Source organism: Miscanthus floridulus, chromosome 3, assembly GCF_019320115.1.
Source record: "Miscanthus floridulus cultivar M001 chromosome 3, ASM1932011v1, whole genome shotgun sequence".
Taxonomy (NCBI): Eukaryota; Viridiplantae; Streptophyta; class Magnoliopsida; order Poales; family Poaceae; genus Miscanthus; species Miscanthus floridulus.
The window spans coordinates 147,739,343-147,876,318 of NC_089582.1; the positions used below are offsets into that span (position 1 = coordinate 147,739,343).

A 136,976-nucleotide genomic window follows, 5' to 3' on the forward strand; every position below is an offset into this window, starting at 1 on the left:
TGTTTGTTTTTCATGAACATGAGAGTTTAACGGGAACAGAGAACTATGGAGAACAACAACAAACAGATGGAAGGAATGTGACATTCAAAATTCATACCTCATTTATCAAAAATAAGATTTGCTTGCCATTACCAAGATGAATCTTCTATATTGAAGTTCCTTAGCCACACATGAATGTGAATGATAAGTACAGCCTGCAGGCGTGCAAAATAAGCAGTATCCATTACTTTCAAGTTAACTAACAATATATATGAATTGTCCTGCCGCAAGAGAAGAGAAAAGACTTGTGAGGATCATAGCAGATCTCCTTACCAACATAGAAATCTACAGACACTTTGGATTCTTAGGACTAAATTAGCAACCATCCAAAGCAATAATAATCATAAGCTTCTTGGTTGTTTGTTCTAAAGAATTGACAGAAGACTTGCCATCATTTGACAAGAACAACTTCTAGTATGCATGCTTGTAGAACCTAGGCATGATCACTTAGTCAACAATAGTAGTAGCAGAAACAAGTACAGAGTAACAAAAAGACATGATCTCTAACGACACTAAAACAATTAACAAATCTGAACCGTGTTGGCACAAAGACAATTAACAAGTTCCAATTTTTTCTATAGTCACACAACGATAAAAATCCTAACTGTGTTGGCACAAAGACAATTCAAGTGGTGGCAAGGCATGGTGTGTCAGGAGCTGCATCATTAGTATTTGAATTGGAAGTCACAAAATGTTAACCGCGGAGTGGAGTTGCTTAGTTAGCACAAGATGACGATGTTCTTACTGACATACACAATCACAGAACAACTAGAGTTTCAAATATTAAGACATGCACGTTTCCACTTCTTCAGGTCTGAACGATGTACGTACTGAAAGAAAACTGAATGTGAACGAGTATTAATTGAAATGGAAAGTGAGCTACCTGAGTAAGCTGGGTGAGGAAATTGGGCATCTCCAGCGTGTCGAGGCCGATCTGGCCGAAGGCGAGGGCAATGAGCACGGCAGCCAGGAAGTTAGTGATGGAGAAGTCAAGGGACCTATGCTGCGGTAGCCGGCCCCATCGCTCCAGTACCGCCAGGACAACCGGGCACAATCGTCACTGCCATCAGCCTGATGCACTGCTAATATCCTTCACCAGGTACATCTTGCCATCTCTTCTTGTCTTACAGACAGGACGGGACAGAGACAACGTCGAAGATTGCAGGACCACAGGACCAATCAACAAACCTGATGCAAGAAAAACTTTTTCAGTCATGCTTACTGATCTCAATTCACAAACTAAATGCAAGAGATGCATGTAGCAGTGTAGGCCATCGCATCCGTGAATCCAGAAGTCAGAGGACGTAGGTCTATACTCTAGTGAATTCGTCCTAAAGAATTCAATCAGCTCAACTGTCAAGAACAAAACAAGAACATGTATAACAATAAGCTTATCTCTTTTCAAATTAAAAAAGTCACTACATATTGATAATTGATTGCGCAGCATGTTGTTTCTAGATCTAAGATCCTACGAACGCTGCTAGTAGAAGAACAAAATATGTCAAGTTGAATTTCCTATATAATCTATAAAATGCACCACTCAATTGCCTGTCGTTTTGTTAAAGAAACGCTGAAACTGCTTAGGAAGACAAAAGGCGATAAACAGAGAAACCCCAGAACTCTGAATCCAAAATATATACATATATGACTTGCTACTCAAAAGGCATATGAATGCACAGTTACAAGCCTGCAACTCAAAAAGTGTTCATGATACAACAGTTTATTGTAAGTGCAATAACACAGAATATTTTTTCAGTCATGATGTTCAGTTCTGTAAAAACCAATCTGATGTCCTATAGTTGACAATGCGCCACTAGTACAACACATACTTAAGAATAATTTCTCAAGAAATGACTATGGCAGAGCCTACACAATTGATAATACTACGATCCTTCTTTGAGGTCTTCGTTATTGTTGCACATACAATATTTTTTTCTAAAACAAATTAGATATCTAGGAAACAAATTTTACTGGAAATTAAAAAAAAACTTATGGTATCCCAGACTTCCAGTGTTTAGTAAACAAATTCACTATTGCACCATGACACAAGGCAATAGACATGTCATGTGCTAAAGAAAGCATTCTACTACTCAGGTTGGGTTGCGAAGCCTATAAACTAATGTAGCTGGGATTTTATTTGACAATCTCCAAGTAAGAGATCCTATACTGGAAAGAAACACAACAGTGCAACCATTAATAACGCTATGGTTTCATCATACGAGGCAATCAAAAAATGAAACATGCATGTATAAAGAGTTTCATCCTACAGCTTTCAAAACCTGGCATGTCACAGAGAGGGCTATCTTCTTTGCTACTGCCATAAACCCTGTATATATCACACAAAAATGGTTAGGCAACACGTATAAACATGATAACATATGCAGTAACTATGATAATGTGGCCCAAGCAGTAAGTTATGAGGCTCACAACACATGCAACCATATGACAAAGGGGTAGTATTTCTAGCAGATCACTAGATCAGGATAAATAAGTGCATTTGGCAGCATACACAAGCCTATATCAATCTAATAAAGGGAAGACGCTGACTGAGAGCAAGATTTCAGACAACTAGAACTATTAAACTTCTTGTTTAAAAGAAAGAAAGAGCATAAACCAAATTTACTATGCAATAAATCACCATCTACACAGAAAACACAATGGAAAGCCACTTGAAAAGTTTGTCCAGTGACTACTAGTACTGGATACTGAAATGGAAAGAGAGTTGCCTGCCATCAATTGGCAAACAACTCAAGATGATACTTGTAGCTCCTCGGCAATGACTCTACAAGTGAAATCACCAAAAACCAATTTTAAAATGTATGTATTATTAAAATAATCTACAAAGTACATGTAGTCCATACTGTAGAATGCTCCAATCTGGTGCCCTCCCATTAATCAGAAACAATACTATTCGATTATATGCAAATAATATCCTAACTTTCATAAAGAACAACTAAGGAACTGTTATGCCCATCATTCCCTTCTAGAGAAGTGAAAAGTGATCATAGATGAAGTTTTGGAACATTTGCCTAGTGCCTCGAGATATCAAAATGAGTTATTAAAAAACAGAATAAAAGAGAACACACGTTCCTAGACAGTAGTTAGCTTATCACATTGGAGTTCTAGAACTAAATCCAACAGTAATGGACCAATTTTGTAAAATTGGGAATAGTAACTATCCTAAAGTTACAGTCACTGGTTTAACTGCTAGTAAAGATCTAACAACTTACAACAAATGGGGTCATTTAAAAGAATAGAAACAAGTATTTGTGTGGTCCTAAAAGCTTTATAACCAAACAATGTTGGAAGAATTAAATTAACTAGATTCAAGACAAGAGGCAATACTACAGCAGAGCCCAAGTTATAACAATACCGGTAATCAAATGGGGTGAATTAATGCGATTTAGAAGAACAGAAGCAAGTAGTAGTATAATCCCACAAGCTTTCTAACCAAATAATGCTGAATAACCAAAGTAGTTAGATTCAGGAAGCCACCAGTACCAAATTACAACCTAGCAATACATCAATGTGTAACATCAGGCCCATAGTAATGCAAGTAACAGGCAAAAAATCACTGTATCCCTTGCTATTACAAATCCTTGGCTACTGCTTGAAATCACCGCACAAATTTAGTACATGTCAAAATCAATTTAGTACGTGTTGCAACAACGCTTAGGCACCTAAAAAGGGAGTCTGCACCCACAGCCTGACAATGTCTGCACCCTCCCCATCTTCTTCTGCAGCAAGCACGAAATGAAGAAAAAAAACACCATTAGCGACAGTGCTTGCAGAGGGAGTGGATCTGGCGGCGCCCAGCTACGACCATCACCGCAGATCCGTGCCCAACCACAGATCTAGGCCACCAGCTAACTCTATCGCTGCCAGCGGGGTGGACCACCGCCGCGGCGTCGGGAAGGGCGCATCCAGGTCCAGCTCCATGGGCTCCGGTTCATACAAGCAGCCAAAACCAAAACCTAGAACAAATCACACTGAAGTCACAAACCACACCGCGTATGAACGTACCTCCTGAGCTCTACCAATGGCCGACGTGAGCAAGTCTCCAAATCGGCGAGGGAGAGCCTCCGATGCGCCTCAACGAAGCGGAGAGAGGAAATGGCCAGAAGAATAGCCGCTCCCTCCCGACCAGCTCCCGATTCATTTCGTGTCTGTGTGTGTGGCTCCCACCCGTCCGTTCCTTGTTAGCGGGTGGCGTCACCGGTGCCCGAACCCAATAAGAAAGATCGGACCGAACAACAACCAAAGACCCAATCGGTTGCACACATCTTGATGACAATCCAACGGACAACGAGTCGACTGAAACGTCAGCCACATTTCAGTCGACGGAACAATAGGAAAAGTGATTTAATAATCTTAAATAAATTATTATTAGTATATTATAGAACATGAGTTTTAATTCCATATAATTTATTTCGGATATCCATTGGATATCCACGGGTGGAAAACCAAACCCGAAACCGAACCCGATTGGTTTCGGGACCCGAACCCAAAAACCCTGGATAAAAAACCATCCCTAAACCTGAACCCACAGAACCCAAAACCCACGGATATCTACACCAAACCCGATCCGTTGCCATCCTTATTCTCTCGTAAAAATAGGTTTGTTATACCGGTGGGTCCGTGGGTGAGTAATTTTTGGTGCAGGCCTTTCAGAAACGGGCTCAAAATTAGCTTACAAGATCACATTTCGGCCCATCTTGCATAGTGGGCCAGAAGAATATCCCCATTCGGGCGGTCAGGGGCGCACGGCACTACTTCCACATGCCTATCCTCCTCTTCCGGCGAGTCACCGCCGACGGCTAGCCATGTCCGCCTCCGCCGAGCCCACCTCTCCGCCTCAACCGACGGCGCAGGTCCGCGGGAGCCTCATCCCGGCGCTTCCAGACGACTTGGCCGTCCACTGCATCGCGCTCCTGCCGCGCGCCGCGCACCCATCCCTGGCCCTCGTCTCCCGCGCGTTCCACACCCTCATGTGCCGCCACCCGGAGCCCCTCCTCGCCGCGCGCCGCGCCCTCCGCCGCTTCGAGCCCCACATCCTCCTCTCCCTCCGTCCACCCTCCTCCGCGTCCCCTCTCTTCTTCCTCCTGCTCCCGAACCCCGGGTGGCCCCCTCTTCCGCTTCCCTCCCCTCCGATCCCCGTCTCGTCCTCGGCGTCCGCCGCCACCGACGGGAACCGGCTCTTCCTCGTCGGCGGATCCGTGTCCGCGGTCCCCGCTGCGTCCGTGCAGATACTGGATCCCCGGGCCAGATCCTGGTCCGTCGGCCCGCGCCTGTCCTCTACTCGGGAGTTCGCCGCGGCCGTCGCGCACTCCGGCGTGCTGTTCGTCGCCGGCGGCTGCGTCCCCTCGTCCCCCTTCTGGGCCGAGGCTCTCGACCTCTCCACCCCGCACGCCAAGTGGAGAGCTGTCGCCAGCCCGGCCCACCTCCGCGAGAAGTGGATGCACGGCTGCGCGTCGCTCGCCGGGAAGGTCCTTGCGGTGGCGGACCGTGGCGGCTTGGCCTACGATCCTAAGGCGCCACCTGCGGAGGCGTGGGCGCCGGTGTCGTCGGTGCTTGACATGGGATGGAAGGGCCGAGCTGCGGTGGTTGAAGGAATCCTCTACTCTTACGACTACCTGGGGCAGGTCAAGGGCTATGATCCAGACACTGATTCGTGGAGCACAGTGGAGGGGTTGGAGAGGGAGCTACCGAAGTTCTTGTGCGGCGCCACACTTGCCAATGTTGGAGGATTGCTCTACTTGGTTTGGGAAGGGAAGTGGAAAGGGAAAGGAAAAGGAAAAGGCAATGGGGAAGTGAGGAGCATGGTGGTGATCGAATGGGCAAGCATTCGGATTACAAGGGTTGATGAGGGACGGCTAAGAGGAAAGGTGGTCTCTAGGGACACTACTCTGTTCCTGGATGTGCCAAGAGGTTCAACGATCACACATTGCATCGCATTGGAGTTGTGATGCAGTAGATGCAGATGTAAGGCAGGTAAAATGCATGCTTTTGAGAGGTATAATATGGTTTTTCTCCTTGCTATAAGCTCCTTTGATCGAGTTTTATGCTTGCTTGATTGGGTTGAACAAATTAACTAACTGGTAATTGTCATTTTTTACTTGTTTGCAGTTGCAGATATCACCGTGGTGGTGTCACCAGTGATTAATGCTTCTACTAGAGGTACGAACTATTCCTGTTCTTATATGGATCAGATTATAGGCTCAGTAGGTTGCTAAAGGATAAGTTGCTGTGTTAAATCTATATATTGGATATGATATTTATGTTTGGAACTAAGCTATAGTTATTCAGTTTGGATTTGAATGACTGGATCGCAGCCATTGATGAACGACTTGTGTTCCTCTCTCTAGACCAGCATTGTTTATACTATTATTTTGTCCACTTTGTTTTATGCTTTAAGTTCATGTTGAATCTTAACTTCTGTTGAAGGGCGGGCCTGGTGCAAGCGGTAGAGTCTTACCGCCTGTGACCGGAAGGTCCCGGGTTTGAGTCGCGGTCTCCTCGCATTGCACAGGCGAGGGTAAGGCTTGCCACTAACACCCTTCCTCAGACCCCGCACAGAGCGGGAGCTCTCTGCACTGGGTACGCCCTTTTTTGAATCTTAACTTCTGTTGTTTCGTGAATTTACTAGTGTTCTTTTTCATAATCAGGGATTTTATAAAGTTGATCCAGATAGATGGGAATGGGCTGATGAAGGTTTTGTTAAGGGGCAAAAACATCTTCTGAAGACCATCAAGAGAAAGAAGAAATCATCTCAGGATGCACATAGTGATCTGCAGCCAACCCCTGGCAAAACTGCACCTGGCACTGAGAATATTGAGATAGGAAAATATGGAGGCCTTGAGAAGGAGGTTGAGACACTTATAAGACTTAAGAGGGACAAGGCCCTTCTAATGCAGGACTGTCAGATGGAAGCACAACAGAACTGCAAAAGTCCTCAATATGGTACGTACTAATTGACGTATGCCATTACCTCATTCAGTTCTCTTTTTTACACAAAGCATGCATATGTAATTTTACTCTGCTGTTGAATTTCTGTGCCTAGTTGCCTGTCTCTGAAGGCAAAGGGAAAACTATGCATCTGATGTCCACTAGTACTGATCGGGTTGATGTCAGTCATACTAGGAATTTGCAAAAACAGAAGAATTTCTGGGTCATATTTCTGTTGATGTTTGGTCACTTGCTAGGGTGTGCGGGTTTTCATTCCATTTTATTTTGGTAGAAACAGTGCACAGAAGCAGATAAATGATGCTATTTCGCCAAACGAAAGCATTAAGCAGTCACAGTTCCTTTCACAGCTAGTAGGCCAGTTCAGGATTAGTCTCATCAGACACAAAACATTAGTAAAGGAGCATGTTCTGTTTTGGTTTACCATATATACGTTTATACTCCCTCCGTTTGAAAGTGTAAGGCGTTGTTTTGCCATTTATCTTCGTCAGGAACATATTCCTTTCTTTGACACTCAGTAAATAAGCTTACCTTATTGTATAAAAACTGAAAAGAGGATAAGTGATTGAGCATTTCTTGTCAGTATGTAACTACATATAAAATATGAGAACTGCCTTAAAATTAGTGCAATTAGTTGAAGCATAAAGTACCAAGTTATTTGCATTCATTTTATTCACTTCTCTTTATGCTTCATAGCCTCTTTATCATCAGCTGCAACTTGCAACTAGCAATGTGGGTCCTGTTACTGATGTGGTTTCAGTTTCTGCAGATTTGTGATGAACGTTATCCTGAGACTGGCCAGGTTAGCCACCATTGGGAACCTGAAGACCATCGGGATTGCTCAGAATTCAGTATATTAATTAATACTCAAAAATACAGTAACACATGTTGGCTATACGGGATTTTGCTTTCCTTGTTAGCTCGTTTAAGGCAGTAGGGCAGGGTTTTTGTTTCTGTCCTAGGTCTGATTGTCCTAGCTACACCCCATAACACAAGGTAACATTAATCATGTTGTATTGGATAACATGGAGCAATTTTGAACATTTGCGTACGAATCATATTTGAGTGAAAATGGTCTACTGAATCTAGCACTGATGATTTGACTCTCTGGAGTCTGGAGACACTGGTATTTGAGTTTTCCTTTGATTTCAACAAGCACCTGGAGCCTGACACCGCACGGTGGTGTGGCTGGGCTACGCTAGCATATGGCAAGAGGCCCTGTTCGCGAGGCCTAAAAGCGGATGTGGAGGCCCGTTTGGATTTTCCTTTGATTTCAACGGCAAGACTCCCGGTTTGTCACCAACTCACCATATATAGTCGATGATGATATTGGGGCTCTGGAGAATCAGCCAGCTCTTGCACTTTTGAACGTTTTTAAGGGACATTTTGGTGGAGGGGCCGATGGCACAGATATCTCGTCTTATGTTTCTTTTTTGAGATGACACAAGTATTTATCGCTTTTGATCCCATGAACTATACAAAGATCGCTAGTGGTATCAAGCTCCTCAACTTAGGATCAAACCCACAAGTGCCCCCCCCCCCCCCCCCCCCCCCACCCCCATCTCTACTCTCTACTATAATGGACCAATCCAAATTATTTTAGGTCCACCCAAGATTACGTCCCCCGCTGAGAGAGTCCAACCATTGTGCACCAATAAAATTACACCTAGAATTTCAACATCATTAAAATCTATGACTCATAATTCTCCCTCACATGCCCCAAACTCAATCAAACGGCCAGTGTTATCTGGATCATTCCTAGGCTTCAACGTTGCTGCTGCTCACCCTCGGCGGCGAGTGAGCGCGGCCGCGCCCCTACGGCTTCTGGACCTTCGACGGCTTCAACTCGCCAGGCCACCTGCCGTCAGGACCCCTTCGACGACCTCATCACCCGCCACTCCGGCTCGTCGCCGTCTTCTGAACACCTGTGCCGGTACGCTCCTGCTTCTGCTGGATAGATTTCGATGCTGCCTGTCACCGTAGGAATTTGGTCAAATTGATTGCGGAATGAGGATAGGGTGTCAATTGCTGGGATGATAGGATGGATTCCTACAGGGAGCGTTTGGTGACAATAGCTTGAATCCTTTGCTGGGAGTTGCATTTAGACGAATTGTGTGTTGGTTCTATCTAGGGTTTTATTTATCTTGCTGTTGGTCGTTGGTCGAGAGCTCTGCTGATTTTGATCCAGCCGATGAGCTCGGGGATGCGTCCGGTGATGGGCTCGGCGGCGAGGAGGTCGTCTACACCGGAACATTGGCACCCTACGCGGCAGGCGCCGGCGCCGGCCACGGCCAGCGGCGCAACGCACTGGAGGAGGAGCAGGGAGAGACGAGGAGGGCAACTGCAGCAAGAAGAGATGGCGGCAGCGGCAACTCGTCGGCATCGGTGGCCACGAGAGAAGAGGTACAGGTGCCTGCGCTGCGTGCTTTACTTACCTACCGTGCCATGGTGTTTCTCTAAATAATGCTGAATACACAGCGACTCGCTGAACTTTTTTTCCAAGAAGACTGAAGTTTCATTTACCACTATCGAAATCGGATCGTCGGATAGGGCAAGGAAGGTATCAACGGTGACAACACACAGGAGCCGTTCTGTCTCAGCAGCAAGGTACTAGAGCCTCATGCTTCAAAACACCTTACGATTGTTCAGGTATGATATGCTGATATGGTTAAAGGAGATAATGATCTACCTTATCCTTTATTAGTAATCCCACTAATTCTTCTTTATAAAAAAATAGTTATTCAAAGATGTGCCTGGATATATCTATAGCATTGTGTGCTACTTGATGTTTTTTGGATTGGACAGGGAGAGAAACACACTATATATCGAGGCATGGATTAAGTTAATCTTGTTGTATTCAACAATATAAGTTTGATCATTTTGGATTAATAAATAGTATAATGACCCTGTAAGTTTTTATCGCTCTTTTTTCTGTGAATCTTCAATCGATTTTGTTACATACCATGTTTGGTTGTTAGTTTGCATCACCTAAAATGACACCATGGCGTTAACACGGGCAATATACTATGCTATGTGGTGGGGAACGTTTTGTAAATGTTGAGTTCAGACTACTCCTTTTGTTAACTTGAACAGGATGTGAACTGTTCAAAAGTGAAGATTCCTCAAGAAAATGTAGAGAATAGTTCCCACAAGTAACTGAAACAACTCCTAAGGACAGATCTCCCAAGAAGCCTTATAAGGTTTGTTCCTCTGAGAAGATAACATGGTCTTTCTATTTTAATTCCTTTATAACACCACATTCTTGTAGTTTTTGAACATATGGGTTCAAACGGAGTACTTGGAGCTTGATTTGAGGATACCAAATCCAGCTGTCAAAACAGATATCGAGAAGCTCATAGATGATTTCATATTTATTTGTTTCCTAACCGGAAATGACTGTAAACATGACGCGGTTAGTAGCGCCTATTTCAGTAAATATTTCACATATGTGCAAAGTTTGACATGCCATTGCAGATAAGATTGGGATAGGCGGGGTGGAAATCTCGATTCTACAAGAAAAGTTTGGTGTGGAAAAATCTAATGAAGTTGGGAAGTTGAAGAATGACATGGTTAAAATTTTCATGTTTCTCTGTGCAAATAGAATTGTATGATCTATGATGTATGCTATATTTCTTTTAAATGTAATGTATGGCATCTTGTTTTTTGTGAAATATCAAAAAGGGAAAAACTATTTGTGCATTTGCTTTGACTAATTGAACTTGCAAAATTTAGGGAAATAAACTATCTGCGCATTTGTAATGGCTTGTGCTAAATTAGATATAGCAAAGTAGCATATATCTTATTGATACCTATGATAAACTGATGCAGATTTATTATTTGCATTTTAGTCTCATACTCAAAATTTGTTCTCACTGCTGATAGTTGTGATGTTACGATGGATTTGTGGTCACACAAGAATGGACTGAGTTCGGAACAATGATATACGTGATCGTCTAGGGGTAGCACCAATTGAAGAAAAGCTTGTCCAACATCGGTTGAGATGGTTTGGCCATATCCAAAGGAGACCTCCAGAGGCACCAGTGTATTGTGGAGTTCTAAGCCAAGCTAATAAAATGAGGAGAGGTAGAGGAAGACCAAAATTGATATGGGGGAGAAAATAAAAAGAGATTTGAAAGCTTGTGATATACCTAGAGATCTATGTTTGAATAGGAGTGTTTGGAAAGCAGCTATTGAAGTGCCTGAACCGTGACTTGGGACTCTTGGTGGGTTTCACCTCTAGCCTATCCCAACTTGTTTGGGACTGAAAGGCTACGTTGTTGATCATCGTTTTAAATCGCGAGCTATCAATTTTAGCGTGAGGCTGTCCTGGGCGCTATTGGCGCTATAGCGGCAGCTAAATGCAGTAGCGTCAACTGACTGCTCACGCTATAGCGCCGCTATTTGCACGCTATAGCGCGCTATTTGTTTACAATTCCAGAAAACATAAAAATCTGTCAATCACTCAATCCTCAATCACTCAATGTCTCAATTTGATAACTCATAACTCATAAGTCATAAGTGATAACTGATAACATCCACCATAATAATCATAAGAGCAAAGTAGCAGATAGCCAAACAGGCAACATAACCACATGAGGTTCATACATGCAAAGCCAAACAATCATAAAGGGATTAAACTTTAAAGTTTAAATGCATAAAGCCATAAACTCATGAAGTACACACTTTGCATTCCACATCCACAGCACAGGCAGAGCAATGATCTTGATCATTCAACCTCAAAATCAGAACTATCATCAGAAGTCATATCATTGTCATCTTCTCCATCAGAAGATGAAGCAGATAACTCCTCATCCTCAATAGTAGGGATCAACTATTATTTTCAGGGATCAACCTCTTTTTTTTGTAATGACCGGGCGGGACTGTTCAATTTGGCAATTTTGGGACATCCAGCAATAGCGGCTGGTTAGCGGCGCTATGGCGCTAAACGCACTTAGCGGCGCTTTAGCGCGCAATAGCGGCAATAGCGCGCATAGCACAAAAATGAGCAATTGCGTCGCGCCAGTTCCTGTGGGCCGCTATAGCGCCGCTATAGCGTCGAAATAGCGCGCTATTTTTTCGTGGTTGTTGATGTATCGATGTTTGCTGATAGTTGTTAAGAGTCAAATCCATCCTGCCTGGCTGAGGATTGTGAACTTTAAAAAGTGGACGGAAAGACGGTGTTCATTTTTGTAAAGGATTAGGCAGCTAAATTTGTTTATGAATTTGTGTTTCTTTCATCAATTAATTTATTTTTTCTAGACGTCACCGTAGTGTTAGCACGGACAATATACTAGTATACTAGTCAGCTACCTGTAGAGTTAGCAAGCAAGAGGGTTGGGTATTATTATTACATATGACGCACAATGCCTATAAGACGTGCGGATGTGCACATAGTCGGGCGCAAGAGGGTTGTGTATATTACATAAAAAATTGACGATTGAACAAGAGCGACGAACAAGCTACCCATCCCGCGAGCCTTTGTTATCTCAATTCAGAATTCCTCCTCGTCTCGAATTGATGACATGAGTTGTTGCACTGTAGAGGCCACCTTTTTTAAAACCCTATCATTTCTATCTCCAGACAACTAGGGAAAATTGCGTATCAAACCCCTTGCTGATATTCACCATTCAGTGCGATCGCACAGGAAAGAACCACCAGTCTTGTCGAGAGGTGCCAGCTGGGTGGTTGAGCCATTGAGATGTTTTTTTCCCCGAAAGAGCCGTTGAGGGCAATTGGCTCCAAGGAGCGAGCAAACTAGCGCACCATACCTCCTGTATGTATGTATGCGAGTTCTTTCATCGCCGAGGAAGTTGGCATTTCGCTCGTAGTCCGTGACGATGCCTCTGATAAACCTACTCTCGGAAATGTGCAAAGATGAAGTTCGGCTGAAAATATATCTGGGGTCGGCGGCGGATCCCCCGTCCCCCGTCAGTCCTACAGCCATCCAAGCCACCCACCACCACTCCACCGATGATGCCTCACAGTCGCTGCCGGAGATGTCCCGTCGGCTTCGCCCCGAGCCGCCACGCGCCGTCAACGTTGTTCTGCGGGAGCGCCCAGGCTTGTCAATGCAGGAGCTTCTCCTCTGCGACTTCTTCTCCACCGCTACTCCCTCGCTCCTTGGTGTCCCTGCACGCCGGCCAGGTAATCTCTGGCTTACGCCGCCCTCCTCTTCCTTTCCGATAAACCTGCGTCCTGTTTGTTTGGACTTGTTAGGCTTATAAGCCGTACTTTTTCAGTCAACGAACATTATTTTTCTCTCATACCAAATCAGCCAACAGTGCTTTCAGTCATGGCTTATCAGTCAAACAAGCCCAAACGAACAGGGCGCTGAACCCTAAACAAGTTTCAAACACTCTCTCCTTCCACCTTACGGCTCCCCCAGTGATCCTGAGAGCTCGGCCTGTTCGGCCCTACCTGTTCCGTGTCTATGTCGCGTCCACGAACACTGCCTCCTCCATCTCCCTGCTTGGCAAGCTCCGGCTAGGGACGATGGAGCTCCAAATCCATGTCGATGAGGCAGCCACTGTTGTGGCCGCTGACCGGTTGACCGAGAACGAATTCAATGCCCAACCCCCTCCCGTCCGGCCTCTTCACGGAGACGCGGCGATGGGACGCCCCGTTAATGCCAACGCCCGGTTCAAACCCTCGACAAGACGGCCATATCTGTTAAAGCTATCCATGTCGGATTCTCCTTCTCTCCCCCTCTACTACCCCTCCCGGATTTTGCCACGTCGAGCGGCGTTACTGGGAGCACGCAGCATGCAATTTACCTTGCCAGCGGCCGCGTTGAGGCCGTGCCTATGGGTGCATTCTAGCCTGGCGGGCGGATGACCTACCGTGACATTATTTAGCCTGTTCGGCTGGGGCTGAAACGATCATATACGATCGTTGATTATTACTGCTGGTTGGTTTGGCGTGAGAGAAAAATATTGTTCTGGCTGAAAATTTACGATCGTTTACGACCAAGCGAACATGCTGATTAACTTTAGCCGTTGCTTTGCCTAATAAGCAAACCAAGCCTTCCGGTTGCCCACTCATGCGTGTTTCCGTTGTCTCAGCTCCGACCACTTCGTCAACGCTTGCCGCGATCCCGTTAGTTTTCGTCGTTGCGGTGGTTGCGGCCACGTGGCTCGGAGCTGCAGGTCGCCGTGGTGGACCCCTAGGACTGCCACCCCTTGCCGCACAACCCCATGGTGCCCCTTCCACCTCCCCCGACCAATCCAACTCCGCCCCGCCCCCATCGACGTCCGTGCCACCTCCATCACCCATCGTCATCCCTCCCACCAACCACCCTGCCTTTCAACCGCTCCTCCTTGCCGCCTCGTCCAGCAGCAACCCACACGACTCCGATCTCCACCCTAACACCACAGCTCCCATCCCTACCGCCACCACCAAAGACACTACAAACGCCACTGCCACCGCCACACCCATCACCACGGCGACCCCTCTTGGTGGTCCTCCAGCCTTTGACCTGGCCCACCCCGCTCCCCGCTTCGGCCCTGAAAAGGCCCCCGGCCTACAACCTTCCGAGGTCGTTCGGTGGTTGTTGGCGGTCCTTAACGATCAAATCTGACCGCCAATTAAGACACAAAAAGAGAAGAAATTGGCAATCTTAAACACATATGCATTTACTATTGACCTAGTTCCACATATATTTGGAGAATATTATTTTGTAGGTCACAAACACAAGTACATGGAAGAATTCACTGAAAGGCGCTTTCTGACACTGATTCACGCAAAGGAACAAGGGAAACGCCCATCAACTCAACTCAACAGGGGCAACACACCATGGAGGAGTGATCCACGTCCAGCCCATAGCTCATCGCGCGAAGGCGGTGGCGAGACGGCATGGTCAAGGGGCGGTCAACCCCCTGCTGGCACGCCTCAGCCACCCCTTCGACAGGCGGTGGCATGGCTCCATGCTGAGGCGGTGGGAGCCAGTCCTCGCGCCAAGAATAGCTTCCAACACCGCCTTGAGCTTTGTATAAATAGAGGGGTACCTCCCTCTACAAGACAACACACAAAGAGCAAGAGCACTCCACCCTTGAGCTTCATTCCAAGGGCTTAGGCCCTAGATAGCTAGTAGAGTTAGTCGGGAGAGATGTGAGGGAGAATATGGGGAAGAGCCGAACTTGTCGGTGTCTCCCCGAGTTTGTACCTCGACGAACATCAATGCCTCAACGAAGCTTTTCGCTAAGTGAGTGTTCATGATTCCTTTGGTATAAAGTCTATTGATTAGTTTATTTTTATCCTTACTTGTTTACGGGATCGTCATTCGCCCTTGCGGCGAATGCTCTAGTAGAAGGGCTCTGATAAAGACGGATAACCTTTGTTAACGCACTAGAGTAGTAATCGATAGCGTAGATGTGGTGTCTAGGCTAGAGGCTACCTTCGTTTGCCTCGTACTCTACGGTTGAGGGGTAGGCGGTAGGTGGTGACAGCCATGTTCGTCCCTCGTAATCCCCACGTCCGGGTACGACGTAGAGCTACAGGCCGACAATGCTTGGCAGACCAGGTGTTAAGCGGTGACCGAAGTGAGCAAGTAGAAGTAGAGCTTATTTGTCTTTAGACCTTATTACCCTAGGAATACTTCTCTACCCTTTTTAATTCTACCCTTATGTTGTGCTTGGACGAATTAGCTATAAGAATACCTCCGTTCTCTGTGGAAAATACGATACACTGAATACTTTTAGGTGAAGTGCTACAACGGTATTTCCGTGCGCTTACATATCATTTCTCTTTACCTTAAGAAATACCGTGTGGCCCGCTTCCTGGGTTTTGACACCTTCTACTATGGTGCCATCCTCCCGTACCCCCTCGCGCCGCTGCCACACCTCCCAATCATCCTCCCCTCCTCGCCGTTCACTGACGGAGTGGTGATGCCGGGGCTGCCACTCAGGTCCACCCCGGCTCTTGCCCTGCCGTGGTACACGGACTCCTCTCCACCTGCGCCACCTCCTTCACTGGCTATCCCCCGCTGCTGTCGCGCAATGCTCCGCGCCATGGTCGACGCTCGAGGATTCGCCCCCGTCTAGGGCAAGCTCTAGGCTGGCTACGCAGGATGCCGGCGCTTTCGCCGACATGATTGCTAAGGCGGTGTCTAGGAATGCCCTTCGTGAGAGTCTAGCCTCTTGCTCCGCGGAGCTCAAGAAGCAGGTCACCACACGTAGCATCCTCAAGAAGAAGAAGCCACACGCGACGCTGGATCTCACTTGCCTCGCCTCGGCTGCGGGTCTCGTCTGCGCCGACAAGCGTGCTATCGCGCGCGGTGGCTGCTACCACTGGCAAGTTCGTGTGATGGATCGTCTGGCAGCTTCCGCGCCGACGCTGCCGGTCTGTATCCGTGTCTGTCTTAGCGTTCATGTCTACCGTCGTGTTCGTGGTCACCATGTTCGTGGCTCCGCCACTAGCGACCACCCGTATCTTAGGCTTATGTTGTTCTCTGAGCCCATGACCGCCGTGTTGCCAATTCTTGTAATGCTGACCACCGGCCTTATCTACCGTTGTATCCTGTCGTCACTATGAATCGAAGATGTCGTAATTTCGTTATCCTCTCCTAGAATGTCCATGGTCTTGGTCAGGCCGATAAGTGCGACGTCGTGTGCGATAACGTTGCTAGGAACCACACCCAGATCGCGTGTCTTTAGGAAACCAAGCTCATGGACCTGGATGCTCGCGCCGTTCGCGCCTTTCTCCCCACCTCTTTAGACGATTACCATTTCGCCCCGGTGGATGGCTCCAGGGGTGGCATCCTCACGGCCTAGAACACAAACCCCTTCACCTGTTCTAGCCACTGGACTTCTTCCTACGCGTTAACCATAGCTCTTCAATCTACCACCTCCGACCTTAGCTTCAACCTCACGAACGTTTACGGACCTTCTGTTCACGCGTAGTCTAGTACCTTTCTGGATGAGCTCCAGACTTTAGCCGCCCAGCTCTCGGGACCCTGGTTCGTCGTGGGTGATTTCAACCTCACCCGTGACCCCGCTGACAAAAACAATGCCAACTTCAACTCTAACCTCGCCGAACAGTTCAACAATGCCATTTACAACCTCCAGCTGATGGAACTTCCACTCATGGATCGGCAGTTCACTTGGTCCAACAAGCGAGCAATTCCCACCCTTGCACGCCTGGACCGTGCTTTCTTTAACCTCGCCTTCAACGACTTCTTTCCCGGCGCCCAACTCACCTCTGGCCTTCATCCCACTTCCGATCACACTCCCATTCTTGCCTCTATCCAAACAAACATTCCAAAGCCGTCAGCCTTCCGTCTAGAACGCTCTTGGCTCCTAGATCCTTCTTTTCTTCCCGCGGTGTTGCTAGAATGGTCCTCTGTGCAGAACAATGGTGATGCCACTGGCGTCATGGTGGCTCGGGTCAAAGCAGTTCGGCGCGCGTCAAAGGTTTGGCTAAGTAAGCATCACTCCCCTCCTCATATATACCACAATTGCCACTTTATCACTCACCTGTTTGATCTTTTTGAAGAATTCAGAATTCTTTCATCTTGTGAGCGCTGTCTGTGGCCTCTGTGCTTCTTGTGTCAACAGCGCCTCGGTCTGTTCATCCACCAACGTGCTGCATACTGGAAGCAAAGGGGAAAATTCAAATACCTTCGGGAGGGCGACTCCAACACTAGGTTCTTCCATGCCATAGCCTCCTGCCGACAGCGTTGGAACAGGATTGCCGTCCTCTCAGTGGATGGCCTTGACTTGGTCAGTCACGAGGAGAAGACAACCGCCATGACCAACTACTACCGGTCCATCATTGGCACTGCAGATGCCACATCCTAGAACTTTGATGTCACCTCGCTCTACCTGGGCGAGAAACCATGGGATGCAAATTCATTGATGGCTCCTTTCTCAGCTCAGGAGGCCTTTGCAGCTGTGCGGTCCATGAATGCAAATAGCGCCCCTGGGCCTAATGGTTTCGGACCTGCGTGATATGCCGCAGCCTGGCTACAAATCAAGTTGGATGTTCTCGAATTCATGGCAAGTTTTCACTGGGCGGGAGGCAGACCTTGATAGGATCAACAGAGCACACATCGTGCTGTTGCCGAAAGTAGAAGGTGCCTGCCAGCCAAAAGACTCCAGGCCCGTCTCTCTTCAGAATTGGCCTGTGAAGATCATTACCAAAGTACTGACCTCGCGTCTGCAGAAACACATCCAGAGCCTAGTGGACGTGGACCAAACCGGCTTCATCAAAGGCCGTTCCATCTTGGAAAATTTCGTCTACGCTACTGAGCTAGTCCAGCACTGCCACCGTCGAAGATATCCAACTGTTGTCATTAAGCTTGACTTTGCAAAAGCCTTCGACCCCGTATCTTGGGACATGTTGACAGTGCTCTGGGCCAAGAAATTCCCTGCAGTCTGGCTCTCATGGATGGAAAAACTGATGGTCACTTCTCACTCAGCTGTGCTTGTCAATGGCTGCCCCGGCCAATGGATCAGATGCAAAAGGAGTCTGCGGCAAGGTGATGCTCTGTCCCCTACCTATTCCTGCTCATGGCGGACGTGCTATAGCAACTGATACGGAAAGATGGTGGCGTTCGACACCCGGCAACTGATGCCCCCTGCCCAGTGCTGCAGTATGCCGACGGCACTTTACTTCTCGCGCGAGCTGAGATACCAGACATCAGGCGTTTGAAGAAGATTTTGGACGATTACGCCTCTGCCACCGGTCTGAAAATCAACTTCAGCAAAAGTACTCTGATTCTTATGCATGTCCCGAGCGCAACGGTTACCGCGTCTTGTGCGCATCCTCCAGTGTCAGCAGGCTAGCTTCCCACAGACTTACCTGGGCCTCCCCCTGTCTAACGTCAAGTTGAACCTCTCAGCTTTCGCCCCGCTCATTTCCAAGATAGATCGCAGACTGGCAGGATGGCAAGTGTTGGTGTGAGTTGTAAATATAATTAGAATTGGGGACCAAAATGTAAAATAGGAAAGAGATAAGATGAAGTACCTGAGAAGGATCAATAATCGATCCAGTCAGTGTTTTCAACTTCACTATTGTTCCCCTTCTTCTCTCATATCCAAAATTTCTCTTAAATCCACCCATTAATCTACAATATGGTATCAAGAGCGGGTTAATCCTGTCGTGTCCATCTCGTTTTCGTTGATTGATTAGGGGCAGAGGTGGTGGAGACGCCGTAGTCGTCGCCATCCTTGTACATGAGTCGTCATCGCCCAGACTAGAAGCAGCTCTATGTTGTGGCCACAGCCTCTACCAACACGAAGACTGAGCTACGGGTGCTTGCTTGGTTGCTTGCCGGCGGCAGAGAGAAAAGCTACGTGCTTGCTGGTGACCGTGATCTGCTTGCTTGTTGCTGGCTTGTTTCCTGTATCAAGGAGGAGTTGGTTCTTGGTTTTTTTTTTGCTGCTAAATACTGAATCTGCTGCTCATGGCTGAAACTAGTGGAGAGAAATCAGTAGATCACGTGGAAAAACTTTATGAAATATTTAGCAAATTGATAGAGTAGCCTAAGGTGGTGACTTCTGATATTCTCAAATACACACTCGAGTTTAATCCAGTAAAATTATTTGGACCAGAGAACTATGTCAGTTGGGCCCGTCATTGTAAGTTAATTCTAAGCTCCCATGGATATGAGTGTTTACTTGTCAATTCTGATAAAGAAACATGGGAGGTTGATACAGCAAGCAAGCAAGTAAGTGATAGAGTACTAGTATGGATGTTAAGCAGTATGGAACCAATTATCAGAGAACAAGTTAAAACCTTAACTACGCCTGCAGAGGTGTGGTCGGAATTGGAGAGACAATTTGCAGGAAAATCAAACAAAATGCAAGCTACTCGAATCATGCATGAGTTGACTCATTTAAAGCAAGGCTCAAGGTCTGTAGTAGAATATGCTGGTGAGGTAAAAAAACTGTACAGAGACCTACACTATTATCATCCATTTGAGGCGGTTGACAAAAAGGATTTGGCTATTCATCATACCTGGTTCCAATCTTTTGTGAGCAAGCTATTTCTTGATGGTTTGAATCAAGAATTTGATCTTCGTCGGCAGCTTATATTCTCTAAGTCTGAATGGCCTACTCTTGATGAGATAATTTCAAGCATCATAGAAGAGGAAACTAGACTATCACATCCCAAAGTGGACGATTATAAAGCAGTTGTTGTTAGTGTTGTCCTATCTATGAAGAAGGGCCGCATTTTTGTTCCCCGAGGGGATCAAGAAAAAATAAGGTGGTTTATGATCATTGTGGTGATAAGGGGCACACCATAGAGAGGTGCTTTAAACTGCATGGTTTTCCATCTAGCAAGGCGATTTGTGATCATTGTGGAGATAAGGGGTGTCGATGAAATATGGTCGGCAGTCTACCTAGGGGTATGCCTAAGGTAGTAGATTATCGGCGGATAGATGCGCAAGCTACAAACAAGATGGTGACGCAAGACAAACATGAGGTTTTATCCAGGTTCGGCCGCCGTGAAGGCGTAATACCTACGTCCTACGTCTGATTGTATTGTTGTATGTCAATGAGAGATATTTTTGAGAGGGGTCCCCTGCCCGCCTTATATAGTCTGGGGGGCAGGGTTACAGATCTAGAAACTAATCCTAACCGGTTACAATTGTCATAGGTGACCAGATAAGGATTCCTATTCTAACCGACCAGGATCTTGCTTGATCTCCAAGTCTGTCTTGATTCCTTACGCGGGACTCCAAGCAGATCGGCCGGGGGGCGCGTCGTCTTCTAGTGGACCGGCCCCCCTGGTCTGGGCCGGCCCAAGCCTAGCCGTAAGGGTATAGGGGTTAATACCCCCACAGCTAGTCCCCGAGCACCATGTATTATGTTGCGACACGCCGTTTGATCTTCTTCGGCTAATGCAGTCTGTCTTCATGTCATCTCCAACTGGTTGAAACGTCGACCAAGCAAATGTGCCAGTATTCTGGTCAGCACAGAGAGGAGTAGACCACGATTATAGCCGAAGATTTCGGTTGTCCGAAGAATGCATGGTGCTCTAAAGAAAAAAGAAAAAGATTTCTTTCCTGATCAAGTGTGCCCACTTGTATTTCTAAAAAGAAATGTAAGTGACCCTTGTACAGTAGTAGTTATGGCCAACAGTCAGAGCGTAGGGGTCGATAAAATAAACACATTCACCGCAAGATGAAGTGTGCCCACTTAGTCCCCGAGCCTGGTAGTAGGTGACGTAGGCACGTGGTGCCAGGGTCTAAAAAGAATTCCTAGTTAAGTTGAGAATCCAATCGTCGTACAGGTGATACAAGATGCACCGGCCGGCGCATCGTACCGATGTAGTCCCCGAGCTTGCTGGAAGGCGAGGATCAGCCTTGTAGCAAGGTCTAAGTGAGAAAAAATAAATGCCTCTCATCTGTATGTGAGTACAAATTACATGTAGCCGAGGAGAGCGGTCTCCGAGCAATGGTCGGAGAGTGGTCGGTGCAATCCCCGAGCGCAGCATGGGAAAAACGACGAATCCCCAAGAATAACCGTAGTCAGTTTAGTCCCCGAGCTCGATGGTGGTCAGGACAGTCCCCGAGCACGATGGTGGTCTGGACAGTCCCCGAGCATGGTGGTGGTCTGGACAGTCCTCGAGCACGGGGGTGGTCTGGACAACCCCCAAGCACAAAAAGTGTGGCAAAAAAACCTTTTGCCACTTGTACTATTATGCCACTTTTACTATTATTTTTCGTATTTGCTTATGTATTTGCTCTGACAAGTCCGGTCTGACACGTCTGGTCCAAAAAGTAGATGGGTATAGCACGTCATTTTGTCTTTTTGTCTTGTCAAGCAAATAGTTGCATGGCACCTATCAGTAGGTGCGTCAGCATGGGCCCTCCTACACTAGCAACGAAGAGGCGCATATATTGGCGTGGATCTCGAGGCTGTGAAAACAACCGTCTGCGACACGTGCGCACGTCTCCCAAGAATTCCGGGCAGATGAAACGACATAACTCTTGGGTTAAATACAGTATATGATAGGTTAGTTACTATTTACTGAACCCCATTGCCATTCGCAACCGTAGCTTTCTTCTTCCTCTCGCCAACCCTAATACATCTGAAATCGCCACCAATCAATCCGCTGCCATTTCCCCGTTCACCAGCAAGGCCGGAGTCATGGCGAAAAGTGATGCGCAGAAGAAAGCAAGGGTCATGGCAAAGGAGTGGTGGAAATCGAAAAGCAACGAGCAGATCATTGAAGACCTCATCACCATGGGGGTACTCCACAACAAGGAGCTCGCAAGATGGCGTGCGCCGAAGGGCGAGGGGTACCCCGATCCACAACCAGGTGAGATCATGGTGTTCGAGGATTTCTTTAAACGGGGATTTGGGGTTTTGGTACATCCGTTTCTTCAGGGGCTCTGCCTTTACTACAAGATTGGGATTTGCAATCTGCATCCCAAATCGATCCTCCTTGTCGCCACTTTTATACATCTCTGCGAAGCATATGGTAGCTTCCAGCCCCATTTTGATTTTTTCCGCCATCTTTTCTGTCTGCGGAAGAAAGGAAGCGGTGGTTCAAAGATAGCCGGGGGTGTGTACCTCAACCTCCATGATGGCATGAAAGCCCAGTACCTGCACTGCCCATGGAACACGTCGCTCGATGACTGATACAAGAAATGGTTCTACATCCACGAAGAGCCGAACACGATCACGCTGTGTGATGTGGGCTACATTCTAGAGAAGAGGACAAGCTGGTCAGAGAAGCCCGAGCACTTGGAACAGATTCCAGAAATATTTAGAATGATCCCGTGGAAAAAAACTGGATGGTCCAAGCGTGGTCGGGAGCTTCATCAGCCAACGGATCCAGCCCTACCAGAGGAGGGTACATCCTGGCTATGAGTATTAAGGGAGCACAGACCCGACGAGGACGAGGCAGGGGGCGCTTGACAAAATCAAAGTCAAAGCCAGAATTGGCGAGCTATTTAACATAGCCGATCCAAATTATGCCAGATTGAGCGACATCGAGCGTGCTTTCAAGCTTGCCCGACCTCCCCCAAAGGTAACTCATCTTGCCTTGTACCCGTAGTCTTATATTGTGGTAGGATAAGTGGAAACTTACTGTGTTCACTCTCTTTTGTTACCCAGGTTAATGGTCAGGATAGAGCGACAGTGTTTGTGTCACCACCCCCTGGAGTAGAGTGGCCACAAGGAGTTGATCCCACCGCACAGACCAGCGTCGAGATCGAGGACGAGGACGTCGACTAGGCGGTGCTCGGAGCTGGAGAGGAGGCAGCGGCCAAAGCTGCTGGTAAGCGGCCGGCTACCCCTAGATAGTCGAAGAAGAGATCAGTAACCACCCTGCTCACCGGGGGGGTGCTAAATATCAATGAGCCCGAGGGGGACCCAGAGGAGAACCCGGCCAGCAAACGTCGGTAGGCGATTTTTGCCTGGCCGGATGATGGCGCAGAGGAGGGAGAAGATACAGACACCTTTTCAGCTTGTCCCTCAAAAAAGGAGGAAGCAACTGGAGTCGATGAAGCAAGGTGGGTCCTCCACACCTGTGGGACCCACATCATCGACGACGGTGAAGGATGCAGCCTGGTCAACCTCGGGAGTATCTGAGCAAGGAACGTGACCGGTGATGGGAGCAACAACTCAACCGAGCACGCCACCGACCACTACAGCACGAAGGACAAGCGGCGGAGGAGTCGAGCACCAAGGCCCAACGACAGTGCTGGATGTAGAGGGAGACCAGGAGTCATCCGCACAGCACGTGGAGCAAGTACGGCTGAAGAGACACGCCTTCGCAATATCATTCCGCGCTTCCAACATGTAAGTATTTGTAACCTTGATGTTAGTTAGCAATTTGCATTGAATATGATTGCCTTCTGAACTTATCTCGGATGTACTAGTTCGGCGTCCACAGAAAGTCCAGACCAGCTAGCCGGAAGTAGCGTGGCTCCGCCAATAAGTTCAGAGCAGACTGCCCAGCAGCCAGCCACTGAGGAAGCATAGTAGAAGATCTGTCGGGGCCTCAGCAGGCGAGCAATCAGATAACAGTCCCCGAGCAGGTGGTCGAGGGACCAGCCAAGCTGGACACGAGTGCTCCAAGCGCTAAACCTACTGAGGGCAACACCTCAGCGTCGATGGTGACGGAGTAGACCGAGGAGCAGCGGTCGAAGATGAGAGCACAGCCCACATTTACCGATGCCGCAACTCGTGGGAAGGCTGTGGTGATTACAGATGCTGCCGAAGCCGGGCCAGCACTAGTACCCGAAGAAGAGCTCGAAGAGGACAAGGTGGAGGAGGTCCTGGGCCATCTGTAAGACAAGCGACAACATGTGTATGTGTCGCGTTGGCGGAACGACCAATGGGTTGTCCATGAGGAAATCCCGGAGGTCGAAGAAACCAAGAAAGTTAAACGGGCGGCGAAATGGCTTGTGACAGAGGTGCAGGTAAGCTTTGCTTCACCCCCTGGTCTCGGTGTTTAGTCGTAGTTGTCTTACTTAGCTATCTGCACACAGGACATAATGAAGACCGCAAGGTACCGTAAGAAATGCTTCGACCAGATCGTGGGGATCGCTGCAAGCAACAAGGAGCTGACGGTGGAGGTGGAACGCTTGCGCCAGCGACTTGAAGCCACCAACCATGAAAAGATGGTGCAAGAGTCCCAGAACCAGAACCTGGTCATCCAGCTCAATAATAAAGAGCAGGAAAGGACAAGTAAGTAGCCATTTTATCATACTGACTACTGACAAGTGCTATTGTGTTGTTGGTAGTAATAGCTGTAGTGCAGTCTTAGAAGCTAAAGTGTTCCGTCTCCGAGAGGAGAACAGTCGTGCGGTCGTGGAGTGTGATCGCCTGAAAGAGGACAACAAAAAACTGGCGCAAGACCAGTCGCATCTCTAGGACCACACGACCAAGATGACAGAGGAGCTGAAAGGTAAGTTGTCCAACCGCCTTTGCTCATTTTTGTCGCCTACCATAGTTTATAGTGGTCTATCGTCTTAACAGCGTGTGCGGTTTGCAGTTATAAAAATCAACGCAAAGAAGCATCTGGAGGCCGTGATGTAAGACCGTGATGGCTGGAAGGTGCAATGCCAAGAGATCACCAAGGACCATGACACTTGGAGAAGCCAGTGCCATGAGGTGGCAAAGGGCATTTTGCCGATCCTTAACCTCATCGATCCGGCGCTAGCAGAAGATGTGCCAAGGACGCCGCAGCTGGGATTGATCGAGAGATGCCAAAGGGCATGGGGATGGTTCCAGGAGTTCATGAAGGAGGCGGGAGAGTACACAGGCGCACATGTGCTAAGCATGGTATGTGCTCACTACCCCTTGATAGATCTCAAGCGCCTGGAGGCTAGATACCTGAAGGAGGTAGATCTAGACAAGGCTGAGGAGCTACGGATGACCCAGCTGGACTTGTCGGTGAAAATAATCAGCGATATTAACCTGTGTGGAGGTTCGACACCACCCGTACAAGGAACGTCATCAATAAGTCAGCTGGGAGCGCCGTCACTTTCAAGCCAACCGGCGAAGCCTACGGTCTTGACCAGCCAAGCATCGGCGGGGCCATCTTCTTTAGCTCGATCAGTGCCAGAGTCCCCGAGACCCTTGCACGATGTCAGGCCCAGCGAACAGCAGGTGCTGCGTGCCCCGACCAGCCAATAGTATAGGCTATAGCTGTAGAAGAAGATGTAGTTGTGTTATTGTAAACTTGGACCTTTTCAGGCAAGCTTATAATAACGTAACTGTATATCAACATAAGCTTGTTTGTTTTGTAAAAAACGTGTTTAAGCTCGAATATCGTGTTGATGTAACTAAGTTAGAACGTGTTGGCGTTCTGTTTAGTTATACCAGTTCAGTCGACACATCATCCTGAAAGGTTTGTATGGCCCTGGTTTGTCTTGCGATCGGAGTGTGAGGTGCGTAGCTTATGCACACGTAGAAACACACAAGTCAAACCAGAGAGCACCTACCGATCACCCATAGCATAGAGAGCGGATCACATGCATATGTTGGGAGGAACCAGAGACAGGGCCTGCTCCGAAAACCCGAGAAGGAATGGTGGTCGGTTTTAACTGGTAGAGTTAGAATAACAATAGACTTTAAAATGACACATTAGAGTGGTCGGAGAAATCATAATAGCTTTATTGAAATAAATCAATAGTACAAGAGGGGTACATATCTTAGTAGCTAAGCATAGAAACACCTAAGCTTGTCGATGTGCCAGGAATTGGGTACGTCTGTGCCGTCTAGGCGAGCTAACCTGTAAGATGTAGGGCGTGTAACCTCCTTGATCATGAAGGGTCCTTCCCATGGGGTTGCGAGTTTGTGGACGCCTGCCTGATTCGTCTTCCACTTCAGGACCAGGTCCCCGACCACGAAGAACCGCTCCTTGACATTCTTGTTGTAGTACCTACGCAAAACAGCAAGGTATTTGGCTGTACGTACGTAAGAGTCGAGCCGCTTCTCTTCTGCACTATTCACTTCTAGCTCCCACACTTCATTGGCCTTGTCTTCGTCGAAGTTCTCTACCCGTGCTGATCTGAAGGCTATATCTGCTGGAAGTACTGCCTCAGCGCCATAAACCATAAAGTATGGTGATACACCGGTATTACGACTGGGCTGGGTTCTGAGACCCCAGACCATGGCTAGTAACTCTTTGAGCCATCTTCTAGGAGCTTTATCATTCTCTCTGTACATCCTCTTCTTAAGTGCATCTAGGATCATACCGTTTGCCCGCTCGACCTGTCCATTAGCTCTAGGATGTGCCACTGAGACGTATTTTACTACTATGCTCCTTTCATCGCAGAAGTCCCAAAAAACGTTCCTAGTGAACTAAGTACCCAGATCGGTGATGATGCTATTGGGTATGCCGAAGCGGTGGATGACCTGGTCGAGGAACGTGATAGCCTTTTCTGAAGATGCCATGACCAGGGGCATGTACTGTATCCACTTGGAGAATTTGTCGATCAGCACAAAGACGCATGTAAATTTCCTAGGGACTGGTTTGAAAGGGCCGATCATATCCAGTCCCCAGCATGCAAAGGGCCAAGAGGCTGGTATAGTCTGAATCTCATGTGCTGGTACGTGGATTCTCTTGGCAAAGAACTGACAACCTTCATAATAGCGGACTAGCTTCTCTGCATCGGCTACGGCTGACGGCCAATAGAACCCTGCTCGAAAAGCCTTGTCAACCAGCGTTGTCAAGGCCACGTGGTTGCCATAGGAGCCAGAGTGGATTTTGTCTAGGAGACGTTCACCATCCTCCTGGGTTATACACTTCATCAAGATTTCCTCCTTCACGTTCTTGCGCCACAATTTGCCATCGACGAGCAGATACTGCTTACTGCGACGCATCAGGCATTTGTTTTCTGTCCGATTGGTGTAACTGCTACCATCTGTCAGGTACTTGATGAAAGGTACTCTCCAGTCAGGCTCCTTAGTGGTCGGAGGTGGTTTGGTGGTGTTTGACGCCGGAACCGTAGCCACCAATAGCTAGTCTGGAGGCTTGTCGACCACGGGATCTTCTTCTTCGATGGAGGGCGTGAGCAGATCCTAAACAAATATGCCATGTGGGACTTTGGATCAGGATGATCCTAACTTTGACAGTGCATCTGCTGCTTGATTTTTGCCTTGGACCACATGTGTGTACTCGATGCCAAAGAACTTACCTTCCAGCTTTCTGATCACTTTGCAGTATGCGTCCATCTTTTCACTGGTCGTATCCCAGTCCTTGTTGAGTTGGTTGATGACCAGAGCCGAGTCTCCATAGACATAGAGACGTTTGACACTGAGCTCGGCCATGATGCGTAGACCATGAAGACATGCTTCGTACTCGGCGGCATTATTAGACGTCGGGAAATAAATCCTGAGGACATATCGGAGCTGCTCTTTGGATGGTGATACGAAAAGGACTCCTACTCCTGTGCCATTGATGTTGAGAGAGCCGTCGAAGTACATCTTCTAATACTCCATAGGCTCCTGAGAGGCAGGTGTGCTTAAGTCTGTCCACTCGACGATAAAATCGACAAGTGTCTGAGACTTGATTGTAGTACGGCTTGCAAATTCCAAGGAGAAAGAGCATAGCTCCATTGCCCATTTGACGATGCGCCCATTCGCATCCTTGTTGCGAATAATGTCTCCTAGAGGGTACTCGGTCATGACCATCACATGATATCCGTCGAAGTAGTGTTTCAACTTTCGGGATGTAATCAATATGGCGTAGATCAGTTTCTGAATCTGTGGGTACTTGGTCTTGGATTCATTGAGCACCTCACTGATGAAATAGATTGGTCGTTGTACCTTGTAGATGTGGCCGGGCTTGTCGCGCTCGACCACCATGGCAGTGGAGACCACTCGATTAGTTGCCACAATGTAAAGCAGGAGGGTTTCGTCTTCTCTGGGAGCAGTGAGGACCGGAGGTGATGTAAGGAATTGTTTCAGCTGTGTAAAGGCAGCGTCTGCTTCCTTCGACCACTCAAACTTCTCAGATGCTTTGAGTAGCTTGAAAAATGATAGTCCTTTTTCGCCTAATCTTGATATAAAATGACTAAGGGTAGCCATGCATCCGGTAAGCTTCTAAACATCCTTCACCTTTTTCGGCGGTTTCATGTCCAAGACAGCTTTTACCTTCTCTGGGTTAGGGCGTATGCCATCGTGACTGACGATGTTACCAAGCAGTATACCAGATGGAACACCAAAGATACACTTCTTTAGGTTTAATTTCCATTGGAATGTGTTGAGGGCTGCAAAGGTATGCTCTAGGTTGTCAACAAGGGTGTATGCTTCCTTGGTTTTAACGACTACATCGTCAACATAAGCCTCGATGAGGTCATCTTTTATCTCGTCTTTGAGGCAGGCCTATATGGCGCGTTGGTAGGTAGCCCCAGCGTTCTTGAGCCTAAACGACATGGTCATGTAGCAGTAGGCGCCGAAGGGCATGATGAACTTGATCTGGTCGTCCTTTTTGAGAGCGATCTGGTGATAACCAGAGTAGCAATCGAGAAAGGAAAGCAGCTCGCAACCGACAGTTGAATCTATGACCTCGTCTATGCGAGGTAAGCCAAAGGGGTCTTTAGGGCAGTGTTTGTTGAGATCAGTGTAATCAACGCACATTCTCCATTCATTATTCTTTTTGCGTACAAGAACCGGGTTGGCTAACCATTCTAGATGATACACTTCCTTGATAAATCCGGCTGCTAAAAGCGTGTAACTTCTACCCTAATAGCCTCCTTTTTGTCATGAGCAAAACGTCGTAGCTTCTGCTTGATGGGTTTGGCCTTGCCATCAACATTTAAGGAGTGCTCGATCAAGTTCCGAGGTACACCGGGCATGTCAGTGGGTTTCCATGCGAACACAGTCATGTTGTTTCTCAGGAACCTGACGAGCGCGTCTTCCTATTTAGGATCCAGGTTGGCCCCGATAAGGGCTATTTTGCTGGGATCATCGTCGACCAGCTGGATCTTTTTGTGCTCTTTGGACTTGACGTTTTTGCATGGGGCCTCGAGCTCTGGGATCTCTAGGTGATTGGCTGGGGTCTTCTTGGCGTCGAGCATGGTCTTGGCCATGCGAATAGAGAGGTCATGAGCCTCTGCTATTTTGAAGCTGTCATCCTCGCAGGTGTAAGCTGCGTATACGTTGCCCCTGAGAGTTAGAACCCCCTTCTCAGTGGGCATCTTGAGTACCAAATACCTGTAGTGAGGTATGGCCATGAACTTGGTGAGCGCTGGTCGACCAAGGATAGCATGGTAGGTGCCTTCAAAGTCGGCGACCACAAAGTTGACGTAGTCGGTACGGAAGTGGTCTAGGGTACCAAATTGCACAGGTAGCGTGATCTGTCCGAGAGGTGTAGAGCTCTATCCGGGGAGAACACCCTAGAACTATGCCTCGTATGGCTTGAGATCAGCCTGGGTTCTCTTCAGGGCTGGCAAACTGTTCTTGAACAGTATATCGATGGAACTACCGTCGTCAATCAGCACTCTGTCGAACTGAACCTTGTTGATACAAGGATCGAGAACTAGAGGAAAACGCCCTGGCTCAGGTATTGTAGCCCATTGGTCGTTTCTGCTGAAGGAGATCTCACGATGAGACCAAGGAGGGAGCTGCGGATCGGCGATGAGGTTGTCGGCATTGGCCATGTTCAAGCAAGCACGGGCGAGCAGCTTGCGTTCTCGCTTGGTCTCGATGGACACTCTGCCCCCAATGATGGTGTGGACACGGTCGGTTGGCTTGACATACTTGTGACGGGGATCTGCGTCTTCATCATCGTTGTCCTCGTTACGCTGCTCCCCTACATCGTTAGGCTTGTCGGATGTATCCAGAGCCTGTTGGCGCGTGTAGATAGATTTGAGAACACGACAATTCTCCATGGTATGGTTTGACTTGGGATGGAGATGACAGGGTCCTTTCAATGCTTTGGCATAGTCTCCTTCGTAGTTGCGGCGTCTGCTACCTTTTTTAACGGCGTTGACTTCGCCATCATCTTCCCGAGCACGCTTGCCCCTGTAATCGTCACGGCGATTATGCCGCTGATTACGCTGGTCGCGGTGGTCGTGGGAATCGTTGCGCTGGTTGCGGTGATCAAAATTGTTGTTCCGACCACGGTTGCCGCGGTAGTCATCGCGGTGTGGGGGGTGGTCAGAGCGTGAAACCCTTGCTGCTTCTTCGACGATTATCTTTTTAGCATCATCGGCATCCGCATATTTTTAGCAGTGGCTAGGAGCGCTGTGACCGATTCAGGTCTTTTGCGGAGGAGCTTGTCCCTTAGGGCATCATGGAAGCGGAGACTAGTGATGAAAGCTTCGATTGCCTTGTTGTCGGAGATTGACGGGACCTTGATGCGCATCTCCGAGAAGCGTCAGACGTACTCGCGCAGTGGCTCATCTTTGCGATCTCAAATCCGCTGCAGATCATATTTGTTGTCGGGTTGTTCGCAAGTAGCAATGAAGTTGTCGATGAATGCTTGCTTGAGCTCTTGCCAAGAATCAAAGTAGTTCGCCGGCAAGCTGACCAGCCATTGGTGGTCTACATGGCCGACGGTGACTAGGAAGTAATTAGACATGGCGTGCTCGTCAGCCATGGCTGATCTGCACGCGATTTCGTAGAGCATGACCCATAACTCAGGGTTTTTCTTGCCGTCGTACTTCTAGAGTTTTTCGAGCTTGAAGTTTTTGGGCCATATGACTTGGCGAAGGTGAGGGGTAAACTGCTTCAAACCCAGAGGGCCATGGGTGGTATCATATTCCATACGGCGATAGCTTTCGTGGGATGCACGATCGTCGGCTCTTTGGTTAATGCGATCGCACAGATCGCGTTCTCCGAGGTAATGGCGAAGATCATTATTCCCATCACGGCAATCTCGATTGCCCCCCTGGTTGACCCTACGACCATGGTTATCACAGCGATTGTCGCGGTTGTCTCGGCGGTTGTCGTCCCGGTAGTTGCGGTGGTTGTCGTCCCAACCACCATCATGACCACCGTTTCTGCCTTGACGGTTGTCTGATGGGTCATTGTTGCGTGAGCCGCGTTGGTTGGGTGGCTGTGAGCGACTTGAGTACTGGCGGCTACGGCTTGATTTGACTGAGACGGACGGAGCCCAGGCTTGGTTTGCAATCTCTGTGGTCTGGGCCATAGCAGCCGTCAGGTAAGCTTGTATATCATCACGAACTGCCTGGATTTCTAGGGTATTGGGTAGTCGTTGCATTATTGCCATAGCAACAGCTACGTTGGCGCTTGGAGTTCTGAAGACCTGCTTGTCCCCTACCCTATCAAAGGCATTGTTAAGATCGCGTGGCTGGACCCTTATGCGTCGTGCCTCCTATTCTGCTTTGGCTTCGGCTTGTCGGTGATTAAACCGATCAATATTGCGTGCTTCGTATGCTAGCCTTTCTTGTTCAGTTTCACCAACTACCGGTGGCTCGTCATTATTGACGACATTGATCAAGTCTCCTCGCCTTGGTGGGAAAGATGGGAATCGTGGGAAACCCGGGGAGTGGTCTAGGATATCCAGATCGTACTCAACTTCTTCATTGTCACGACGCTGGAGCTCAGTGTGGATGGAGCCAATAGATACAATGCTGGACGGGGAGCTTGACCCGCCCTCTTGAACTATGTGGACCAACCCTTCTTATATTCCTCGATCTGAACCATGTTGATGAAGTTGCGCAGGCCGTAGGGCTGAGCCTGGTAATTCTCCATCAAGGCTTCACACTTGGAGAGCTGGAGACCCATTGCGGGGGCTGATCGGCGATGAACGGAACGCCCTTTAGGAGTAGACGTGACCATGAGATCCGTACCGAGTCGTGCAGGACGACTGGCCCAAGCTGGTCAGGTAGATCTGTTGTGGGTAGTGGTTACCTGCACGATAGGTTGATTTTGAATCAAACTTACTAGAGCTAGGGTTTCAGCAAGCTTGGTGCCGACCCGATCGATGGAGTCGAGCAGGTCGGTGTTGTCGATCTGCCTCCCTTTGTAGCGAGGAAGCAAACAACGGGTTGTTGGCGAGGCTAAAGACGATGCTGGTGTAGTCGGAGCCAGATCCAATGTGGTCAAAGCCGTAGCCAATGCCGGTGAAGCAGTGGTCGACACAGATTGGATCCACGCCTCCTCCGTGGTCATAGCGATGAAGTTGTCGGAGCCAGTGGTCCAGGTGATCTGGCCGATGGTGAACGTGAGGCCGTTCGGCGTAGCCATGAAACCGGGATGATGACCATCTTGTTCTTCTGGGGAGCAGTACGCACACCCCCTACCTGGCGCGCCACTATCGACGAAATATGGTCGGCAGTCTAGCTAGGGGTATGCCCAAGGTAGTAGATTATTGGCAGACAGATACGCAAGCTACAAACAAGTTGGTGACACAAGACAGACACGAGGTTTTATCCTGGTTCGGCCACCGTGAAGGCGTAATACCTATGTCCTGCATCTGATTGTATTGCTGTATGTTAATAAGAGATGTTTTTGAGAGGGGCCCCCTGCCCGCCTTATATAGTCTGGGGGGTAGGGTTATAGATCTAGAAACTAATCCTAACCGGTTACAATTGCCATAGGTGGCCAGATAAGGATTCCTATTCTAACCGACCAGGATCTTGCTTGATCTCCAAGTCTGTCTTGATTCCTTGCGCGGGACTCCGAGTAGATCGGCCGGGCCACGCGTAGTCTTCTAGTGGACCGGACCCCCTGGTCTGGGCCAGCCCAGGCCTAGCCGTAAGGGTATAGGGGTTAATACCCCCAGAAGGGGCATACCATAGAGAAGTGTTTTAAGCTGCATGGTTTTCCACCTAGGTGGAAAAAAGGGGGGAAATCTCAACCAGGGGGAGTTCGAGGTGCTAACTGGAATCGGGCTAATCATATAGCATCTGAAAAGGAGCTTCCAGTGGTAGATGCTCAAGCTCTTGAGAAATACAACTCTAAGCTCAAGCTCTCTGAAGGCTCATCTTCCACTCAAGGTTCCTCTACTAATTCCAGTTACCATGCTACTTCCCAAGGTATAAAACATGTTCAAGCCTATACAAATAAACCTTGGATTATTGATTCTGGAGCAACTAACCATATGACAGGAGCATTCAATCTTTTCACTTCCTATATTCCTTGTTCAGGTAAGGATAAGGTGTGTGTAGCTGATGGATCCATGGTTCCTATAACAGGACGTGGATCTATACGGTGCACCAAAACCCTATCCTTATCACCAGTTTTGCGCGTTCTTGATTTTCCTATTAACTTATTATCTGTTAGTTCTATCACAAAATCCCTCAACTGTAGAGGTTGGTTTGATCCTTCTCATTGTGCTTTTCAGGAGCTAGGGACAGGGAGAATTTTTGGGACTGGGACCGTGCATAATGGACTCTATTATCTTGATGAAGGAAGTGATGAAGTCGCTTTTGCATCCAAGATGTCTCCATGTCAAGAATTATTATTACTTCACCTCAGGCTTGGACACCCCTCTTTTGCTGCTATGTCTCGTAGTTATCCTTCGCTTTTTGATGCATGTCCTAGGGAATCTCTTATATGTGATGCATGTGAGTTTGCTAAACATACAAGAGTTCCCTATCCTAGTTTGGGATTAAGAAGTAACAAACCGTTTGATGTGATTCATTCTGATGTTTGGGGACCATGTGAGGTGTACTCTATTTCTGGACATAGATGGTTTGTGACTTTTATTGATGGCTTTAGTAGATATACTTGGCTTTATCTGTTGAAACACAAAAGTGATGTTTTTGTTGTTTTTAAAGATTTGTATGCCCTTATTAAAAATAAGTTTGGTAACACTATTAAGGTCTTATGTTCAGACAATGGTACGGAGTATGTTAACCAGGAGTTTGAACAGTTCCTTGTTTCTAATGGTATTGAACATCAAACAACATGTGTTAACACTCCAGAGCAAAACGGTGTTGCTGAACGGAAAAATAGGCATTTACTTGAGGTTGCTCGTTCTCTTATGTTTACAATGAATGTTCCTAAGTTTCTTTGGGGGGAAGCTGTGAAGACTGCAGCATATTTAATTAATCGGATGCCTCTTCGAGTTCTTGACAATAAATCTCCTGCTGAGTTACTTTTGAATTTGAATGAATTTGTTGTGTCTCTGAAGGTCTTTGGATGTGTTTGCTTTGTTCATGACTATAGAAATGATATTAGAAAACTTGACCCTCGTGCTGTTAAATGTGTGTTTGTTGGTTACTCTTCTACTAAAAAAGGTTACTGTTGCTGGTGTCTATCTGAACATCATTTCTTTATAAGTATGGATGTGACATTTCGTGAATATGAACCTTACTATGAGCCAACCAATGATACTGGAATTACTCTTTCTCCACCTGAAGGACAATAAGAGGGGGAGAGTAACAGTGGAGGTATTCATATGGGCTCTGTTCTTGTTCCTCCTTCAGTTGGTTCCTATTGGAATAATTCGGTTCATAGTCGGGGGGAGGAAATTAATAACGATAACGAAAGTGGGGGTAATAATTCTTGCCATGGAGATATACAGGGTACTTTGCATTTTCAAAACATAGAGTCTCTTATGCATGAGGACCCAGGTACCAACTCACACTCTCTTAGTCCTAATGCTCCATCTAGCACTCTAGAGCGAGGAGATAATCAACTATCTACTCAACCTCCTCCTGAAAATGATCTACCTATAGCCCTAAGAAAGTCAACTAGATCTTCCAATATTCCAGCACATTTTAAAGATTATGTTGGTTACAAACATGACATTTCCAATTTTATCTCCTATAAATGTTGTAGTCCATCCTTCCAGAGTTTTGTTGCATCTCTTGATTCTGTATCCATACCCACTAAGTGGAAATTAGCTAAAGAAGATCCTAAGTGGAAGGAGGCAATGCTTGAAGAGATTAGAGCTTTGGAGAAAAATAGAACTTGCGAGCTTGTGGATCTACCGCAAGGTAAGCAACCTATTGGGTGCAAGTGGGTTTTCACCATTAAACACACACCTGAAGGGAAGGTTGAAAGGTACAAAGCCCGTCTTGTGGCAAAAGGATACACCCAAACTTATGGGATTGACTATGAGGAGACCTTTGCACCTGTTGCCAAGATGAATTCGGTAAGAACTCTTATATCTTGTGCTGTCAACTTGGATTGGGAAATATATCAAATGGATGTAAAAAATGCTTTTCTTCATGGTGATCTTCACGAAGAAGTATATATGCACATACCACCCGGCTTTGAAACAGGTCAAATAAATGAAAAAGTGCTTCATTTATGTCGATCTCTATATGGATTGAAGCAATCCCCAAGGGCTTGGTTTGATCGCTTTAGGCAATCAATGCTCAAAAGAGGCTATATCCAAAGTAATGCTGATCATACACTATTCTATAAACATGCTACAAGCAAGGTAGCAATCCTAATAGTATATGTGGATGATATTGTGATTACTGGGAATGACATTGCTGAAATTGTCGATTTGAAGAAATATCTTGCTCAAGAGTTTGAAGTAAAGGATTTGGGGCAATTGAAATATTTTCTTGGAATTGAAATCTCCCGTGGACCAAAGGGGATGTTTCTATCTCAAAGAAAATATGTTTTGGATCTACTAAAGGAAACCGGAATGCTCGGATGCCGTCCTGCAGCCACACCTATTGAGCAAAATTGTTGTTTAAGTAAAGATGTTGGTACTCCAGTGGATAAAGAATGTTATCAGAGACTGGTTGGAAGGCTTATATATATCTCTCACACACGACCTGATATTGCCTTTGCAGTAAGTGTGGTGAGTCAATTTATGCATAATCCTAGATCATCTCATATGGATGCTATCTATCGCATTTTGAGGTATCTTAAGAGTAGCCCAGGGAGGGGTCTTTTATACACTAAACAAGGAATCCTGCAAGTTGAGTGCTATACCGATGCTGATTGGGCTAGTTCTTTGGATGATAGACGATCAACTTCTGGGTATTGTACCTTTGTTGGAGGTAATCTAGTTGCATGGCGAAGTAAAAAGCAAAGTGTTGTAGCACGATCTACGGCCGAGGCAGAGTTTCGTGCTATGGCTCATGGTGTGTGTGAGCTGTTGTGGCTGCAGATTCTTCTAACTGAATTGAAATTGTTTGAGAGTGGGCCCTTGATGCTATACTATGACAACAAAGCGGCTATTGATACAGCTAACAATCCTGTTCATCATGATAGAACCAAGCATATTGAGATCGATCGTCACTTTATTAAGGAGAAGCTGGATAGAGGAATTATCTGCCTACCTTATGTAAAATCAGCTAGCCAAATAGCTGATATTTTGACCAAAGGGTTACCTGAAAAGGCTTTCTCTTCATTTGGTAGCAAGATGGGTCTATATGATGTCTTTGCCCCATCTTGAGGGGGAGTGTTGGTGTGAGTTATAAATATAATTAGAATTGGAGACCAAAATATAAAATAGGAAAGAGATAAGATGGAGTACCTGAGAAGGATCGAGAAGATTGATCCACTTAGTGTTTCCAACTTCACTGTTCTTCCCCTTCTTCTCTCATATCCAAAATTCCTCTTAAATCCACCCATTAATCTACAATAGCAAGCCTCCTTGCTGAATCATCAGGGGAGGTTAGTGCTCGTCAACTCAGTGATAGATGGCCTTGGCACTTATCTGATGCAAGCACTAGTGCTCCCACCCGGGGTGGTGGCTAAGATGGATAGCAAGCGAAGAGCATTCCTCTGGTCCGGCTAGGAAAAAACGTCAGGGGCCAAGTGCCTGGTAAACTGGGAAACAATGCAGCGCCCGAAGACTGAAGGCGGCCTTGGCATCCGTAATTTGGCAACACAGAACGCCTGCCTTGTGCTCAAGCTTGTTCATCATTTGCATCGCCCCAACGATTCGGCTTGGGCCGCGTGGGCATGGCAGCACGTGGAACTAGCCTCACTGGAGGGAGACGTCGAGGGCACACACTGGGAGGCCCTCCGTGACCTCCTTCCGGCCTACAGAAGCATCACCAAAGTGGCGATCGGCGATGGCCGCTCCACCTCGTTCTGGTGGCCCCTCGCCCAGCGGTTCCCATGCCTTCTCAGTCACAGCTCGGCGCTTGGTGTTTCAGTGCACTCAGTGTGCGCTTAGGGCCTTGAGGCATTTTTGGTCCCAAGGCTCTCCCAACGTGCTTCACAAGAGAAGGATGAGGTTGATTGCTTGATAGCCTCCACTTCCCTACTCTGCTGTTGGAACATTTGGAACCACAGATACGATGTGGTCTTCAGACACCTCCCCCCCAGCCTTCTAGCCGCCTGCAAAGTCACCTGCGGGGACTGGAGCTTCAGACCACACTCCAAGGATAGATGGAAAGTTCAGAAATGGTGTGAAATGTTCTCTACAATGTAACCTCCTCCCCCTCTCAGGGCCTGTTTGGAATGCAGGAATACAAAACGAAGGAATAGAAAAAAAAACGCATGAATAGAGTAGAGCAAAAAGTCGAAAATTATAGGATTTGAAAACACTGGAATAAAAACTTTGGGGTGTTTGGATCACAGGAAAACAAAAATGTCACATGTGCCCAAGAAACAAAGCTTTCATGGTTGAAAGCTTAAGAAAATATTGTAGGAATTTTTCCCTTGTGTTTCCTTGAATGCTTTTTTCCCTATGTTTTGTGAAGCAAGGTTAGCCTTTCCTTTGAAAAGGAATGTAACATTCCTTTGTTCCAAACACCAAGTGGAGGAAACTTTCCTATGGAATTCAATCTTTTGTTTTTCCTTTGAAAATCCTCCATTCCAAACAAGCCCTCATTGTAATTCCTCAAAGGGGTTCTACCCCAACAACTTGTAGGTGCCATGCACTGATGCACCCTCCATTACTGGTTTTCCAGCATCTATGGAAAATTATTTAGGTGGGGCTCTCACCCCTCCAGTGACATCTTAAAAAAAAATAAACCTACTCTCGAACCTATAAGGAACAAATTTTCCCTTAAACCAGTCATTTGCTCTTGGCCACGAGACTTCCATGTGCCAAGGCAGCAGTTTTGTCGCTAGCAGTTTTGTCGCTAAATCATTCTATCATTCTGCTCCTCCACCTATAATACGACAATATCACCGACATGCCAAAATATATCTCATCTTTATTAGATTATAGAAAATGTAGTACGGTATACTATTGGTTACTACTGCGTACAGTACATGATTCTACCGACTCCGCCACTGCCCGGTGCGGCGGTGCCCACCGAGATTCCGGCCCTGTTTGTTTGCAAGTGCAACGTATCCAGAGCCGCGTCCAATTTTTGCATGCGTGTACTGTAGCCATTACCCATTTCAGCCAAGCCGCCTGGTGGAGGTTGCGTCACGACCTCCGATCTCCTGCGCGCCGCAACTATGTCGTCGTTTAGCTGGGGTGAAAGTTGGAATTTGGTTACGGTAGTACTTTCGTTTTTATTTGGTAATTAGTGTTCAATCATAGACTAATTAGGCTTAAAACGTTCGTCTCTCAATCTTCCACCAAACTGTGTAATTAGTTTTTTTTCATCTACATTTAATGCTCCATGCATGCATCGCAAGATTCGATGTGATGGATACTGTAGCACTTTTTTGAAACTTCTTTTGAAACTAAACACGGGCCTAGTCATTCGGCTGGCTAAAACTTAACTAAGACTAAAAAAATTATAAAAAATATTATTTCGACTAAAAAAACCAATCAAATCAGATTTAAGATGAACCGAACGGGCCTATACGATCATATATCCTGCTGGCCGCTGCCACGAGCCCAGGAGCAGAAAAGAAGCCAAGCCGAAGCCGCACGCTGTTTCCTTCACTTTCCTGCAGTCCGGATCCAGGCCACGGTCCACGGCGTATTTCCTTCCCCCGTCGCGGAGGAAGACAAGACACGCGCGGAGAAGCAAGGCTCGGGGCTCGATTCGAGAGGTTCAGTTCAGGACTCACTCAAGACTCAAGAGGGAAGCTTTCCGGCCGGCCGGCGACATGGCGGAGGAGAAGGGCGCGCTGCAGTCGGCGAGGGAGTGGGTCGTGGAGCACAAGCTCCGGGCCGTCGGTAATTTCCAGATCCTCTCTTCTCCTTCCTCTCCTCCTCCCCTCTCCTCTCTCCTGCGCGGCTGCGCCGACGTTCTCGCGGTGGAATGGAATTGATGCCTTTGTTGCATGGTTCGCTTGCGCTTGCAGGGACGCTGTGGCTCAGCGGGATCGTCGGCTCCATCGCCTACAACTGGTCCAGGCCGGGCATGAAGACCAGCGTCAAGATCATCCACGCCAGGTCCCTACCTTGCTCTTCTTCTCACCACCTGCACTTGCATTCTCTGCCTGCCTGCTACAGTACTAGTAGTACAAGATGTTCCTTCTTTGGTTTGTGTGCCTGTGTGGGTGGGGATGAAGCAAGACACTACTCTGTACTCCTTACTCAAGCCTGCCTGGATTACACAGCCGCCTGTTCTGTAGGTTCTAGCCAGATTAAGATAGCTTCAGACTAACATCGATTGGTTCAAACATGCTCTAATGTTATATGTTGGTGGATGTGGATGGCCTAATTTCCTTAATGAACAGAACATTCGATGTTCGGATTATTGTTTAGGTTTGGGCCCGGTGAAATGCAGCTGCGAAAAAAACATCTATTGGTTGGACATCTGTAGCTCAACACCTCACCTCCTTAATCCAAAAGCACAAAGGTCACCTAATATGATGTGGTGGTTCCTCTTGGCCTACTGTCTCGATACTGTGATACACCATGTGCTACAGATTTGGTATATTCCAACCACTTCAAATTTGTACTCAGATGCCCTACCAAGCAACCCAGCAAGTGAATGCGGTGTTTGAGGCACATTAGGCCACGCGTCTTGCGTCAATTAAGGGACCGTTTGGCTGGTCAAAACGTTTCGGGTTCTATCCAGAGACGCCAGAATCTCCAGAAACAGCTGAAACGATTCTCACTTTTTTGCCTATGCACGTGAAACGGTCGGGGAGTGGTTTTGTCCGATTCTCTGTTTCTTGCTTCTTCTGTGCACTAGCAATCGTATTTTTTTTAGTTAATCCATTTTAAGTGCAACAAGTTAAAATGGATTGTATTTAAGTTGCTCTTTGCCCATGAAAAATTCTCAATTTTTTTGAAGAATATTTTCATTTATACAACAATAACAACAAAGCATTTAAGTCCCAAACAAATTGTGGTAGGCTAAAGTTGAAACCCAGTAGAAACAATCAAGGTTCAGGCACGTGAATAGCTGTTTTCCAAGCACTCCTATCTAAGGCTAAGTCTTTGGGTATATTCTATCCTTTCAAGTCTTCTTTTATTGCCTCTATCTAAGTCAACTTCGGTCTTCCTCTGCCTCTCTTCATGTTAATATCTTGGCTTAGGATTCCACCACGCACCGGTGCCCCTGGAGGTCTCCGTTGGACATGTCCAAACCATCTCAACCGGTGTTGGACAAGCTTTTCTTCAATTGGTGCTACCCCTAATCTATTACGTATATCATCGTCTTGAACTCGATCCCTTCTTGTATGACCGCAAATCCAACGCAACATGCGTATTTCCGCGACACTTATCTGTTGAACATGTCATCTTTTCGTAGGCCAACATTCTGCACCATACAACAAAGCAGGTCTAATCGGCGTCCTATAAAACTTGCCTTTTAGCTTCTGTGGTACCCTTTTGTCACATAGGACACTAGATGCTTGGCGCGACTTCATCCACCCTGCTTTGATTCTATGGCTAACATCTTCATCAATATCCCAATTTCCCTGTAGCATTGATTCTAAATATCGAAAGATATTCTTCCTAGACACTACTTGACCTTTCAAACTAATATATTCCTCCTCCCAACAGGGGCGGATCCACAGGGGGGCTTGGGGGGCTCCAGCCCCCCTACAGCTGGTGCATCAATGGAAAATGGGGAGGGTGAGGGAGAAGAAGAGGTGGAGGAAAGAAGAAAAATGGAGAGAGCGGAAGAAGAGACCAGCCCCCCTTCAATTCTGTTCTGCATCCGCCACTGCCTCCCGAGTAGTAGTGCCGAAGTCATATCCCATATACTCAGTTTTAGTTCTACCGAGTCTAAAACCTTTGGATTTCAAAGTCTCCCGCCATAACTACAGTTCTGATTCACTCCTGTCCGGTTTTCATCAACTAGCACTACATCGTTCGCAAAAAGCATACACCAAGGGATGTCCCCTTGTATGTCCCCTATGACCTCATCCATTACTAAGGCAAACAGATAAGGGCTCAAAGCTGACCCTTGATGTAGTCCTATCTTAGTCGGGAAGTCATCCGTGTCTTCATCACTTATTCGAATACTAGTCACAACATTGTTGTACATGTCCTTAATGAGTCCGATGTACTTCGTTGGGACTTTATGTTTGTCCAAAGCCCACCACATAACATTTATTGGTATTTTATCATAAGCCTTCTCCAAGTCAATAAAAACCATGTGTATGTCCTTCTTCTTCTCCCAATACCGCTCCATAACTTGTCTTATTAAGAAAATGGCTTCCATGATTAACCTTCCGGACATGAAACCAAATTGGTTCATAAAGACCCACGTTATTGCTTTCAAGCGATGCTCGATAACTCTCTCTCATAACTTCATAGTATGGCTCATCAACTTAATTCTCCGGTAATTAGTACAACTTTGAATATCCCATTTATCCTTGTAGATCGGTATCAATATACTTCTCCTCCACTCGTCAGACATCTTGTTCGATCAAAAAATATGGTTGAACAGCTTGGTTAGCCATACTATAGCTATATCCCCGAGACATCTCCACACATCGATTGGGATACCATCCGGTCCCATCGTCTTACCTTCTTTCATTCTTTTCAATGCCTCTCTGACCTTAGATTCTTGGATTCTCCGCACAAAAGCCCCTATTAATGTCATCAAAAGAGTCATCCAACTAAAAAGTTGGTGTCTGTATTCTCACCATTGAACAATTTGTCAAAATACTCTTGCTATCGATGTCGGATCTCATCCTCATTCACCAAGAGATGCTCTCTTTCATCCTTAATGCACTTAACTTGGTTGAAGTCATTTGTCTTTCTCTCACGAACCATAGCCGTCCTATAAATGTTTTTCTCTTCTTTCGTACTCAAATGTTGGTAAAGATCCTCGTACGCTCTACCCTTTGCCATACTTACAGCTCGCTTTGCAGTCTTCTTTGTCACCTTGTACTTCTCTATGTTGTCCACAGTTCTGTCATGGTACAAGCGTCTATAGCATTCTTTCTTCTCCTTAATAGCCCTTTGGACTTCCTCGTTCTACCACCAAGTATCTTTAGCCTCGCCTCCACTTCCTTTGGTTACTGCACACACCTCTGAGGCCACCTTTCGAATGTTGGTTGCCATCTTCTCCCACATGTTGTTTATGTCCTTTTCTTCCTTCCAAGAGCCCTCTTTGATAACCTTTTTCCTGAATACCTCTGGCGTCTCCACCACTTTGTTCTTTCAATCTTAGGTTGTTTATCCCTACGGGTATGCACCTGAAAACGAAAGTCTGTCACCAAAAGCTTATGTTGAGAAACAATACACTCCCCTGGTATCACCTTACAACCTAAGCATGCTCGTTTGTCCTTTCTTTTTACGATGACAAAGTCAATTTGGCTAGAGTGTTGTCCGCTACTGAAGGTCACTACATGAGATTCTCTCTTTATAAAGAAAGTGTTGGCTATCATCAGGTCAAAAGCTACCGCGAAGTCCATAACTTCCTCCCCCTCCTGATTCCTACTACCATACCCAAAACCTCCATGAACTGCCTCGAAACCTGCGCTTGTAGTACCTACATGTCCATTAAGATCTCCTCATATAAAAAGTTTTTCACTACTAGGTACAGCTCTAATTAGGCCATCTAAGTCTTCCCAGAACTGTCTCTTAGCACTCTCGTCGAGGCATACTTGGGGGGCATACGCACTAATTACGTTCAAGAACATATCACCAACGACAAGCTTGACTAAGATAATCCTATCTCCTTGCCTTCTCACTCCCACCACACTATTCTTGAGGCTCTTATCAATCAAAACTCCTTCATTTCTGTTCGCGACTGTCCCTGTGTACCAAAGCTTGAAACCTGTATTGTCCACCTCCTTCGCCTTCTGACCCTTCCATTTAGTCTCTTGAACACATAATATATTTACACGCCTCCTAGTCGTTGTATCAATTAATTCTCTTAACTTACCTATAAGCGACCCTACATTCCAACTACCTAAACGGATCCTAGTTGGTTCGACTAGCTTCCTTACCCTTCGCACCCGTCGACTCAGATGTGAAGACCCTTGCTCATTTTTCACTACACCCGGACGCCGATGTAGCGCGCCACTAAGGAAGCGACGACCCGATCCTTGCTCACTTGACACCATGCCCAGATCGCGACACGGCGCGTCACCAAGGGGGTGCCGACCCGGCCCTTGCCCATTTAACACCATACCCGTGTTCTGATATGGCGCGTCGCTACGAGGGTTACGCCTAACGGTTTTCTTTCGGGTTTCATCTTCATTAGAATGGCTAGATTTAATGTTGGCTCGCCACTCCTATCACAACCCTCCTCCTTTACTAAGGCTTGAGACCTGCTATGTTGAGACAACATAGGCGGAGTTAGCATATTTTCATTTATATGATTCTTTTATGAAAAAAACTATTTTTTTCTGAATCAAAATCCAGCCTATTAACCAAACAATTCCACAAAGTGATTCTTATTATTCACCATTTGAAATGTTTCCTGAAAAAACGTTTGTATGAGAATCTAGATTCCTCCCAAATGCACCCTAAGTTGCTTCATATTCAAACTACTACATACCAAGCATATCCATTAAGTTGGTAGTTGTATGATTTTTTACTTCAACAAAAGAGGTAGAGAATTACACTGTCCTGCTTTTATCTGGTATGCATTTGAGGGCATTGGTATGGAACTAGTAGATCAGAAGGCCAGAAGGGTGCTGAAACAACTTTCCTGATTGTGCTGCTATCCATGTCCAATTTATCCACTATTACTTCAGAATATTGGAGCCTTCCAAAATAAATAGGTGTACGTGTAGCCTTAGTATTTCTTGGAGCAAACTCTGGGGGAATAATTTCTCTTTGCATTTCTGATATTTGACGGTTCATTAATACTTTTTTCCCAGTGTATGCCATTCTAAATTTTGCAAGAATGATGCCTCTCTAAACATGTACTTGACATTGTAGGATTGTGGATGTGGTGGTATAGAATTCATATGTGCTTTCTCGGGTAAAAAAAAATGTATTCCTTTGTGTTGAATAGACCAAGCAGGTGGTACAACATGTGTTGACTGAACTTTGTGCCTCTCTGCTTCAGGAAACTGTAGCTTCTCAGAAACTAGCAGTTATGGTAGCAGATTGTGTTGCACAGAAAGCTTTGCTCTTTTCCATCATTGAGGATTAACTGGTATCACACTATCAGCATTAGGCATAAATAATCAGTGTCGAGTGCAGAACAAGGCCGGTGGAGGGTGGTACAGGCTAGTTAGATTTTGGATACATATTCAGTGAACCTATTCTAATGGCTATTTTTAGGGGTTTCCATGAATAATGCCATGGATATGTTAATCTTTTGGATATTTCCCCACTGGCTATTCACCGAACCGATAAATTGCTTACTATTTCAGTTGCATTTAAATAAATTACCTTAATTGCATTAAAAAATATCAATTGTTAATCTTTTGGATATTTCCCCACCCACTAATGTATCTGCATATATAGACCAGCTTGACATATTATTGCCATCAACTGATGACCCGAACATCAACACGTTTTGCTGTGTCTGTTTTAATTATATATCCCTAGCAGCGATATCTCCATTTCTAATTGGTGCACTGCTCTTATGCTAGCAATTTCAGTTCCCCTTTTTTAATAAAAAACTAGTATTTACCATACATCTCCACTCTTATATGCACCAATCATGGTTTGCTCATTTGTGCACAGTATAATAATTCATGTACAGAAAGTTAAAGCGAGAATCCCCTACCTTGGGCTTGAATTTATTCTGACGAACGAAATTGATGTATGCATTTACTGAAAGCTAAAGAATTTCCATGCGATTGAATGAATATACTAACCCAAGGCAACCTAAATCTCAATTTCATTGGCAGGCTGCATGCTCAGGCTCTCACACTGGCTGCCTTGGCTGGGTCTGCGCTGGTGGAGTACTACGATCATCAACAAGGGTCAGGGTCGAAAGTTCACCAATATGCAAAGCAGTTCCTATCATCTGATAGTGATAGCAATAGCAGCCCACAAAAAGAGTAGCTAGTGTTGGTGGGTGTTATTTTCTAATCAAATAATTTTGCCTATGGCATTCTGTGGGAACTTAGGCGGACCTTTGCCTGCTTTTCTATGTAATGTAATGTAAGCTGCTGAAACCTGCACTTCGAATGTTGTTGTGGATGCAGATGGTACCATGCATGTGTTTCCCTGAATGTCTTGAAATGAAATAAATGTTTTTTTTAATCGGCCGCTCGGTATACATCATCAGCCGTCACACCGATTTAGCTGTCTGTCGAGTTGAGTTCAGCAGAATGTTCTCCGTTTAGCTATTGGTATGATTCTCTTGGGTTTATATCTTTTTTTTAATGCTCTCTATCTCTTGGGTTTATATTTAAAAAAACCGTCAAGAGGAAAGAACTTCCATAAAACCAACATAGAAAAAGAAAGATAGAAATGTTAATCGAGTGGGCCATTTCAATCCATTAAACGCAGCCGAACCCAAAAGAACGCAACTAGAAAGCTCAACCAAATAAGAGTGCTCCATTCTCTACTGGGCCCGAGCGAATCATCGTCAGAACGCAACGGCCCAATACTAGCCCAACCAAATCACTCCGCTGTCCGCTCCATCAAACCGGCCCGCCAACTCGCCGCGCTCGAATGGCAGCCCACGTAGCCTATATATATCTCGCCAGCCGCATCGGCACCCTCTCTCGTCTCGGAAAACCCTAGCCGCCACACCTCACGACCCACTCGACCACCAAGCCGAGGAAGGGGAGGGGCGATGGCGCGCGGCGTGGCTGCGGCGAAGGGCGGCGGGGCCGCGGGCAAGAAGAAGGGGTCGGTCGCCTTCACGATCGACTGCACCAAGCCCGTGGAGGACAAGATCATGGAGATCGCCTCGCTCGAGAAGTTCCTGCAGGAGCGCATCAAGGTCGCTGGCGGCAAGGCCGGCAGCCTCGGCGACTCCGTCACCATCTCCCGCGAGAAGACGAAGGTCACCGTCACCTCCGACGGGCCCTTCTCCAAGAGGTATACCACCCTTAACTGCTTCTTGCCCCTAAATGTTGTGAATATACTTGTGTAGATCTGTGTAGTTTCTGCTGTGTATGTTCATGATATTGCTAGGTTGTAGAAACTTATTTTCCAGTCCAATTATGTGGTTCACTTTGATTTTCGTGATGAGGAGTAATTTCGCTTATTACTAATTAGCAGTAAGCTTCTGTACATATAGTTCTGTCAATGCGGACGCCCAAAGGTTTGGTGTAGCCTATATTTAACCCTGTGTGATCGCAAATGGAAATGGCTATTCTTTTGCAAATTTTAGCATATATCTGTGGTTCTTTTATGCACTTTTGCTGATTGAAAACAGCTATTCAAATTTTCGGTTTACTCCCTCTGTCCAAAAAAAGAGTGCAATTCTCACTTTCTAAGAAGTCAATCGATTTCAAGTTGGACCAAGTTTATAAAAACATCAATTTTTATATCACCAAATAGGTTTTGTATGAAAATACATTCATAATTCATCTATCAATTCTTATTTGGTTTCATAGATGTTAATGTTTTTTATAGATTAGGTCAAACTTTAAATTGGTTCACTTCTTGTGAAGTGACAATTGCACTCTTTTGGGAACGAGGGGTTAGCAGATGTTTATACGAGTATATTCCATTGACACCATTATTTAGCAAGAATGCTCGAGGCATTATGTTTAGCAAATGTATGGACTTGAATCTTTTTCTGTTTACCCTTAACTACTTGACGGAACAATCAAAACTTAATTGCTGTTTGTTACTATCCAATATAACATACTGAATTTGTTCAGTTTAGTCTGATTGTATCATTATCCGTTGTCACCAGGTACCTGAAGTACTTGACCAAGAAGTACTTGAAGAAGCATAACGTGAGGGATTGGCTACGCGTGATTGCAGCCAACAAGGACCGCAGTGTCTATGAGCTCCGGTACTTCAACATCGCCGAGAATGAGGGCGAGGAAGAAGATTAGAGCACATTACACTTATATCTTAGTTTTGAATTCGTTGAATTTTGATTCTTGTACCCGTAGTTTTGCAACTGTCCTTATGTTATGCTGTGGTGAATTTTGGATGGTTAATTTGAAGAATCCTTACATTTGGCTGCCTCAACATCAGAGTGCCCTACTGAGTCTCTGTACAAGTTATGTTGTGAACAGAGAAGTGTAATGTGCATGATTTTTTGCATTTCTTAATATTTTTATACTCTGGTTGGGGCCAAAGGTGATGCTCCTTGCTGCTGGTGTGAAACTTGTGTCCAGTTCCTGAATTCTTGTTGCCTTCTCACTGGTGGTCTGAATTCTGGATGTACTGAACATTGTCGATAGTAATTTAACTAGGGAGCTTAGAGAGTTGCTGATTATCTGTATCTGCTTTCGTTTGTTTCTTTCTACACCGACAGGCAAATTTGGGGTTCTCAGGCAAATTTGGGCATCCTATGATTTGTAGGAGCAGCACGTAGGAGAAAGGTTTGCTGAACTTGTACCTGGTAATCCAAAACAGCAAAATGGAATCCTGTAATCAATTCAGAGCTCTTGATTCAGCAAAATAGGATACTGTAAGCTTGGTAGCTGTAAACAAATTGAAGAATATGAAGACATGAACAAGGAAGGATCATCCGGTTGTACAGACACTTAGTTAAGCGCCTCCTAGTTATCTGGTTTCTAAAGAGAATTGGCACCTATCCAAAATGTTGAATATGAAGTTATGAAGTATGCCGTTCAGAATTGGGACACAGTTTGGAAGCGAAAGTGGAAAATAAATGTCGATTCTTCTCTTATCACTGCTATTGCAAAGGAAGGTATGCAATCTGAGATCACCAGGAACCATGCAGAATAAGTTATTTTGTGGCCACTTTGAGTTACATCAATAATCACCGAGTATAGAGATAACACATAACATCAATAGAACATGTATAGAGATAACACATAACATCAATATGAGATACTCCGAGTCTCCGACACATCCTATTCTATATTAAAAAGAAAAGATACTCCCGGATATGATGTATCCAAAAGCAAAGGTGTTATGCAGACGATGCGGCTCTGTTCCTACAACCAACAACCACCGATGTCAAGACATAAAGCACATATTAGCCATTTAGCCCGGCTACAGGGTTGCACGCAGATCTTCAAAAATCAGAGAGGTCCCCGATCAGAGCACCAACGGCTCCGGACTGTAACAGACTAGCATTGCCGACTTGCCGTTGTGCACTTGCGCTGCGCACAAGCAGATGGATGCAATGATTTCACCGTCTCAACACTGACGATAGCCTTCGTCAGTTTGTCTTTGGAGTTCGGAGGAGGCTACAGCAAGTTCAGCTAACTGAAATTGCAGACACCATTGCATGGAGATTCAGCACACACTAAGCGTACAGAGCGCAACTCACAAGCAGCGCCCTGCTCACAAGCACCTATGCCGATCAGAATTGGGGCACAATTTGGAAAGCAGAAGCGGAAAATAAGTGTCGATTCTTCTTATGGCTACTACTGCAAAGGAAGGTTCCCACATAATCAGATGAGATGGCCAAGCAAATCCAATCTGTCCACTCCTGTCACACAAGACGAACAAGAAACCACAGTTCACATATTTGCCATTTTGCCAACTGAACTTACGCATGTCAGGTATGAGGAACACTGCAGCAACAATGCCCTTCCATCTACCTGCAGCAACCAGATAACACACTTACGAAGTGTAATTTACACACCCTGGAATTTATGGGAAGAAAAGTGCACAAGGGTATTGGACAACAACATTTTCGACCTGGTACAACTACTAGCAATCACCCAATAGGACATCACCGTCCACAGAGTTGCACACACTATGAGGCAAAAATCTGAAATATGAACCCGCAACATCAAAGTGTTGGAGAAACAATCTATTGTTGTCCCTGTAGTTCTCTTTTTCTCTTCCTTTTAATCTGTGATTTGGCACTTTTAGCGGATCCTTTGTAATCTGTATTTTTTTTTTGAAACCACCTTTGTAATCTGTATTATAGTTTGTACTCCTGCTTCTGCTATAATGAAAAGGGAAGAGCACCTGCCACAATTGCTCAAAAGAAAAAGAAAAAAGCAACAACGTATAAATGGTACTTGTCTAGCCATAAACTTGCCCATCTACCCCCATTACAAGGCAAGGCAGCAACATACCATTTATATTGTTTCATCCCCCCACAGTTCACCTTATTTAACATGCTAGCATAGTAAATAGGTGTGAAATCCACACCAACAAATGAAGGCGAGAAGAAAAAAAAGGGGACTCAGAGCACATGGGAATAGGAGGCACCGGGGAAGAAACAGTGGCTTTGTAGAAGAATTGGCTTGCTTTGCAAGATCTAGGTCTAGTCAGGCATCCATGCCGAGCACGCGCTGCTAAGAGTATTCGTGTGGTTCTTACTTTGAAGGCTCCTTTGCTCCAGAGATCTAGAATCTCTCCTATTGCTACAGGAGAGTTGTGTAAAACGAAGCAAACACATCTATAAGATTCTGAATGAAGCATACTCTACTTAAGCAGATCTCAGCAAGCTGGTTGATCCACGGATAGTTTTATCAAATTGGTTCTGTAACCTGAAGACAAAAACTACATGCCATTGTAAATTGTACTAGTAATTTTATTATTACATATTAGAAGGTATGCGATTTGCGCTCAAAAGCATACAGGTTTTTGCTGAACCAAACTAATGACATCCGACATGTATTGTCCAAATCTATATTGGGGCTTGCAAAGGGAATCAGTTGTGTGAATATGAATATAGTCATGTAAATTACTGTTGTTGCGTGATGATAGATACATAATGTTAATGTTAATACCACTTCAAAACTAATAGCATCCAAGGACACACAAACCTTGATGCGACACAGATGTTCTAGGATGCATACATTGAAAGGAAAGTAGGTTATATCTATGAAGCATTTGCCGTGCACCTACTAAACACGTGGAGTAGCAATCTACCTGTGAAGTGAATTATGAGAAGAGTTAACACAGAATTAATGCTTTACCTACCATGGTACTATTGGTGGCACTGAGAGCTTGGTCCTTCCGCCTTCACTTCTGATGCGCAGAATTTTATTTTACTTGCTTGCCATTGTAGTGTAAAAATGAATCCAATAGTCATAGGTGCACCTTGTCGCAACAACCCTCTGCATTGTGTAGTAAGCTGGATGCAGTAAGCCTATATATAATCCGTAGTCTCATATTTTTACTACGAAGGGTCCAAGGCCTAAGTATCATCACCAGGTACCAATCAAATCCATAGTAGTTTGGTCACAATTAATCAATTATTCGTACAAATTTAAACAAGCCACATAACCTTCTATACAGTAAGAAATATTGCGGAGCTAGATGTCTTATAATTTTAAATGCCTAGAGAATTTGATGGCCTGCAAAAATCTTTTACACGTCTCTTCAAGGTGAAAACATATTATCTCCATCCAAGTAATACTTGTAACTCTGCAAGCTTGAAACAGTAAGTTGCTCACCCAACAACCACATTAAAGTACTGAAGAAAACAAAGTAAAAGGAGTCACCTGGGAGTCTGCAGAGGCTAACACTTGAGGGTTCTACATCAACCAAATATTTATTTCTTAAAGATATGAACTTAAAATGAGTAGAGATACGACGACCTGACATTCTAGACGGTGATTCTACTACCATAAAAGGTTGCTTATCTGGATGGACATCCTCCCAAGATGTAGCACCATTTTTGGTTGTTGTTCCACCTGTTGAGCATACCAGATAATCGTCCTGTAATTCTGTTCTTTGGCTGGCTCAGAGGGTGGTTCTTCGGTAGTCATTTATGTTGAGTAGCCAATCTCCTTTATAATCTCAGCTTTGTTATTTTTCTCACTAGCTTCGTCCAAATGTTTGCTTGAGAGAGGCTTCTCTATCAACTGCAAAGCTTGATTTGAGCCACATTGATTTTTTTCTGAAGCAAGAGCCGGATTAAAATTGGGGAAATGGTTGCTCTCTTCTCCGCTTGTTCCTCACCCACAACTACAATGATGTAGTGTACCAAGAATCCTCCCAGTCACATCAATATGTGCTTAGTGTTCTCTTTTCATCTCCTTAACATACTGATAGCGCAGCTTCTTCGATCCTTGCTTGCAGGCAGTGTCTAGTACTATATAGGCTGCAGACGACACTGGGAGGCGGGAGCAACCTGGAGAAAACATATAGTACTCCAAGCTATTTGGGTGTTCCAGTGTTCTAGGCTCTTAACGCCAACTGTTCAGAATTTTTTATTCAGCAAAATGGGACACTGTAAAGTATAAACTGGGTAAAAATTATGCGATCCTGCAAACAAATTGATGAAAATAAATAACGATGGATCATCTAACTGTATATAGAGAGTAAACTTCGATAAAAGAAAGTTAGAGAAGGCAATTGTTAAGACGCTAAGTTATAAAGATAGAGAGTAAAATGCACCCAGGAGAGCTGCGCTTCATTATATTATGAAGAAAGTCTCTGATTCTCATCTATGCCCACGAACTCTCAGAGTGGGGATTTGGGTCCTTAAACTTTTAAAGTGGTTCACTCTAGGTCCAATTATGGACCTGGATTCTCAATTGGAGTGGACCACTTAAAAAAAGTTTAAGAACCTAGAGCCTCACTTGAGAGTTTGTGGAGCTAGGTAGGTGAGAATCCTTGAAAAGTTCAAAGACCCTGGGTGCACTTTACTCAATCATAAATGTATTGAAAATCGATGGAAATATGACATGAATGGAACATATTTTGTTGTTTTCATTGGGAATGCTTACCCAGACTCCTGCCTCACAAACTACAGCTTGTTCAGAAACAAAGCGGCCTTCCCCTTTGAAGCAAATGGAACATAACATGACCCAGAAAAATGTGTTGCTATGCTATTGCTTTTTCTACTTAGATCATCAGAAACCTTGCATCAATAGTTCCATATAAGATATATATAATAGGCATAACATTAAATCTGACGACCAGAAAGGGAAACAGGGCAGTATTAAAGGAACCCTATGTTTCTGGAAATGTTAACTCCAGATGGCGAATATATTTCATGAGCAGAAAGAGTTTCAGTTAGCTGATCTATTTCAGGGAGGATAGATGGAATACCTGTTCTACAATAGCCCAAACACCTTTTTTGCCACTGTAGAGAGTGGCTCTCTTACTGAATGTTGGTTATTTGAGTTCTTAAGGCCATCTTCCCAAGTTATATCACCCTTGTCAATTGTTGTTCCCCTTGTTGGATTATCCATCAGACAATTTCCCTGTTTTTTGGTTGCATTAGTATTATCTGGTGCTTCCTCCACTGTCATTTTTTTTGAGTATCCAACATCCTCGGCTTCAGCTTTACTAGCCATATCTTTTAAATAGCCAATCTCTTCCTCAGACTCAGCTGCGTTATAATCCTCATTAACTTCACAAAAATTTTCAGAAGATGGCAGCAAAGGCATCATATCTTTAGTCAAGACGAGAGGCTCCACTCTGTCTTCTGTAGAAATTCGATCCACATCAAACGTTCGATGATGGTTCCCTTCTTGTTTTTCCTTGTCATAGTGATGCAGTTTGCTAAGAATCCTCCAAGTAACAGCATCTGGTGCTAGTCCATTTCTTTTCATCTCCTTAACTAACTGATATGCTAACTTATTTGATCCCTGCCTGCAGGCAGCGTCTATGAGTATGTTGTAGCACACTACACTGGGAGCAACCCCACAATCCACCAACTCGTACATGAAATCACACGCCTGTTCCAGTTTGCTCTGTTTGCAGAGACCTCTGAAGATTGCACTGTATACATAGTTGTCATGTATCCCTGACGGCCAGACGACATTGTCCCAGAATTCCTTTGCCTTCTCGACCAGCCCTGCATCACAGAGCCCTTTGATCACAACAGTATGAGTCACAGAATCAGCAGAGATCTTATTGGCACTCATTTCCTCAAGCAACTGCATTGCTGTATCAACTTGCCCAATGCCAAACAATCCCTTGAGGACACAGTTGTAAGTAACAACAGTTGGGGAGCACCGACGCCTAGGCATCAAAGAGTGCAGCACTTCAAGGGCCTCTGCATGACCACCTGCACCCAGGTATCCAGATATGAGTGTGGTGAAGGTGACAACATCAGGAGCACAAAACTTCCCACTGAGCATGTCGTCCATGATCCTCCTTGCCTCCTGGGTCCTCCCAGACTTGCAGAAGCCATGGATGACAGTGTTCATGGTGATCACATCCGGTTTGCATCCAGCCTGAAGCATGGACACAAGCACGCCAAGCTGCTCGCTCGGGTTGTCCACAACACGCAGTGCCCCAAGAAACACATTGTATATCCTTGTCCTGGTCTCCTCACCCAGTGCCCCAAGAAACACATTGTATAGCCTTGTCCTGGTCTCCTCACCCACATCTCCACTACTGTCCTGGCCACACTGAACGGTGGGCTGCAGCATCAGCTCCAGGACATCCTTGGCCTTGGCGAGCTCATTCTCCCGGCACAGCTCGTCCACGAGCACCTTGTACGTCACCTCCCTCGGGCGGTACCCGAAACTCGTGCCTTCCATCACCAGCTGGTGCGCTCTTAGGCAGGCACCGGGCTTGGGGCTGGTGCACAGCCCGTGAACAATGCAGTTGTAGGAGACGTCGCTCGGGCGCATCCCTCTCTTCCTCATGACGTACACGATCCTGGACGCGCCGTGGTGCTGCCCGGCCCGGCACAGAGAGTCGATCATCTGCGCGTACGCGAAGTCGTCGCCCACGCCGCACCGCTGCTGCGGCATCTCCTCGGCGACCCGGAACACGACGTGGAAGAACCCCTCGGCGCAGAGGCACTGCACGAGGTTGGCGAACGCGGCGTTGGTGATCTCCTGGTCCTCCCCGCCGTCCCCGAGCCGATCGCCGCCCGCCGCCGCGCTGGGCCAGAGGGTGGCGTCGACGAGCTCCATCGCCGCGTTGACGTCGCGGGCGCGGAGGAGCGCCTTGGCGAGGAACGAGCGCGCGAGGGAGGTGGGCGCGACCCCGCGGGCGGGCATTTCGTCGAGCAGCCTCCGCGCGGCGCGAGGGTCGGGCACTCGCGCGTACCCGTCGAGGAGCGCGGAGTAGGACACGGCGTCCGGAGCCGCGCCCATGCGGAGGAGGAGGCGGTGCGCGAGGAGGACGTGCCCCGCGCGGCAGAGGTGTGCGAGCAGGCGGTTGCGGTTGGGGAGGGAGGGCGCGGACGCGGGCGCGGTGGGCAGCAATTGGAGGAGGCGGAGCGTGAGGAGTGGCGTGTCGGCGCGCAGGAGACGGCGAAGGATCGCGTCGGCGGCTCGCGCGTCGAGGCGGCACGCCGGGGAGAGGAGGAGCAGGGACGCGCGGCGGTGCGCCTCCGCGGAGCGGCCGGACGCGCAGAGCGCGTCCACCAGGCGGAGCAGGTGGTCCGGGTCCAGGCCCTGGTGGTGCAGGTGCGGGGACGGCAGCGGAGGGCTCACGGCGCCCATCGCCGACGCCGGGCCGGGGCCGACCTCTGTCTCCGATCAGTCACAGTTCGTCGACGAGGGAGGAAGCCGCGAGCAGTGGGTCGGTTGGCTGGCCATCAGTGAGTCAGTGATCAGTCCCAGTTGAGAGGCCGAAAGAATTGGAGGCCCGACGATGGTGCCTCCAGGCCCAGGGTCTGGGCCTCGAAGAAGCTAGGGCCCGTTGGATTGGAACGGCTTGGACTGCAGAGAACCACAGGGGCCGCTGGGCCTGGTGGAGAGCATGGCCCAGGTTGACCGACCACTGCCAAGGCCCAGCGCTGCGCAGGAACCAGGAACAGACTGATAGGATGTCTGCTGACACTTTTACATGGTGACGCCTAGTGACAGTGGCGCTTGCGTTGCGTCTGCCCCAGCACACCAGCAGTGACCACCGTTGCCCTAGCTAGGGGCCTGTTTAGTTACCACCCAAAATGCCAAATTTTTCAAGATTTTTCGTCACATCGAATCTTTGGACGCATGCATGAAGTATTAAATATAAATAAAAAATAAAACTAATTACACAGTTTAGACGAAATCCACGAAACGAATCTTTTAAGCTTAATTAGACTATGATTGGACACTAATTGCCAAATAACAACGAAAACGCTACAGTACTCATTTTGCCAAATTTTTTGGATCTAAACTAGGCCTAGGCCATTGCCGCAAGCTACATGTCATTCAGGAGCCTGCTGCGTGTCTGTCAGCTCGATCAGCTCGGCGCTTTCGCAGAATCCGACGCGGGCGGTGACACACTGACAGACATGGTGGTTGCATGGAGTAGACCGACAGACTCGACGCACAGCCATCAAGCGCTCGATCAGGCTGCCACTGCCTCTACGACTCTGCCTGTCAGAGTTGACGCACTGCCACTGCTTCCACTCCATCGTCAGGGACACACACCACCACCGTCACATCACCCATCTCCAAACCTTTTCTTCAAGCTGTTCGTTACTGTTGCTGACTGTGCAAGAAAAAAATATTATTCTCACTTATAATCCACCGTCCTTTGCGACGCGAACAGGTTGTTTTCCCCTGCATTGCATGGAAATGGAGAGCAGTACGTTTCTGCATTCTGATTTCTGAAAGCAGTGATGCAGAGTGCAGCGCAGCAGTGGCAGTTGGTTCTTCTTGCTCGTGAACGTGAATGTAAAGCCCGTCAGATGACGGCGCCCCCGCGAATCCCGGCCGGCTTCTTCTTCCTTCCTTCCATGGGCTGATGGGCCATGGCTGGCTCGTCCGTGGAAGCTATCGTCCCCCGGAAAACACGCATGGCGATCGGTGCACGCATGCAGACATGCAGACTGCAGTGCAGTGCAGTGCAGTGCCTGACTGACCTGCGAGTTGAATCTGATTCGACCCAGCTGCCTTTGCGTGTGCGTTTTGCACTTGGGTGCATGCTTTTCGCCCATCTCTTCAGCCTTCATGGCTGCAGTGCAGGCTAAGGACGACGATGGCCATGCTCCGCTAGCTCTCCTCGGCCTCCTCGTTGCTTGGGAAACTGAATGAATTGGACTGTGCGATGGTCTGCTGCCCGACAGCGGAAAGGACGAAGACGGCCATGCTCGTGCAAGTACGTGCACTCCTCGCTCGCTGTTTTGTTCGTTGTTCCTTTCCATGCATGCTTCCTTTGCGACGACGACGTTGCCACAGCGGAAACGCTGCGTGCTGCATGTGCTCTGTCATTTGGTGCTACGCAGTAAGGTGTCGTTTTTTTACTTTTGAACTTGACCATGGGTCTTATTCAAATTTTTAATACAAATAATAAAATAAACAAATTATTATTAAAATATCTCTAATAATAAAAATAAGTCATAACAAAATAAATAATATTTATATAAATTTTTTGAACAAGACGAACCATTAAACAAGATGTCTACAAATCGAAACCGACATTTTCAACGGGACACAGGCAGTAGTCGTACGCAGTCCTTGCTGTTGCATCGATTTTGGAGCAAGTAAGAGAAGATCCTGTTCGCTTGTCTGAATTCTGGAGGAATCTGGATGGTTTGGAGGAATGCTGGATGAATTTGTAAGAGAAAAACACTGTTCCGGATAAAAAAATAAGCGGATCAAGTCAGGTTTAAGAGCACGCGAACGGGGTCGATAGCTCAGCTACCAGCTGGACAGGCGCATGCTAGCTCGCCCTTGTAAAGTTTCACCAAAATAATTGTACTGTACATGTACGTGTTGAGAGAACGTTCGCAGAGCTTTGGTATATGATTGACTGAGACAAAGAGAATTACACGTTGCAACTATAAGATAATGTCTGTAGAGTTGTAATATGTGTTTCACTAAGACAAAAAGAACTACGTGACCCAACTACGAGAGAACGTTCCTCACGTAGGTTATATTTCAGGAACATGCATGTAATCCTCTCTGATTATCATATTTAGATGTGGTGATAAATATTAATGATAGGTATGCATGTGAATGGTGCCTATTTAAACTGAGTTAGAGAGTTAGTTCATCTAGAATCCTTTGTAATCTAAGGACAAATTTTGAATTCTTAGATACCTTATATTTCAAGACAGAGTGAGTAAAATTATAAACACTACTTAGGTGCGTATATATAAGTGAGTTATATTTTGCATCACTAGTCTAACTGAGCAGATTAGGTGTGTACAGTATGTGCTTGGGATCATGTTGTTGTTCCAACGTGTTGTCACACATGTGTGAGCTGGTGCCTGGTGGTCAATGAGTTGCCACCTGCAGTTTGTTAGTGTCGGGGAGTGGAAGCCGGTGGTTAGGGAAGTTATCTTGGAAATCAAATGGAGCTTCTTGCATGCAAGTTTTTGGCAGAGGTAGACGATGGTTGTTTGTTTGTTTGTTTGGTGACTTTAGAAGATGCAGATCCATTGTCTTCGGGAGCTAAGTTGTTATGCCCCATCGTTGTACCACCCCTAGGATGTGAGTGGTTCTTTTTACCCAGCTTGGCAAACCTGTCGAATCTGGGAAGCTGGTTGCGTTGCATGCGCATGTAATTCTCTCTTCTCCTTATTAATATGTGAAGGCCATGTTCCTAATCTTAAAAAAGTGTTAAAATTGCATAGATAAATTAGGTCCAATGGATACTCAAAATTGCTTTATCTTTGTTCCCTATCTCATTTATTCATAATTTTAAATAGTACTCATAGATAATTTAGTTAATACAATACTCGTGGATAGTTATACAATTGTGACAAACTTTAGTTGTGTTTTCATCCCTATCCAAGTCTCTCCTCTTTACATGGCACCTCCATTAATATTTTATATGACTTGAGTCAAAACCATATTTTGAGCTATGTGTTTGATATGTAAATCAAATATTACGCATAATATCCTACACAAATGTATGCGAGGTCTGCATGGTGACACACATCATATATGCAAATGTTGATTTTTGTTTTTATATGTTAATAATGGCAAAATGAGGTGGTAATTTAGAATTATATGTACCTTGCTTTTTTTAATAGTAACAAAGGTATGTAATTTAGATGTTGATTTAGGATTTTGGTAAATAATGGCAGCTCTGGATAATTTAGATCTAATAAATTTAGAATTTTAGTTTACAACATTTTTCATAAAGACATAGACAGGTAATCTAGATGAAGATGACAGGTAATCTAGATGAAGATCTATGGTTACCTTAGGTGTAGAAGGGGGTAATTTAGGTATATATTTATGGTGCAATTTTAGACAATTTTACATAATGGAACATGTAGTAATTTTCTTGGAAATACAATAGATCCAATGTCTATTACAATCAATGATGGTTAGAGTCTATTGAAATGAGGGTACGATGTTTCTATTTCTGTGAGCATTTATAGGATCTCTCTTTTCATTTTATAGTATGTATCATGAGTATTACTCTCTCCGTTATTAACTTTATCCTAAGTCAAATATTTGGATCTTTGAATATCGATTTTAAAAAGTTATATAGGTTCATGATATAAGATTTATGTTGTTAGATTCACTATAAGAAATACTTTCATAGTATATAATTTATATGTTGCAAAACTATAAGGTTTTCTAAAAAATATATGGTTAAAGATAATATTGTTTGACTTAATGTAACATGTAAAAACAAAGGGGGTAGCTTAGAGACTTTTAAGGAGTCTTAACAAGACATCATGGACGGCTTTACCTGTTTGCAACTTGCAAAGGCAAAGCGGTTTCAAAACTAAGTAAACAATAATAACTTGGCTTTTTGCCCTTCCGCGTATATATATAGAAATAGAAGCATTCTCTGGCTGCTGGTGCACTTATCAGTTGCATCCATTTTGTCCCTCCACCATGCTAGTGGACCAAATACTGAAACAAACAGAGGTCGTCACTCGAGTTCCAGGACACAACAACGCCCCAAGCCTCGTCCCAAAAGCCCATGGGTCATCGCCAACCAGTAGAAATGGGTTGAATAATGAATTATAGAGCCTGTTTGACTACAACCGAATTATTATAATCTAGATTATGTATAGGATTATAATAACCGAGATTATGTATTTTAATAATCAGTGTTTGGATCCCTAGATTATTTTAAAATGAGAAATGCCTATAATCACCAAACAGCAAGTCTGACTTGGATTTTATAGGATTATTGTAATTTAAGGTTTTGATTATAACAATCCACCCTAAAATCCAGAATGTTTGGATCATCACTAGATACTCAAAACAAACTTGCGAATAGGTGTCTATATGTATTATTTATCAAAAAAGGTTACTTTGGGTGTCACTTGGTTGGTCTTGGTTTCCAATTTCTCCCTAAACTTGTGCCAAAAAGCCCACAGATGATGATGCATTAAGGACACTCAATCGAGTCACCAACCAATTTCCTCGAAGGCCATTTGTGAACATGATGCATCACTTGATGTCCAACGAGGCAACGACCAAATTTATTTCTACCAACAGGAATAAATCAATGACAAATTGAAGCGATTAGTTACCCACAAGAATAAAACGTCGACCGTTAATTCGCTTAGTGGACGTGTTTGCTAGCTTGTACCACACTTTATTTGATTGCAACAACCCAACTCTGGTCCGGAAAAAAAGTTTATACTGATAATGAGAAGAAAAGATAATAAAATAAAGGATCGAAATGTGCATGGTTAACTTTATCATCTCTCAAAAAGATAATAAAATAGAGGATCGAAATGTGCGTGGTTAACTTTATTACCTCTCAAATCTGTTGTCTCAGTTTTTCAGAGGTATTTACAGGGATAGGATGTGTGTGCATATGTTTATGTGTAGGTGAGTTTGCTTTTGGACTACATTATTTTTAAAAAAAACAATAGTCTACTCCTAGTTGAAGTGAGTTAACTATGGTGAAATAAAAGAAATGCACACGGCACCCCCCTTTTTTTTACCTAGCTGACGATGTGTACAGTGTATACCACTTTGGGCCTATTCGTTTCTCTTGTAATCCGTCTTTTTCAGCTTGCTTTTTCAGTCAGAATAGTGTTTTTCTCTCCCAACAAATCAACCGGAAGATTGTTTTGACTTGTTTTTCAGCGAAGCGAACGGGCCTGTGTGTGCGTCATCACGTAACGTAATACACGCTCGCATTTTTAAGTTAGGATTAGGGATAGGAGAAGAAGTTGGTTTCTTCAATTTGTGATAGCAACATTAACTCTTACCGGTTACCAACTTACTAATTAAACCATTCAGGAAGGTTGAACCACAGTTAAAGTAATTTAACTAATTAATCTGGTTTGACAAAATCAGCAAGGACACGGATTTCAACAAGCAGCAGCTTAGCTTATAAGCCGTACTTTTTCAGCCAACGAACAATATTTTTTTCTTACAAAAAATCAACTACTTATCGGCCTAACGAACAGGGCGATATTTTTTTTTACCAACTACATGCGTCATGCCCGTGCAATAAACAAAGTGGGAAACGGAAAAGGGGAAAGGGACACATCTGATTTTGTAGCTGCATTATATGCATTCAGCTGGAGGTAGCAAACTTTAGGCGGCCTCACTATGCGTATATAATAACCTTCTGAATTACTTATTTGCTTATTCTGGGAGGAAGATCAGAGCAACACGAGGAGACAAATGGCAGGAATTCTTGGCAGCATATATATACACAAACATAAACCGGCCGCTGGCCGCCATCAAAGGCTGAAGATAGGAGATCGAATTGGAAATTTGGCAAGAAGATGCATGCACAGTGCAGTGTGTCTTCATTGACAGAATTAAAACATATGATCTACTACATGATCATGAATAATAAACTATCAGTGCTCGCCGGCCGGTGATGACGAACATACCTTTGGCCGGATCTCGAATGGCGGCGAGGGGTAGGGTATACGTATGTACGTATCGATCATTATCACCGACGACCACCGATAGCTTGCAACGATATGACCGATTCGATTCCATGGCCATGCATGGCGAAGTGAGAAAGACCGTGATGGAGAAGGAGAACACGTGCGTGCAGCATACTAGCTAGCTTCTCCGATCCAATCCATATCCATGGAGATAGATGCACGAAGGAGAGGAGCGCGCGAGAAGAGCATGCACGTGCCCTGCTTCTCCAGCGTGGTCCCTCTCACTGATGATATATCTCGAGCTCTCATCTCATCCTCGCTCGTCGGGGAACTCGGAACGGTGGGGTGGCACTGGCAGTGGACGGAGCGAGGAAGAAGAAGGTTCGAGCCCTCTCCTTTTATATATGCACCAGGAAGAAAGAGAGAGAGAGAGCGCGCGCGCGCGCGACGGTATGGAACCGGACCGTGGAGTGTGAGGGTAGGCGATCGATGAGAGAGAGAGAGGCCGGGGCAGGTGATGCGAGGCGCAGGGTGCAGGGTGAGGGGCTGGCCGGGACGGAAATCATCAGATTATTAGTAGTACTAGTGGGAGTACATCGATCAGAGGCCATGGGTATCGGGCTGGGGGTGATGGATCGGACTGTCGGCGGCGGCATAGCCATAGCCTGTGAATGAAGAAGCAGCTTTGCTATTGCTTGCTTGCTTCCCTGCAACATCTGTCGGGCCACTCACTACTGCATTCAGGTTCTTTATCGAGTGCCTGAGGCGCTCGGTAAAAGTTAAATTACACTCGATAAAGTCTTTGCCGAGTGCAAAGAACACACGGCAAAAAATTGATTGGTAAAGCTCTCTTTGTCGAGTGTCTTTTATCGGGCACTCGGCAAATAAAAGCGACCGTCACGGCGTCGGCCGCGTTGACGGTCGCTTTGCCGAGTGCCAACCCTACAGACACTCGGCAAAGATTTTTTTTAAAAAAAAATCTTTGCCGAGTGCCCTCTATCCGGCCCTTGGCAAAGATGTTTTGTTTTTTTTTCTAAAAATTCTTTGCTGAGTGCCCCCTGGCCAGCGCTCGGCAAAGTTTGATTTTTTTAAAAAAAATTCTTTGCCGAGTGCCCTCTGACCGGCACTCGGCAAAGTTTGATTTTTTTTTAAAAAAATTCTTTGCCGAGTACCATGGTCATGGCACTCGCAAAGCTAGAAAAATGATTTTTCGAGCGCCCATTTTTTCAACTTTGCCGAGTGCTGTGACCATGGCACTCGGCAACGTAGTCCTTTACCGAGTGCAGCACTCGGCAAAGTGACCCAAAACGGTAAATTTTAATTTTTTTACATTCCATCATGACAAATAAATTCATACAAACATATATCACATATATATCTCATCCATCACATATATATCTCATCCATCCACACATCCATCCGCACATATCACATCCATCACAATATATATCGCATATATAATAATAAGTGCTCAAGTCCATCCAAATAAATCCACAAGTCTATCACAAGTCCATCAAAGTCCACAAGTATATCACAAGCCTATTACCAAGTGAACAACAAATAAAAAAATACAACGTGCACTCATCTCGGCCACTGCGACTGTGGTGAAGGCCCAGCTCCATCATTCGGAGGTGCATGAGGTGGATTATTCGAACCACCGTCAGATGGAGACTGCACAAAGAAGAAAAGATTGCATGTGAGACAAGATTATTTAGATAGCTAATCTAGAAAGGTAGATGCCAAACAAGCAAAGCACAAGCGAAAGTAAAAAACTTTCATACTCACAGGAGTAGCTGCAGCTGCAGGACGCGGAGACGGAGGTGGAACCAACAGCCCAGCTGGTAGAGAGAAGCCCACACGTTGCCCAAGCCCTTGTAGGAACTCCGTAATGTTCGTCAGCCTCTGCGCCTAGGCCTGCCGCTCGGCTCGCTCGGCCTCCAGCTGGGCCGCCATCCTCTGCTGCCCGGCCTCCAGCTCCTGACGTTGCCTTATTTCTTGTTCCAGCCGGGCCTGCAATATTTCATTCTAATGTTTCAGTAATACAAAGCTAATTAAGGTGTGTAAAGATCAATGTATGACGAGTAAAACAGAAATAACCTCGAGTACGTCGACCCGGTGCTGTGCAGCGGTCGGCCGTGTGCGAATGGCCGGGCTCTCGCTCATGCTCCATGCTCGAATCTGGGAGAGAGAGGGAGTAGAGGCCATGTCGATGACGTCGTTGCCAAGCCAAAACGGTCCATGCTTCTTGCCTTGCCCCGCCCTCATGACGGCCTCTCTATCAAAGTCCTGGGTGCTCGGATCGTGGTCTGGCCCATAGAGCAACCTCGTCACCTCAGTATACTCACTGATGTGGGAGTGAACGCTTAGGTTCGTATATGCCTCGGGCGGGTCCTCGAGATTGAAGGAGACGTCGGACGTCGCCTTGCCCTTGTGGGTCATACACCATGCCTAGAAGTTCGAGCAAGCCTGGCCACTATGTGACGCCGACTGTGAAAAAGACAGCACGATGATTAGAAATCAGGCAGAACTGAGCGTCACAATAGATAAATAAATTCGCGTACCCATGCTTGTTTGTATGCGGCGAGGTTGTGGCTGCCTTGATGGTGTACTGGACATTGCATCTGCAAACGACGGTCCCGGGCATCCCTGTGTATCTTGAGGTACTCCTCCGTGAACCACCTCTCCACCATCATCGCCCAGCACTCAGGATACGCTTGGCACCATCAGGAAATCATCTATACGTCATCAAGTATTGGACATATAAGAAGATCAAATTAAACCAACTTAATCTCAAAACGAATTAATATTGATGTTCTTCATTTACCTCAAGGTACTACTCTTGGGTCAGCTGCATCTCTCTTGCGTCTTTCTTGGTTTTTCTCTCTCCAAGCTTCGAACCGTAGTAGGTTACGATGGCCTGGATGCGCACCTCGTGATGCATGTTGGTGACGAGTTTTTATAGGCTTTGGTAGTCACCTGCTCCGCCCTGGCCACAAATCCCTCATCGCATCTGTAATAAGTCTACATACAAAAGCGATGTATTCATTCATTATTTCAAGAAAAGTCCAATGAATGCGACGTATTGAGCAATGTTGTGCGAGGGAGACTTACTCAAAACGCTGCCTTTACCCGCGCCGCCTTGTTGGGGTACTCCGCATCGAGGGCGACGGCGTAGTGGTCAAACGAGTAGGCCGTCTCCGTCTTCGATGCGTATGTGACAATGCCGGAGAAGTGTTGCCTGCATAGAAGACCCAGGATGCCGTTGACTAGCCGTGCGCTACCACCCGACACAACCACCCAGTTCCTACACAAGTGATTAAGAAAAATTATTAGTTTTTTTCATCATATCATATGAAGTAGTGGTGATAACATATAAAGTTACTTACTTTATCCTTCGGGGCGAATCACTGGGCGTTGGTGAGGAAGCGAAACCTGTGGAAGGCTGGCGGGACCTCGCAAGTAGACACTCGAAGAGGAGTCAGAGGAAGCGGAACCCGTGCCTGCCGCCTCCCACTCGTCGTCCTCGTGTGGCCCCTCCTCCTCGTCCGTCTGCCGAACCAGCTCCTCGTCCGACTCATCCACGGGCGCCACCACCTCCTCCAGCTTCTCCTCATGCGGCGTGGGAGGAGACGGAGCCCTCCTGCGGCCAGCGGTCCTCCTCCTCCTCCTCCTATCCGTGACACATGTACATATGTCCTGGTTTGTAAGCATCGTACGTGACAATATGCATGAAATCTTCTCAAATTTTTATCATAGCCTCCACATACGATATCACGACATCTCAACAAGTTTCATGATTTTCGGACTTCGTTTGCTTTTTATAGAATTTAAAAACACTTCGCACGTAAGTTCGCGGTCATGTTTCGTGAACAAGATGTCCGAAATTTCAGGTCCGTTCATGGATATGGCCTCACACTACACTCAGTAACATGACTATCATTTTTTGAATCATTAAATTTCATTATTCGTACCACGTGCAGTTCAAATTTATATTTTTCAAAAAAAATCAAGTAAACAAAATAAAGTAACTAAATATATCAAAAAACCACAAAAAATCCCTAAATTCTAACGAGGAGTTCTTGGTACTTTAAAAGGGCTGCACAAAAAATTTGGAGGCCAAAAACAAAAAAAACTTTGTCGAGCGTCGGGGCATGACACTCGGTAAAGGGGGTCTTCGCCAAGTGCCAAGAATAAGGCGCTCGACAAAGAGGATTTTTGATTTTTTTAGAAATTTCCTCTTTGGTGAGTGTCTTCACAGGGGCACTCGGCAAAGGTATTTAAAAATGTATTTTTTTAATTCCTCCCTTTGCCGAATATTGAATCTTTGTCGAGCGCCGTGTCAGGGGCACTCGGCAAAGTATTTTAAAAAAAATTACCGAGTGCCTAACAGCAGGCACTCGGTAAAAAAGGACGTGGCCGAACACCGTTACGCGGGGCAGCCTATGCCGAGTGCCGCGCCTTTGTCGAGAGCCTGGCACTCGACAAAGAAGTCACTCGACAAAGAAGTCGTTTGCCGAGTGTCCTTTTTTGTTGAGTGCCCGGCACTCGGCAAAGAATTATTTGCCGAGTACGGCACTCGACAAAGAAGGTCTTTATCGAGTGCCCGATTTTTGACACTCGGCAAAACAGTTTGCACTCGGCAAAGGCCCTGTTTCCAGTAGTGACTTATGCCAAGCAAGCCTAAGGGATCGATTAGTAAGGGAAGGCGACACCTATTTCTCTTTCGCAACACCTGATCTCGAATACATACATACCTGATCCAACACGCAATGACGCAAATACGTACTCCATAACAGATGGAAGGTCTCTGCGTACGTACGTACGTGGCCAGTAGCTAGCTATAGTGTGTGACGCAAGTCTCCGCACCCGCTGTGTTTACGTTTTCTCTGCCAAACTAAACCCGAACTGCTAGCGCCCGAACGCTCACGCTGTTGTCCCTTATGTGCGTCCGCTCGCAACCAATCTGCTCCTCACACGCATGCATACGAGCCCGCTTTCATCAGGGAGCCCCATGCACGCCCGACACGCGCCGCATCTCGTGCCGCCACACCTCATCCCCCTCTCCATTTCCATCCTCATCCCCAGCCCCATCCGTTTGCCTCGCCCCCATAGGAGCACCCCCACCCCGTCGTGTCCCCGACGACGGCTCCGCTCCCCAACATGCTCCTGTCCCCCCTTTCCCAACGCACCCGTTCCCCAACCGCGCCACTGTCCCAAAAGATCATGAAACACTTCTACCGCAACATTGTAAAAACATATAGAAAAACTATATAGTGCAACATCGGATTGTAAATACTGCAACATCGAAAAATATGTAGTGCAACAATAAAAAACATACACTGCAAATATCGAAAAATATCTACTGCAACAACGAAAAATATGTACTGCAACCTCGAAAAATATGCAGTGCAACACTGAAAAACACGCATTGCAACATTGAAAAAAATCTACTAACAACGAAAAACATGTACTGCAACATCGAAAAAATATGTACTGCAACATCAAAAAATTATGCTGCAACATTCGAAAAATGTACTGCAACATCTCAACATTGCAAAAACATCTGTTACAACGACCCAAAAAATCCCATTACAACATTCGAAATCATCTGTTGCAACATAAAAAAAATCTATTGCAACACGGCGAGATCTGACTCCAAAGCTCGCCGAAACCCTAGCCACCGCCGCAACCCTCAGATCCAGAGGAGGAGGAGGAGGAGGGTTAAGATCCAGATCCCTCCGCGACCTACCTCGTTAGAGCCGCCATCGTCGTCCTCATCTCCGGTGGGGGTGCGGGAGCCAGGTTGCAGGGAGCATGGGGGTGCATGGAGGTCGCAGACAGTCTGTTCGCTTGTTGGTTTCAGCTATGACTTATTAGTCAGCCAACAATGTTTTCCTCTCACAATAAACCAGCACCAGCCGGGCTTATCAGCCCAGAAACCAACCAGCGAACGGGCTCAGAGGGGCGAGAGACGGAGGGAGGGAGGGAGGGAGCACGGGTGGGTGGGGCGCGCAGCGAGCTTGCGTGCACGGGCGCGGTGTCCAGGAGAGCGGGCGGAGTGCGAGTACGGGAGAGCGGGTGGAGCAGGGGGAAGTACGAGTGTGGGGAAACGGGCTGTGGAATGGTGCGTCCGGCCGCCCCGGCCGCGCAGTCTATATCATTACCGAAACTAAACTGGCTAGCCATCTACTCCTATCTATCATCATGGAATAAGACGGACCCGACCCGACCGTTGACAAACGCTAACCCAGGATGGCGCGAAACCTGCTGGGCTGGATCATCATCCATGACCATGAGCGAGCCAGCCAACGCCATGTGGTGCGGATCTTCCTTCCTTCTCCCCCTCTGCAAACACAGCAGTGCACGTCGATCGTCTGTAGGATCGGAGTACGTGTTGGTACGGTGGTGACATGCACTCGACTCGACAGCGAGCGGTCATCAAGTACGGACGCTCCCGCTAATATATAATCCATGGATCCATCGATGTGCCGTTGCCGTCTATCTATTGGCTCGCTGTCCTGTGCTGCTATGCTCACTCGATCATGGTCATGGCCTTAACCCCGGCCCAACCCATCAGGTAGGATATCTATATCTATGTACCTAATATTTTTTTTTTCAAACCGGAGGCATCCCTCATTTCCATTAGATTCAACGGAAATACAGAGTTTTGTAGACTGTTTCAGACAAAAGGGAAAAAAAAGACATGCCAGACTTACGGTTACGGCCTCCAACTAGCCTTAACGTTCCCAGCTCATAGAGCAACACGCCAAAAAACGTTACAGAGATAACCAGACCAACAAGCCAGGCTCAACACACAGCTGGATGAAATTACAAAGGCAGCCAAAAGAAAGGCACCAGACACTGAAACTGGATGGCCCCTACTCTTTTCCCACTTCATTCCTGTGCATTATCATCGGGTTTGTCTTCCAGGAGGAGTCTTCCATCATTGTGCATCTTCTTACCGAGCAGCTTGGCGGCAATCTGAAGCATGGTGTCCACCCTAGCCTTCAGCGCTTCCTTGTCCATCTCCGGAAATAAACCTGTCCAGTAACCCATGAGCGCACATGCATAACGTATGATTGATGCAGGATTCTTAAGCATTTTCCCATTAAAAACAAGCTTTATTCCTTGTTTTCCAAATAGCCCAGCATATAGCTGCAATCCCAACAGTATGAAATTGTTTGCCAAATGGGAGCCACTTATCACACCAAAGCCAGCACTGTCCAAAAGATTTTGGTACATTGTTGGCACCAATGCATTTGGCAACAATCGCCCAAACAGCCTTGGCTGTGCTACATTGGAAGAAAAGATGAGACACAGTTTCCTCTTGATTACAGAAGTAACACAGAGGGCTACCAATCCATTTCCTTCTCAGCAAATTATCCTTAGTTAGAAATGCATTCTTCATTAACAACCAGAGAAAAATCTTTATTTTTGCCGGAACTTTCCCTTTCCATATTTTCTTGTGATAAGGGCCAGAATCATCGATAGTCAAAGCATTGTATACTGATTTGACACTAAACCGACCAAGAGACCCAAATTTCCAAGAAACTAGATCATCCTCAGATGAGAAGCTAAGTTTTCCCATATCATCTAGAATTCTATGCCAATCCAAGAGCAGGTCATCCATTAACCATCGAGTAAAAGAAATATTTTGAGAGATGTTTCCACCAAAATGTTCTGCTGTTTACAGAATTTAAAAAGATCAGGAAACATCATACATAATGGTTTGTCATAAAGCCAAGAGTCTTTCCAAAAGAAAGTGATCTATATACCTAATATTAAAGACACTAAATTTATTTCAACCCATCTTTTTTCGTCCACCACTCTCTAACTATCCGGATAATAGAGAGTTCCGTCCGGGCAAGTAGTAGCTAAAGCTGGGGCACGACCGTTAACAACATCTGAGCTGCGGATTAATTCATCATGCCGCATCATGGTGTGGCGCTGTCGCGGTTTAGGTTTGTTTGCACGGGATGAACAAGTCTGCTTGTTGGTGCAGTGCAACCTGGTCGGGGATTGGACGACGGATTGCAAGTTGATTAAGGTCTAATTAATTAAAGGGAGGGTCACAATAATATACGGAGTAGGAGTACCTAGTAGCTACCAACAGCAGCAGATTGTGTAGTGTAGGGAGGCATACAGCCGGCGGCACGATCTCTGGCCGGCCAGACGAGAGTGGCTGCGTTGCATGCTGAGGCACTTACATTTGGCAGGCTCTCCTGTGTTGTGCTGGCTTTTTGTCGGTTGATTAGGGCCGTGCCGTGGAAGATCCATCGAGATAAAGGAATCCCGTTAACAGCCCGGTCGGTCTTGAGATTTCTGGGCCCTGGAACCCTGGAACTGAAATAAAAATTCAGATGCTCTTATAAGTGTAATATAGGCACTCACGATCGCAGCTTATGTTGACTAATGAGACTATGTACAAAATAATAGATCGAGAAAATCTTTAGGTGAATGAAACCATCTATAAGACATTTTAGGAAATCACAATTTATATCAACTCATGTAAGAAGTGAATCCTTGCACTTCTAGATGGGCAATACTAGTGTCCGGATATAAACAATTGATCAGGACACTTACCGCTCTACCCCGGCGCTCCTTCCCTTTCGTATCCAAAGGTTTCTGCTGTGCTCCTTCCCTTTCGGATCAAGAGGCTTTCGCTCTATCCATCCCACCCCAGCACTCATCCCCTTCTAGTTCTCTCTTTTCTGCAGCGTGTTAGTTGATCTCCACCAATAGGCCCAACGGCCTATTGGACCCTTGGATCTGCGCCCTGATCGGGGGCACCCAACCCTAATGTGGTTGGTGGGCCCCTGTCGCACAACACTATAAATAGAGGAGTGGGGAACTGGGCTCGACTAACGAGGTTGACCGGAGCTGCCGCAATCCCACCACAGAGAAACCTAATCCGATCTAAAGGAGTGCTGCCAGCGACGGGATGCCCCACCGCACCGCCATCGCCCTTGCAGCGTCACCACCGGTCCACTGCATCGCCACCATGACGCCGACAACCCCACGGTACCAGCGTCTACCCTGCTGCAGTGCAACTACGCAAAGGCGAGGAGGCTTACCCCGGATCTACAGTTACAGATAGGTACACCATGATTTCTAACAATGGTATCAGAGCCAGGTTGCCAGTGTGTAACCCTAACCCTAATCGGGTAAAAGCAAATTAAAAAGAGACCGGGGTGGCGGACGTCACTGGAACCCCGGTCACCACCGCCACCAAGCGGGGAAAGATGCTGCACCGCCGTCCTCGCCGGCGCGTGACAAGAAAACAAGAGAAGAACATCCGTGTTCGGATCAGAGAAGAGATAGGGGGTCTCAGCACTTCAAGCTGAACCCTAACCCACGAATAGACAGAAGGGGTTCTCTAACCCTAACCCTAACTGGGTGAAGGAAAGAACAAAGCAAGAAGGATTCGGCCTAGAACAGAATCAAAGCCGAACCCAGAACCAGAGAAGAAAAGAAAGGAAATCCAAAGAAAGAAGAAGAACAATGGGGTCGGAACCCTAACCCTAACTCGTGACGAGGAAGGGAAGAGAATGATTCGGTATAAATAGAAAAGAAAAGAAATCAAAAGAAAAGCGAAACCCTAACCCTAGATCCTGATTCGGATGAACTCCGAAAAGAAAAGGAATCAAAAGAAATCCAAATCGGACTCAACCGAAAAGAGAATCAAGAACCAAATCGGAGAAGGGGAAAGGGGGAACGGACCTATCTCGCCGTGCGTCGAGATGGCCCTTCGCCGGCGTGGGAGAAGAAGGGCCGAGCCGGGGGGCAGCTGCTCGCCGGGCTCAGCCACGGGGGCACCGCGGCCAGGCCGCTCGACGGCGGCGTGCTCACCCGTTGGGGAGCATGCGCGCCTGCGAGGGGCCGGCGACGGCGCCATAGCTGCCTCGCTCCACCGCCTTCGCTCACTCTCGGTTGCTGTTGGTTGCGGCTGAGAGAGAAAGGAAGAGGAGAGACGACGAAGAGAGAGGAAGAAAAGAGCCGAATGGCCTCTAGGGTTCGGGGACCACGGCCGGAGAAGGTTTTTGTTCGGCCAAAACGATCGGACGGCCGTCGGATGAAATCTGACGACGATGGAAGCACGGGCCGCTCTCGGCCTAGGCGGGCGAGGGCACACCGGGCTGCTTTGCCGGCCCAGGACCAGGTTGCGGCCTGGGTCAGCGCAGCGCACTCACGCGAGAGTAAAAGGCCAGATCTGGGCCGGGCCACTGTGCCAGTTTTGGCCCAAGATCAGTATTTTCTTTTTTTATTTTCCAGTAATTGCTTATTTCTGGAAAATGAAAAATAGCTCAAAGAAAATAGAAAAAGTAATTTTTCCCTATGGGTAAAATTCAAGAAATTGAGTATACTTTTTCCGCTGTTAAAGAAATAGTTGATTCTGTAGTTATTTTGAACCAACGTGATATTTAATTGGAGAAAAAGAGAGTTTTTCCGCTGCTAAAGAAATTGTTTATTCTTCAGTTATTTTGAACCAACGTGATATTTAATTGGAGAAAAATAGAGTTTTTCCGCTACTAAACAAATTGTTTATTCTCCAGTTATTTTGAACCAATGTGATATTTAATTGGAGAAAAAGAGATTTTGACATGATTATGATGTTGTTATTTTCTGACCAACGTTGTTAATAACAATATCGTAATTTTAATGATTTATGCATTAATTCTATTTCTGCCCAACGGTGGTGTAGAATTAGTGTGTAAGAATAGTTGTGAATTTTAATGATTTTATACATTAATTCTATTTCTGCCCAACGGTGATGTAGAATTAGTGTATACGTACAGTTATATGTTTTGATTTTGACCAACGTTGGAATCAAGGCATGCAAATGGTGTTATTTTTATGTTAAGAAAATGTTTGACCTGATTTTCATCTTGTCTAAGGTGGACTGGGTAGTCACCTCGCCGTGTTCTACAGAGCCTGTGGCACCGATGAGGGAGACAAACGAGGATGATGCCGTTTGGGCAACTAAAGAGAGGGATTTTAAAATTCCGAAAGATGTCCTATGCCCTAGTGCATAGGAAGTGGGTCACTGTCAATAAGAAATGTTTGGCTATGATAAAGAACACGATTGAGTCTGTAATTGTGGGCTCAATCCCAGAGTATGACACGGTCAAAGAGTACCTGGATAGAATAAAGAGTCAGTTCACTGGCTCTTCAAAGATGTATGCTACCTAGCTGATAAAGCAGCTGGTGACAGAGAGTTACTTTGATAATGGTGGCATAAGAGAGCTCACAATACGTCGTTAAAATTATGGCACTATCGTTTAGGCCATATTTCGAGGGAGAGAATAAAAAGACTAGTTAAGAATAATATTCTTCCTCCATTAGAGCTCTCAGAATGCATAAAAGAAAAGTATGTAAAGAAAATTAAGAAAGATGCCAAACAAAGCGCATGAATTTAACAGATTATTCACACAGACATCTGTGGTCAGTTTCCTGTAAAGAGTGTGGATGATTATGTTTCGTTCATAACATTCACAGATGATTACTTCCATTATGGCTACATTTATCCAATCAAAGAAAGAAAAGAAGCATTGGATAAATTTAAGATATTTAAGGCAAAAGTTGAAAATCAACACAATTTAAAGATTAAGATAGTCAGGTCCGACCGTGGGGGGTACTACGGTCGGCATACCCCATATGGCCAAGTTCCTGGACCTTTTGCAAGGTTCTTACAGGAGAATGACAAAGTAGCCCAGTATTCTACACTAGGTGAACCTCAGCAGAATAGAGTAGCTGAAAGATGCAATCGTACCCTGATAGATATGGTGTGCAGTATGATAAGTTACTCCATCTTACAGTTGAGCCTATGGATGGAGGCGTTAAAAACCACCATTCATATCAATAAAGTACCAAGTAAGTCGGTGCCCAAAACACCGTATGAGTTGTGGACAGAAAGAGTATCCTCACTAAACCACTTGCGTGTGTGGGGGAGCCCTACTGAGGCTAAAGTATTTAACCCAGACATTGAGAAGCTAGATCCCAAAACAGTAAGTTGCTATTTCATTGGCTACCCAGAAAAGTCAAAAGGTTTTCGTTTCTACTGTCAAGAGAGATATACAAAGTTTGTGGAAACGAGACACGCTGTCTTCCTAGAAGATGAATTGATGAGGGGGAGCATGGTAGCTTGAGAAATTGACCTTAAAGAGAAACGGGTGTATGCGCCCACTCCAATGATTCATGAGCCAATTTTCTCACTACCTGCTGTCGCTGCACCGGCAGTGCAAGATACTGTGGTGTCAGCACCTGTTGTTATTCCACCTGTGGCAACAATGAATGACCATGAGGAACTGTTCTTCAGGATCCTATAGAACCTATTGCCACACATGAGGGGGAGCAACAACAGCCTCAAACAGAAGATGTGCCAAATGTGGAGGCCCCTAGAAGGTCTCAGAAAGTTAGAAAATCAGCTATTTCTGCTGATTATGAAGTGTACAACACTGAGGAATTTTAAATGAAGGATGATCCCACCTTATTTGAAGAAGCCATGAGAAGTGATCATTCATCAAAGTGGCTTGAGGCCATGAAAGATGAAATGAAATCAATGAATGTCAATAAAGTTTGGGACTTGAAAATAATTCCTAAAGGAGCCAAAGCAGTAGGCTGTAAATGGGTCTACAAAATAAAACTTGACTCTTAAGGGAATATAGAGAGATATAAAGTGCAACTTGTGGCAAATGGCTTTACGCAAAGAGAAGGGATTGATTACAATGAGCCTTTTCTCCAGTCTTATGTAAGGATTCCTTCAGAATCATAATGGCATTAGTGGCACATTACGATTTAGAATTACATCAGATGGATGTAAAGACGGTATTTCTCAATGGGGACTTAGAAGAAAATGTTTACATGGCGCAACCAAAAGGTTTTGTCATGGAAGGAAAAGAATGAATGGGATGCCGTCTAAAGAAAATCATTTATGGATTAAAACAAGCTTCAAGACAGTGGTACTTGAAGTTTGATCAGACAATAAAGAATTTTAGGTTTTAAAGAGAATGTAGAGGACAATTGTGCCTATACAAAGTTTAAGAATGAGAAGTTTATCTTCCTTGTCCTATATGTGGATGATATCTTACTTGCTAGTAGTGATGTCGGTCTACTACTGGAGACAAAGAAGTTTTTATCCTCAAAATTTGATATGAAAGATCTTGGTGAAGCTTCGTTCGTTCTAGGGATCGAGATTCACCGAGATAGAAGTAAAGGGGTATTAGGACTGTCACAAAAAGCATACATAGAAAAGATCTTAAAGAAATTCTGTATGCACAAATATAGTCCCTTACCAGCTCATATAGTCAAGGGCGATAGATATGGGGATTTTAAATGCCCCAAGAACCAATATGAGATCGATCAAATGAAAGTGGTTCCATATGCTTCAGCTGTCGGAAGCTTGCAATATGCTTAAGTATGTACGCGCCCTGACTTGGCATTTGTTACCGGGTTACTTGGCAGATTCCAGAGCAATCCTGGAATAGAACACTGGAAATTGGTAAAGAAAGTCTTACATTGTTTGCAAGGAACGAAAGGCCTCATGATGACGTATAGAAGATCTGATTCACTCCATATAGTGGGATATTCAGATTCTGATTATGCGGGAGATAATAGAAAATCCACGTCGGGATATGTATTCACTCTCGCAAAGGGGAGCTATTTCATGGAAAAGCTCAAAGCAAACCGTCACTACATCGTCCACAATGTATGACAGTTTGTAGCGTGTTATGAGGCAACGGGGCAGGTGAACTGGCTAAAGAAGTTCATACCCGGTTTGAAGGTGGTTGACGACATCTATAGACCACTTAAGTTATACTGCGATAATAATCCGGTAGTATAGTATGCTCACAACATAAGTCAAGTGGTGCTGCCAAACACATTGACATAGAGTATTATGTTGTGAAAGATAAAGTCCAGAATCAAGTCATAAGTCTTGAGCATATAAGTACAGAAAAGATGCTCGCGGATCCGCTTATAAAAGGCTTACCACCCAACGTGTTTAGAGAACATGTAGCTAGCATGGGTTTAAGGAAAAGCCTAAAATTTCTAGACAAAAAAGGCCCAAAGATAAGTATCTATTTCAAAACAAAGTAGTGTGTTGTAGCTATTAAATCCATCGGCAATGGACCGTGATGATGAGACATGCTCTATGCGCTAATCTGTAATGGAATGAACAAAAGTAAATGATATGAAATTGAAAGATAGTAATGAGATCAAGGGGGAGAATGTTAGTTGATCTCCGCCAATAGGCCCAACGGCCTATTGAGCCCTTGGATCTGTGCCTTGATCGGGGGCGCCCAACCCTAATGTGGTTGGTGGGCCCCTGTCGCACAGCACTATAAATAGAGGAGTGAGGAACTGGGCTCGACTAACGAGGTTGACCAGAGCCGCCGCAATCCCACCACAGAGAAACCTAATCCGATCTAAAGGAGTGCTACCAGCGACGGGATGCCCTACCGCACCGCCATCGCCCTTGCAGCGTCACCACCGGTCCACTACATCGCCACCATGACGCCAACAACCCCACGGTACCAACGTCTACCCTGCTGCGGTGCAACTACACAAAGGCGAGGAGGCTTACCCCGGATCTACGATTACAGATAGGTACACCATGATTTCTAACACAGTGATGCAATAGTAAACCACGATAATAGTGGTTGCGCTTCCTATAGCGCTTGCAGACACCGCACCTTGTCGTACGTGAGGGGGAGAGATGAAAAGAGAGACAAATGGATCATATGTTAATCATTACTTGCAACATTCAAGAACAAAGGTTTGCAACATACTGAAACCTCATGTAACATCAACAAAAATATGTTGCAACATCTTAAATCGACAGCTACAACATCCAAAAAAAACATGTTGCAATATCTTAAATCGACTGTTGCAACATCCAGAAAAAACATGTTGCAACATCTCAAACCGACTGTTGCGACATCGAAAAAACACATGTTCCAACATCTCAAATCGACTGTTGCAACATTCAAAAAAACATGTTGCAACATCTCAAATCGACTGTTGCAACATCCAAAAAACAAATATTGCAACATCTTAAATCGACAGTTGTAGCATAAAAATATATGTTGCAACATCTTAAATCGACTATTGCAACATCTCAAATCGACTGTTGCAACATTGCAAAATCCAATTTTATGCTGAGTGACATAAAACATGTAACATCCAAGATTGATTGTTGCAACATATCACATACTACGACATAACCCACCGTAGCGTGCATATCTGGTTGCGCTTGCCTGTGAAGGAGCCCGACCACCATGGAGGAGCTTGTCGCCAACGAGGCCGCCACACCTCCACCATGTAGTTCATTGTCGAGAGACACCCGACTATGGAAGATTTCGTAGCCGAGAAACACCTCACCATAGACTTGTTCACTTAGATCCACTTTGCCGCCATGGAGGCAAGGTAGGAAGGCGAGCGGGTGCAGGCGGGCAGGGCCGTGAGGGAGGAAAGCAGGAAGTGAGGGAGTAAGACGGTCAGCGGCATCGGGGAGACGAGCTGCCACTTTGGGGCGACGAGCAGTCGTGTCATCGTCAGAGAGACTAGAAACCACATGAGGGAGACGAGCAGCGGCGTGGGAGAGAAATATGAAGACTGTTTTTTTTAACAAGTGAAATGTGAAGACTGTCGGGCCGTTAGCAAGCTGTATATATTATGGTCTAGTTAAAAAACGTTCAACACGAACGAAATATGACGGACTCCCGTGTAGGAGCATTTTTGCTTTTAGATAGACCATATATATGCCAAATGCTACTCCTACATATCGTGTACCTAGAGAGAAATATAAAACAGTGTAGATGAATTTCATCCCCATAAAACTAATTTCATCCTATGAAACTTTATTTCATCTTCTCTTTCCTCATCTATTTCATGTCATGTCAACCTATTTAATGCCATGAAACTCTCATTGAGACTGACCTCATCGAGAATTAGTAATCATGCTAAGAGTCTCATCTAGATCAAACTCATTTCTTCTTTCTATTCTTAAATGTATTGTCATGTCATTAAAAATGTCTATGTGACAACCTATTTAATGCAGATAAAACTCTAGTGAAACTCCTACCGTGACCGGCCTTTTCATGGGAAAAACCTAGTGGATACGATATGCATGCAACTCGAGTGCATATTGTTGACACAAAAATTTGGCTAGTTTACACTGGACATGAAGGAATCAGCTGATGATATCAAAGACAGAAAAATCTCTTAACTAAAAGATATTTACGGATCGGCTGGAAAATATTCTTTAATATATATGGAGAAGTATTTGGAAATGCTCGATGTCTAGGAGCTCTCACCTGAAACATTATTTAATATATCTAGGAGAAGCATTGATGCCGAGTAAGAAAATCTAGAGCTGAAGAAAGGTAAAATCTCTCCCGGCAGTTGGATGTTGGCGCGTGGCATGGAAATCAAAGCCGAGTTCAGCACGCCTCCGGCTTGGTGCATGGACGTGCAGTGTCAGCTTATAAAAAATGTGTTCAGGACTGGGACATAACTCACAGACGTATTAAAGCCGAATTAGGTTTAATTTGGCTATTTTAATATGTATCTACAGAAGCAAGCCGGTAAATATTGGGCTGAGCACGGCAGATTATAGGATACACGGCAAGGGAGGATACGTGCCAGCTAAGGCTATATTCGCGTGAGCTTATAAGCCAGAATCAGTTCTACTTTTTCAGACATGGAACAGTATTTTTCTCTCACAACAAATCATCCCTATAGATTTTGGGAATAAATCATGCCGAACAGAGCCTAAAATCTCCAATATGATCAGTCGAGAAGCAGTATATTGATATTCAATAGGAAAGCAAGCCGATTTTGGGAATTGACATGCTTATAGCTGGGCACAAGCAAGCAAGATGGTCCAATGTATATAAGTATACATGGCATGCATGTTTTGGTGAACGGATATATACCTTGCAACTATTTATTGCCTAATAAAATACGATGAAGGAACCTTGTCCATCTGGGACTTTGCAGCTGGTATGCATGCACTGGCGGTTTCCAGATAACGGAGGAGTTCATGGCAAAACCAAATTCACCCAGAAGGAGGACGCGTGCTTCATAAAGCTTGAATCCATGTATTTTAATTTTTTTTATTTTTTAGGTAAGTGGCCTATGGGGCTCATTAGTCTAGGATATAAATATGTACCCATGACTCTGATAATCAATCAAAATAAGTATCTTTATTTTTTCGGCTCAGGCCATCCATTAGAGTAGGAGTAGAGTAGATTTCGACGAGTTCTTTAGACAAACAAGGCTGCATCGAACGACCTGACCTCCGGCTTGTTTGTGAGTATCCGTTACGACTTATATTGTTACTTGCAAGGCTGCAACAGACGACTGATTTCTTGCGAGTCGCGGTATAAGTTAGTTATCGATCTATATTGTTATTTGTAAGGCCGCAACAGACGACTGATCTCTTACAAATTGCGGTATAAATTAGTTAATGATTTGTATCAACTTTTACAAGGCTGCAACAAACGACTGATCTCATATAAATGTTGGTATTAATCAAAGTTATCGATATTGTGTTAAATAGTTTACTGTTTAACATAATATCATCAATTGTCTGATCTAGGTTGAGATTTGTTGGTCTTATCTATTTTGATCACCATAGAGTTGTTCATTTAGATCCACTTTGCCGCCATGGAGGCAAGGTAGAAAGGCGAGCGGGTGCAGGCGGGCAGGGCCGTGAGGGAGGAAAGCAGGTAGTGAGTGAGTAAGGCGGTCAACGGCATCGGGGAGATGAGCTGCCACTTTGGGGCAACGAGCAGTCGCGTCATCGTCAGAGAGACTAGAAACCGCGTGAGGGAGACGAGCAGCGGCGTGGGAGAGAAATATGAAGACTATTTTTTTTGAACAAGTGAAATGTGAAGACTGTCGGGCATTGGCAAGCTGTATATATTGTGGTCTAGTTAAAAAAACGTTCAACACGATCGAACACATGACGGACGCCCGTGTAGGAGCATTTTTTATGTTAGATAGACCATATATATGCCAAATGCCACTCCTACATATCGTGTACCTAGAGAGAAATATAAAACAGTGTAGATGAATTGCATCCCCATAAAACTAATTTTATCCCATGAAACTTTATTTCATCTTCTCTTTCCTCATCTATTTCATGTCATGTCAACCTATTTAATGTCATGAAACTCTCATTGAGACTGACCTCACCGAGAATTAGTAATCATGCTAAGAGTCTCATCTATATCAAACTCATTTCTTCTTTCTATTTTTAAATACATTGTCATGTCATTAAAAATGTCTATGTGACAACCTATTTAATACAGATAAAATTCTCGTGAAACTCCTACTGTGACCGGCCTTTTCATGGGAAAAACCTGGTGGATACGATATGCATGCAACTCGAGTGCATATTGTTGACATCAAAATTTGGCTAGTTTACGCCGGACATGAAGGAATCAGCTGATGATGTGAAAGGCAGAAAAATCTCTTAATTAAAAGATATTTTCGGCCAGAAAACATTCTTTAATATATATGGAGAAGTATTTGGAAATGCTCGACGTCGAGAAGCTCTCCACCTGCCAGGAAACATTGTTTAATATCTCTAGGAGAAGCATTGACGCCGAGTAAGAAAATCTAGAGCTGAAGAAAGGTAAAATCTCTCTCGGCAGTTGGATGTTGGCGCGTGGCAAGGAAATCAAAGCCGAGTTCAGCACGCCTCCGGCTTGGTGCATGGACGTGCAGTGTCAGCTTATAAAATGTGTTCAGGACTGGGACATGACTCGGACGTATTAAAGCCGAATTAGATTAGGTTTAGTTTGGCTATTTTAATATGTATCTACAGAAGGAAGCCGGTAAATATTGGGCTGAGGACGGCAGATTATAGGATACACGGCAAGGGAGGATATGTGCTAGCTAAGGCTCTATTCACTTACCTTATAAGCCAGAATCAGTTCTACTTTTTCAGTCATGTAACAATATTTTTCTCTCACAACAAATCATCCATATAAATCAGCCATAGGAACAATAAATCATGCCAAACAGAGCCTAAAATCTCTAATACGATCAGTCCAGAAGCAATATATTGATATTCAATAGGAAAGCAAGCCGATTTTGGGAATTGACACGCTTATAGCTGGGCACAAGCATGCAAGATGGTCCAATGTATATACGTATACATGGCATGCATGTTTTGGTGAACGGATATATACCTTGCAACTATTTATTGCCTAATAAAATACGATGAAGGAACCTTGTCCATCTGAGACTTTGCAGCTGGTATGCATGCACTGGCGGTTTCCAGATAACGGAGGAGTTAATGGCAAAACCAAATTCACCCAGAAGGAGGACGCGTGCTTCATAAAGCTTGAATGCATGTATTTTAATTTTTTTCTTTTTTTTTTAAGCAAGTGGCCTATGGGGCTCATTAGTCTACGATATAAATATGTACCCATGACTCTGATAATCAACCAAAATAAGTACCTTTATTTTTTCGGCTCAGGCCACCCATTAGAAGTAGGAATAGAGTAGATTTCGACGAGTTCTTTAGACAAACAGGGCTGCATCGAACGACCTGACTTCCGGCTTGTTTGTGAGTATCCGTTACGACTTATATCGTTACTTGCAAGGCTGCAACAGACGACTGATCTCTTGCGAGTCGCGGTATAAGTTAGTTATCGATCTATATTGTTATTTGTAAGGCCGCAACAGACGACTGATCTCTTACAAATCGCGGTATAGATTAGTTAATGATTTGTATCAACTTTTACAAGGCTGCAACAAACGACTGATCTCTTGTAAATGTTGGTATTAATCAAAGTTATCGATATTATGTTAAATAGTTTACTGTTTAACATAATATCACCAATTGCCTGATCTAGGCTGAGATTTGTTGGTCTTATCTATTTTGATCACCAGAGTTGTTCACTTAGATCCACTTTGCCGCCATGGAGGCAAGGTAGGAAGGCGAGCGGGTGCAAGCGGGCAGGGCCGTGAGGGAGGAAAGCAGGTAGTGAGGGAGTAAGGCGGTCAGCGGCATCGGGGAGACGAGCTGCCACTTTGGGGCGACGAGCGGTCGCGTCATCGTCAGAGAGACTAGAAACCGCGTGAGGGAGACGAGCAGCGGCGTGGGAGAGAAATATGAAGACTGTTTTTTTTTTGAACAAGTGAAATGTGAATACCGTCGGGCCGTTGGCAAGCTGTATATATTGTGGTCTAGTTAAAAAACGTTCAACACGATCGAAATATGACGGACGCCCGTGTAGGAGCATTTTTGCTTTTAGATAGACCATATAGGCCCCGTTCAGCTTACCTTATATTCGTCTTGTTCGACTTCTTTTTTCAGTCGGAACAGTATTTTTCAGCCACTTTCAGCCAAGTTTCAGCAAGCCGAACGGGGCATATATGCCAAATACCACTCCTACATATCCTGTACCTAGAGTGGGAATCTTCTATTCGGGGCCTGGAGTGGCCGCCCCTTTGTCCTACGTACCCAGGATCGGCCCAGCCCAGCCCATTAACAGCACGCTTGTTTCAAAGAGCTTCTGGAATAATGGAAGGCGACCAGACGTGACCATGATGAACGCATATATCGAAACCTAACACGGTGGTGATATGTCACGGCTGTGTGTCAGTGCGATCGAGACACAACCAACGATCGATCAGGACCTGTAAAAGACAACCCAACGATCAGTATCTAGGCTGCTGCTATGCTATGCTATGCTATATGCTACGTACTCCTGTGTGGTTGTAATATAATTTGTCTGTTGTTGATGCGTCGGCATCCAGGTGAATGTATAAGCAAACTTGCTTTACTAGACAGCGTTGCACGGCCGGCGTCCGATCGGCAGACGGCCAGCCGTCGCCACGGAAGAATTAGCCGCGCGGGCCGGGTAGCTAGCCAGCTTTTTGGCTTGGGCACGGCATGAGCGTGGCGCCACGAACGCGGCTAGCCAATGGATGGATGGAGATGCAGATGGAGGCCCGCCGGATCTGCGACGACCGCGAGAGCCATCGATCCAGCGCTGAAACCCTGGTGGTGGAGGTGGATTTCATTTCACGGGATACACACGCAAACACACAGGACCGACTTGGATGGGTTGGGTTGTGTTGCGTATCCGCCCGGCGACGCAAACGCAATGCAACTGGATGATATCGGAGGTCAGGAGGCCCCCATGGACGCGCGGAATCAATTGACATCCCGATGGATGGACGGACAGCGAGAGAGAGAGGGAGACGGCCGGGCGGGCGGGCGGAGGAAAAGCAAGGCAAAGAAAAGCGCCAGCGCCACAAGCCGATGGTGTGGTGGTGGTGATCGTGACGGACTGACAGTCAGTGGAGTGCACGGGCCTCCCAATCCCATCCATCCAATTTATGGCCCTGGTCTGATCGATCATCCATCAAATCAAATCAAATCAAATCAAATTCCCTGTGATTCTCGCCCAGGGCTCCAAAAGTTACGATAGCTACTGCCCGACGCTGACACACGTACGCTTACCATGGGTTACCGATTTCTTTGCCCACGGTTTTCCTTTTGAACTCCAAAACACTAGAATAACAGCTTCATGTGGTTCTTTTTCATACTACCCATTCGGCTATTCTATTATGCAAATGTTAAAATTCAATTACGCTTTGTAGCCAAATGATTTTAGTGGGTGCTTGTGGCTTCGAACTTAGCTTAGGGATGGCAACGGTCGGATAAAGTACCTATTAGGTAAAATTCATACCCGCACCAGTATCCATAGGTTGGATTAAGTAAGATACGCATGGGTACCTGTACCTGCGTCTGCCGCGTAGCCCTCAGTGGGGCAGCCGGACGATTTGGAGGCGTTCTCGAACATCATGGGCTACATCAATTGCATGCTCATGGCCGAGGACATAGACGATAAGTTCGAGCACTACTTGGAGCACCCTGCGGTGGTTGCTGCACTGCTAACGACCTTCTCTCCCTCATCTGTTACAAGAGTATGTTTGTTTCATATATTTAAGGGGTATGTTGCAAGTGTGGTATATTGATGTTGTAAAAGTAAATCAGGATATTGCACATGTTGTAATGGCTATACACGTATGTTTCAATTGTTTGTTCCAAATGTTTCATCTATTCTAGATATATATTGCAAGTGTTTTATCTGAATATTGCAAAAGTAGATTTGAACGTTGTATATACATGCATGTTGCAAGCATATGTTTCAAGTGTTTTTAGGTATTTCATACGTATGTTTGCAAGTGTGTCATCTGGATGTTGCATATGTTTGTTTGCAATGGTTTTTAAATGTTTTTCGCAAGTGTTTCAAACGTTTATTTCAAGTGTTTCATCTGTCTTTTTTTTATATGTTTCAACTGTTGCATCTCGATGTTTCAAAAATAGATCTGTGTTGCATATGGGTTTCACATGGGAAGCGGCTGGCGGTGCGGGCAACGTCCAGGGAGAGCGAGCCCACTGCTGGTGCGGTCGCTCGCAATCCTGACGCGTTAGGCACTCGCTCGCTCCGTATGCTGGCACCGTCCGGGCACTAGAACCGACGCGCTAGGTGCTCGCTCGCTCCGTACACGAGCACCTTCCGGACGTTAGCGTCTAGATTGGACGTTCGGGCATCCGATCATGTATCCTCCCTACCACATTCGCGTTGCCCGATGCCGGTCAAAACTTCTGTAACCACAGATCACTTGCGAGAGCTCGTGTTGGCAACTCCGAGGAGGAGGCAATCTTATACTCTTATAAAACTAAATCTCATTAGAGATTTCTCTCAACATGCACGCTATCCACGTCAACAATCCACTAGAACTTATAATTATAGTCTACTAGAGATTTCTCTCAACATGCAAACTATCCACATCAACAATCCACTAGAACTTACAATTATAGTCAATTAGCACATGTAATTATGATAGTTATATCTTCATCTACTAGCATGCATTTAGCTGTCCACATCGATCTATCTAACCATTCACCAAAGTTAATTTAAGATAGTTTTATTCATATAACTATATATATATATATATAAATAGTTTAATTTCTTTTTAAATTATCTGAAATCCCCGGAGCAATACGCTGGGTATTCTCCTAGTTTAAATAGTTTTAGAGTTCGGGGAGAATGAATTGACCACAAAGCATTGAAGGCCTCATAATTGTTGGCAAGTCTAAGCCCACGGCCCAACTGAGCGCGTTCAGCCTTTCTTCACACTTGCGTTCAGTCGCAACAACTTGCAGGCAGCCAGGCGCTAACGAGCATGATAGGCATCATGAAAATTGCTTGACAATGTGTGATAATTTCCGCGCCTCGATTAAGCCGTATGAACAGTAACCAGGTTCCCCGAAACAACAATAGCATAATAACATACTGTTTTCATAGGAATAGTAATTGTTCGACCAAAGATTACAGAGCACACCCTCAGCTTCAGCAATCAGCGTGCATCAAGAGCTGGTTCAGCAAAATGTCAAGCATCTCACAACACCACCCACGTCATACTGCAAGTTCGGTTCCCAAACGCCCAAAAGGGACCATCTTGATGCCACTTCGACTTGAGAGCTTCAGACTTCTCATGAAAGGTACTTAGGACCTGATTTCTGCATATAAAACAGGAAGGAAAAATACATTACTTGCTAGCAATGGCAACTGTATTTGTCTATAAACTTAAATCCTTTTGTATGGCATGCCAATTTGTTCTTCCCCGTAGGACAGTGATCTCAAGAAGGGTTTTCTGCATTACCTGAAACTGAGACCTCGGCCTGCTTATATGCAGCGAGTCCATTCTCACTAAATTCTCGGCATCATCAAGCTCAATGATGGCCGTGACTACTGCATTTGACAGATCCTTGTCGTCGCTGGCTTCGAGGTAGCAACCTCGATCACGAGCATCCTTCACTATTTTTTGCCAAACAGACAAGGGAAAAAACTAAGCTACTATCCATAAACTAAGCTACTTTGTCCAACAGCAAGTCTGTTTGGCAAAAAATAGTGAAGGATGCTCGTTAGGTTGGTATGTTAAGGAGACATTAATTTCAAGGGAAAAAACAATGCCTGGCAACAAACAAGGGAAAAAACTAAGCTACTCCTTAGGTTGGTATGTTAAGGAGACATTAATTTCAAGGTTCAAGCTTTTGCCCAATCCAACAACCACTAGTCCAATAATATAAAAGCTGTGAGATAAAAATCATGCCGCCATGCCAAAGACAGTATATAATACAAAGCCCACATCAAGAGAACACCAAACTACCAAAAAAATCAATCAATTAACAGAAGGACTTGTTTTTTTTTCCTTATTTTGTTTGGATCCTGGAATCAAGCACCAAGAAACTTACTTAGCCCTTGTCAAAGCCACATTGGTCCTCTGCAGGTTTGTAAGAAACCCAACCGAACCAGCTCCATTGCTCCTCACTGTAGATATGATAATGATATCTTCCTCTGCGCCTTGGAAACCATCCACTGATTTCACCTTCACGGAGAAACCATCGTATGTGTGATAGGATTTCCCCACTTTTTCATGGATAGCTCTAACTTGAGCATTATATGGGGACACAACACCAACAGAGAGCTTGCTACGTGTAGACACTGACTCTGCAATTAACAGAAAAGGAAAACAAAAGAATATTATACACGTAGTGAGCTGAGGTAAAGTTCCCAACGGTTCAGATCGAATATTGAATGTCCATCGTAGAACAATATACCATTATTACAATCAATAAGATTACAACTAAAAACCGTTGTGGAAGTAGTTTGCGAGAGCCCAATTCAAAAGGAAAACAAAATGTACTGTGACTAAAGAATTAACAATGATGGTTACCTTTGAACAATCTCTGGACTATCCGCACTACTGCAGCAACTTCTACTGTGTTTTTAAGGCTCTGGCCATGCTTCTCAGTTGTTTCATGTCCCCCATCTACATTAATAAAGGAATAGGGTCCAAATATTTTGCTCGCCAAAAACATCCTATCATAGCTCTTACTAGTGACATTGGGACCGTCAGATATGTTGCCATCGTAAAATGTCACAACTGGAAACTTGCTTATTTCTGGATGCATCCTGTATTGAACATTCAGAAGGTATCTACAAAACAATAATACATTTCAATATGGTTCCAACCTACAAAACTGAAAGAAAAGAGGAAAATCAGAATACACAGAGCTTACTTTGCTTTTCACCAGAGCAGGTAGTTGATATTCATCTCCAATGAACACGGCCTGCCTTATGCCAGGCAGCTGCAAAGGAATTAAGGTCTCACACTCTTTGAGCTGTGCAGCCTCATCCACGATCAGCATGTCCAAAAGCTTGAATCTTTCAGGCTTTGTGAGCAAACTGCAAATATCTGTAGAAGAATTGCCCAAGGGCACATTGTACAACCTGAATGAACTAGAACTGTACAGAGAATGCATTTTGTTCTCTGCAGCAAGTAAATCTGAACTGATCGCATGCTGTAATAATGAGGAAGCTCCAATTTTTTGTGAAGGTATCTTAATTCTTGCACACACAAGGATCTAGCTAGCTTGAATTTGTACTTTTTGCTAGTGTTACTCCGCACACGGGCTAGCTGCTCAGACCACAAAATAGGGTTACCGTCATCTTCTATCTTGCAATAATGAAATTCATCTGACCATACATCATCATTTTCATAATTTATCAGTTTCTGAAGAATTTCAATCAATTCAAGCACCTCCGGCATGCACTGAAAGCTGTGTCCTGTTTCTGGATTTCGTGGATGATCATTGTACATTATCTCAATGCACTCTCTCAACTTATTTGATGCCTTGTTGAAATAATCTTTGAATGGCGGTATTCTGAATGTACTCTCCATTGCTCCAGAACCATGGCATCCTCCCTTATTGTCCTCGTCTTCACGCCAGATATGGGTTGTCTTGTGGAACACCGAGAGGGGTGCGAGAAGATGATCTTTGGAGTTGGGTTTTGAACGCAAAGGGTAACGTGGGGGTGCTTCACCCTGGATAGGCTTGTGCCTATCCTTTGCAGAGGTCTCTGATAGCGAAACACAAGAAGCCCTCGCAGAGTTGTCACCCACATCACGTGCTTTACAAATTCCATCTTCACATGTATTTTCCTTAGCGCTCTCCTTTTTCCTTTCATCTTCAAGTATTTTCTCAACATGCAGCCTGTAACTGGTAATAGGATTCTCAAGATGATCTATTAGCGAGCGCAAACAATGCATCCAGCCTGTGCATGGCTTGAAACATGGCAGCAACCGTTCAGCGCGAGTCCAGGAATACCATGGAAAGATCATCCTCATGACCTATTTTCATCTTTTCTTTGTTTCCAAACAGGACAATGTCATTGAGAAAGCAGACACTGCCATCTGAAGACTGCTCAACAAGCCTGACAATTCGAGATGCAATTTCCAACACAGCAGTGTTAGTAGGGGCACAGGTAAGTGTCCTTGAGCCCTTCATGAGCATTGTCCAGAGGATAGTACTGATGGTTTTTGTTTTTCCTGTCCCAGGGGGTCCCCATATTTAGTTTTAGGGAAGGCGGCCGGTTCTCTATTGCTGATGAGACACAGTCAGCTACAGCATTCAGCTGTGAATCATTTAGGTTGAACTTCTCAAGGCCAAGGTCATCAACTGATTTACGAGTGAGGCATTGAGAGAGCTGGGGGAGTGACAAGGTACCATCTTCAGCTGCCTGCATGCACGGGAAAATGAACAAATAATTAAGTCAAACTCTGAGGAGTTATCTCAATTTCTCAATCCACATGCAGTAAGAGATATGACTGATCCTACTCACAAACCGATATGCTGGAAACATTAGCAAAAGTGTTGTAAATATAGATGCAAATATAAGGTGTCGATATGATGATGAGATGTTAGAAAGGACATGACATACCTGTTTCTTGTACTGCCACACTAGATTGACAATCAGCCTGTTCGCTTGGTCGTAAACGATCGTAAATTTCACCAGAACAGTATTTTTCTCTCACACCAAATCAGCCAACAGTAATAATCCACGATCATATACGATCGTATCAGCACCAGCCGAACAGGCTGAATAGCTGTATTAGCCCCTCTGCCCTGAAGTGCTGCAAACTTATGATCATTTGCTCCCAAATGAAGGCACTTCCATATGCGATCGTATGTCTTGATATTTATGAGAAAGACAGCAAAACATGGCCCTGTAGGCATGCTTGTTTCCGGATCTACTTCCACATGAATAGCTCATCGAAACCGAACAATACAGCAATTTGGTGGCAAATCACTGTCTTCTTCATCTCCAGATTTTAGAACCGAACCTAAATTGTACGATGCTTTATTCTTTGTCAGATCGGACACATGCTTTGGTTTCTGCGAGGACACAACTATTATATCCCCATGTTTGGGGACATAAATCTCCCTTGACTTCTCGTCCTTGGACGGCATGGAAACCTCGAAACAGAATATTGATTTCCCATCACTAAGCTTCTCCAGTCGGATTATCTCTATAAAGTTTGCATGAGCATAACCGTTCAATGACGAAAAGACATCATAATGTACTTCTTCAATCAGAGGGCCCTTAAATGAGTCCAAGTAAGCATGCAGCGACATGAAGGTAGCTCTCATCTTTAAGCACAATCGATAATCAGTGTCAGAACAAGTGGGGAACAATGCCATGCACAATCGAGATGAAGCCACGATGGATGGATAATAGTGGCAATTAAATCAAGAGGCTTGTGTCCACACCCCTATTTTGAATGCAAATGGTGATTTTGCCCCTCCGTTTTTCAACTGGAGACTGAGTTTGATCCTATTTTGTTTTGGGGGACTTAACAGTGTCAATTCAGCTATAAAAAGACCAGAATGCCGATACAGATTTGCCCCTATTTTTCAAAGTACTATTTGATTTTACCCCTGCTTTGATATCAAACTAATTTTGACATACTTCAAAATAATTTTAGCAACAAAACTTAAAAGAATTTGCATATATTTCAGATCTAAGCAAATTTCTGACTATTTTAACAACATCATGACATGACTTGGATATTACAAAATAATTTTGACAAGTCGGATTTCATTCTCACGTTTTGAAGTCTGGCATACCAACATTCAAAGATATGTCGCGTCAGAAGACTCAGCGAGCATGAGATGCTTACCGCAAGACCAATCAAATCGATCCTAAAGTGTATGACATGTCCAAAATAAGTTTTCACCTTGTATTTGGAGGAGTTGAACATTCTCAACTTTGACTAAATATATACTTAAAAAATACTAAGGTAATATATAAACATCGTTAGATTAATCACGTCATATATTTTCATAGTACGAACCTACTATCTTTTTAAACCTAGCTAGTCAAAGTTGAGATCGGTTGAGTCCTCGAAACACGAGATGAAGACTTAGGTGGTGTTTGGTTGCCCCTCCTAAATTTTAGTCGTTGTCCCATCGAATGTTTAGATACGTGCATGGAGTATTAAATATATACTAATTATAAAACCTAATTGCATAGTTTGCGACTAATTTGCGAGACGAATCTTTTAAGCCTAATTAGTCCATGATTTGACAATGTGGTGCTTCAGTAAATATGTGCTAGTGACGGATTAATTAGGCTTAAAAAATTCATCTCGTGGAGTACTGACGAATTATGTAATTTGTTTTTTATTAGTATCCGAACACCCCATGCAACATCCTCCCGATAAGCCTCCTAAATTTTAGTCGCCGGATCTAAATACCGCCTTATTTTGGGAGTGAGGGATTACTTGCGTGCAGGTCGCATCGACGCCGCACGGCACGAGGCTGCCCGCGACAGTCAAAGGCCTCTACGCAGACCAAAGGCGCCTGCCATGCAAGGACGCCGCACCGCGGGAACGAGGTCGTCTATAGTTGACAAATACGACTTGTCTCTGCGGTTCTCATCCAAGCCGTTGATACTAGATCCAAGGATGAGCTCTAGAAAACTAAACTAATAGGCCTCAAACCGGCCCATGTGAGCCCATCCCGCACCATTCTTATCCCCTCGCGACTCCAACCTCCGCCTCCGTCGTCGCTCGTTCCCCATGCCGCGCGGCTCCTCCGTCGTCGCCGGGCACCTCACCGAAGCGCCACGTCGGTCCGTTGGGTTGATTTCCCACGACCGCGTCAGGCGTCACCACGTCCACGTCCCGGGGTGGGTCGGCTGCCTCTGCCTGCCGCGCCTGCGCCTCCTCCTCAATCCTCGCCACCGCATCGGATTCGCATCGGCATCGCCCCGCCGCGTTGTGATGTGCTCGCCTCTCCCGCCAGACCTAGTGGTGTGGCGTGGTTGGGCGCGCCGGATTTTTGCGATGCGACGCTTGCCGGCCTGGCCTGGGTGCGCCCGAGCGTGTCGTGCACGAGGACAAGAGTTAGATATCGTTGGTTGTAAGTAAATCTGGCATTTGATCTGAGCCATTATTATATACAGGCAAATATATGGTGATTAGTGAAGGAATGAAACCAACTCTACTAGGAATTCAGTTACCAGGTCAATTATGAATACCTTGTTCTCTACAAACTTTTGCACGAACGATCATGCTTCCCCTCATCTGTTCATCCTTGGAATGCCATCGTAGGGGATTTTAACTGGAAAGCCATCGTTCATTGTGTTTGGTTCTTGTTTTACCCTGGAAATACTAGCACTACTTGCAGTCTGTGATTTCTCATCTAGAGGTGCTTTGCTAAAAGAAATGTGGTTTTGCATTGTAGGACTCTTCAGATAAAATGCTGGCTGACGCTTATGTATGGAGTGATGCAGATGACCCCAATATTTATGGCGAATGGGATTTTGAGGTGAGGAGACTTGTTTCCTGCAGTCCTGGGATGTTAACGCTATGTGATTATTCTGATTCTTTAATCCCCACACTTGATCCTCGTGAATTCTATCTATAATGTATGGTCACGCTATGGCCATAGGGGAACTGCAGCTACCTTAGGATCCTATAAAATGCTGAACTCTATCAGCCATTGCCATCCTCAGGATCTAAATTCCCATTGCAACCACACTCTGTGAATGTAGTAATTTGTTAGCATAATTCCGGCAACTACTCTTTATCAATACGTCTTCCACGTCCTCATCTATATGTTTCCATTTACACCCATAGCCCAAAATGTGGTATGTACATATGTGGCCTTGTGCTTGCTAACTACAAAGATTATCTCTTGCCCACAGGAGTGGAAGAAACTGCATATGAAGGATTTCCTTGCGATGACGAATGGTTTCATGCATGAACTCGAACAGCCTGAATCCAAGACTAGGGTGGAGACCTACGAGTCATTCATGCAACAACATGAACAGCCTGCGCCAGGGACCCAGGTTGAGGGTTGAGAGTTGCAATCTGTTGGCTGCTGATCTACATCTAGTCATTCTCCTGGAGGAATTGCATTGGCACTGGCGCTCGTCTCCCCGCCACCACGCACGAGCCTCATCGCCGACGAAGCTGTTGCGCGCCGACGAAGCTGCTGCGCTGTCGACACCGTTCCTCATCACGCCGGCGTTTACCTTCCCGCCATCGCGACGCTCAGCCTAGTGGCCGCAGTGCATATTGAAATGATGGGTTCTCGGCAATTTTTCCCCGAAAATACATAAGCATGCTTCGTGCTTGACCATATGCCATCTCCCGTTGCCGCTTGCCCCGTAAATAGTTCTTGTGGTCTTGAAGAGTGTAACTGAGATTAACTGAGCCACCAACTTGGATGCAAGCCAACTCATGAGCAGCTTTAGGCCCAATTCCAGCATTGTCGGCCGTCTCAATTTCAAAACCTTGTAACTCTGAAATTTTCCTTTGGGACGCCATCAAGTGTGAGGTTTGTGGCAGCTGAAGGGTATGATTGTGTTCCAAAAACAGATCGATCACTTTATAATTTCTCTTATTCTTGTCTATTATAAGTCCCATGCGAACTTGACAGTTGGTCCTAGTTTCAGCTCTTGGACACTTTGTTAGATGATCTCTTTTATCTGGCTTTCTCTGACCCTCATTTGCATAAACAAATCTACAGGAACTAACCTTTCCATCTAACTTTCTTTTGTTTGTGTATATTTTCCTCACCTCAAAGCCTTTGTGACCCCATAGCTAATCCAAAACATCCAAGCCTCATCTATAGTACTGAACTCCATGCCGACTTGAGGCAAAAGATTAGGAAGCAAGCCCTCCCTACAAGAAAACAGATAAAGATGACATGATATTAGGTGGTAAACTGAACAACTACAATCTATCCCTAAATTAGTTGGACCACAAAAAAACAATCATGGCCTTACACACCTATTTTCTTTCATGTTAAATATGCAAATTTTGTTTTCATTCAAGCAAGTTGATGTTCCCTTCAAGCTTCCATATTAGATCCCCTTCAATCTATCAATTCCAGCAAAATCCAGTGAGGGAGGACAAAAAGAAAATCAAATTAGAACAACACGTCACAGCAAGGGATGACGTGAGTGCAAAAGTCCACCTGCTTACTGATCGAGAGCACCACAGCAGCAGCAGTCCGATCCCGGCACACGCCCTTTCCTTTCTCGCGCCAAAAACACAGTTCTGGTGCCAAAGTATCGAGTAATCGCGCCAGAACCAAAATGCAGCTGCTCTGTTGTACATTTTTTTTGGAGTGGACACAGCTCCGTTGTTTGGGCCAAAGCCCAGCTAGCTGAGAGGGCAGCACTTATGCTCTGGCCACCGTTAGATATGAATGAACGCCCAGATATTCAGCAACCGTAGAGAGAAGTCATGTGGCCAACTGCAGAGGATCTCATTCCCGCACCGCGTGACTGGGCATCGTGCCGACGGGAGGCTTGCCTGCCTCGCGCCGCCGAGCGGGAGGGAGAGAGGAATGAGGAGGGGGTGTAGGAGAGTAGAAACAGCGAGCGAGAGGGTTCCAGATGGGGATTTTTTTAAAAATTATTCTGGTTCCTTCGAACGACATCTAAAATAAGAGGTAAACGGAACCTTTGATCTAAAATAATTAGGACAAAATCACAAATCACAAAGTTGAATGGAAGAGTAAAATTACTACCATTAAATTTCAACATACATAGGGGTATAAATATAATAATCACCAAAAATATACAAGTCGCTAGATACCAGTAGAACAATGCAAGCAGAAAGATGCATGCGGTGGACTGGAGTGGACTCGATCACTCACCAGCTGTTTAAGGAGGTCCTTGTTGAAGACGTCTTGGATGCAGGCCCGTCCTAGGGGGGGGGGGGGGGGGGGGGGGGGGGGGGGGGGGGGGGGGGGGGGACAGCCTGTGCGATGCCCATGGGCCCATGAGGCTAGGGGCCCATGACTGCCTGGCTCGGCACCGCGCTGCTGCTGCTCACCGTCTACTACTTCAAGCGGCCCATCCGGTGTACCTCATCGAGTTCGCGTGCTACAAGCCCGAGGACGTCTGGCCCATGTTCCTGTATATACGTAATACGTGCCAGGACAACGAGCGCCATCAGCCCATCAGCGCCTCGGGCACGTCTGGCTCGGCCTCGAAGGCTCGAACACTTCTAGCCCCGCGCCGCCGAAGCGCCGAGGCGGCCCTCAGCGAGCGCCGCGATGAGCTCGGAGTCTCGGACGTCCCTCCGGCGTGGCCTGCGGTGCGGCGTCCATCTTCACGGCAACGGCAAGTCGGCAAAGGTATCAGGCCTCTTAAATAAACAAATCAATTTGATTGCAGTTCAGTAGTACTTTAGTGTACAGATCAATACCTTCTTACGGGGATAGGGCTAGGCTTCAAGGATTTAATTTGTAATTCAATATTTTTTTATCATGATAGATGTTGCCAAAGAAACATAAGTCCAGTGCTCAAAAAAGGAAAGAAAGAAAACAAGAACTTCAATCCAGAGAATCGCAAAAGGGTGCGTTGCATAGGTTTTTTCCAACATCAAGAAATGCCGAAGTCAGTCAAGATCAGGGGCAGGAACATGATCAACCAATAATCGCACAAGCTGATGGCAATGATGGTGGTACAGACGAGCAGATTTTAGATGCACAAGCTGATGCCAATAAAGGTGCTACAGGGGAGAAAAATTTATATGTGCAAGCTGATGCTAATGAAGGTGCTGCAGGGGAGGAAAATTTAGATGCGCAAGCTGATGCTAATGAGGACATTTTGGGATCAGGTGAAAATTTGCGGCCTTCGGATGATACAGAAAATTTATATATTGATGAACAATCAATGTTGACTATCTTTGATCCTAGGACATGGGAAAATCTTAATAATATCAAAAGAGATATCTTAATTGAGAAAGGGCCTGTGAGAGAGATGGATTTACAATTTCCTAGTGATCCCAGTAATAGGCGTTTTTCATATGCTTACTACTCCAGAAAGTTAACTAATAGAGAGGTTGTTGACAGGAAGTGGCTGGTTTACTGTAAACATGTGGACAAGGTCTTTTGTTTTTGTTGCAAGCTATTCAAATCAAATCAGAACAATTATTTATTAGCAAATGATAGAGTGAGGAATTGGAAGCATTTGAGTGAGAAACTAAAACAACATGAGAACAGTGTGGAGCATCTGACAAACATGAATACATGGAATGATCTTCGGATTAGATTGAGCAAAAATAAAACAATTGAGGATGAAATGCAGCGGGAAATTGCAAAAGAGAAGGAGCGTTGGAGACAAGTTTTGGTAAGAATAGTTTCTGCTGTGAAGTTTCTTGCTAAACAAACTCTTGCCTTCCGAGGAACAAATGCAAAACTTTATCAATCAAATAATGGTAATTTTCTGGCCACAGTGGAAATGATTGCTGAATTTGATCCTGTCATGCAAGAACATATTAGGCGCATTCAAAATAATGAAATCTATCATCATTATCTTGGCCCTAGGATACAGAATGAGTTAATTGCTATGCTTGCTGATGCTGTGAAAAAACATATCTTAAAGATCATAAAAGATGCCAAGTACTTCTCTGTTATCTTGGATTGTACCCCATATGTGAGTCATGAAGAACAAATGACACTAATTGTGCGGTGTGTTAGTATGTCAAGTGCCATTCCAATAGTAGAGGAATTTTTTCTAGAGTTCTTAAAGGTTGATGACACATCAGGATTGGGGCTTTTTAATGTACTGTTGGATGCATTGCAGTCTCTTGATTTGAACATTGATGATGTGAGAGGTCAAGGGTATGATAATGGTTCCAATATGAAGGGAAAACATCAAGGTGTGCAGGCACATGTGCTTGAAATTAATCCAAGAGCATTGTATATGCCATGTGCATGTCATAGTCTGAACCTTGTTCTTTGTGATATGGCAAAATCCTGTAGAAAAGCTATTACTTTTTTTGGTGTCATACAACGGATATATGCATTGTTTGCACGATCTACTAAAAAGTGGAAAATTTTGACCGATCATATTGAGAGGTTCACTGTCAAACCCTTGTCTGATACTCGTTGGGAGAGTCGAATAAAGAGTGTGCAACCTATCATGTATCAAGCTTCTCAAATAAGATCAGCTCTGAAGGAGGTGGAAAGAACTTGTATCGAGGACCCAAAATCGGTGAGTGAAGCTGGATCATTGATAACCACTATTGAGAATTTTGAATTTTTAGTTGGTATGGTTATTTAGGAAGATATTTTATCTGTTATTAACATGGTGAGCAAAAAGTTGCAGTCTCCAATTGTGTGCTTGGATAGTACTTTGAAACAGATAGAAGGGGTCATATCATATTTTAAGAAGTATAGAGACACAGGCTTAAGTGCAAGTATTGAAACTGCAAAATCCATTGCATCTAGTTTGGATGTGGAGCCAACATTTCCTACAAAACGTAAAGGTAAAAGAAAGAAGCAATTTGATGAACAAGATGATGAAACTGAAGAATTACAACGGTCAGCTATAGATGACTTCAATGATGACTACTTCCTAGTTATTGTTGATTATGCAATTGTTTCATTGACTAGTCGATTTGATCAGCTAAAGGAATTTGAGAAAATATTTGGTTTCTTATTCAATTCGGAAAATCTAAAGTTCTTAGATCATAGTGATCTACGAGACTGTTGCACAACTTTTGTGAATACTTTTTCTCATGACAACAAGTCTGATGTTGAGTTAGATGATTTGTTCTCTGAGTTGAAAGTGTTGTAAGTAACTTTGCCAGATCAGTTGATGTCAGCATCTGAGATTCTTCACTTTGTTAAAGTTGCAGATTGCTATCCAAATGCCTCTATTGCATATCAGATTCTGTTAACTATTCCAGTGACAATAGCATCAGCTGAAAGAAGCTTCTCCAAATTGAAGCTACTGAAAAATTGTTTGAGGTCAACTATGCTACAAGAAAGATTAAATGGCTTGGCTATGTGCAGTATTGAGAAGGATATTTTAGATACAATTGATCTTGAAAGTGTTCTTGAAGATTTTGCATCAAGAAATACCCGAAGACGCTTTTTTAAAAAGCACTGAAGCACCGTAGTTTTATTTGAGGTAACCATCATAGTTATTTTGCCGTTTTTTTTATCTTCTTTGATGTACTGTTACCTTTTCAAAAAAAAATTAAATATATGCTACAAATTATATACTTTAATCGTCATATTCAAATATTACGTTACCAGGCCCTTAGTGTCTTACTGACCCAAGAGCCCATAAAATTTGTGGAATGGCCCTGCTTGGATGGACCAGGACAATATTTTGTGCTCCAGGAAGCCAACATCGAACTTGCTCAGCGTGCGGTCGTCTTTGGTCACCGACTCCCAATAGCTGAGCACGGCCTTCATCTTTGCCCGTGGATCCGTGCTCAGGCTCAGCTTCCATTTCTTCGTCCGCAGCGCTCATGGCGCGCGTCGTTGCAAGCTCTCCTCTGCTACGCGGCCGGCTGTTGGAGTTCCCGAGAGATTGAAGTAAATGCAGGCGTGCGCCGGTAAAACCGTTCGTTTTCCCATTGACTGCGCTCGCTAGCAGTAGGACGGCCACTCGGCTGGTATTAAATTTCTACGCTAATGATTGAAAAATATTGTTTATACTGAAATTTAATAAAAAAAATACTACTCTAGCTTAAAAAAAAGATCAGCCACCCAAAGCTGACCAGCCGATTACCCAGCAACATGGGGCTACGTCTAGAATATTTTTTAATAATAATAAGTACACATAATTTTAATATAAAATAACGTAGTACCACTAAATAAGTGGTGTTTAACCGCTTAGCCTACGTTTGCTTGAATTTATAAACCAAAATTAGTCATATTTTTTAGTCATAGAATAATATTTTTCTTTTATAATAAATCAGCTCTATAAAAAAAATACTAGTAACGTTTAGAGGGAAGTGCCGGTAACGTCAAAATGGCTGCAGCAGATAAAGTAGTATTGAACTAGGAGAGGACTGTGGGAGAGAGGAGACAAGTCGGATCTAGGAACCGACTAGTTACTTCCCTGATTGAATTTTTTTATCACTTTCTGCTCATCTATTTTTCAGTCGATTTATATTTATTTTGGTTTATTTTTTCGCACAGAAATATTATTGAATTAGACGAAATCATTCGAAATACCACCAGCAGAATAGGCCCTCAACTCTTTAAGTACAAGCCGTAGTATCTGAATTTATACACCACCACACGCACACACTTAAACACACGTCCTAGTGCACAAGCTAGACCTATACTTATACGAAGAGACTGCACATGACTGAGAGATATTCGAAGTCTTTTAGGCTTCGAACGTGATGGTTACGTCATTCTGACCATGGTGACGCATCTACATATAAGGGCACGTACAGCGGTCGTCCTTTCCCGTCTCTATCTTGACAAGTTTACAAAAATCCCCTCCGTTCTGCTTAGAGACGGTCTCCCCGTCGTCTCGCGAAGCGACGATGAAGGCCCGTGCTCCGAGGCCCAATCGACAGGGTCAGCTGCGCTGTACGACCTCGCCCCCTCGAGTCGACGGCGTGCTCGGATCCCACGCGGGCGCTCGTGGTCTCGTTTGCTCCTTCGTCAAGTCCGCAGAGACACGAAGATGCCGCGACACCGCTCCTTCGCATCAGTCCGCACCCGCAATGCCTTTTCCCGCAACCTCGCCGGAGCTGCCGCCCGCCTCGCCTCGGCTCCCTAGCTCTCCGTGTAGTAATCGACGCCGAGACACTCCGCATCGGAATCGCGGTGAGCTCCTCCGTATTTTCCACCCCTTCTCACCAGCCCCGCGCCCTGTAGCTCAAGTTCTGAGCAGCGCCGGCGAGCAAGCCATGGCACCGTGAGCTCCTCCGCATGGAACAAGCAGCCGTCCGTGCCGAACTTTCTCTTATTAGCTAGTTGACATCATCTCCGACGTCATGCTTGCATTATGGCCGTTTTTCTTTACAAAAACAAATCCAAAAATACACTCCAAATACACCTTTGTCATGGACACGGTTCATGGTGCACCGCTCTCACATCTCCTCCCCGGTCCACGGTTCATGGACCGAGTGCACAGCATAGTGCATGCTAATTTACAATATAGCCGCTTTTCTTATATAAATTAAATCACTGTTGCATCATCCTAGAAGCTTGGATGTGGTCTGAAAACTGAAGCCAAATATTCTATTTGAAAACTGAAGTTCGGGAAATTTTGCTACGTACTGAATATTACTGTTTCATATCAGTCTAAAAACAAGTCACTGCTGTTCATTCAAGCAAGAGAAGCTCCTTCGGTACACTGTAACGTAAATGGAACACAATATGACATGAGTTACTATCTTGCCCATAAAATATATCAAAGCGCGGATACTCCTGGAGGGGTCCGTATCCGTAATCAATAGGTATATACTGATACGCCTCGGATACTACATGGATATGTATCCGACCAGTACTAAGAATTTTGGATACGTACTAAACCGGATACCAGTATCCGCGCATGATAGCTCTCGACCATTCTAGAAATAAGTGACCAAGCCAGAAAAAAATTTAGGAGGGGCTCAACAGAAGAATCGAGTTTTTTTTATCTTCTCTTAACATTAGTCCCTCCTACCTAATACATGTATGCATAAAATTTTAAGGCAGGACTTAGAAAAACTCAACGTGCTCAGGATGGGTAGGGGGGCTGAAGCCCCCTAGCCCCACCGTTGGCTACGTCCCTGCTAGAAACCACACGAATACCTCGGGTTGTCGTGGGATTTTCTTAGACCAGTGTTAGTGTTAGTGTTGATGGAAGTTTCATTAGAGTTTTATTTATATTTAATGAGCTTCCACATAAGTGTTTTTTATTATGACCCTGTTCGTTTGAACTTATTAGCCGTACCGTTTCAACGAAATAACAGTGTTTTTCTCTCACAAGCCGTTTTTCCAACCAGCCGGGCCCATGTGGCAAGACTTTTAAGAAGAGAGAAGAAGTGAGTTTCATAGAGATAAAACTCTCTTAGCACGAATACCAACTCTTTATGAGTCATGAAATTTAATGTGTATGAAACTATAGAATGAAACTCCCCATTAAGAGTAGGGGGTTCATCCATGTTTTATTTCATTCTACATGACGTGACAGTCTTGGTGTCGGTGCAGAAAGTGACCCACACGTAAATATTTATAGTTTTGTTGTACGTTGTGATCGGATGTGGCCTATCACTCAATAACACAGGGTTTATACTGGTTTAGGCAACGTGCCCTACGTTCAGTTTAAGTCGGTCGGTGACTTTATTCCTGAGCCTAGGTGCTCGAAGTTTACTGTGGGGTTACAAAACGGAAGGGAGAAAGATGGGGAGTGCAAGAGATCCGGTCGAACTCCGGACCGAAGGGCTGAGAGTGACGAGAGATCCTACGTGCGCTAAGTATTCGAACGTGCGCTCTATATAGCTTTAGAGTGTCTAAAGCTAGCAGGGGGTGAATCGATGTAAGTGAACTGATGGATCTCCCTGTTGGGAGAGAGCGCATCCCCTTTTATAGATGAAGGGAATGACATTACAAGCGAGAGAGAGTACGTATGCTACTAAGTCTCGTTGCTCACGCCGTCGGGTATAAGATGATGGTAGGCACCCATAACACTGTCGTTGTTAGACACATGTGGGAGGTTTTACCGTATTCACCATGTACGGTAAATGACGGCGCCCACAACACTGTTGATGCCTAGAGGCATGTGGGAAGAGCCTTACCACGTTTGTCTGGTATGGGAGTCGATGGCGCCCACAACACTGTAGGGCAAATGTCGGCGGCCATAACACTGCTTGGGTTCTAGCATGTCTGGAAGGTTACAGGGCACCCTTCTGACATGTCCTGTCGGTTACTGTCCTACAGGTGTGTAGGATACGGTCCTCGGTATTACGGTCGACTTGAGTGCCCTGCCTTACTTGCTTCATCTGTTTCCTAGTCCTCACTGAGCGGACGTCCTCGGTCGGTTGGTCCTAGTCGACTCTTACTACGCCAGTTGGAGAAGAGCTGTAAGCAGGGGTTCGGTGCATCCTCGGTCGGAGACGCGGGTCGAAGTTCGGAAGCGGTATTTGGCCAGGCCTTCCGATCGGAGAGGCGGGGCGGAGTCGGAAGCGAGCGCTGTTTCTCCTTGTCTAGGCCTTCCGGTTGGAGAGGCAGGTCGGAGTCGGAAGCGAGCGATGTTCCTCCTTAGTGAGGCCTTCCAGTCGGAGATTGGATCACCCTTCTGGCCTGTTGTTTAGGTATTTGGGCTGGCCCAGGAGTTACGCGTTATTCGCAACATCGTCTGCTGGGCTGAGCCTTTGCTATAAAGCCGGTCCATGAGGAACCCCAGGTTTATGAACCCGATAGGAGCCCCCGAGCCCCCGAGCGATTCGGGTAGAATTGTCTGGAGGATTTTTGTCTTGACGGTGGGTGCGCGCGAGCGCATCCGTGGATGTAGCCCTCGAGCCCCTAGGTGATTCAGGTAGAATTGTCCGGGGGTTTTTCATGCTGCTAGCGGGAGAATTTTTTGTTTTATCAGTGGATGCGCACAAGCGCACCCACGGGTGTAGCCCTCGAGCCCCCGGGTGATTCGGGCAGAATCACCTGTGGGGTTTTGTCAGCGGGCATGAGTGTGTGCACTTTGGTGGGTGTAGCCTTCCTTTTCCAGTTTCTGATCCATCATTTCCAGGAACATGGTCCTAGGCGTTTGGTCGCGGCCGATGGACTGGGCGAGACGGAGTTTCGTCTACCGCGGCGTCGGGCATGCCGAGGGTTCGGGCGAATTAGAGTTGCGGATCCAAGGATCGGGCGAGTCAGAGTCGCTAACCAAGGTGTTGGGCGCGCCAAGGGATCGGACAAGATGAACTCGCGAATCTAGGTGTCGGGCACGCCGGGGGATCAGGCGAGTCGGGGTCACGGATCCTGGCATCGTCGAGGCGTTGGGCGTAGCCGATGGATAGTCGATAGATCAGGCGAGATGGACTCGCGGACCTAGGCGTGCAGCCGAGGGATTGGGCAAATCAGAGTCGCGGATCCAGGCATCGAGCGTGCCAAGGGATCGGACGAGTCAGAGTCATAGATTCAGGCATCGGGCACGTCGAGGGATCGGGCGAGTCAGAGTTGCGGATCCAGGCATTGGGCGCGCCGAGGGATCGGGCGAGTCAGAGTCACGGACCCAGGCACAGCCGTGGCAGTGGGTGTCTTGAGCCTTTGAGCCCCATTGGGCTTGGTAGGGGTTGGTTGAGTTTTGTGCATTACTCCGTCTGCGGTTTCTCACAACCGAAGGGGCTAAGCTAACGTCGCTTGCCTCGATGGCTTGAGTGAGGCGCTCGGTGAGCTCGCTAATGGGCACGTTCGAGTGAAGTTCGGGTCCATCGTTCATGATGGGGTCGGCATAGCCCTCATGTGGCACTCCACTGCCCCTTAACCCGCAACCCGGCAGATGCCTGAGTCGTTCTAGAGACTGACTCGGGTGGCCCGCTGGCCTCCCCTCGATGGAGATTCTGTGGGCATGGCTTGAGGTTAGGATCAAACGAGAAGGTTGAGATGACCCTATCTGCTTTAGGGTAGACTGGGCGAGGGCCGCTTGGGGCTTATCTATGTTTTCTCCCCTAGCTCTGTTTGATGTGAGGCGGCCTTAAGCCCTTTGTGGGCCAGCCTTCGAACCCCGGTTGATCGTTGCTCATGTTGAATGAGGCAACTGCTGCTTCATGATGCAACACAGAGCATTGTGATGCATTTAACTGCATATGCAATGCTCTGGATGTATGGAATGAATGAATGTGTTGCATGAATGTTTGAATGACAGCAGATGAATGAATGATCATATAAAGAAATAGTGGGGGTCAGTAATGTTATCTTGATGACTCGAGTGACGGGGTTTGAGGAGCTCCAATCAGAAATGTCCGACCAGGATCCATGCTCGTCGTTTGTGATGGAGTCGGCATGGCCCATATGGGGCGTCCCACTGCTCCTTACCTATCTCTCGTCGTTCGCCTGAGCCGTCCGATTGACTCAGGAAGCCTGTTGGTCTCTCCTGGGTGGAGATCCCATAGTTTGGGCCTTTCCAAGTCCTGCCTGGGAAGGCGGAGGGCCGCCTGCGCATAGTTGCACCTTGTTTTCTCACACCCGACATGCAGTAGTTGTGGGCCATACCCAGGCCACGTCTCGTCTGACCAAGAGCCGCTCTATCGGGCAGGGTGCGTCCCATCGGTTAAAGAGCATCTCGTTGTATCCCATCCGCATTGAATGGAGAAAGGGAGAGGGTTTTTCGCCCCGTCGTTTTGTCTTTCCCCAATTGTTGCACCTTTTCCAACTACCGTGCCTCCTTCTTTTAAGTAGGGGAAGGAGAGAGGGCTTCTGTTCCGTTCCTTTGCCTATTCCTCATCTGCCGCCTCTTCTCCTTCTCCCTTCTCGCCAAGAGCATTTGAGTGTCACGATGGTTCCTAGGAGAGAAAAGGGGAGAGCGAGGGAGAGTAGAAAACTCATAGATCCATTGACGAATCTAGAGCACAATGTTGAGCTAGAGGTCATCCGTCATGAGAGAGTCAGTGCTGGCCGCCTTCACCAAGAAGGGAGTTCTGCCGCCGAAGGAGGTGGCGTACTGGAGGGCTCTTACGGAGAGGATTTCCCATGACCTCGAGATGGTGAGGTTGTATCCTTCCTTGCCTTCCATGAGCGTGCGTTAGGATACCCTGCACACTGGTTGTTGTGTGGGCTCCTCAATGAGTGGGGCCTGGAGCTACAGCACCTCAATCCGACTGGGGTGCTGCACATCGCCGGATTTGTCACCGTGTGCGAGGCCTTCCTCGGGATGGAGATGCACGTGGATTTCTTCCTACGGATGTTCTTTGGGTGAGCATTGTTGGAGGGAAAGCCACTTAGGTTCACGCCGGTGGGAGGGCTTCGCGCTACAGAAGAAACTAAGCATGTCGGGCTCATACCCCGCGTACACCCCCTGTGATTCCAATCGGGGGTGGCATGGGGAATAGTTCTACATCAGGAACCTGGTGAAGGCATCATTCCCACCTTTTACTAGGGGGAGGCCAAAGAGGTAGGAGAGCTGGTCATGGGGCCCCACCGGTTGGCAGAAGAAGAAGGTGGAGATTATCGAGGCAGAGCTTCAGAAGCTTATGCGGCATGGCCTTGATGGGGTGCGGGTGTTCCACACCTTCTTCCACCATTGGGTTGCTCTGCTGGCGGAGAGGACATGGCTGATGTGGATGTACAGTGGTCCGATGGACCCTGACCATGCGTCGCTGGAGGAGCTAGAGAATGACGAGGTCTAGAGTCGTCTTGACCGGTTGTTGTAGCTGAGGCCTACAGAGACCCTTGATGGAAAGTCCAGAGCTGTCAATGCCATGAAGTAGTCCAATCTGGTCTATCCCCTCTCTTCACTTACGTGTTCTTTTCCCCTTTTGCTCTCCCATATCTTGACTTTGAGTCATCCATTTCATAGGGACTTGGAGTTTACAAGTCCTGGCCGCACCTTCCGAAGGGGCCGGAAGGCGTGGCTCGGCAAGCCACCCTGAAGGAGGCGGCAGATGCCAAGAAGAAAAAGAGAGATGAGGAGGCTCGAAGGAAGTATCAGAAGGAGCATGATATCGCCCTGCACATGCAGGCTAGGGAGAATAAGAGTGACATCAGGGCAGAGCTCGAGTCGGAGGACCCCTCGGAGGTGGGTGACAACGTGATCTCCTCCTCCGAGGAGAGAGACCGGGAGGTCCTGACTTCGGTGGTGCGTTGCGAGCCTGTGGCTGCATCTGCTAGCGGCAAGCGGGAGGCAGAGAGGCGCGGTGATGTTCCCGTGCCGAGGAAGCATGGCGGGAGCATGGATGCCATCGGCGAACGGGAGGCAAAGCGGACGCAGTCACCGCGCCCTTTGGTGGACTCGCTGGCCTTGTCCCCACCTGCTCTGGGCACAGCGGAGCAAGCTAGGCAGTTGGAGGAGCAGGCTTGTACCCGTGCATCTTCGGGGCTGGCACCGGCGCACGACCCATAACTAGGGGACGCCCCGCCGGTTGCTTCGGTCAGCACGCCTCGAGCCAACGGTCGTGGCGACTACGGGCTAAGCGGGAGCCATTCAGGTCAACTCCCCCCTAGTTGAAGTGAGGGGCCGTGGGTCATAGCTCGGGAGTGGTCCTCACCCGGTGGGCCCGTTGCCATCAGGTCGGGGCTTTAGAGCCCTACCACTTATATCTCGGTATGCCTTCTTTATTTCTTTTCGATCTCGCTGTTGAGTTTTTTGGAGTGCGACTGACCTATACTTTTTTTATAGTGGCAGATGCTAATGGGGCTGAGCATCGCCCCAACTTCCGTGTAGGAGGATTGGAGGCCTACCCTGTAGTGTGCCATTGCAAGCGGCAGGGAGAGCAGGGTGGTGGCGGCGCGTCCTTCCCCTCTGGGGACGGTGCCTTCCTAGCCGGTCGCTAGTACGGCGGCAGTGGCGGAGGTGATGGTGGCGATCTCGGTGGTGGCGGTTGCTGCATCAGAGGTGACCCTTGTGGCCCCTCCATCACTGGCCATGGTGGAAGAGGAGAGGGAGACTAGGCACCCTGCCGTGTCAGGCGGAGGGCCACATGGCTCACCCTCTCGGTCAGAGCTAGAGGTGCCAGGGGGAGATGCGGCTAGGCTGGAGCCGAAACGTCTATCGATGGCCCATGAAATCAAGGTGGTGGAGATCCCCTTCGACGGCGAAGCTGGTGACGAGGTGGAGCCACCGGCACTGTCGTTGGAGCTGGTGGTGGTCCAGTTGTCGGCTAGGCCTTCTAGCGGGCTGGGGGCCACTGACCTGGTGTGGCCCTACCCTGAGGACCCAAGGAAGGTTCGGTTCATCCTTCAGGATGAGCAGGAGTGTCAACTCTAGGACATGCTTGGGGAAGAGGACTTGCGATGGAGTTCGATCTCTCCCAAACTAGGGTGAAGCTAGAGGAGGCCCTAGAGCGGGTCAACTCCATCTTGCAGGCGGTCTCAGCCGACCTACCTCGTGCCATAGAGGTGAGTTTTCTGCATTCGTCCTTGACTCCTTGGTCTTTCATTGGTTGCCTTAGCATGCTTGCTTCTTTGTTCTGTAGGGTCTGGAGGAGATGTCAAGCCACAAGTCTTGTTTCCTCCGGATGGAGCATGCCCGGGTTGATGAGCTCGAGCACGAGCTAGAGTCTGCCTGCCGTGACTCCCAAGACTGGGCGGCGGAGGTGACTGGGGCGCGGGCGGTGGAGCTGCTCGTGGAGGAGCGGGCGACTGCCGCCAAGCGCGGTCTTGAGATGGCTAAGGTCCACCAGGCAGAGACCGAGGCGACGCTGTAGAAGTCCCTAGCAGAGACCGAGGTGGCGCTCCAAAGTACCCTAGTGTGGGGGTATGACCCTAGATACCCACAACAGACCACATGGGCTACGCCCCTAGGGGCGGCCTAGCCCGCAAGACAAACCCTTGAGGGGCACAACTCTGCTCGGCGCCTCCCGCAAGATACAGTGAAGATATCCTGAAGATACTACGAGATCTATTGGGATACATATGATCCCAAGATTCCTGTAATCTGTTATTACTTTTCGATTATCTCTGAGATCTAACCGATTTGTAATCCTGCCCCTTGGACTATATAAGGTGGGCAATGACCCCCTCCAATCTGACGCAATATCATACTTTAGCCAATACAAACCAATAGACCATAGGAGTAGGGTATTACATCATACCGATGCCCTGAACTTGTCTAACTCGTGTCTTTGTTGCCTTCTTGTTCTTGATTACACGCCTCTCTACCGATCAATCTACCTTCGTAGAATACCCTCGGAGGACTGCCGATGATATTCTGTCGATAGTTGGCGTGCTAGGTAGGGTCATGCGTGTTGTTTCTATATCGAACAAGATGGTATATTTCGTAGGCTCTTCGTCCCTCCCATAGCCCGTCTAGATCTTCATAGTCGGATTGATCTCGTGGATCATCAACGCTGACGAAGTCGGAGAGCTCATCAAGCTGGTGCAGATCAATTCTGTGTCGATCACCCCAACACCTATGACTGTAGATCTGATCTCAAAATCACCTCTGAGGTCACCTTCATCGACAACACGCCACCTACTTCCTCGCTACCAGAGAAGATAGATCAACAACGACGATCTAATCGCATCCATCGATCAGGTTGGTCAGAAGCTCACTGATTGCCTCTCCATCGCCGAATGGGCTCTAGACACGCTTGTTCAGCGCCGACCACCCTATGATCTAGATCTATCGGAGGCTGCTCAGAAAACTCTAGGGGTTGCGGCTCTACCCTTTGGGCTCACTAACGCTGCCACCGCCTACCAAGATGCCCTACGGGGCAAATTCACCGACCAGGTTGGAGACGTCCATCCTCTCACTGACCAGATAACGCCATATGCCGCCGACCAAACGTTCTGTCTAAAGCTAAGTCACGCTTTAATATTTTCTAAATATTCTCCAATCTATGTTAATCACCAGAGCTGTTTTCTCCATGTTTGCTCTCCAAATGATTTTTCGACCCCCCGAACAGTCATGTTGATGCTCGAACGCCTCCAGAGATGGCCCTATCTCCGGCTCCTCCCTACACATGCACGAGCGTTTGCCCTCTGCGTTATGGGTGGTCGGCAGCCGCTCCTTAGCGACGCTTTGTTCTTCCTACACGCACATGGGCTTCGCGCTCCGTGTTATGGTTAATAGGCTAGCTAGGGCTGGAGACTCAGCTACACACTAACTAGTCGGGCGGTTTATATTAAATATAAATATATCTTCACACCAACTGATCGCCGAGCTGCATATGCTATTTCATCGCCATTGCTAATTTTTCTCCGGAGTTTATATATTTTTACATCATGTACTACTCGTTCTACATATTTGTATTGCAGGATCATCGTCCAGGTGATCGAACCACCTGGTGCTCGGACTTCTCCATCGATCAATTGGTCGAACCGCTAGGTTCATGGACTTCGTCACCGACCAGTTGATCAGACTGTTCGCCGGTCGCTTCTACTCAATGCTCACTTCACCGCCGACCAGTTGACCGGACTCCTCGGTGCTCGGAAATCGCCAGCTACGCCGGAGACTCCTCGGTGCTCGAACATCGCCAGCTACGCCGAGGACTCCTCGAAATTGTAGATAATTTTTCCTGAATATAGCCTTCAAAAATGACTCTCATATACATGTGATGTCATCCTTCAAGTGGTATTTTTTACTCTAAAATCAATGTGCATGTTTCCTACAAGTAATCCATACTTGTGTGCACAAATTTAGGGGGAGGTTACTCTACAAGTTGGATGCTTTGAGACTAACATATTTTCAAGCTTATCATGTGTGTAGTAGTCTCATTGCAAGGAAAATGGAGTCCCCGGAGTTAAGCATCATACTTCAAATATCCACCACCTATTGCAAGTGGTAGAAATCAAATTGGTTTTCACATGTGGTATTTCTAAACCAATATCATCATGTTGATTTCATTTTGATATTTATATGCTTTCTCCATGCATTATATAGATTAAATTCCCTTGTGCAATAATTTGCCAATTATGCATATGCTTTGCCTTCTACCATATGTATGCATATATTTAGGGGGAGCTTAATCTATATAATGTGAGAGTCAAATTTTGTGACCTATTCCACTCTACATACAAAGGATCACAAAGTTTGACCCTCTCTTGTGCTACTAATGTCTTTCTTTTCGGTGTTTGATTCCAAAGGGGGAGAATTTAGAGGACCAAAAGAAAGCATTAATTTGTAGGACCAAAAACTTGATCATAATAATTTACAAGTGGTAATGGTCCGAGAAAGGGAGGATAGTGGATTATGGATTAGCCTATGTAATGGGGAGAATTTGTAGGAAGCAAGACTTAAATCCATAATGCCACAAGGGGACGTTTCCAAGGGCAAGATAAGTTTTTAATGTGGTATCCTTTAGTTTTACAAGTGGTATCTTTTAGCATCATATAATCTTGCCCCTTGCATTACATTCTAGCAAGTAGGTAGTTTTCAAATTTCAAAATTCTATTATTTGCTTGCTTTGGTCGTGTTGTCATCAATCACCAAAAAGGGTGAGATTGTAAGAAAAATAGACCCTAGGCCCATTTACTTTGGATTTTGGTGTTTGATGACCAACACAACCAAGTTGGACTAATGAATTTGCAAGTGATTGTCTTGTAGTTCAATAGGGTGCAAGACGTGACTTGGACAAAGGCGATGTGATGATCCGATGATCAACACCATAAGCAAGACCTTAGGAGCACAAGAGAAGACCTAAGATATCAAGCAAAGTCCAAGCACGAAGATAGGAAACAAGCCGTATGCAAGATCGCGAAGAAACGAGTTCACAGAGGTGACCGAACGCTGGAGGAAAGTGACCGGACGCTCCGATCAAGAGGCTCGGCAACAGCAGGCGTCAGCAGTAGTGACCGGACACTGAGTACTAAAAATGACCGGATGCACCAATGGCACTGTTCATCATTCCGGCAACACATTCAACATTGATCGGATGCTGGCGGCAAATCAACCGGACGCTGGACAACAGCGTTCGATCGAGTACAGAAAGGTTCCAGAGTGGCAAACTTGCGACCGGACGCGTCCGATGGCATGTGACCGGACGTTGGCAGCGTTCGATCAGTTGATCGTAGCTCTAACGGTTGGGACGACCGAACGCGTTCGATCAGGATCTCCAACGAGGACTAGGGGAAAGCTTGTGCGCTTCTCGATACCTCGGTAAAAATACTAGAGTCATCGATGGGAGTTTGCATATCTCTACCTTACTCTTTAGCTTCCGCATTTACATTGATTGTATTCCTTCTTTTTTGCGGTAGAGATAGCAACACACTAGCAAAACCATAGTTGTATATTTAGATAGATTATCTATTACATAGGTTTTGCTAGGGTTAGAAAAAGAGGTCATAGTTTAGGAGTTAGATTTTTAAGTTGCCTAATTCACCCCCTCTCTTAGGCGTCACGGTCCCCTTCAGTAGCGACCCGATCGGGCGACGTGGGAAGGATGGTCTCTTTGATCAAAAGTGATCGACGAGTCCGACCAGCTAAGGAAAGAGGGGATGACCGACTCGGCGGCGCATGCCTCTCTGTAGCGTACCTTGTGCTGGTGCTTGGAGTGGATGGTGCCTCCTTTCTTGGCCTCCTCCTTGCCTTTCCCTTCCTTTGGCTTGTCAGCCTGCCGCAGAAAGTGCTTGAGGAGCTCATAGTCCTTATAGAGGTACTTGACAGGGTAGGCATGGTTGGTGCATGGACTCTCCATGAGCTTATCGAGGTGGTCGGGCTGGCCCTACTAGGGCTGCTTGCCCGCATGGTCGACCGCGGCGACCAAAGCTGAGTTGTTCGGTTAACTCCGTTCCTTCTTGTTCTTCTTGCCCTTTTGTGCGGAGGGGCCCTTGCCTTTGTCCTCGCGCTTAGCCTTGCCTATGTCCCAACCATAGCTGAAGACCACTCTGACCGCCTCCTCGCTGGAGGCGTGGTTTGTGGCAATGTCAAGCAGGTCACGAGTGGTATGAGGCTTCAAACAGTCGAACTTGTGGATCAAGGACTTGTAGGTTGTCCCAAAGAGGAACACATTGATGATGTTCGCGTTGATGACATTAGGAAGGGAGTTGCACCATTTTGAGAACCTATGAATGTAATCCCGTAGGGAATCGTTGGGCTCCTACTGGCAACTCTTGAGGTCCTAGGAATTCCCAGGACGGACATATGTCCCCTAGAAATTTCCAACGAAGACTCTCTTGAGATCTGCCTAGTCGTGGATGCTGTCGAGCGGAAGAAATTCGAGCCATGCTCGAACATGCTCCCCCACGCAGATGGGGAGGTACTGTATGATGAAGTGGTCATCATCCACTCCTCCATCTCAGTAGGCGAGCCAAAAGTCTTCGACCATTATACTAAAGTTCGTTTCCCCGGTGTATCTGGCGATGTTGGTGGGCGGTCAGAAGCGATGTGGGAATGACGCTTTCTGGATGCGACAGCCAAAGGCCCATGGCCCTAGGCCGTTCGGTCTAGGGCTCTAGTCCTTTGGTCGGCCATGGTGCCTGGGGTATGTGTCCCCGCACTCCTCGATGGTTAGGCCGAGGCTCATGCTGCCTGGTCTCACCACCATTCAATAGGCGTCATCATCATGCCAGGCGTGGCATCGATTGTTGATGACGCTATGCGGGTCATGGTTCAGCCTGAGCCATTCGTGCATAGGTGGTCGGTGTGGAGCAGGAGCTGGGTTGGGCTGTGGTGCAGCCACAACTTCCTGCTCCACTCCCGACAACTGCTACGGTGAATGGACGGAGCGATTCGATTGGTGCAGCCCCAATCCCCTGGTTGGGCAACAGGCTATGAGCCAGTGTCGCGACCTAGAGCTCTCCGCCTGTTGAATGGTGATGGTCTCCACCAGTGCCCAGAGGTTGCGGTGGATTGCCTGTTCCTAGGGGTCGACAGGCTCGGGGAGGCCGCGCAGAACCATCGCCACAGCAGCGATATTCTGACCAGCCCAAGCAAACTGAGAGGGGTTGTCCCCTCTATCCAGTATGTTATGCTAGACATGACGGGCATGACCCCAAGCGCCGCTCGCCGGGTTATGTGCATGTGGCGCAGGGTGTTGCGTCGAGCGCACCAGCGTAGGTGGTGGCTGGCTCTACCGCCTTTGTCATAACTCCTCGTCGTGCTCCTACGCATGAGTGAGGGCCTTAGCATGGGGGTCTAGAGGGGTGTGAGTCTATAGAGACTCCACTACCATCGGTGGCTATCCTGGGGTGTCCGCCATAGCGCACACCCGGGACAGAGGATGGCCAGGTGCCACGACGTCGCCGATGCTGGAGCCATCACTTTTGACCTCATCTTCAACGAGGTCGTGAAAGAAGGCAGGAGCATAGCATGCCATCCCCATGAACTTGGACATGAGAGGGGGCGGCGTCAGCATCCTTTGGAGCCCCTGTGCGCACGCGTCCATGGTGGACGCGAAGCAGTAGGGGAACCGGTCGCATGGCGGTCATGATGGGGACAACGGGGTCCCTCTGGAGAGTCACCAAAAGGTGTTAAATAGTGAGTAAAGAACAATATTTAGATAACTCACCATGGGGTTTAAGCCCAGCATGGGCTCAAGGTGAAGCGCGAGTGTCTCGATGGTAAGGTCATCGAGTGGCCCAAGGCCGATGGAGGGTGCTCCTCCTCCAATGGACGCTAGGACGAGCGCCTCCTCGCAGAGGCAGAGTACGCTAAGCTGATCGGCGATGAAGTCCAGGCTTCCGAAGAGGAAAGTCTGGAGCAGCTCGAAGATGGGAGGAACCCACATCCCAACAGGTGGCAGCGTGGGAAACTCCAACGAGCCAAAACAAATGGTATCGCTCGAGCCCGCCATGTTAAAGATGGTGGAAAGGTGAGCCATCCAATGACCAAAAGCGTGAACGCACGGTGTCTTCCCCACAGACGACGCCAACTGTCGGTGCGAAAAGTGACCAACAAGTAAATATTTGTAGTTTTGTCGTGCGTTGTGATCGGATGTGGCCTGGCACTCAATGACATAGGATTTATACTAGTTCAGGTAATGTGCCCTATATCCAGTTTCAGTCGATTGATGACTTTATTCCTAAGCCTAGGTGCTTGAAGTTTGTTGTGGGGTTACAAACGAATAGCAATGAGAAGGGGGGGTTAGAGGTCCGGTCGGACTCTGATCTGAGTGGCCGAGAGTGACGGATGCTCGAATATGCGCTAAGTATTGGAGCGTATGCTCTATGTAGCTATCGAGTTCTAGAGCTATTGAGCTATTTGAGTCCTCAGACCATCGAGTCCTCGATTTGTCTAGCCCTTTTTTCTTTTTTCTCCAGCCAGCTTTTAGGAGAGAGCTCATCTCCTTTTATAGTTTGAAGGGGATGGCCTTACAAGTCAGAGAGAGAGAGAGAGTGTGTATACATGTGCTACCTAGTCTTGTTTACCAATGCTATCAGGTATCAGACGGTCGTTGGCGAGCACAATACTGTTTATGTTCTGACAGGCTCTACCGTGTTCGCCTGATACGGCAAACGTCGGCACCTACAATATTGTTTGTGCTCTGATGCATCTAGAAGGTTGTATAGTGCCTGTCTGGCATGGCCTGGTGGCACCGTCCTGCAGGTGCACAGGGCATGGCAGGGTATGGTCATCGGTATTGTGGTTAACTTGAGCACCTTACCTTATCTGCTCCGCCTGATCCCCAGGCCCTCACCGAGCATGCGTCCCTGGTCAGTCGTTCATAGTCGTTTCCGACCGTGTCGGTTGGAAAAGAGCAGCGAGCAGAGGTCTGGCATATCCTCAGTAGGAGAAGGAGGGTGGAGCCGAACTGCGGTCCCACCATGGCCAGGCCTTCCGGTCGGGGACCGAATTGTTGTCCCGGCATGTCATTATGTACCTAGGCTGGCCTAGGCTCATGTTGTTGCCGCGCCGCCTGCTGGGCTAGGTTTTACAGGGAAGCGGGTCCATTGGAGACCCTAGGGTTATGAACCCAACACATATTCTTAGCGGATGCATTCAATTTTCTTCGAAAGGAAATGGGGCAATTGTAGGCAAGACCCTCTAGCTCTTTATGCTAAACAACAAGAGGCTCGAGGCTACACCTAATGGATGCGCTTTCAGGAAAGCGCACACCATTTGAAAACTTCAAGAGCACATCATGGTTTCTCTCAAGAAAGTACTCGGATGAAGCTTGATTCTACTCGGTATGCTCCAAGAGATTCAAGAAGACTTTCATTGATCAACTGAAGAGCTCGGGGGCTTGACGGACATAGTCCCCGGGTACCCCGCAAGGAAAGGTGAAGACCTAGTCTGACTAGGACTCTCCGTATGCAATTTTAGACGTATTACTATCTCGTAATCCTACTAGGACTTTTTTATTGTAACCGACTAGGTATTCTGCCCCTGGACTGTATAAAGGAGGGTAGGGCTCCCTAGGTAGTCCGAACCCCAAGCGTAGGGCGCAATATATTTTTCACCCAGACTGGACATAGGGATGCTATTCTGGTGGACCAAACCAGTACAAATCATTGTCTCTGCGTTCACCATCGAGGTCTGCATACGCCAAGCCGAACAATCATTGTGGGTAACCCCGTGCTGAGCTGCCGGTCAACAAACACCGACACTAATTTTTAGTTAACTAGTAACTAGTCCTAGCTCATCAAATAGGCCTTTACTCCCAGTAAATTTGTACCACTATTGTCTTTTAAATAAATCTTACTAATGGGCTTAGCCGCGCCCATCTTATTCAAAAGAATAACATGGGTAATTGCACTAGAAAAGTGTTAAAAATGTTCATAGTTCAATAACAAAAATCTAGGTTTGTTGGAAGCTTGTAGATATACTTTTACTGTCTATAAACATTTTATTTTCTTGTGTTATGAAGTTCAAAAATATTTTAACGGTTTAAAAACCATATAGAGTATGTATTAGGATTTTTATTTAAAGAATAATGGCGGGTAAGGAGATAATTTAAATGGTTTTAAAAGTTTAAGGGAGAGAGAGAGAGAGTTTGTCCGGTTGTAAAGATAGAAAATCTGGACTCACTCTAGTAATTATAATCTATGACCTCACATGGGCCAACAATAACAAAAGAAAAAATGGCCCAGCAAAAAGTAAAAAAAAGGAACATCGACGCCTATGGCGATGGATGGAGTTCCTTATTACAGTCAGAAAGCCCACTCTAAATGGATTGGGCCCGGTTTCCCTCGTAAACTCTAGGCCAGTTCTTGTCTTCTTGAAGCACCGTCGCAAGAACTCGCAAGCAGGCAGTTGGCAATGGATGCGCACTACGGCACCAGCCTCTGAAATGGAGCAAGGATGATGGATGGTGATGAGGTGATGAGCCTAAACCTGAAATGATCGCGCTTGCAAAGCACCCACCCCACGCGCAGCACGGCAGGATGTTAAGACTATCCAATAGGATCACATGACCGCAATATCTGGTTGATTGATGGCTGATTGATATCTCCTAAAGATTGGTTATGCGCTAAGGCTTGGATTGTGGGTGAAGACAAGTATCATGGCTTCGGTTAGATATGATAGGTATCTCCTGATTGATGTAATCTTGTGATGTAATCTAGAGTTACCAAAAGTAGTTAGCTTCTTCTTATTGTACAAGTTGTACCACCACGCCAGGGGCTCTTCCTGGCTATATTAACACGAAACCATGAGCCTAAGAGGGCATCACGTTCCAACCATTTTCATATGGTAATCAGAGCTAGGTTAGTCCATAATATTCTCGATGGCTTCCTCTTCCGCGCTTTAATAATCGTTCTCTCCGATCGGTTGTCCCGTCACCGAGAAGCTAGGCAAAGGGAATTTCCCCCTATGGAGCGCCCAGGTGCTGTCTGCTCTTCACGGTGTGCAGATAGCGCACTATCTCGAGCCTGACATTGTGGTGCCGGTGAAGCAGATCCCCAAGGCGGCTGACAAGCCGACTAAGCTCATCCCCAACCTTGAGTATGAAACTTGGGTTGCGAAGGACCAGCAGATCGTTAACTATCTACCCTCCAATATCTCCAAGGAGATCCAGGTGCAAGTCTCCAATTGCGCCACATCGGCCGAGATCTAGAAAGTGATCTCAGAGATGATAGCTTCTCAGTCTCGGGGCCGTATCATCAACACGCGCATGGCATTGGCCACAACGTAGAAGGGCTCGTCTACAATCGCCGACTACTTCAACAAGATGAAATCTCTTGCTGACGACATGGCGGCCGCCGGCAAACGTCTTGAAGATGAAGAGATCATCTCCTATGTACTAGCCGGACTTGACATGGATTTAATCCGATTGTCTCGGTTGTCGCAGTGCGTACAGAGCCGCTATCTTTGGGTGAGCTCTACACCCAGCTAGTGAGCTGGGAACAGCGGATGGATCTCCTGCATGGTGAATCCGGTTCATCTGCTAACACGACTACATGTGGAGGCCGTGGCAGTTTCAACCGTGGCGGTGGTGGTCGAGGACGCAGGCGTGTCCGCAACCGTGGCAACAACAACAACAGCGGGTGCCCCCGGCAGAACTACAATGGTGATAAACCCATCTGTCAGCTCTGTGGCAAGGAGGGCCACACCGGACTCCGCTGCTTCAAGTGTTTTGACGCTTCCTTCACCGTCCCACCAGAGCAATCCTGATCTGCCTCCTCTGCGTCATATGGGATCAACACCAACTGGTACACCAACACTGGTGCTACCGACCACATCATGGGAGAGTTGGAGAAGCTCACCATGAGGGACAAGTACCATGGAAACGACAAGGTTCATGCTGCTAATGGAGCAGGTATGAGAATCAATCAAATTGGTTGAAGTTTTGTTCGTACCCCAAATCAAAATCTCATCCTAAATAATGTTCTTTATGTTTCTGAAGCTAACAAAAGACTTGCATCTGTTCATCGTCTTACATCCGATAACAATGCTTTTATTGAATATCATCCCAACTATTTTTTGATTAAGGACCAGGCGACAAAGAAAACCATCCTTAGAGGGGAATGTGAAGGCGGTCTCTACCCATTGAAGTCTAGGCCGTCATCGAATAAAGGGGCGTTTAGTGCTGTCAAGTCTCCTTCGTCCAGGTGGCATAGTCGTCTCGGCCACCCTTCTTTTGCAGTCGTTGAGCAAGTCCTTAGCAAAAATAGTATACCCTTTGTTTCCGATTTGAATAAAGAAATTGTTTGTGATGCTTGCTAAAAGGGCAAAAGTCATCAGCTACCCTATCCTAGATCCACGAGTATCTCATTGAGTCCTTCAGAACTTGTGTTTTCTGATGTATGGGGTCCTGCGCCCACTTCTGTTGGCAAAAACAGTTATTACGTTAGCTTCATTGATGATTTCAGCAAGTTTACATGGATTTATTTGCTTCATCATAAATCTGAAGTTTTTCAAAAATTTCATGAATTCCAATCTATGGTTGAACACCAATTTGATAGAAAAATTCTCGCTATGCAAACTGACTGGGGATGGGAATATCAAAAGCTGAATGCCTTCTTTCAGCGCATTGGCATCTCGCATCATGTCTTATGCCCTTATGCACATCAACAAAATGGCTCCGCTGAACGCAAACATCGCCATATTGTTGAAGTAGGTCTCTCGCTTTTAGCACATACTTCTATGCCCTTAAAATTTTGGGATGAAGCTTTCATCACTGCCACCTATCTTATTAATCGCCTCCCTAGTAAAATTATCAATAACCAAACTCCTCTTGAACGCCTGTTTCATCAAACACCAGACTACTCCTCTCTTCGTACTTTTGGCTGCGCATGCTGGCCGAATCTACGGCCTTATAACACTCGCAAGTTGTAATTTCGCTCCAAACGCTGTGTCTTCCTAGGATATAATAGCATACACAAGGGGTTCAAGTGTCTGGATGTCAATGAAGGGCGTGTCTATATTTCCTGAGATGTGGTCTTCGATGAACACGTCTTCCCCTTCGCCGAACTCCACCCAAACACCGGTGTTCGATTACGATATGAAATTCTCCTCCTTCCTCCAACTTTGACAAATCCTTCACATGATTTTGGGGACGACAATTCTTTAAATCATTTTGATAATGATTCCTTGCATACTAACCCTATGTCTAAGCGTGCAGCACATGAAAAAAATTCGGCGTCAAACGAACTAAATCTGGCTAGAAACGGGCGTCATTTCATGCTCCCCGAGCAATTTCCCATTTTGGCAGGAACAGGCGGCGATCCCCAGTCTGATTCACCTGTACCTTCCACTGCGGATCCGATAGGATCGGTCTTGGATCCGGCGGCGTCAGCTCCTGCGCTCATGATGAACGCGTCAGCTCCACCGACATCCTCTCCGCGTGCGCCACCTGTCTCGAACTCGCCTCGCCTGGCTCCGTGGACGGGGGGGACAATATATTATGACCGGTGGTGGACAATCTCCCTTGGGTCCTCCGCTCGCTGGATCTTTTGTGCCAGCCACAGATCAACCTACCGGATCTTCTACATCGCCTACAGCACCGGCTCTCCAGCGACCCACCACACGTCTATAACAAGGTATACGCAAACCAAAAATTTACACTAATAGAACTATTCTATATGGTTAGTTAGCAGCCACCACTGAAGGTCCTATTGATTTGCAACATGCCTTAGTCAATAATAATTGGAAGCGTGCTATGGATGTTGAATTTGATGCATTGATCAGGAATAAAACTTGGCATCTAGTTCCACCTCAAAAAGGTAAAAATGTGATATATTGCAAGTGGGTCTATAAAATCAAAAGAAGATCAGATGAGAAAATTGATAGATATAAGGCACGCCTAGTAGCAAAGGGGTTCAAACAACGATATGTCATTGATTATGAGGATACTTTTAGTCCTGTTCTGAAAGCAGCCACAATTCGTCTTGTGCTCTCTCTAGCTATGTCTAAGGATTGGTGTTTGAGGCAACTCGATGTTCAGAATGCTTTCTTGCATGGTTTTCTTGAAGAAGAGGTATACATAAAACAACCGCTAGGCTATGAAGATAAGACCAAACCACATCACTTATGCAAACTTGACAAATCCCTATATGGTTTAAAACAAGCACCACGGGCCTGGTATTATTGGTTGTGTGGTAAACTTCAGAGTCTAGGCTTTGTTCCCTCCAAAGCTGACACATCATTATTCTTTTATCGGAAAGAAAATCATGTCATCTTTATGCTTTTATATGTTGATGATATAATTGTGGCCAGTTCATCACAAGAAACAGTGGATGCTCTTCTCCGAGATTTAGAAAAGGACTTTGCAATCAAAGATCTTGGGAACCTTCACTATTTTCTTGGCATACAGGTTCAAAGAAAGAAAGGTCAATTGTTTTTGACACAGGAACGGTATGCTTCTGATATCCTCAAGAGAGTTAATATGCAGCTATGTAAACCCGTCAAAACACCCCTTAATACTACCGAAAAGCTTTCAGTCACTAGTGGCACTCGGTTAGGAGTGGAGGACTCAACCAGATATACGAGCATTGTTGGAGCTCTCCAGTATCTCACCCTCACACGACCAGATATGTCTTTTTTGGTCAACAAAGTTTGTCAATTCCTTCACTCACCGACGACCGTTCATTGGGAAGCTGTGAAGAGAATATTGAGATATGTACGATGAACAATCGGCCTAGGGTTAAAAATTAGAAAATCTAACTCTATGCTTGTAAGTGCTTTTTCAGATGTTGATTGGGCCGGTTGCCCTGATAACAGATGATCTACAGACAACTTTGCTGTATTTCTAGGTTGCAACCTAGTGTCATGGTGCGCAAGAAAACATCCTACGGTTTCAAAATCAAGTACAGAAGTTGAATACAAGTCTTTGGCCAACGCTACTGCAGAGGTAATGTGGGTACAAAAATTACTTGATGAGTTAGGTATTTCATATCCTTTGGCAGCATGTTTATGGTGTGATAATCTTGGCGCAAAGTACCTATCGGCTAACCCTGTATTTTATGCATGCACCAAGCATATAGAGATCGATTTTCATTTTGTACGCGAACAAGTTGCAGCAAAGCGCTTGGACATCAGATTCATCAACACTATGGATCAGATCGCCGATGGCTTCACTAAGCCTCTTCTAGAGAAGCAAATGGTCATGTTCAGAGACAATCTCAACCTCGCTGATAAGTTGTGATTGAGGGGGATGTTAAGAATATCCAATAGGATCACATGACCGCAATATCTGGTTGATTGATGACTGATTGATATCTCCTGAAGATTGGTTGTGCGTTCAGGCTTGGATTGCGGGTGAAGGTAGGTATCACAACTTCGATTAGATAGGATAGATATCTCATGATTGATGTAATCTAGAGTTACCAAAAATAGTTAGCTTCTTCTTATTGTATAAGTTGTACCGCCATGTCAGATGCTCTTCCTCTGTATTAACACGAAACCGTTTCAACCATTTTTCACACAGGACAGGCCTGAAAAGCTCGCGTGCGTCCACGAATGACGAATCCGATGCCCCCCCGACAGGAGAACTGGTGCGGCCGTAAGGGGCGGGGAAGAAACCATTCGTGTTCCTGGGCACAGGAACTCCAATGACGAGCGAGTCACGAGCTGGCCGCAGCGCACAAAGCGCCAGTGGAGAGTACACACGCAAACCCACAGCCGGCGAGTGGCGCACTCACTCACTCGTCTCTGCTCCGACTCCCATCCGTGACGGCTTGCCTTGACTCGCCTTGACTTGGATGCATGCCAGTGGCAACTGGCAACGAGCATGGCCATTGGCAGCATCAGTCCAGCCTCATCCAGCAACTGTTTTCTTATACAGTATTCCAGCAGGCACCGCAGCATCCCCTAGATTAACTGTGACTGTGATGATGTTCTTTGCTGCTGCTCGGATGGAGTAAACAACTGCCGACATGGCGCACCTTCTCTGTTTAAAATTTCACGAGCACCTAACCTCTGCGCCACCAACTAATGCCAGGCAGGCACAGAGACAGAGCACCTTCGAAAAAGCACAAAGGATCGAAAAGGCAAAAAGGGTTCTTCAGCAATCATCACCATCGCATTTCCGCTCTCTTTAGCTTTCTGAACGATGACTCGGTGCGTATATTTCGTGCCACAGTTCATCTTCAAGACTTGAACAATACATACAGCGAGGTCAAAACGAGAGGACGCAAGAATATATAACAGCAGTTGTTACTGCTGCTAATCCAGTGGAGTTAACTTTATTTGGTGGTAACAATACAACCGGGTAGCTTTCCCGGGTCTATAAATAAATGGAGATGCCTTCCTTAGTAGACTAGGAAGGGGGCAGCAGCTAGCAACCGGGCAGCCACATCGAAGCTGCGCGCGCTCCGGCCGGCGAATGGCGTCGAAGGCGCTTCTCCTCTTGGCGGCCGCCGTGGTCGCGGCGGCGTGCGTGGTCGGCGCCGCGGATGCCAAGTTCGGCCGCCTGGGCCGGCTCGTCATCACCGGCGTCGTGCCCTGCAACACCGGCAGCCTCATCGACATCGCCACCTCGCCCGCCTTCCCGAGTACGTGCACCAACCTGTACCTGTACCTGTCCCTGTACCCCCATTGACATGACATGCATCGACGTCACCCTTGGCTCACGGCGGCGAGCTGGATCGCTTCGCTTGTTTCTTGTGCGGCACCCAGACGCGGACGTGGAGCTGCGGTGCGCGGGGAAGGTGGTGGCGGGCGCGACGACCAACACCAACGGCACCTTCTCCATGGAGCTGGACATGACCAACGCGCTGGCGGCCTTCATCGGCGGCTGCACGCTGGTGGTGGACACGCCGCTGATCAAGTGCAACGCCGACCTCACCGACGTCGGCAGCCTCGTGTCCTACCTGCAGGGCCCGCTCACGCGCCTGCTCGGCGGCATCTTCCACCTCTTCCCCGCCGGATTCTCCTTCCACGCCCGACGAGCCTGATGTGGCCGGATCCATCATAATATATATGTACTCCTACTGTACATCACAATGAAAATGCATGAAGTCTCTCCATCCACTGCTTTTATCTGCTCAATCTGTCAAATGGGATGTATGGTAGTGGTAGTAGTGTAATGTGCAAGTCTCTTATCTAAAAAGTAATGTGGTAAGTCTGCTGGGAGCTACCTACAACTACAAATGTAAAACGTTTTCTAGATATATGTGATATGTACAAACTGAAACGAAGTTGAACCAGAATGAACAGCTGGGGGGGGGGGGGGGGGGGGGGGGGGGGGCTACTGCTATTTGATAAGGAGAACTGCTGCATCGTCCGGTCATCATAATCAGACAACGATTTGGACACCAAACTTGTCTGCATAATTAAGTTATTCTTTGCTGCCCAAAGCATCATCGTTCCAACTATGAATAGAGGGAGCTTGTAGTTTTTTTAAGCTGCCACTAACAATGTATGGCTTAGCTCCAAGTCAAATAAAGGATCAACTAGCACATTATTTTCAATCAAAATCGTCATTACCTCCTCCCCCATCATTTTTTTTATTTTATAAAAAAATGACCCTGCTCGATATGATGTCAACATTAGATTTTTTTTTTGAAAGATGTGCAGGAGCTCTGCCTTTCAAATTAAATAAGAAAGAGTGTTTATGTACAATATGCTAAACATAATGGCAAAGAGACCTCAAAAGCAACACGCTGATCCCTCCCTCCCTCAACATAAGAAATAGTCCGGAATGTTTTTTTTTTCCTATATAATCCTAAAATTTGGACATTTCTTATCTTCTTCTTAGTAAAGAAGAAATTTGGACTTTGCTTGCTAAAGAGAATCTTGTGAAATATTAGTAAGTACTAAGTGGCACTCCGTCACTAGTGCGGTTTTAAACACCAAGACAGTGAGTTAGCCTTTAGCTGACAGCCTGACACTTGGATTTTTTTTATATTCCTGAACGACTATCGACTCTTTCATGCTTTTTTAAAGAGAGACTAAAGAGATCATGAATAAAGGCAAAAGAAGACGAAGAAAGAAATAGCACTCCCAAACTTTCAGAGTGGTGGCATGCGGATGCGCCCATACCTAACTGCAGCACTTCTTTATTTTTTTTGTGGGCGCACTTTATTTCACCCTGGATATCCTGTCTGAAATCTTCCAAACATAACAGAGAAATTCAGTCAGTTACAATAATGGCAGAGAGTACACTCAAATACAGTACTAGAGGAGAATTGGAGAAAGCAAAACAAAAGCAACCAGGACGATGAAATCACAGCTAGTGGTTAGCTGCTCGATCATCCTGCACATTTAATCCACAATCTATACTGCACCACTCAGCACCACCATCTCGGTTCTTTTTGCCGCCAGAAGTATAGTTCTTTTGCACCATCGTCATAAGCGAACAGAAAAATACTGTTAGTTTCTGTGGCTTGTCGTAAACGATCGTAAATTTTCAGTTGGAACAGTATTTTTCTCTCACACAAACCAGCCAGCAGTACTTCTTCACGAACCAGCAACGATACGAACCAGCCAACCGAACAGGCTATAAGCCATAGGTGACGAGCAGGTTGATGGTGGAGAACCGCACTTAGGAGGTGTTTGGATCCAGTGACTAAAGTTCAGAGGTGTCATATGGGGTGTCGTACGAGGTGTTCGGATACTAATAAAAAAATAAATTACAGAATCCGTCAGTAATCCACGAGACGAATTTATTAAGCCTAATTAATCCGTCATTAGCACATGTTTACTGTAGCACCACGTTGTCGAATCATGGACTAATTAGGCTTAAAAAATTCATCTCGCAAAACAGTCTCAATCTGTGCATTTAGTTTCGTAATTAGTCTATATTTAATACTCTATACAGTTTCGTAATTAGTCTATATTTAATACTCTATACATATGTTCAAACATCCGATGAGACAACGGCTAAAGTTTAGGAGGTGAATCCAAACACCCCCTTAATCTCGCTGATATCGTTTAAAGATGATAGATCAAATCAAACCCGGCCGCCCAACCATCATATATAAACACCCCACGCACGCTCTAAACTGAAGAACACAGATAGCTTTGAAGTTTGAACCGATCGAAGTTACACTCAGGTACGTTCGTTTCTGCAGTGAACTCCCAACATCCTCTGCTCCAGTAGCGCATCCATGGCTTGTAAACGCCTCCTGCTCGTGATCGGGGTCGTCGCCGCGGCGAGCGCGGTCGCATCTGGCGCGCTGCCTTTGCAGCCGGCGCGCATCCAAGCGGACGTCGTCGTGACGGGCTTCGTGCCCTGCAACAACGGCACGTCCATGAGAACGGGCTCAGCTCCAGGGTTCCCAGGTAATTAAGCTTCATTCCGGCCGGGGCGCCACTGATTGCTCTCGATCGATCGGTGCGCGTGACTGCGTGCGTTACCATGCATGTTGCATGCAGGCGCGCTGGTGGAGCTGCAGTGCACGGGCGCCGGCAGCGCCGGCGCCTTGGCGGCGAACGCGACGACGGACGGCAAGGGGTGGTTCCGCATGGCGGTGAACACGACGGTGGCGCCGTCGAGCGTGGCGAGCAGCTGCGGCCTCGTGGTGGGCACCCCGCTGGCCGCCTGCAACGCGGCGCTCCCGGCCACCGGGGCGCTCCACTCCGGCCTCCGGTTGCTCGTCAGCATGGTCTTCTTCCCGCGGGGTTTCTCCTACCTTGTTAGTGGCTGAGATTGGGGGAGGTGTTAGATGGCAGGTTCATCAGATAGAACTGTCTAGCTTCATTGTACAGGCGCCGACCTCAGGTTGTTGAGGAGACGTCGGTGTACATGCAGATAGGATAGAGATCTCATCAAGAGTTTATTGTAAATATGGTCTTGTTGTACAAGCCACGTAAGGGACTGTTCCCTACTCTATTTAACACGAAAGCTCAGAAAGGGTCATCTCGTTCCACACGAAAGCTCAGAAAGGGTCATCTCGTTCCACGTACTTTTACATTCCAAACATAACAGAAAAAACCAGTTAGTTACAATAATGGCAGAAAGTACACTCAAAATACTAGAGAGTTGGAGAAAGCAAAACAAAAGCAAGGACGATGAAATCACAGTTAGTGGTTAGCTGCTCATCCTGCAGATTTAACCCACAATCACCGTACCACTCAGCACCACCATCTATCGGTTCTTTCTGCCGTTAATACTAGTTGTTTTGCACCATCGTCATAGGCCATGGGTGATGAGCAGGCTCATCGATAACCGCACTTAATCTCGCTGATATCGTTTAAAAATGAGAGATCAAATGAATCCCCGCCTTCCAACCATCATATATAAACACTCACATACGCTATAAACTGAAGTTAATGAAATACGTGTTGGAACTATACGATCGATCTAGGGTAGAACCGAGGACCTTCTAGGTAACCAGTTGATCCAAATAAGCCCTAGTACATCTAGATAGAGAGATGGAGACTGAGAGATAGAGAGATAGGGGTTCGAACCTGAGACCGCAGGGGTGGAAGATCCAGTGGCCTCCATCAGGTTCGTCGATGCAGTCTGCGCACGGGCAGAGATGGTCAGGGAAGATGTCGGTGTAGTTGCCGTCGTCGGAGCGGGGTGGCGCGGCTGGTGGCTTCCCGTCACTGGCAGCGCCCCTCTTGATCGGATTAGGGTTTGTGTCGGTGTCGACGAAATATGGTTGGCAGTCTACCTAGGGGTATGCCCAAGGTAGTAGATTATCGGCAGACAGATGCGCAAGCTACAAACAAGATGGTGACGCAAGACAGACACGAGGTTTTATCCAGGTTCGGCCGCTGTAAAGGCGTAATACCTACGTCCTGCGTCTGATTGTATTGCTGTATGTCAATGAGAGATGTTTTTGAGAGGGGTCCCCTGCCCGCCTTATGTAGTCTAGGGGGCAGGGTTACAGATCTGAAAACTAATCCTAACCAGTTACAATTGCCATAGGTGGCCGAATAAGGATCCCTATTCTAACCGACCAGGATCTTGCTTGATCTCCAAATCTGCCTTGATTCCTTGCGCGGGACTCTGAGCAGATTGGCCGGGCCGCACGTCATCTTCTAGCGGGCCAGACCCCCTGGTCCGGGCCGGCCCAAGCCTAGCCGTAAGGGTATAGGGGATAATACCCCTACAGCTAGTCCCCGAGCACCATGTATTATGTTGCGACACGTCGTTCGATCTTCTTTGACTAATGCGATTTGTCTTCATGTCATCTCCAACTGGCTGAAACATTGACCAAGCAAATGTGCCAGTATTCTGGTCAGCACAGAGAGCAGTAGACCACGATTATAGCCGAAGATTCCGGTTGTCCGAAGAATGCATGGTGCTCTAAACAAAAAAGAAAAAGATTTCTTTCCTGATCAAGTGTGCCCACTTGTATTTCTGAAAAGAAATGTAAGTGACCCTAGTACAATAGTAGTTATGGCCAACAGTCAGAGCATAGGGATCGATAAAATAAACACATTCACCGCAAGGTGAAGTGTGCCCACTTAGTCCCCGAGCCTGGTAGTAGGTGACGCAGGCACGTGGTGCCAGGGTCTAAAAAGAATTCCCAATTAAGTTGAGAATCCAATCGTCGTACAAGCGATACGAGATGCACCGGCAGGTGCATAGTACCGATGTAGTCCCCGAGCTTGCTGGAAGGCGAGGTATCAGCCTTGTAGCAAGGTCTAAGTGAGAAAAATAAATTCCTCTCAACTGTATGTGAGTACAAATCACATGTAACCGAGGAGAGCGATCTCCGAGCAATGGTCGGAGAGTGGTCGGGGCAGTCCCTGAGCACGAGAGTCCCCGAGCACGATGGTGGTCTGGACAGTCTCCGAGCACGATGGTGGTCTGGACAGTTCTCGAGCACAATGGTGGTCTGGACAGTTCCCGAGCACAATGGTAGTCACGACAGTCCCCGAGCACGAGGGTGGTCGGGTCTATCCCCAAGCACAAAAAGTGTGGCAAAAAACTATATGCCACTTGTACTATTATTTTATGTATTTATTTATTTACTTGTTCCGTCAAGTCCAATCTGACACGTCTGGTCAAAAAAGTAGACGGATATAGCACGTCATACTGCCTTTTTGTCTTGTCAAGCAAACAGTTGCGTGGCACCTGTCAGTAGGTGCGTCAGCATGGGCCCTCCCACACTGGCAACGAAGAGGCGCATATATTAGCGTAGATCTCGAGGCGGTGAAAACAACCGTCTGCGGCGCGTGCGCACGTCTCCCAAGAATTCCGGGCAAACTAAATGGCATAACTCTTGGGTTAAATACGGTATATGATAGGTCAGTTACTATTAACTGAACCCCATTGCCATTCGCAACCGCAGCTTTCTTCCTCCTCTCGTCAACCCTAATACATCCAAAATCGCCACCAATCAATCCGCCGCCATTTCCCCGTTCACCAGCAAGGCCGTAGTCATGGCGAAAAGTGATGCGCAGAAGAAAGCAGGGGTCATGGCGAAGGAATGGTGGAAATCGAGAAGCAACGAGCAGACCATTGAAGACCTCATCACCATGGGGGTACTCCACAATAAGGAGCTCGCAGGATGGCGTGCACCAAAGGGCGAGGGGTACCCCGATCCACAACCAGGTGAGATCATGGTGTTCGAGGATTTCTTTAAACGGGGATTTGGGGTTCCGGTACATCCGTTTCTTCAGGGGCTCTATCTTTACTACGAGATTAGGATTTGCAATCTGCATCCCAACTCGATCCTCCTTGTCACCACTTTTATTTATCTCTGCGAAGCATATGGCGGCTTCCAGCCCCATTTCGATTTTTTCCGCCATCTTTTCTGTCTGCGGAAGAAAGGAAGTGGTGGTTCGAAGATAGCTGGGGGTGTGTACCTCAACCTCCATGACGGCATGAAAGCCCAGTACCTGCACTGTGCATGGAACACGTCGCTCGATGACTGGTACAAGAAATGGTCCTACATCCGCGAAGAGCCAAACACGATCACGCTGTGTGACGTGGGCTACATTCCGGAGAAGAAGACAAGCTGGTCGGAGAAGCCCGAGCACCTGGAATAGATTCCAGAAATATTTGGAATGATCCCGTGGAAAAAAACTAGATGGTCCGAGCGTGGTCGGGAGCTTCATCAGCCGATGGATCCAGCCCTGCCAGAGGAGGGTACATCCTAGCTATGAGTATCAAGGGAGCACGGACCAGACGAGGACGAGGCAAAGGGGCGCTTGACAAAATCGAAGTCAAAGCCAGAATTGGCGAGCTATTTAACTTAGCCGATCCAAATTATGCTAGATTGAGCGACATCGAGCATGCTTTCAAGCTTGCCCGACCTCCCCTAAAGGTAACTCATCTTGCCTTGTACCCGTAGTCTTATATTGTGGTAGGATAAGTGGAAACTTACTGTATTCACTCCCTTTTGTTACCCAGGTCAATGGTCGGGATAGAGCGACAGTGTTTGTGTCGCCACCCCCTGGAGTAGAGTGGCCACAAGGAGCTGATCTCACCAGCCAGACCAACGTCGAGATCGAGGACGAGGACATCGACTGGGCAGTGCTCGGAGCTGGAGAGGAGGCAGTGGCCAAAGCCACTGGTAAGCGGCTGGCTGCCCCCAAACAGTCGAAGAAGAGATCAGCTACCACCCTGCTCACCAGGGGGCGCTAAATATCAATGAACCCGAGGGGGACCCAGAGGAGAACCCGGCCAGCAAGCGTCGGCAGGCGATTTTCGCTTGGTCGGACGATGACGCAGAGGAGGGAGAGGATACAGACATCTTTCGACTTGTCCCTCGAAAGAAGAGGAAGCAACTGGAGTCGATGGAGCAAGGTGGCTCCTCCACGCCTGTGGGACCTACATCGCCGATGACGATGAAGGATGTAGCCGGGTCGACCTCGGGAGTACCTGGACAAGGAACGTGACCGGCGCCAGGAGCGACAACTCGACCGAGCATGCCACCGACCACTGCAACACGAAGGACGAGTGGAGGAGGGGTTGAGCACCAAGGCCCAGCGATAGTGCTAGATGTAGAGGGAGAACATGAGTCATCCACATAGCATGTGGAGCAAGTACGGCCGAAGAGACGCGCCTTCTCCATATCATTTCGTGCTTCCAACATGTAAGTATTTGTAACCTTGATGTAAGTTAGCAATTTGCATTGAATATGATTGCCTTCTGAACTTATCTCGGATGTACTAGTTCAGCGTCCACAGAAAGTCTGGACCAGCTAGCCGGAAGTAGCATGGCTCCACCAATAAGTTCAGAGCAGACTACCCAGCAGCCAGCCACCAAGGAAGCCATAGTAGAAGATCCGTCGAGGCCTCAGCAAGCGAGCAGTCAGACAACAGTCCCCGAGCAGGTGGTCGAGGGACTAGCCAAGCCGGGCATGAGTGCTTCGAGCGCTAAACCTGCTGAGGGCAACACCTCAGCGTCGAGGGTGACGAAGCAGACCGAGGAGCAGTGGCCGGAGGTGAGAGCATAGCCCACATTTACCGACGCCGCAACTCGTTGGAAGGCTGTGGTGATCACAGATGCTGCCGACGCTGGGCCAGCACCAGGACCCAAAGAAGAGCTCGAAGAGGACGAGGTGGAGGAAGTCTTGGGCCATCCGCAAGACAAGCGACAACATGTGTATGTGTCACGTTGGTGGAACGACCAATGGGTTGTCAATGAGGAAATCCTGGAGGTCGAAGAAACCAAGAAAGTTGAACGGGCGGCGAAACAACTTGTGACAGAGGTGCAGGTAAGCTTTGCTTCACCCCCTGGTCTTGGTGTCTAGTCGTAGTTGTCTTACTTAGCTATCTGCACACAGGACTTAATGAAGACCATAAGGTATCGCAAGATATGCTTCGACCAGATCGAGGGGATCGCTGCAAGCAACAAGGAGCTGACGGCGGAGGTGGAACGCTTGCGCCAGTGACTTGAAGCCGCCAACCATGAAAAGACGGTGCAAGAGTCCTAGAACCAGAACCTGGTCATCTAGCTCAGTAATAAAGAGCGGGAAAGAACAAGTAAGTAGCCATTTTATCATACCGACTACTGACAAGTGTTGTTGCGTTGTTGGTAGTAATAGCTGTAGTGCAGGCTTAGAAGCCGAAGTGATCTGTCTCCGAGAGGAGAACAGTCATGCGGTCGTGGAGTGTGATCGCCTAAAAGAGGACAACAGAAAACTAGTGCAAGACCAGTCGTAGCTCTGGGACCACATGACCAAGATGACAGAGGAGCTGAAAGGTAGGTTGTCCAACCGCCTTTGCTCGTTTTTTGTCGCCTACCATAGTTTGTAGTGGTCTATCATTTTAATAGCGCGTGCGGTTTGCAGTTATAAAAATCAATGCAAAGAAATATCTAGAGGCCATGATGAAGGACCGTGACGGCTGGAAAGCGCAATGCCAAGAGATCGCCAAGGACCGTGACACCTAGAAAAGCCAGTCCCGGAGGTGGCAAAGGGCATTCTGCCAGTCCTTAACCTCATCGATCCAGCACTAGCAGAAGATGTGCCAAGGACGCCATAGCTGGATTTGATCGAGAGATGCCAAAAGGCATGGGGATGGTTCCAGGAGTTCGTGAAGGAGGTAGGAGAGTACGCAGGCACACATGTGCTGAGCATGGTACGTGCTCACTACCCCCTAATCAATCTCAAGCGCCTGGAGGCTGGATACCCGAAGGAGGTAGATCCAGACAAGGCCGAGGAGCTACGGATGACCCAGCTGGACTTGTCTATGAAAATAATTGGCGACATTAACCTATGTGGAGGTGCGACACCACCTGTACAAGGAACGCCGTCAACAAGTCAGCTGGGAGCGCCATTATTTTCAAGCCAACCTGCGAGGCCTACGGTCTCGACCAGCCAGGCGTCGGTGGGGCCATCTTCTTCAGCTTGATCAATGCCAGAGTCCTCGAGACCCGAGCACAATGTCAGGCCCAGCGAGCAACAGGTGCCGCGTGCCTCAACCAGCCATTAGGCTATAGCTGTAGAAGAAGATGTAGTTGTGTTATTGTAAACTTGGACCTTTTTAGGCAAGCTTGTAATAACATAACTGTATATCAACATGAGCTTGTTTGTTTTGTAGAAAATGTGTTTAAGCTCGGACATCGTACCGATGTAACTAAGTTAGAACATGTTGGCATTCTATTTAGTTGTACCAGTTTATTCGACACGTCATCCTAAAAGGTTTGTATGGTCCTGGTTTGTCTTGCGGTCGGAGTGTGAGGTGCGTAGCTTGTGCACACATAGAAACACACAAGTCAAACCAGAGAGCACTTGCCGATCACCCGTAGCATAGAGAGTGGATCCCATGCACGTGTTGGGCGGAACCGGAGACAGGGCCTGCTCCAAAAACCTGAGAAGGAATGGTGGTCGGTTTTAACTGGTAGAGTTAGAATAACAAAAGACTTCGAAATGACACATTAGAGTAGCCGGAGAAATCATAATAGCTTTATTGAAATAAATAAATAGTACAAGAGGGGTACATATCTTAGTAGCTAAGCATAGAAACGCCTAAGCTTGTCGATGTGCTAGGAATTGGGTACGTCTGTGTCGTCTAGGCGAGTTAACCTGTAAGATGTAGGGCGTGTAACCTCCTTGATCATGAAGGGTCCTTCCCATGGGGTTGCGAGTTTGTGGACACCAGCCTGATTCATCTTCCACTTTAGGACTAGGTCCCCGACCATGAAGAACTGCTCCTTAACGTTCTTGTTGTAGTACCTGCGCAAAACAGCAAGGTATTTGGCTGTACGTACGCAAGAATCGAGCCGCTTCTCTTCTGCACTATTCACTTCTAGCTCCCGTACTTCATTGGCCTTGTCTTCGTCAAAGTTCTCTACCCGTGCTGATCTGAAGGCTATATCTGCTGGGAGCACTGCCTCAGCGCCATAAACCATAAAGTATGGTGATATGCTGGTATTGCGACTGGGCTGGGTTCTGAGACCCTAGACCACAGCTGGTAACTCTTTGAGCCATCTTCCAGGAGCTTTGTCATTCTCTGTGTACATCCTCTTCTTGAGTGCGTCCAGGATCATACCATTTGCCCGCTCGACCTGTCCATTAGCTCTAGGGTGTGCCACCGAGACATATTTTACTACTATGCTTCTTTCATCACAGAAGTCCCAAAAAGCGTTCCCGGTGAACTGAGTACCCAGATCAGTGATGATGCTGTTGGGTATGCCAAAGCGGTGGATGACCTGGTCGATGAACACGATAGCCTTTTCTAAAGATGCCTTGACTAGGGGCATGTACTCTATCCACTTGGAGAATTTGTCAATCAGCACAAAGACGCATGTAAATTTCCCAGGGGCTGGTTTGAAAGGCCCGATCATATCCAATCCCCAGCATGCGAAGGGCCAAGAGGCTGGTATAGTCTGAATCTCATGTGCTGGTATATGGATTCTCTTGGCGAAGAACTGACAACCTTCACAATGGCGGACTAGCTTCTCTGCATCGGCTACGGCTGACGGCCAATAGAACCCTGCTCGTAAAGCCTTGCCAACCAGCGTTCTCGAGGTCGTGTGGTTGCCACAGGAGCCAGAGTGGATTTTGTCCAGGAGATGTTCACCATCCTCCTGGGTTATACACTTCATCAAGATTTCCTCCTTCGCATTCTTGCGCCACAATTTGCCATCGACGAGCAGATACTGCTTACTGAGACGCATTAGGCGTTCATTTTTTGTCCGATCGGTGTAACCGCTACCATCTATCAAGTACTTGATGAAAGGTACTCTCTAGTCAGGCTCCTTAGTGGTCGAAGGTGGTTTGGTGGTGTTTGACGCCGGAACTGTAGCCACCAATAGCTGGTCTAGAGGCTTGTTGACCACGGGATCTTCTTCTTTGATGGAGGGCGTGAGCAGGTCTTAAACAAATACGCCATGTGGGACTTTGGTTTAGGATGATCCTAACTTTGACAGTGCATCTACTGCTTGATTTTTGTCCCAGACCACATGTGTGTACTCGATGCCATAGAACTTGCCTTCCAGCTTTTTGATCGATTTGTAGTATGCGTCCATCTTTTCGTTGGTCATATCCCAGTCCTTGTTGAGTTGGTAGATGACCAGAGCCGAGTATCCATAGACATAGAGACGCTTGACACCGAGTTCGACCACGATGCGCAGGCCGTGTAGGCATGCTTCGTACTCAGCGACGTTATTAGATGCCGGGAAATGAATCCTGAGGACATATTGGAGCTGCTCCTTGGATGGTGATACGAAAAGGACTCCTGCCCCTATGCCGTCGATGTTGAGAGAGCCATCGAAGTACATTTTCTAATACTCGGCGGGCCCCTGAGAGGCAGGTGTGCTTAAGTTTGTCCACTCGACGATGAAATCGACAAGTGCCTGAGACTTGATTGTAGTACGGCTTGCAAATTCCAAGGAGAAAGGGCATGGCTCCATTGCCCATTTGATGATGTGCCCGTTCGCATCCTTGTTGCGAATGATGTCTCCCAAAGGGTACTCGGTCATGACCACCACACGATATCCATCGAAGTAGTGTTTCAACTTTTGGGATGTAATTAGTATGGCGTAGATCAGTTTCTGAATCTGTGGGTACCTGGTCTTGGATTCATTGAGCACCTCACTGATGAAATAGATTGGTCATTGTACCTTGTAGACGTGGCCAGGCTCATCACGCTCGACCACCATGGCAGTGGAGACCACTTGATTAGTTGCCGCAATGTAAAGCAGGAGGGTTTCGTCTTCTCTAGGAGCAGTGAGGACCGGAGGTGATGTAAGGAATTGTTTCAGCTGTGTAAAAGCAGCATCTGCTTCCTCCGACCACTCAAACTTCTCGGATGCTTTGAGCAGCTAGAAAAATGGTAGTCCTTTTTCGCCTAATTTTGATATGAAACGACTGAGGGTAGCCATGCATCCGGTAAGCTTCCGAACATCCTTCACCTTTTTGGGCAGCTTTATGTCCAAGATAGCTTTTACTTTCTTTGGGTTAGGGCGTATGCCATCGTGACTGACGACGTTGCTGAGTAGTATACCAGATGGAACACCAAAGATGCACTTCTTTGGGTTTAATTTCCACTGGAATGTGTTAAGGGCTGCAAAGGTACGCTCTAGGTTGTCAACAAGGGTGGATGCTTCCTTGGTTTTAACGACTACATCGTCAACATAAGCCTCAATGAGGTCGTCTTTTATTTCATCTTTGAGGCAAGCCTATATGGCGCGTTGGTAGGTAGCCCCAGCATTCTTGAGCCCGAATGACATGGTCATGTAGCAGTAGGCGCCGAAAGGCGTGATGAAGGATGTCTTGATCTGGTCGTCCTTTTTGAGAGCGATCTAGTGATAACTAGAGTAGCAATCGAGAAAGGAAAGCAGCTCGCAACCGGCAGTTGAATCTACGACCTCGTCTATGCGAGGTAAGCCGAAGGGGTCTTTAGGGTAGTGTTTGTTGAGATCAGTGTAATCAACGCACATTCTCCATTCCTTATTCTTTTTGTGTACAAGAACTGGGTTGGCTAACCACTCCGGATGATACACTTCTTTGATAAATTTGGCTGCTAAAAGCCATGTAACTTCTACCCTAATAGCCTCCTTTTTGTCACGAGTGAACCGTCGTAGCTTCTGCTTGATGGGTTTGGCCTTGCCATCGACATTTAAGGAGTGCTCGATCAAGTTCCAAGGTACACTGGGCATGTCAGCGGGTTTCCATGTGAACATACCCATGTTGCTTCTCAAGAACCTGACGAGTGCATCTTCCTATTTAGGATCCAGGTTGGCCCCGATAAGGGCCGTTTTGCTAGGATCGCAGTCGACCAGCTGGATCTCTTTGTGTTCTTTGGACTTGATGTTCTTGCGTGGGGCCTCGAGCTCTGGGATCTCCAGGTGATCGGCTGGGGTCTTCTTGGCGTCGAGCGTGGTCTCGGCCATGCGAATAGAGAGGTCGTGAGCCTCTACTATTTTGAAGCTATCATCCTCGTAGGTATAAGCTGCGTATATGTTGGCCCTGAGAGTTAGAACCCCTTTCTCAGTAGGCATCTTGAGCACCATATACCTATAGTGAGGTATGGCCATGAACTTGGTGAGCGTTGGTCGACCAAGGATAGCATGGTAGGTGCCTTCGAAGTCGGCGACCACGAAGTTGACGTAGTCAGTGCGGAAGTGGTCTAGGGTACCAAATTACACAGGTAGCGTGATCTACCCGAGAGGTGTAGAGCTCTGTCCGAGGAGAACACCCCAGAACTGTGCCTCGTATGGCTTGAGATCAGCCTAGGTTATCTTCAGGGCTGGCAAACTATTCTTGAACAGTATATCGATGGAACTACCGCCGTCAATCAGCACTCTATCGAACTAAACCTTGTTGATACAAGGATCGAGAACCAGAGAAAAATGCCCTGGCTCAGGTATTGCGGCCCATTGGTCTTTTCTGCTGAAGGAGATCTCACGGTGAGACCAAGGAGGGAGCCACGGATCGGTGATGAGGTTGTCGGCATTGGCCACGTTCAAGCAAGCACGGGCAAGCAACTTGCGCCCTCGCTTGGTCTCAATGGACACTCTGCCCCCAATGATGGTGTGGACACGGTCGGTTGGCTTGACGTACTTGTGACGGGGATCTACGTCTTCATCATCATTGTCCTCGTTACGCTGCTCTCCTGCGTCGTTAGGCTTGTTGGATTTATCCAGAGCCTGTTGGCGCGTGTAGATGGATTTGAGAACACGGTAATTCTCCATGGTATGGTTTGACTTGGGATGGAGCTGGCATGGTCCTTTCAATGCTTTGGCGTAGTCTTCTTCGTAGTTGCGATGTCCGCCACCTTTTTAACGGTGTTGACTTCGCCGTCATCTTCCCGAGCACGCTTGCCCCTATAATCGTCACGGCGATTACGCCGCTGATTACGCTGGTCGCGGTGGTCGCGGGAATCGTTGCACTGGTTGCGGTGATCAAAATTGTCATTCCGACCATGGTTATTGTGGTAGTCATCACGGTGTGGGGGGTGGTCGGAGCATGGAACCCTTGTTGCTTCTTCGATAATTATCTTTTTAGCATCATCGGCATCCACATATTTTTTAGCAGTGGCTAGGAGCGCTGTGACTGATTTAGGTCTTTTGCGGAGGAGCTTGTCCCTTAGGGCATCGTGGAAGCGGAGACCAGTGATGAAAGCTTCGATTGCCTCGTTGTCGAAGATTGATGGGACCTTGATGCGCATCTCCAAGAAGCATCGGACATACTCGTGCAGTGGCTCATCTTTGCGGTCTCGAATCCGCTGCAGATCATATTTGTTGTTGGGTTGTTCGCAAGTAGCAATGAAGTTGTCGATGAATGCTTGCTTGAGCTCTTGCCAAGAATCAAAGTAGTTCGCCGGCAAGCTAACTAGCCATTGGTGGCCCGTATGGCCAACGGCGACTGGGAAGTAATTAGACATGATGTGCTCATCAGCCATGGCTGATCTGCACGCGGTTTCGTAGAGCATGACCCATAACTTGGGGTTCTCCTTGCCGTCGTACTTCTAGAGTTTTTCGAGCTTGAAGTTCGGGCCATATGACTTGGTGAAGGTGAGGAGTAAACTGCTTCAAACCCGGAGGGCCGTGGGTAGTATCATATTCCATACAGTGATAGCTTTCATGGGATGCACGATCGTTGGCTCTTTGGTTAATGCGATCGCGCAGATCACGTTCTCTAAGGGAATGGCGGAGATCATTATTGCCATCACGGCGATCCCGATTGCCATCCTGGTTGACCCTGCGACCGTGGTTACCATGGCAATTGTCGCAGTTGTCTCATCGATTATCATCCCGGTTGTTACGGCGGTTGTCATCCCGACCACCATCATGACCACCGTGTCTACCTTGATGGTTGTCTAATGGGTCGTTGTTGTGCGAGCCATGTTGGTTGGGTGACTGTGGGTGACTTGAGTACTGGCGACTGCGGCTTGATTCGACTGAGGCGGATGGAGCCTAGGCTTGGTTTGCAATCTCTGCGGTCTAGGCCATAGCAGCCATCAGATAGGCTTGTACATCATCACAAATTGGTTGGGTTTCTAGGGTATTGGGTAGTCGTTGCATTATTGCCATAGCAACAGCTATGTTGGCGCTTGGAGTCCTGAAGACCTACTTTTCCCCTACCCTATCAAAGGCATTGTTGAGGTCACGTGGCTAGAACCTTATGCGTCGTGCCTCCTCTTCTGCCTCGGCTTTAGCTTGTCTATGATTAAACCGGTCAATATTGCGTGCTTCATGTGCTAGCCTATCTTGTTCTGTTTCGCCAACCGCCAGTGGTTCGTCGTTACTGACGACATTGATCAAGCCTCCTTGCCTTGGTGGGAAGGATCAGAATTGTGGGAACCCTAGGGAGTGGTCTGGGACATCCAGATCGTATTCAACTTCTTCATTGTCATGATGCAGGAGCTCAGTGTGGACGGAGCCATTAGATGCGATGCCAGACAGGAAGCTTGAGCTGCCTTCTTGAACTGTGTGGACCGATCCTTCTTGATACTCCTCAATCCAAACCATGTTGACAAAGTTGCGTAGGCCGTAGGGCTGAGCCTGGTAATTCTCCATCAAGGCTTCGCACTCGGAGAGCCAGAGACCCATCGCGGGGGTAGGTCGGCGATGAATGGAGCGCCCTTCAGGAGTAGACGTGACCACAAGATCCGTACCGAGTCGTGCGGGACGACTAGCCTGAGCTGGTCGGGTAGATCTGTTGTGGGTAGTGGTTACCTGCTTGGTAGGTTGATTTTGAATCAAATCTACCAGAGCTAGGGTTTCAGTGAGCTTGGTGCCGACCCGATCGATGGAGTCGAGCAGGTCGGTGTTGTCGATCTGCCTCCCTTTGTAGCGAGGAAGCGGACGACGGGTTATCGGCATGGCTAAAGACGATGCTGGTGTGGCCAGAGCTAGATCCAACGTGGTCGGAGCCGTAGCTGATGCTGGTGAAGCAGTGGTCGACACAGATTGGATCCGCACCTCCTCCGTGGTCATGGCGATGAAGTTGTTGGAGCCAGTGGTCCAGGTGATCTGGTCGATGGTGAACGTGAGGCCGTTCGGCGTAGCCATGGAACCGGGGATGATGACCATCTTGTTCATCTAGAGAGCAGTACGCACACCCCCTACCTAGCGCGCCACTGTCGATGAAATATGGTCGGCAGTCTACCTAGGGGTATGCCCAAGGTAGTAGATTATCGGTAGACAGATGCGCAAGCTACAAACAAGATGGTCACGCAAGACAGACATGAGGTTTTATCCAGGTTCGGCCACCGTAAAGGCGTAATACCTACGTCCTACGTCTGATTGTATTGTTGAATATTAATGAGAGATGTTTTTGAGAGGGGTCCCC

General features: G+C 46.6%; 7 protein-coding genes, 1 long non-coding RNA gene, 1 other non-coding gene and 1 pseudogene across 16 annotated transcripts; 8 read left to right on the plus strand and 2 right to left on the minus strand.

Moving 5' to 3' along the window:
- Positions 1-4,808: 4,808 nt before the first annotated feature.
- On the plus strand, positions 4,809-8,065 carry LOC136547457 (F-box/kelch-repeat protein SKIP6-like). Of its 3 annotated transcripts, none has more exons than XM_066539406.1 (4): positions 4,809-6,052; positions 6,166-6,216; positions 6,705-6,999; positions 7,763-8,065. In XM_066539406.1, the coding sequence occupies exon 1, from the start codon at positions 4,863-4,865 to the stop codon at positions 6,003-6,005; it is 1,143 nt and encodes a 380-aa protein (XP_066395503.1). In that variant the 5' UTR covers positions 4,809-4,862; the 3' UTR covers positions 6,006-6,052; positions 6,166-6,216; positions 6,705-6,999; positions 7,763-8,065. The 3 variants fall into 3 exon arrangements, with proteins under 3 accessions (XP_066395503.1, XP_066395504.1, XP_066395502.1); XM_066539407.1 differs by having other exon boundaries at positions 4,809-6,030; positions 7,772-8,065; XM_066539405.1 differs by having other exon boundaries at positions 7,772-8,064.
- A 9,860-nt stretch (positions 8,066-17,925) lies between these two features.
- LOC136544670 (uncharacterized) lies at positions 17,926-33,727 on the plus strand. Its single transcript, XM_066536748.1, has 7 exons — positions 17,926-18,475; positions 19,635-20,205; positions 20,280-20,299; positions 26,743-26,753; positions 33,163-33,412; positions 33,524-33,587; positions 33,721-33,727. Exons 1-7 carry the CDS (start codon positions 17,926-17,928, stop codon positions 33,725-33,727), a joined length of 1,473 nt encoding a protein of 490 aa, XP_066392845.1.
- Positions 33,728-39,128: 5,401 nt separating this feature from the next.
- LOC136547458 (uncharacterized) lies at positions 39,129-45,784 on the plus strand. The gene is made up of 3 exons (XM_066539408.1): positions 39,129-39,381; positions 39,510-39,600; positions 45,429-45,784. The coding sequence occupies exons 1-3, from the start codon at positions 39,312-39,314 to the stop codon at positions 45,583-45,585; spliced, it is 318 nt and encodes a 105-aa protein (XP_066395505.1). The 5' UTR covers positions 39,129-39,311; the 3' UTR covers positions 45,586-45,784.
- A 457-nt stretch (positions 45,785-46,241) lies between these two features.
- LOC136547460 (large ribosomal subunit protein eL22z-like) lies at positions 46,242-47,795 on the plus strand. Its single transcript, XM_066539409.1, has 2 exons — positions 46,242-46,572; positions 47,399-47,795. Exons 1-2 carry the CDS (start codon positions 46,325-46,327, stop codon positions 47,541-47,543), a joined length of 393 nt encoding a protein of 130 aa, XP_066395506.1. The 5' UTR covers positions 46,242-46,324; the 3' UTR covers positions 47,544-47,795.
- Positions 47,796-48,523: 728 nt separating this feature from the next.
- Positions 48,524-55,085, minus strand: LOC136542795 (pentatricopeptide repeat-containing protein At3g18020-like). 6 transcript variants are annotated; one of them, XR_010780779.1, is made up of 4 exons: positions 52,651-55,085; positions 51,096-51,861; positions 50,568-51,018; positions 48,524-49,228 (listed from the first exon to the last, which is right to left on the minus strand). XR_010780779.1 is itself a non-coding variant. In XM_066535397.1 (2 exons), the coding sequence occupies exon 1, from the start codon at positions 55,005-55,007 to the stop codon at positions 52,656-52,658; it is 2,352 nt and encodes a 783-aa protein (XP_066391494.1). In that variant the 5' UTR covers positions 55,008-55,085; the 3' UTR covers positions 48,524-51,861; positions 52,651-52,655. The 6 variants fall into 6 exon arrangements, 1 of the variants encoding a protein (XP_066391494.1); XR_010780777.1 differs by adding an exon at positions 52,326-52,459 and having other exon boundaries at positions 50,568-51,861; XR_010780780.1 differs by having other exon boundaries at positions 50,568-51,826.
- A 13,079-nt stretch (positions 55,086-68,164) lies between these two features.
- On the minus strand, positions 68,165-96,939 carry LOC136544671 (uncharacterized; annotated as a pseudogene).
- On the plus strand, positions 90,165-92,004 carry LOC136547461 (uncharacterized). The gene is made up of 3 exons (XR_010781567.1): positions 90,165-90,572; positions 90,897-90,980; positions 91,360-92,004. It is a non-coding gene; the product is annotated as an uncharacterized lncRNA (long non-coding RNA).
- Positions 96,940-115,156: 18,217 nt separating the features above from the next.
- On the plus strand, positions 115,157-115,292 carry LOC136547772 (small nucleolar RNA Z247). Its single transcript, XR_010781728.1, has one exon. It is a non-coding gene; the product is annotated as a small nucleolar RNA Z247 (small nucleolar RNA).
- Positions 115,293-120,130: 4,838 nt separating this feature from the next.
- On the plus strand, positions 120,131-121,037 carry LOC136547462 (phylloplanin-like). The gene is made up of 2 exons (XM_066539410.1): positions 120,131-120,380; positions 120,505-121,037. The coding sequence occupies exons 1-2, from the start codon at positions 120,212-120,214 to the stop codon at positions 120,780-120,782; spliced, it is 447 nt and encodes a 148-aa protein (XP_066395507.1). The 5' UTR covers positions 120,131-120,211; the 3' UTR covers positions 120,783-121,037.
- A 1,817-nt stretch (positions 121,038-122,854) lies between these two features.
- LOC136547463 (phylloplanin-like) lies at positions 122,855-123,648 on the plus strand. Its single transcript, XM_066539411.1, has 2 exons — positions 122,855-123,111; positions 123,205-123,648. Exons 1-2 carry the CDS (start codon positions 122,937-122,939, stop codon positions 123,474-123,476), a joined length of 447 nt encoding a protein of 148 aa, XP_066395508.1. The 5' UTR covers positions 122,855-122,936; the 3' UTR covers positions 123,477-123,648.
- Positions 123,649-136,976: the final 13,328 nt, after the last annotated feature.

Excerpts from the sequence above, each read along its gene's own strand:
- LOC136547460 (XM_066539409.1), top strand. The coding sequence starts at position 46,325 with ATGGCGCGCGGCGTGGCTGCGGCGAAGGGCGGCGGGGCCGCGGGCAAG. Across the intron at positions 46,573-47,398 it reads GACGGGCCCTTCTCCAAGAG|GTACCTGAAGTACTTGACCA; the intron begins GTATACCACCCT and ends CGTTGTCACCAG.
- LOC136547458 (XM_066539408.1), top strand. The coding sequence starts at position 39,312 with ATGGCGGAGGAGAAGGGCGCGCTGCAGTCGGCGAGGGAGTGGGTCGTG. Across the intron at positions 39,382-39,509 it reads GCACAAGCTCCGGGCCGTCG|GGACGCTGTGGCTCAGCGGG; the intron begins GTAATTTCCAGA and ends TTGCGCTTGCAG. Across the intron at positions 39,601-45,428 it reads GTCAAGATCATCCACGCCAG|GCTGCATGCTCAGGCTCTCA; the intron begins GTCCCTACCTTG and ends TTTCATTGGCAG.
- LOC136544670 (XM_066536748.1), top strand. The coding sequence starts at position 17,926 with ATGGTTTCGGACCTGCGTGATATGCCGCAGCCTGGCTACAAATCAAGT. Across the intron at positions 18,476-19,634 it reads CAAAAGGAGTCTGCGGCAAG|AAACATGGGAGGTTGATACA; the intron begins GTGATGCTCTGT and ends ATTCTGATAAAG. Across the intron at positions 33,413-33,523 it reads TTACCATGCTACTTCCCAAG|GTAAGGATAAGGTGTGTGTA; the intron begins GTATAAAACATG and ends TTCCTTGTTCAG.
- LOC136547463 (XM_066539411.1), top strand. The coding sequence starts at position 122,937 with ATGGCTTGTAAACGCCTCCTGCTCGTGATCGGGGTCGTCGCCGCGGCG. Across the intron at positions 123,112-123,204 it reads CTCAGCTCCAGGGTTCCCAG|GCGCGCTGGTGGAGCTGCAG; the intron begins GTAATTAAGCTT and ends TGTTGCATGCAG.
- LOC136547462 (XM_066539410.1), top strand. The coding sequence starts at position 120,212 with ATGGCGTCGAAGGCGCTTCTCCTCTTGGCGGCCGCCGTGGTCGCGGCG. Across the intron at positions 120,381-120,504 it reads CACCTCGCCCGCCTTCCCGA|ACGCGGACGTGGAGCTGCGG; the intron begins GTACGTGCACCA and ends TGCGGCACCCAG.
- LOC136542795 (XM_066535397.1), bottom strand. The coding sequence starts at position 55,007 with ATGGGCGCCGTGAGCCCTCCGCTGCCGTCCCCGCACCTGCACCACCAG.
- LOC136547457 (XM_066539406.1), top strand. The coding sequence starts at position 4,863 with ATGTCCGCCTCCGCCGAGCCCACCTCTCCGCCTCAACCGACGGCGCAG.